This window comes from Pelodiscus sinensis, chromosome 2 (assembly GCF_052426305.1).
Source record: "Pelodiscus sinensis isolate ZL-2025 chromosome 2, ASM5242630v1, whole genome shotgun sequence".
NCBI classification, from domain to species: domain Eukaryota; kingdom Metazoa; phylum Chordata; order Testudines; family Trionychidae; genus Pelodiscus; species Pelodiscus sinensis.
The window spans coordinates 21,287,514-21,398,705 of record NC_143053.1 but is presented as its reverse complement, the minus strand read 5'-3'; the positions used below and the strand labels follow the sequence as shown (position 1 = coordinate 21,398,705).

The 111,192-nt window shown below is 42.7% G+C and overlaps 1 protein-coding gene across 1 annotated transcript; it reads left to right on the top strand.

The window, feature by feature from the left end:
- Positions 1 to 10,782: 10,782 nt before the first annotated feature.
- On the top strand, positions 10,783 to 71,872 carry FAM91A1 (family with sequence similarity 91 member A1). The gene is made up of 24 exons (XM_075920161.2): positions 10,783 to 10,989; positions 14,030 to 14,114; positions 17,799 to 17,950; positions 19,802 to 19,859; positions 24,270 to 24,337; positions 26,558 to 26,671; positions 27,508 to 27,598; positions 31,819 to 31,881; positions 32,666 to 32,772; positions 33,107 to 33,145; positions 33,287 to 33,399; positions 34,398 to 34,516; positions 34,997 to 35,109; positions 35,342 to 35,428; positions 36,313 to 36,442; positions 44,537 to 44,685; positions 46,020 to 46,154; positions 48,688 to 48,801; positions 50,358 to 50,430; positions 51,951 to 52,100; positions 53,047 to 53,154; positions 55,686 to 55,809; positions 58,435 to 58,504; positions 69,604 to 71,872. The coding sequence occupies exons 1-24, from the start codon at positions 10,918 to 10,920 to the stop codon at positions 69,793 to 69,795; spliced, it is 2,526 nt and encodes an 841-aa protein (XP_075776276.1). The 5' UTR covers positions 10,783 to 10,917; the 3' UTR covers positions 69,796 to 71,872.
- Positions 71,873 to 111,192: the final 39,320 nt, after the last annotated feature.

Genomic DNA, 111,192 nt, shown 5'->3' with positions numbered 1-111,192 from the left:
TGCCACCTGGGAGTGACACAAATCCAAACGCCCAAGCTCTTCCTATATTGTGTGTGTGTGTGTGTGTGTGCTATACACCCAAGACTTCAACTGCTGAGACCGGGGTCCCTTGCAGCGGGAAACCTGGAGGAGGTTGACGAGTGCCCCAATAAGTTTGCAGGGAGAGCTTATTACACTTCAGATTTTAGCTGCTAGAATCTGTGATTCCTTCGCAGCGGGCAGCCTGGGGGAGGCTGAGAAGTGCCCCGATGGATCTGCCACCTGGGAGTGACACAAATCCAAACGCCCAAGCTCTCCCTATACCTGTCCCTTAAGACCGGCTGAACTTCTTTTAAATTGTGCCTGGTTCTGTTACAGCAACTGAAGGAGTCAGGTTAAAGCTTAAACAGTTACAGGTTTATTGAGGAAGCTTATAAATCATATGGTTGCAATGGGTATTGTTCTATTTCTTAACTGCTAGCAAAATATAGATCTTAAAAATGGTTACAAAGAAGATAAAGACAGGAAAAACAGAAATAATAGTACCAAGTAACAGCTTAACCTTTAAAGAGCTCTAAGTCTGTGTACACTTAAGACAGAGGACCACATCCAGGTACAATTTTTACCCCCTTCTGTGCCGCTCGACTCCAGCGTGTCAGGCCAGGGCCGGTCCCTCAATTCCTAGGAAAGACGAAAATACGAGGTGGGAGTCCCCATAGAACCTCGGGAGGTCAAACACCTAACCCGACCAGCAGGTAGAGGGTAGAATGACACTCCAAAGTGAGTGCGCTGCTGTACCCACCTTTATACCCATTGGGTCACGTATTTCTCTTTCTTATCTGTGATGCCAAATGGTGCTGGTCTGTCTTTTGTGAGACCAGTTCTTACAAGGGAGTTGTGAACTTAATTTACACTTGTAAGAGAGATAACTAAATTGGAAGTACTGGGCATTCTTTTCTCAGTGGGAAATTCCTCTTCCAGGGACTGTGTGTTCGTATCAACATGGGTACCAGCCGGGTACTTCTCGCAGCCTCGAGGCCAGCTTATTGCCTTAATCGTTCTCTCCTCATATCTATGTTTTCAGCTTCTCAGGATCAGATGAGCCAGCATAGACTATGCTGATTTTATTGCTCCTTCTCTGTCCTGTATGCTTCAGGAACCTTAGAGAGGCAAAATAAGATGGATGAGATGGGGGGGCTGTCTGGCTACACAGGCTTTCTGAGGATTTCTGAGCAATGAAAATGCCTACTCTTATTTCTTTCTACTGTGTTCAGGGAAACAGATTTATGTGTACGTGTTTTGTCAATAAATGGGATTGTACTAAAGAATATATTTGACACATAATCAATTTCTCCTCCAAATGGGTCCTGAATACTGGCTAACTGTACAGGCCAAAGGATCAACATTAGTATGATAGTGACATAGAGTTTCAAGGGGAGAAATTGTGAGCTAGTATTCCTGTTCAACCAAGGAGGAAAAAATAATGGAGATGCTTGCAGAAATCAAAGATGCCCCAAATGATTTAAAATCAGAGCTGGAGACTTGCAAGAAGGAGGATAACAAAATCTGGAAACTTCCCATAAGGGACTGAGAGATAAAATCTTTGATGAGCAGCAGATACACATTCTTCTGATGGACTTGGAATTTCCACTATAAAATTCCCAGTCTGGGCTAGCAAGATGACTTGATGAGGTGTCCACCAACCTCATTATCATGCCCAAAAAGATTTTTCAGGAAATGGAGGAGATAAGAAAACTTTGGCCCATTTGGAATTTGTTAGCAGAAAAGAGCTGCAGAAAGAACTTATGGAGCTAAAAATTCAGTTTGAGAAGGTATGTAGAGGATAGCAGATCACAGTGAAAGTCAGCTGTCTCCATGGGGAATTTGGCCAGCTAGAGAACTTGGGTAAGCCAAGACATTTACAACACTTTCCTACCCTGTTTATAACCCATAGAGGCCCAGAAGGGAGAGGTTGGATTGTCCCAACTCAGGTAATATTAAAGGCCACTGTCTTTGAGGAGGAAACTTCATGGGAGGCTTATTTGGCTTAATATTACTTCATAGCCCAAATGAACTATGGTTGGTGAGATGAACAGACATGTGAGGTTTCTAGCAGCCAACTTGAGTAGCCTAGCTTTAGTGGTGCTGTATAACTTATCCCTAGAAAAGATACTAAGATATCTACATCTGGGACTAGCTCTTCATATATGGGTTGGAGATAGCCAGGAATCTGAGCAGGCGAATACATATCTAAGGCTTAAAAGGAGTAGGAAAGAGACCACCTGGACTGACAGAGGTCCTGTAGAGACTTGTAGTCCTGGCATATCTCTATACCAATGTGCACTTCCAATAAAAATTAGCAGTGGACCAGTAAATTTATCGTTACACAGCTGAACTCAGACTTGGTGGTCAAGAGAAGTGAAAAGAAGACAGTGACACTTCAAGATGCTGTGAAATTTGCCACAGAACTTGAATCCTGCTTTGCAGTTGCACAGCAGAGGAAAAATACAGTTGATAGTGAAAAAGATGGAAGCTGATCACCAGGAACCCTGTTAAGTACAGTTTTGTGTCTTATATCATGATGGAAAAGAGGATTCTAGTCTGGTTCATGCATTTATGAATGTCTGGAGATATTGTTAAATTTGGTTTGCAAAACAAATAAGGGAGATTTGCAATAATACAAACATTAGGGGAAGTTGTTCAGTTAAGTGCTGGTACTTTGGAAAAATGGCTAGAAATGGTTACAAATTTAAACCAGACAGCAAATCACAAGTGCCTAGTGCAGACAAGCAGTTTGGGAAATGAGGAGACCCTAAGCTGAAGGCTCAGAGCTTGGAGGTACAAGAATCAGCCCCACATTTCTCTTTGGATCTGAATAAACAGATCCAGATAAACTACAATTATGGGAATTTAGCTTTTGAATGGTAATCAGATCTGTGAATTTCACAAGAATACTGGCTCAGACATATGTTGTTAGAGCAGACATGCTAATAATTAGGGTTGTCATGATTAATTGTGAGATTAAAACACTGTTAATTGCTTGGCTTAACTGTGATTAATTGACAGCCCTACTAATAATGCCAGAGAATAAGGGATCCAAAACTGAAATGGCCAATTGGCCTCAAATGGAGAAAGTGACTGGGGGGAGGGGGGGGGGGAGTCACATACCCATCCAAAAATGTGGGAAAGTGGGTTTGAAAATTGGACTTCTGGAATTTGAGAAAAACTTTAGGTGGCTAAGAGCTAATAACTGGTTTGGCTTTTCATTATGGCTAATAACTGTATAATAAATACCAGGGAAGGTATTTTAATACACATTCAGTCTATTGAAATTCCTTCAAAAGATGGAAGAGTCCATAATAACATCTATATGCTATGCTAGCTTTCCAGCAAGGGAAAACTGGGGAGTGGCTGATACCTAGTTGAGACCGAAGGTCTTGTGGAAATGTTATTTGTCAACACTCTTGCAGAGCTGAAGCAGGAGCAGATTCCTGTTTATTTTTTCAATATTTGTGCAAACAACCAATACTAAAAAGGGAAATGCAGTTGCAAATGTGAATAAGTGGATTTAATAAGTGTCAATATATAAGGAAACTATAAGGAAGAAAGTGGTGAAGGTGAGCTCCGAAAGTTTTGGTTGGAACTGTTAAAAAAAGTGATAGTGCACTGTCGCACATTGGGCACACAATCAGTGAGGAGGGAATTTCCACCAACAAAAAGAATGTGTAGCACCGGCCAACTCCTCAGACACTCATAGATGTACAGAGTTATGTAGGGCTCTGTCCTAGTATAGAAAGTTTATTTGTGCATTTGTCAAATTGTGAATTCATTGCACAGGCTAGACAAGAAGAGGAAACTATTTCAGTGATCAACAAAAAGCGATTTAGCATTTTCAGAGTCCCAAACAGCCCCAGTGATAGCTCCTGTTTTAGTCTCAATGTTTCAGAACACCAATCATATTAGACATAGATGCTAGCGCTTACAGACTGGAGGCAGTATTGACAAATGGCCATCAAGACTGCCTGAGAAGGTACCAGAGGAACAGAATTCAGGTCAGCTGCTCCAAAACCAGAGACTGTAGATGTGGAAGCTGAGGCTGAAAGATCTGTGACAGTGATGAACTCAACAGAGCAGAATAGATGAGGACTCTCCTTTTTAGCAGATTCCACAGAATCAATAGACTCTCCCCCGGAGCTTCCTGAAAGCAGCCACTCCCAGTTGGAAAGGAAACTGGGCAGGGAATGGAAAGTTCCAAGATTCGGATGCAAGTAATATTGATTTAGGTTGGTGGTGATATGAAAGTGTCCTGACCGAAAATCATTATGTAAATAGCTAAGTGTGTGTAATTTTTAACTTTTTAAATGGCTTCTTTTCTTTCTGGCTGGGATATTACTCAGGGTATCAACATTTTAAATTCGATTAGGACAATGGGGCAGGTCTGAGAGGCAGGGTTTTATGCTGGAAGTTGTTAATGGCTTCCATCAAGTGAGTCTTTGATGCAAAGAAAGCCTGCACAACACTTTCAAAAGTTGAGCCTGGGATCGTAGTCCATAACTTTGCTAGATTCTTAATAAAAACAATGGATTTATGGCTTATGACAACAAGCTGTAACCCTTTTGTCCTATGACTACAGGGGTGTTAAAGGGCCATATCTAGGAATATGCACTAACTTCTTAAATAGGTTTAACCTCTCTAATCCAGCAACATTCACGGTCCGGTATTTTGATTTTAGTGAGCCAGATGTCTAATTATGGGTGTGGTCAAGTATCCCACAGCCTCATGAAATTTATTTACAGCCACCAGTCCTGGCTTTCAATGTTCTGTGCTGTTATTTAGCTCTAATTTACCACTAAATGTCTTCTAAGAGTCTGGTAAGCATAAGAATTTGGCTGCATATTAAAAGCTTAAACTTACCATGCTCGATTAACAGGTGTGTCCTATAGCTGTTATCAATAGTAAACAGACAGTACCAGCTTAAGACTTGTACCAGGTGATGATTTATTTATACGACAGCAGAGAAGACATAAAGATTACAGAATAATTAATTTTCATAGTTTATTTTTTATACTTTATAAGGGTGTGATAGGATAGGACACATAAAAAACTGATAGCCTTGATTACAAGTTTGTTTTGGAGGGATGAGTGTGAAAAAATTAATTTATCATAGGGACAAGCCAAGAAATCAAGCCAATAGGGTATTAAGTTTCTTTCCACTGTTATGGCTTTCATTTTCTTGCTAATATCATCATAGACCAAAAATTGTTATTCGTGCAAGTTAACAGTAATATATATTAAAAGGAGCAAGTAATTAAGTGTGCAATTCTTTCAGTGAGTATTACTTTATGTTCTGATTCTTCATGATATTTCAAACAACAATATATCTTTTAGATATATTTTAGCAGTATATAGTGCCAATAAATAAAAAATTAAATAGTCCTGTACTCCCATTTTCAAGAAGTTAAAAATAAGAGTACAGGGCTATTTAAACAATGAACAAGCTGCTTGAGAAAAATACTATTGAATAGAAAGTTGTGTCAATCTAGCATTATCTATAAGATTTTAAAGGACTGACAAAACCTTACATCTAAACCAGATGCAATGCAGCAGTTTTATTTCAATTAAACATCAATATTTACAATGATCCACTGGTTCACTCTCCGTAACTATGGGCTGGGGTATAAATTCAGAACTATATATTCTTGAACATTGAATGCTCATCATCAGAATAAGGTTTGCATAGAAATGAAAGGGAGAATGTTATGGCTTTTATTTAGTAACTACAGCACACATTTAGTTATTGGTCATTATTTGTTCAGTGCCTTATTGTCACAGTAAAATTGATGAATGGCCTTCTGCCCTTCTATCTATCTCTCCCACATCCGTCTTTGTGAGTCACTTGGGTTTTTTTCTTCATTCACTTCCCTTCAGCAATTACCAGTCTAGTATACTTCACTCTCACCCCCGCCTATTCCATCCACTAAAATGGTCAGTGATTAAATAGTTAACATGGACACTGAGATAGCAAGTGTTGGCTTTAAATAGGGGTGGACAACAGGGATGTAATAGTGTAGCCGATTAACCGATAATAAAAAGCTTATCTGTTAATGCCATAGACTATATACATTCCCTCCTCCCCCAGTATATTTTTTAGCAGGCTGGCCAGCAGTCCCAGTTTACACCGGGTCTGGGACCTACCGCCGCTGTGGCTCTGTATTTAAAGTGTATTAGGAGCCAGGTGGGCATACAGCCCAGTTCAGTTCCAGCTCATGGTAGGTCTGGGAGCTCAGATCTGCCCTGGACAGGAGCTGCTGCCACCCCACATTGCTGCCTCTGATACCGATAGGCAGCCAGTCCACAAGGGGAGCTGGTTTTAAAACTGGCTCCCTTCATGGACCAGCTCCCATCTGGCACCCTGCGCTGCTGCCTCTGATACAGCAGCAGCACAGAGTGGCAGCAGCACAGAGTGGCAGGGGGCTCCTCGGAACTGGGGCCAGAATACACTGGCTGCTGGTCCCACCCCCAGCCTAGAGACTAGAGAATAGTCAAGTAACCAATAAGAATTCACGAGGTTAATCGACTATTCAATTAACCGATATTTAACATCCCTAGTGGACAATAAAATGGTTGCGGTTCACTGGGGTTAGCCCCTGGTGGGCCACTGCCACTACATTTACCTGCATCTTTGCAGGTACGGGTGATCACACAGGTACAGCTGGCGTAGATGGCCTCTACAGTGTGCACAGGAGAAACTTCTCTGAGCAAAATTTGTTCTCCACTATCTTCCAGAGAAGTTTGTAGCTCCATCAAATGAACAAGCAACCATTTGTTGGGATTTTAATTTACAAGGATTTACCTCTTCAGAGATGTCACAGATGCAGCTGATATGTCTTCTTTCAATTGAACATCAAAAGGGCATCTACTGGCCTACCACAGACATCAAGATAGCATACACAATGACTTAATTATTGATGTCTGTTTGTACTGGTGCATTCATCAGCCATGTATGCAAATTTTTTGAATATGGCGAGAAAGTTCACTTTTTCAACTGCTGAGTTTTTCACTGTTGCACATGAGGGTCAGCTGAGTTTTTTCAGAAAGGTAGCAAACATTGGCCAGTCTTGTTCAAAACCAGTGTCCATCATCAGGATTAACAAGTGACAATGCACCAAAGGTAAAAAGTAAGCCAGTGGGCTCCAGTGAAGTGCACTGGTAAGAGACTGGCCGGCTGGGCTCTGCATGCTACCTGTATAATGGGTGGTATAGCTATAGTGCACACAGGCTAAAGTCCCAGTACTCAGTCAGTTGGGCAATTTGGACCGTGCCATTCCAGCTAGTCCTGGGGATTTGGCAGCGGGGCAGTACACACTCCCAGGCCCAAGCTCTCCCCAAATCCACTGTGTCCTCACATCCCAGCTCCTGCTCTGAGCCTCCCCACCCAGGTCTGTGCCCTGATTCCCGCACCTCATCCCATGCCTCCCAACCCCCTGCCCTGACTCCTGCACCTCCTACTCCTCTGCCCTGAGCCCTCCCACCCCATCTCTGCAGCTCCCTGCCCTGAGCTCTCCCATTTCCCCCAGTCCTTTACCCTGAATCTCTGCACTCCGTTTCATACTTAAATTTCTTACAGGTACTGTCCTATCGCCACCCTCACCTGCATGGGTGGCGAGTTATATGGGCTCGTGGTGCCCATGCTCCACCAATATTCAGAGCTGGGGGCCCTGCTCCAGCGATATTTGGAGCTGGGTCTCTCCCCCGGCTCTGCCTGGAGAGGGCCCCGGCCCCCACCTGCCAGCCCCCCCGTGCGTCTTCCCACCCTGGCCCCAGACAGTCACTGCCGTGTGCAGCTTTCAGTGTGTCTCCCCCTCACCGGCGCGCTCTGCCGGCTGCTGCTGCTGCCACGCGCAGTGTTCCCAGGTGAGCGGGAGACACCAGGCGTGACGTGACATCACGGCCCGGAACTTTAAAACTGCTCAGTACCGCGTTGCACCGTTCGGCCTAGCTCTGGGTTCGGAGTCCAGGGCCCGAGCGCAGACTCCAGCCCTGCAAAGTGGAACTCAGAAGGTAGGGGAGGGGGAAAACTAGGGGGAAGGGGTGGGAGAGGAAGGGGGTTGTGCGGAGGGGGAGGGGGAACAAAGGGGAAGGCACCAAGGGACATCGTGGAGGAGAGACAAATGCCAGGGGGCCAAGTGCAGACAATGAGGAAAAGGGCAGGAGGGGAGGTGTCAGTGGGAGAGGGGACAGGGTGATGCTGGGAGAGGAGAGGAGAGGAGAGGAGAGGAGAGGAGAAGGGCATTGGGAGCTAGAGGGAGGAAGGAGAGGTGCTGGGAGAAGGCTTGAAAGAAGGGGTAAGAATGAGAAAGGTGGGGATGGAGCAAGTCATGTGTGAGGGCACAGAAAGGCAGGATGGAAACGGGGGCAGAGAGTGGTGAGGGGATGGACATCAGGGAAAAGGAGGGCAAAGGGGGCAGGGGCAGTAAGGGAAGGAGGAGGCACCAGGAGGGTGCAGGGCTAAGGGAAGGTGCAGATGCCAGGAGATTCTGGGGGTGAAGCAGAAGCAGACACCTGCAGGGGAGGGACCAGCACCAGAGGAGAGAGGCAGGGCAGGTGTGTAAAGGGAGGTGTTAGAAGAGGGGATGAGGAGGTGTAGCTCACATGATTAGAGTGGGGCTATTGGAAGAGTGGGCACAGGGGGGAGAGAAGGGCTGGTGGAGGGGGGCAGGTTGCAGGAGGGCTGAGGGCAGTGAAAAGGGCAGGAGTCAGGACAGCAGAGGAGGGTGAGGAGTTGGGGGGCAGCAGGCACCAGGGGAGCAGATGGAGCAAGGGGAGGAGACATGTCAGCAGAGAGAAAAGGTAAAGGTTTATAAAATATTTATTAATAACAGGTGCCACAGTGGCACATCCAAACAAGCCACATGAACTCAGTACAGGTGCACAACACAAAATCCATTCTGCTCATGGGAGGAAACTCTTAGGCTACATCTACACTGGGTTCTTGTGCAAGAAGTCTTGCGCAAGAACACGTCCACACTGCCATGTGAGAGCTGTGCTTTTGCGCAAGAGCATCCATGGCAGTGTGGATGCTCTCTTGCACAAGAAAGCTCCAATGGCCATTTTAGCCATAGGGTTTCTTGCACAAGAAATCCCTGCCGAGCATCCACACTGCCCTCTTGTGCAAGAGAGCTTACACCTGTTAGAAAAGAGCGTAGCTCTTGCGCAAGACACTCTCTTTTACCACGCCATACAGTAAATTTTCTTGCGCAAGAGCAGGCGGGCAGTGTGACTGCTCTGTGGATTCTTGCGCAAGAACGGCTGTACTTGTGCAAAAAGCCGCAAGTGTAGACATAACCTTAGAGGGAACACTTCCCCCAGCCTCGCACACATTGGGTTAATGCAATTGCAGGATAGTTGCATGAGGCGGGTTTCATGGGGGCCAAACTAATCCCTGTTGGTAGGAGGATGGTGGGAAAAGTCCTTCGAGAGGGGTGACATGACACCTTTTACTTCTGGTCATGTGTCCATCTTGCCCCGAGCGTGTTACCTCCAGAGGCCTGGTTAACAGGGGTCAGGGGGTGTGGCTAATGGGGCACCACCAAAAATTATACAAACATGCCACACCTGCTCACCTGGTCAGTGAGGGTTGCATGGCGGCCGGCAGCTGCTCTTCCAGGCATGCTGTCGTGGCAGGGGCTGTGCTGATGGCCAACAGCTGCTCTCCAAGGCTGGGGCACTTGCTGCTCCGCTGTGCTCATTCATGAGTATAACTGTCTTTGCTATCTCGCCTCTCCTTTTCCGTTTGATGGGAAACAATCGCATTCCACACACATCCCATTGCCCTGGCACCACCAAACCCTGACCTTGCTTTAGCTTATGAGAACAGGATGCTGACCATCAAATGTGGTGGTCCTAGTTCTTACTGCTTAAGGGTTCTGAACAAATGGGCTCCCAGAGGGGCAGATGACCACACAGACACTCTCAAATACACAGCACAGAAATAACTAGGCAGGCCAAAGTAGTGGAAACCAAGGTGCCCACATTGTGATAAATAGTAACAGCTGTCTGAGGCAGCCAGTTCTTTGTCCACTTGGACTTGTCAAACCCAAGATGCCGCCGCAGGTCCCTTTGCTCACACAGGGTCACCTGCTTATAAAGTGTGTAAGAGCGTCAGTTTCAATTCCGATGTCCAGCCAAGGACTTAACTGGCATGGCTGCAGGTGTATATGTGTGTGGGGGGAGGAGGGGGGGGAAGGGGAAGGTGTCCAAGGAAATCCCTATGCACTGGGCGGGGGAGAGGGGGGTGGCAAAACTGGATTACCCAATAAGCAGACTAAGCACATGCTTAGGGCACCAGCAAAGCAGGGAGCACCAAAAAAAAAAAAAAAAAGAAAAAAAAAGAGAGAGATTTTATGGTACAGTAATGTTTTTATTTTGAATTACATATGGGGACGGGGGGGACGACACCATTATCTTTTCAGTGCTCTAAAAGTCTTAATCCGGCCCTGGGGGGGGGTGGTAGGAGATCACCGCTGGAGTCAGCCCTAAACGCTGCGTGTCTCTGCTGTGCACAGCTAGGCCGGGCTCAGACACTGCGGGGCGCGGGCAGCTTCTCAGCGCGCGGGGCCGCGCGCACAGAACTAAGGCAACAGGACAGCGACCGCTGACAGGGGCACACTGCGCATGGGCAGCCGAGCCGCCTCTTCCCCGCCCCTGTGCACGAGCCTCGTAGGCCCGCCTGGCGTCCGCGAGCGGAACTGCCGGAGCTGTCAATCCCAGATCCCGGAAATAACATCGAACCGGGAGGCGGGGCGTAACGCGGAAGTGGATTGCCTGGGGGGGGGAGCGAGGTGTCGGTAGAGCTGCGAGGCGGGCGAAGCCCCTCCCCCCCACCCCGTGCTGGGGCTGTGAGCAGGGGGCGGCCGTAGCCTGCCCCGGCCCCTCGCCATGAACATTGACGTGGAGTTCCACATCCGCCACAACTACCCCTGGGCCCGCCTGCCTGCCAGCATCCGACAGGTACCGGCGTGGCGAGGGGAGGGGCCCCTTCCCGCCAGCGTCCACCGGCACTGGGCCGGGGGAGGGGCGGGTGGGTGTCACATCCCCCCCCCCCCCCGCCAGCATCTGACAGGTAGCGGGGCGGGGTGGGGGCAGCCGGAATGGTACCAGCCCCCTCCGGCCAGCGACAGACAAGCGCTGGTCCTGGGTAGGGATGTAAATAACGTGTGAACTGGGGAAACGGTGTCATGTTAATCACTTCAGTGGGATCCGGATAGTGGGGGGCGGCTCCTCCTGCTGAGGGCAGCCAGGCTGCTCCCGCTGGCTGGGCTGATAGTTACCTGTTTCCCGGGTGAGCATCACCCAGTAAGGGTGTGAGTTAACTCTTTACATCCCTAGTACTGGACTGGTGTCGGCTGGGCAGATACCAACTCCCCTCCCACTGGGAATGGACAAGCTCTGACCCTGGCCTGGCACTGGGCTGAATGGGTACCAGCTCTCCTTTGGCCAGTGTCTGACTCATAGCGGGCTAGGGGGTGGGGTAACCGTACAGCCAGGGACTGGATACCAGCCTCTCTGTTCCCATAGTGTTGGACAAGTGCCAGGACAGCGCCAGCCCCTCCTCAGTTGGTGTTACATAGCTACTGGCATGGAAGGGAACTGTCAACAACTTGCTGCGCTGGGCATCCTGTGTTAGGTAGAGGTATAGGAGCCTAGTGAGAGGGAGAGAGGCATGTATCCCCCTACTTTCCTGAGCGAGGTGGTGCTTAAGGGGGCAATATCATTTCCTTTAGTTTTCTCTGGCCTCAGCTGCCCCTTCTCCTGGCTTCATCATTCACATTGTCAGGCCTTCTTTCTACCAAATGGGGGGCTGTTGCACCTCTGTCAAAGTGAAAGTAATTCTTGACAGTAATACTGACCTGAATTTAGTTAATTTCACTTGGCTGCTGGTTGGTGTGGAACCAATTCTTTGGTTGCTTCTTATGCTCATATTGGCAAAATTGTAAGTGGGGATGGAGATATGTTGGGAAGGCAACAATGCATCAGTTTAAATTTGGGTCACTTTTGGAAAGCTGTCTTCAGTCAAAAGGACTAGAAACGTGACTCCTGATTTTTTGCAATCAGGTGTTTGTACTTGTGTGTGTACTCCTGTTGCTCATGCAGTGTCCCATTAAAATATTGGGGACTCCTAATATATAGATTGAATTGCAAGATTGAGGCCTTCAGATTTGAGCTATTTCAACAAACAAGTGAGGCTTTAATTTTTTTTAGAAATTGTTGCTTTTGGCCTCCAGGTTTGAGCTTCTTGCTTGCTATTGGCACATTGATTTTATTTTTTTTCAGGCCCAGATTGGAATCTATATGAGATTTCCTTCTGATATCAGCAGGCACTCAAAGAGCTCTATAATGAATCTTGTAGCTGCTGTTCTTACGTGCTCAGAGTAGTATTGGTTAAACTTAAAATGTGATTTTAAATTTTTAAAACTTTCTTTAAATCCTAGTTTTCAGGGAGTTCTGAAGACATTTCAGTTTCACGTACATCTGTTTCTAATAGCAGACTTGGGTTAATCCAAAATAAACAACTGTGATCTATAAGTGGGATCCGGCCCTTTTGCCCACCCCGGCTTAGTGCTTTGTCAGATGTTTGACACTTGGAACAACTGGGTTCTAACAAATATATATTGGCACATACAGATTTGTTTTCAGGGTTTGATTATCTCTCTTGATCAGAATAGTGGTTCAAGAACACTTAAGATTGTCTACACTTAAAACTTATATTGACATATTGCTACAGGTTGAACCTATCTGGTCCACGCTCTCTGGTCTGGTAACATCCATTGTCTGGCAGGACCACTGATATTACTGGACCAGAGAGCCCTAAGAGCTGAGCGTCAGGGATTGGAGGCAGCCCCAGTAGCCCTGGTGATTCTGGGGCATCAGAATCCTGGAGCAGTGGAGCCCTGCTTCCCTAGCAGTTCCTGGTTGGCCACAGAACTGGGTGCCCAGTGGGGGTGGGGAGCAGAAGGGACCTGTAGCTATGAGGGGATCCCTGCCAGCTCTGCTGATGGGTTCTGGGAGAGCCTGGAATCCATCAGTAGAAGGGTGGAATTTACCTCCCCTGGTCCAGCAAACTCCCTCATTTGGAACAGGTCAGGTGGGAGGTCCAAATTGTGTTTCAGTCAGAGATGTGAAAAAAAAAACAGACTCCTGACCAGTTTATTTATGCCAGCAAAACACCCAGCTATACTCTGTAATAGGGATGTGAAAACATAAACATGTAAAAGGTTAACCTGAGCTCATTGAGAGTATGTCTACACTGCAGCGCTATATTGGAATACTTTCAGTATCCCAAAATAGCATTTTCTGCATCTTTACAGCGCATGAGGATTAATGGACATTTCGGAATAGCGCTCTATTTCAAAATACACTCAAAATAAGCTATGCAATTTGCATAGCTCAAATTGCATAGCTTATTTCGAGCTATGGGTGCAGTGTAGATGTACCCTGGTTAACCTTCATGGTTACATGCAGGGCCCCCATCATGCTGCTGCCTCTGTATCGGAGGCAGCTGTGCTTGGAGGGCGGGGAGGGGAGAGGAGACAGGAACTGGTGCTCACAGAGCCACCCCCTGCGCATCTAAACATGTAACTGCTGAAAATGTCAGCAGTTACATGTTTACCAAAATAAACGCATTTTAACATCCCTACTATATAGTAGGGATTTAAGTGGGTAACAGGTTGTGGTTACCCGGTAAGCATCCCCCTTTCCAACCGATGCTTACCAGTAACTGGTTAGCCAGGGCAGCCCATAGTGTGGTGTATGGTCAGAGCAGCTGCAGATGGCATTGCCTTAGAAAAGTATGGTTCAAAGGTACTCAGTATGAATTCTGCTAGATGGATAACTTTGACCTGGTAGATGTATTTGAAGATATTGCTGCGATGACCAATTAGGAGAATTCACTAGATGTAATTGAATATACTTGTCTGTAGTACAGGTTGCACTGGTTTTACTAAAGGAATATACAATACAAGTGAAATAACATTTATATTTTGTTTCATAGGGTCTTGGGAACTCTCAGAAGGAGTATGAAAAGCAGGTTGTACTCTATAGTATCCGCAATCAGCTCCGATACCGGAATAACTTAGGTGAGCATGAAAGATTGATAAGGTCCATTTGATAACTTACTCTACTTCTAAAGCCTTCATTTAAATGTACTGTGATCTTTAATAGCTTTCAAAAGTTTGTCTCTGAAATTATTAAAGATCTGTCAGAACCAACTCAGTTTCCGCCAAAAGAGACCCCAGTAAAACAACCTTTTAATGATAGAACCCCAGAAGTAAATTAACTTTGAAATCCATTTATGTGCAGGGGCTTCTTTGTGGAATGCACACTTCAGACTCTATGTTTCCAGGTGAAGCTTATTAATGGCCAGTTTAGTAAATCTCCTGTGCATTGTCTTTTTATGTTATTTTTCCACTAAAGATCAACCCAAGGTTACACAGCTATTGCTTTTATTAAATGCCATTGTTGAATTAATGGAAAAAGGATTGAGCCTGATCACACACATACATCCATATGCTCATATACGAACAAACAAACCCTGTCTTGCTTTTGCTTAAAGATACCAGTCTGTTGCTCACATTATCTCACTGGCCAGGTGACTTAAATGCGAAGGGAAAGAGCGGGGGCGTCTCTCAGGGTATGTCTACACTTGCAGCCTAATTCGAACTAGGGCTGCAAATATAGGCATTCGGAATTGCAAATCAAGCCCAGGATTTAAATATCCCATGCTTGATTTGCATCTTCCCGGCTGGGGGCCATTTTTGACATTTACAAGCCCGAAGTAATTGCCCACGTCTACACACGGCAGTGAAACGGGCGTTTGAAATAAAGCCCTAGTTCGAACTACCTGTTATTCCTCCTGCAATGAGGTTTAACAGGTAGTTCGAATTAGGGCTTTATTTCAAACGCCCGTTTCACTGCCGCATGTAGACGCGGGCAGTTACTCCGGGCTTGTAAATTTCAAAATGGCTCCTGGCCGCGAAGATGCAAATCAAGCATGGGATATTTAAATCCTGGGCTTGATTTGCAATTCCGAATGCCCACATTTGCAACCCTAGTTCGAAATAGGCTGGAAGTGTAGACATACCCTCAGTCTGGACCAACCCTCCAGTCCTGACAAGACAGGACACAGAAATTCATGCAAGGTATCTCATCTTATAGAATTTTTTTCCCATTCAGGTCATTACATTTTGCTGCATCAGTTTTTAATCAATCACCATCCATGCTGTTTATCTGGGAGTTATTCTTTACTCTGATATCAGTATGTTGGTGGTTCCTTCCCACTATTATTTCAAGGCTGTCCTGTTTGTAAGAGTGCTTGCTTTTAACACTTCACGGCTATCCATAATGTCCTGCTTTGTTTTGGGCCTCTATTCATGGTACCTTGATGCCCCTTCTCCAAGCACATTCCAAACTCATTCACTCCCTCACCCCAGGAACTACACAACCATTTCACATATGGGAAAAGGGATACAAATGTCCATACAAAAGGTATCAATCTCTTTCAATATAAAGAATCATTCATCATATTTTCTTTCTAACATAATATATTTTCTAATTACAAGCAGTCCCCGACTTATGCGGCTCCGACTTACGTCGGATCTGCAGTTACGAACGGGGCTCGCCCCGGAGAACACGGACTGCGGGACCTCGTGGTCCTGCCGCCCGTGTACTCTGGGGCTTTCTCCGCGTCTCCCTGGTCTGCAGACCAGGAAGACGTGGAGCAAAGCCGCGGAGGGGCTCGGGCAGCGGGGCAGCCCAGGCGTGCCTGGTCTGCCCCGCTGCCTGAGCCCCCCCCCCCGCGGCTTTGCAAAGCCTGGGGAAGCAGGCAGCGGAGCAGCCCAGGCACGCCTGGGCTGCCTCACTGCCCGAGTCCCCCCGCGGCTTTGCAAAGCCTTGGGGAAGCTGGCAGCGGGACAGCCCAGACGCCCCGCAGCTGTCCCGCTGCTGGCGTCCTCAGAGGCTTTGCTCCCTGTCTCCCTGGTCTGCTGGGGTGGGAGTGGGGGGCGCAGCTAGTATCCCCCCCCCCCCAGCAGACTAGGCTTTTCTCCAGACGCCTGTGGCAGAGCAGCTGGGGCGCTGCCGGTTGGTCCCGCAGCGCCGCTCTGGGCGCTACTGGACCAACCCGGCAGCACCCCAGCTGCTCTGCCCCAGGCGTCCTGATTCAGTCGCTGCTGGTCAGTTTCAGCAGCGGCTGAATCAGGACACCTGGGGCAGAGCAGCTGGGGTGCTGCTGGGTTGCTCCAGTAGCGCCGCTCCTCGGTGCTACTGGAGCAACCCAGCAGCACCCCAGCTGCTCTGCCCCAGGCGTTCCCAAGTCAGCTGCTGCTGAAACTGACCAGCGCTGACTACAGGAAGCCCGAGGCAGAGTTGCTCTGCCCTGGGCTTCCTGGAATCAGCTGCTGATTAGTTTCAGCAGCAGCTGACTTGGGGACGCTTGGGGTTCTTAAGCTGATTCTGTATGTAAGTCGGAACTGGCGGTCAGTTTCAGCAGCGGCTGAATCTGGACGCCAGTTCCGACTTTTACATACAGATTCAACTTAAGATCAAACCTACAGCCCCTATCTTGTACGTAACCCGGGGACTGCCTGTACTTCTAAGAGCAACAGTGTGATCATGATGAATCACAAGAATCCTTCTGATCTCTTTCTCGCATAATGGAATATTAATAAAATACAGGACTATGTAGCACTTTAAAGACTAACAAGATGGTTTATTAGATGATGAGCTTTCGTGGGCCAGACCCACTTCCTCAGATCAAATAATGGAAGAAAATAGTCACAACCATATATACCAAAGGATACAATTAATAAAAAAAGGGAACACTTTGTCCTTTTTATATGTGTTCACTTTTTTTTAATTGTATCCTTTGGTGTATATGGTTGTGACTATTTTCTTCCACTATTTGATATGAGGAAGTGGGTCTGGCCCACGAAAGCTCATCATCTAATAAACCATCTTGTTAGTCTTTAAAGTGCTACATAGTCCTGTATTTTGTTTCAGCTACACCAGACTAACACGGTTACATTTCTATCAATGGAATATTACAGAGCTCAAAAGATTACAATATCTACATTCACATTATATGAAACTTACATTTTACATTATACTGCATTGAGTGGAGGCTTTCCACAACATTTTTGACCATCTGAAACCTTCAAACAAAGTTAGGGCTTGTTAATGGAGGACTTAATTAAATTACAGCCATGTTGTCAAAGGAAGTGTCCTTTTAGAAGGAGCCCTGCATAAAAAGGTGGTTTGTTGGTAACTTTGTGAGTTCTAACCATAAACGTGAATTTATTTTATATTTCATCCTCCTTTTGGGTCTGTTTGTGCCAGTGTCGTATGTGTCATTTAGAAATGAGATGTGTATTCTGTTAGTGCTGAAAATGCAGGATTGTTCTGTACAATGTATTCTTCAGTTCAGTATTCTAGTTAGCATTAAATTACTTTCATTGGATTTTTCTCTACTTTGGAAGATTAGTTATTATTCAGTAGCTTAATCTTATCATCTAATCTCCCTGATTTCTAACCTGATCTTGAGAGGCTCTGAGTACCTTGCATGCCCAGTAGAAGGTAATAGGAGCTATTGGTGCTGAACATCTTTGCATCAGCTTTCTTCTTCCCTTCCTCCTTTATTTTTAAGTGAGTTTCATACCATTTTTCTTTTTGTGTGTGGTCTTGTTGTTTACAAGTAAAAGTATAATCACTGCACCATTTTGAGATAACAATGTAATAGAATATTAGCCTGACCTCTTTCCCCCCAGTTAAGCATGTCAAGAAAGAAGAACGAAAATACTACGAGGAGCTGTTAAAATACAGTAGAGATCATCTCATGCTCTACCCTTACCATTTGTCTGACATCATGGTAAAAGGTCTGAGGATAACACCATTTTCATATTACACAGGAATAATGGAGGTGAGTTTAGGAATTGAATTAAAACAAAACATGTCATGCTCCATAAGTATGTCTGCCAGCTATTTATATGACTCTTATTGTTTGCTCTTGGATAGGCTGCTGCTGCTAATTAGCAGCATTAAGGAAAGCTTCTTCAGAATTACAATGATAATCACAACTGAGCCAACCCTCCCAAATGCCTGTCTGAAGAGTTAGGGTTTGGTAGCTGCAGCTGGATGGGTTTACTAGTCCTGAATCGATTGATAACTCTGAAATTTTGAAAACTGAAAATCCAAAAAATTCAGATTGGATCACTCAATGTTTTATTTCAATTATGACCTTTTAAACAATTTTTTTCCTACTATTAACTTAATTTTCAAAATAAAAAATCACGTGGATATGAAAAAAATGGAACTTTTTCATTATGAAAATGTCAAAAATGACTTGTGGGAGCCTTCTGTCCTTTTTTTTGGATGCAGCATACATTATATTTTGTCATTGGTGTAAAAGATGCATGCAGTTTAATATAGTGATGCTAAGTAGCGATTAATTTCCTAGTTGAGTAGTTGATGGAATTTCCATTGACTACTCAACTAGTCAATAAGCACTTCCATGTTCCACTTTTGAAATGTACAAAAGCCCCAGCGAGGGCTCTTATGCATTTCAAAGTTGGAACGCCTTGGGGAGCCCAGGACCAGTGGGAAGTCCCCGCTGACTCTGGGCTCCATGCAGGCGCCTCTGTTTTGAAATGCAAAAGAGTACCTGCTGGAGACTCTTGTACATTTCAAAGCTGGCACACTCCGAGCAGCGCTGCCGCTTTGAAATGCTGGGTGGACTCCCCAGCTGACCCCAGGCTCCATGCTGTGCTTCCTCTTTGAAATGCACAAGAACCCCCACTGGGGTCTCTTGTACATTTCAAAGCTGGCACGCTGCTTGGAACCTGGGGTCAGCTGTGGAGTCTCCAGCTTACCCTGGGCTCCACCCGGCATTTCAAAGTGGCAGCGCTGAACAGAGCCCAGGGTCAACTGGGGATTCCCCAGCTGATTCTGGACTCCATGCAGTGCTGTTGCTCTGAAATGCTGCAGGGAGCCTGGGATCAGATCCGGGCTCTGTGGCATTTTAAAGCAGCAGCGTCGCATGGAGCCTGGGGTCAGCTGGGGAGTCCCCAGCTGATCATGGGCTCCACGTGGCACTGCCACTTGGAAATGCCGTGAGGGGCCTGACACCAGCCTCCCCTGTGGCATTCAAAGCGGCAGCTCCACACAGAGCAGCTGACCCCAGGCTCCATGCAGCGTTGCCGCTTTTAAGTACCCCTCTCTTCTCCACCCCCAGCCCCACTGCCTCTCTCTGATAGAGGCAGCAAGGCGGGTGACTAGTCGACTAGTCCTTTACATTCCTAGTTTAATGTTGAGTAAATTGATAATTGTTGCTGTGATTACTATTGGCTACTTTCTTTAATGCCTGTTTGTTCTGTTCAGATGAACAATGCTAGTGGAAGTTTTACCATAGACTTTTAATGGAAATAGATTTAGACCCTTAGTAATCAGCTTGTCAAGATTTCAGGGGTTTTTACAATATAACTGCAAGAGATTTGATTATTATTAATATTAAGCAAATAATTTTTGATAGAGTTCTTGTACTATGTTCATAGTAAACCAGATCTCTCAAAGTGCTTAATTATTTTAGCAGGCTATATTTTCTTTGTCAATTTCTTATTTTCTGTTTGAGAAATAGTTTTTTACATTTAAATTTAAATGTCATTTTGGTTTTAAATGCCCATTAATATCAAAGAAACTCCTTTTATTCAAATAGTGAACTAAAATGTCTCATTATATATTAAGCTTTTTTCTGTCTGTGTGTTGCTTTTTAAAGGATATAATGAACAGTGAAAAAAGCTACGATTCACTGCCTAACTTTACTGCTGCTGACTGTAAGTATTATCTGTTTGCATTCTTATGTTTAGTGAGGTAGGTAAACGAAGCTTCTCAAACAGTTTGAAGGCTTTCAGTTGCATCACAGCTCCTTTTTTAAAAGTGTAGAACCTGTAAGTAGTAGTTGGAAGTAGTGGTATGTCTTCATTGCAGTTATCTGGCGTTGTATCTTTATTGGCACTACACTCTTGTGTTAATAAGACTTTGTGATATGTAATCTTTGTTCTTTGTGCTGTAGTAATCTGAGCTGGACTGTGATTTTTTTTCCAGTGAATTATATGACAATGTGTCTGTCCTGGGCACATGGTGTGTGGTTGGGGGTGTAGGATTGTAGGGAGGTATTGGAAGACTGTTAGCACTCAAGTTAGCTTGTATTCTCACTGCAGTTGGCCCAAGTGAAACCAGAGCCCAGGTTCTAATCCATGTCCCTAGTCTTGCCTGTTAGCCCAGGTTGAAAGTACTAAACACAGTTGAGAGGTTTTGTGTGTGGACAGGAGAGTGGCTCAGTAAGTGTCAGACTTAACTCGGCAGTAAACACATACCCTAAAGAAGAGGAGTGGATAGAAAGATGATAGTCTGCCAGAGGGACTGACAGGGAAGGAAAACCTGGTGAACAAGACAAGTGATGTGTTTTGGGTGCTGAAAACTAACTTGAGAAATTTCTGTATTAGTTTCATTGCCTTTTTCCCTACTGTGTGTCTGTTGGTTTCCTCTGTGGGTGGGTGTTCATAGTCCGATAAAACAGTTGAAGCCAGCCATTATTACTATCTCATTAACTGCACATATGTCACACAGGAGGATAGTTGAGAGAAGCAGTTGCTCAACACCATAAAATTGTTTATTGGAGTCCAAAAGACAAGCCATTCATGATTTGGTCTCATCCCAGCAACTGTGTGTTACTTGAGAAACAATTGTAGTTTAGCTAGTAAATGGACTTTTAGAACTTCTTTGTTGGAGTTTTGGAACAAAAGCTAGCACTGGGACACTAAACTTTAGGCAGAAGGATTTAACAAAAGTGAGAGAGCATAGAGGTTACTTAAACATTCTATGTTTGAGGGGCAAAAGGTATGGCATGTATATACCTAAATAAAAAGGAAACAAGAAGGCAAGAAAATACAAAATAAATTGAAAGGTACAAGCAAATGTTTGGGTTCATCAGGCATCAATTAGAAAGAAAGACAGACACAGACAAACAGACGTAGTAAAGCCAGTAAATTAGAACACAGCTATGTCAAGTAAAAGATAAGATGGCAATTTTGTGGCCAGAGGGAATTTCAAAAGCTCAGCCTATACGTTTACTATAGATACTATGAAATAAGAGCAGAATATTGACTGGGTAACACCTTTTTGCATCCGAACTTAAAATATAAAAATGGCCATACTGGGTCAGACCAAAGGTCCATCTAGCCCAGTATCCTGTCTGCTGACAGTGGCCAATACCAGATGTCCCAGAGGAAGGGATCACAACAGGTAATCCTCATGTGATCCCTCTCCTGTCACCCACCTCCAGAGATACAGAGGCTAGGGATGCCATTGATGGATCTAACCTCCATGAATATATCTAGCTCTTTTTTGAAGCCTGTTAAAGTTCGAGCCTTCACCATATCCTGTGGCAAGGAGTTCCACAGGTTAACTATGCTCTGAGTGAAGAACAACTTCCTTTTGTTTGTTTTAAACCTGCTGCTATTAATTTCATTTGGGGACCCCTAGTTCTTTTTTTGTGGGAATAAATAAATAAGTTTTCCTTATTCACTTTTTTCATACTAGTCATGATTTTATAGACCTTTATCATATCCCCCTTTAGTCTCTTCTTTTCTAAACTGAAAAGTCCAAGTCTTTTTAATCTTTCTTCATATGGGACCAGTTCCAAACCCCTAATCATTTTTGTTGCCCTTCTCTGAACCTTTTCCAATGCCAATATATCTTTTTTAAGATGAGGCGACCACATCTGTACTCAGTATTCAAGATGTGGATGTATCATGGTTTTATATAGAGGCAATAAGATATTTTCTGTCTTATTCTGTGTCCCTTTTTTAATGACTCCTAACATTTTACTTGCTTTTTTGACTGCCGCTGCACACCGAGTTTTCAGAGAACTATCTACAATGACTCCAACATCTTTCTCTTGAGTAGTTGTAGCCAAATTAGTCCACATCATATTGTGTATATATAGTTGGGATTATTTTTTTTCAAATGTGCGTTGCTTTCCATTTATCAACATCAACATTTAATATATTTTAAGAAGAAGCATTTACAAGACATAACATATTTGAAAAAACAAGATTTTTCAAGAAGTAAATTCTAAGTTACTAATTACCGTCTTGGAATTATTTTTAATTTTTGTATGTTATGAACAAATCTAGTCAGAGGAGGACAAAAATGTAACTGGGACAGGGAATCCAGCACTTGGATTAGGGCACTTTTTATGGTTTTATTAGACTTCCAGGAAAATGTGGGTGGGGGAGAACAGATGAAGTTCTCTTGATTTCTGAGCAACAGATGACTGGAAGTTATTCTTACTTGAAGAGCTAAATATGTAGTGGACATTTGGCTATTGCTATAGTCCTTAAGTTTATTTTTATAAAGGTGAGGATCTGCAGGAGGTGACAGCTACAACAGTTTTCAGGGAGAGCAAGAGACACCAAAATTTTTTGTAAGTAAGAATTCTGAAGAGATTCAGTACTGCAACCCTTACTCATGGAAGTGATCACACTGAATTCACTGATGTTTTTTATATGTGTAAAGATTACTGGATCAATATTTTGTTCACTTGAAATGAACAGCTTTTCTTAGAGGCCACTGTGACCTTTGGCTGTGTTTCTTAGGGTACGTCTACACTGTAACATTATTTCAAAATAACTTAATCCACGTCTACACATCAGGCAGTTATTCTGAAATGTCGAAATACTGTCAAGCTGGAGATCTTCTTACTCCGACTCCTGTAACCCTCATTGCACGAGGAGTAAAGGAAGTTGAAGGAAGAATGCTCTATTTCGAAATAAGTGCTGTGTAGATGTTCCCAATTTTGACTAAGCTACGTAATTGATGTAGCTCAATTTGCATAGCTTATCTTGAGTTAAGCCCTGCTGCGTAGACACACCCTTAGTGTCCAGACTTATTAAATGTCTAGCCTTATTAAAAATCCAGGTAACTCAGTAGTATCTGATATTAGCATAGTTATTACTACCAGCTGAATGAAGGTAAGGTAAGGCTAAAGTGGTGATGATGATGTTGGACACATCATTGTGATTCTTTTTCCTCTGTGCTGTGACTTGTGTCATAAAGAAAAATTAGTTATGTGTTTTTTCTTCTGAATACATTATAGTAAGATGACGAGGAGTTGTCATTAAGTGGGTGTGTTACCAGAGGGGTCCTGAAAGGATCGGTTTTTGGTCCTATACTATTTAACATATGACCTGGAAGAAAACAAAATCATCACTAAAAACAACGAGGAGTCCTTTGGACCCTTAATGACTAACAAATGTATTTGGGCATAAGCTTTTGTGAGTAAAAAATGCTGTTAAAGTTTGCAGATGATGCACAAGCTAGGAGAGTAGTAAATCATAAAGAAGACAGGTCAACTGGTTCAGAGTGCTCTGGATAGATCTACTGGGTGCAAGCAAACAATATGGCTGTGTCTACACTGGCATCCCTTCCGGAAAAGGGAAGCTAATGTAGCACATCGCAATTGCAAATTCCGCGGAGGATTTAAATATCCCCCACGGGATTTGCATTTACATGGCTGCCGCTTTTTTCCGGCTTGGAGATAAGCCGGAGAAAAGCGCCAGTCTAGACGTTATTCTTTTCTTGAAAGTAGGAATAAAAGATCCTCCGGAATATGCTTTATTTTCCGGAGAATAACATCTAGACTGGCGCTTTTCTCTGGCTTATCCCCAAGCCAGAAAAAAGCGGCAGCCATGTTAATGCAAATGCTGAGGGGGATATTTAAATCCCCCGCAGATTTGCCTATTCCAAAGTGTCTAATCTGCATCCCTTTTCCGGAAAAGGGGTGCAGTGTAGACACAGCCCATGTGTTTTAATAAGACTAAATATAAATATGTACCATAAGAACAAAGAATGTAGGCTGTACTTGCAGGATGGGGGTCTCGATCCTCGGAAGCAGTGACTTTGTAGATTTGGGGGTCATGGTGAATAATCATGAACATGCGCTCTCCAGATGATATTGTAGCCAATTTTTTTCAAAATAATCTACTCTAGGAATTACCTTTGGGAAATTCTATGGACTGTGTTATGTCGCATGTGAGACTAGTTGATCTTTCTGTAAAAAAAGGAAGTATTGAAAACATTCATGAGATTCAGAACTGCTTTAAAAATGGGAATAACAAATTCTCACATCTTCAATTAAAAAATATTTTTTTCATAAAGAAAATCGAACATTTACTTCACAGGTCTACGGCTTCTTGGTATAGGAAGAAACCAGTACATTGATCTAATGAACCAGTGTAGGTCATCAAAAGTAAGTTTTTTTTTGCTTTTAACTTTCTTTCCATCTATTCTAAGGCTACATCTAGTCTACAGGCCTCTTTCAAAAGAGGCTTTTTCGAAAGAGACCATCTAGACTACAAGCAGATTTTTTGAAAAAGCGAGCCGCTTTTTTGAGAGTCTAGATGCTCTTTCGAAAAAGGACAGTTTGCATTCAATAGTGCCTTTTTTCGAAAGAGTACTTTCGAAAAAAGGTGTTATTCCTCGTAGAATGAGGTTTATTGTGATTGAAAAAACTGCCGCGTTCTTTCGATTTACTTTTGAAAGAATGTGGCTGCAGTCTAAAGGCTACTTTTTTCGAAAAAACCCTGTAGTCTAGACACACCCTAAATGTGGATCCTGCCTCTCTGTTCCTGGCAGCATCTTGACAAAACTGTTGTAGGTAGGGATAGGATACATAATATTTCATGTGCTAATACAGTAATATATGTATGTTTCTTCAAAGCCATTACAATATTTGTAATTGTGATAAAAAGCAAAAAAAAAAAAAATCGCCAGCTTTGTTTGCTGTTACTACTACTTCAGTACTATATTATGTCCAAGGTGCTCTCTTAGGCTGTGTCCAGACTCAGGGGTTTTTTCGGAAAAAGTAGCCTTTTTCCGAAAAAACTTAACCTGCGTCTAGACTGCAGCTGCGTTCTTTCGAAATTAAATCGAAAGAACGCGGCTTTTCTTTCGACGGCGGTAAACCTCATTTCACGAGGAAGAACGCCTTCTTTCGAAAGTGCTCTTTCGAAAGAAGGCGTTCTTGAATGTAAATAGGGCTTCTTCGAAAGAGAGCATCCAGACTCACTGGGTGCTTTCTTTCGAAAAAGCGGCTTGCTTTTTCGAAAGTTCCGCGTGCAGTCTAGACGCTCTCTTTCGAAAGAGGCTCTTTCGAAAGTATCTTTCGAAAGAGCCTCTTTCGAAAGAGGCTTGCAGTCTAGACATAGCCTTAGACAAAGACTGGGACTGAATTCTTCTTTTGACAAGTGCAAATCTGAAGTAATATCTATGGCATTGGTGGAGTTATTCCATATTTATGCTGGTATAATTGAGAGCATAGTTTTCCCTATATGCCTCAAGTTTATAATCAAAAGTAGCTAGTGTAAATTCTGTTTAGTTTGCATACTGCTCACATACTGTGTTAGAGGATGCAGTGTTGGATCTGATCATGCAGTCCTTTTTTTTTTTTTTTGTAAGCAGTTCCGCTAATTACATCAGATTATCTCCTGATTGATATCTGCATGATCTAGCCCTTTTTATGAGCTCAGTTTGCAACAGTATTTTCTTTTTAAAGAATGTAGTATTGGCTGAGTGAAACAAACAGATTAGGGCTATATTTAATGTGAGAAGAGTAATCTTATCTGCATCAATACAACAGCACCCTCTAGCAGTTCTTTCATGAACTGAAGTTTATAGTAGCTCACAGCATCAAGCTACTCTAGAATAGTATAATTGTCATTAGAAATAAACAATATGTGATTTTATGATGCTTTATTAGTTTTATAAAGTATTCTGCCTACAACAACACTCCACATTTGATATGTTGTATGCTATCCTGTATTTTCAGTCTCTGCTTTTTTGCTCTTAAAATGTTTGTGTGCCTGGACTTCATACTAGCAATTTCAGTACAGTTTTCATTTTTTAATTAAATATGTACACTCACATGCAAATTGACTTATGTGAAAGCTTAAAAACTGCGGGTAAATCTTCATTTTCCCACTTTTATTTGATTTGGAGGAGAGGATTTTTTTAACACATCTTTATCACTGCTCACACCAATCTTTTCCATCCACGTGTGTATTTTTTCTTTTCGTGTGCAGAAACATTTTTTCTTTTTGTGTACCGAAGCATGTGCAAATATACCCCACCAGTAGAAACAAAAAGCCTACTTGTGGCCCTCTGTTATTCAAATGCTGCCCAGTTGATTCTCTCCTGATTGGCCGCACAAGTGCACAGTTTACAGGGAACATTGATCTGTATCCCTGTATGCTATATACATGTGCATTCCTTTGGGGTTTAAGAATAAAGACTGCAGTCTTCCCACCTACTAAGGTATCCTGAAATGTTTGTTTAATGCTTGAATATTAAGTACTCTGAGAATGAGCATTTAGAAATAGTTGTTTTATGGTGTAAAGGACATTGCTGACATCTCTATATATAATCAATAACATTTAATTTGTACAATCTCATATGGATTGTACCACTACAGAAATTTTTCAGAAGGAAAACTGCTCGTGATCTGCTACCGGTAAAGCCTGTGGAGATTGCTATAGAGGCCTGGTGGGTGGTGCAGGCTGGCTACATCACAGAGGATGACATCAAGGTATTGTGTTCAACCAAATTAAGACACTAATTACTGAGAGAATGGGGGAAAATTACAAATCTGTACTGTTTATCTCTTAATGTAGTAGAATTTCTTACGGAAATAGTGGTAAGGGATTTTTAGATGGGTATACTTTCTCTTTTCCTGTAAATTCTGATTCCTGGGTTATGTGGTATCAAACTTATTTCAGTATCACCATGAAAGACATTTTTCTTTAAACGAATGTCCATGAACTGTAAGATGAACATGATTTAAGAAACAAAAAGAAACAATTGTGTTATGTTGCTTTTCTCATTTAAATTGTAAATTGTTCAAAGCAGGGATTGAGAAGTTTGGATGGAATTTAGTACATTTCAGATACAATGCTCATCTTTTTAGCTGTATATTTTCAATACAGCTTATTGAACTATAACAGTTCTAAAATAGGATAAGTTTAGGATCAAAATACAACACCTCTATTTAAATCATTTTGCAGTTATGGAATCCTAAAATAAAAATAAACTAGAATAGAATAGAAATAAACTATCATCAGTGAATTTGAAAACCTCTATTTTAATCTGAACTTCACTTATTAAATCTTCAGCAAGCTGTAAACTAAATAAACCTTCAAGAGGCATGTGTAACCTTGAAATGAGGTTACTTCTGCAGAGACAAGAGTAACAAACTAAACTACTATGGCAAGCTTAAACCTATTGATCATATACTAACTTCCTTGTGAAAAGATGCCTTTATTAGTTTTCACTGATTTAAAATTGACAACTTTTAATTTTGAATGACTGTGTATGAAAATGTATAGACAGATCTTACTAGAAATTAACATGTTTTCTTTTACATAGATTTGTACTGCATCGGAGAAATCTGTTATTGATAAAATAATTGATTCAGGTCCTCAGCTTGCTGGATCACTAGACTACAATGTAGTTCACAGTAAGTGTTTAACAAATGTGGCATTTCTATATACTGTAGAATTTATTGAGGAAGAATTTGAAGACCAGTTCAAAGTAGGAGTAAAAGGAACATAGAAGCTTTTAGCATTTAGTAAGATATGAGATGGAAAGAAAATATTATGGAATAAAACAAGAGTGGAGGAAAAGAGAAAGGGTATGTCTACACTTGCACCCAAATTCAAACTAGGGATGCAAATCCAGGCATTCGAAATAGTAAATGAAGCCGGGTTTTAAATATCCCGCACTTCATTAGCATAATCTTGGCCGCGCGCTGTTTCGGAACCCAGCTGATTTGAAAGTGAAAGTGTGCTCCGGGCCGCGTTAGTTAGAATCAAGCTCCTTGGTTGATTCGAACTAACGCGGCCCGGAGCACACTTTCACTTTCAAATCAGCTGGGTTCTGCGGCTGAGATTATGCTAATGAAGCGCGGGATATTTAAATCCTGTCTTCATTTACTATTTCGAATGCCTGGATTTGCATCCCTAGTTCGAACTAGGGTGCAAGTGTAGACATACCCAAACAGTTAAACCCCAAATCACCTAGAAGCAATGTTTCATAAATAGCATAACATTGATTCCTAGCAGTATATATTTTGACAGATGTCATTATTTCTATTTGAAATGACACAATGGCTTCCCCACAATGACACATTAGACGAAACCTCATACAGTAGACTTCCGATAATCCGGAACCTATGGGATTTAGGTGGTGCTGGATTATCAGATATGCCGGACTATCAGGAGATACTATAAGGAGGTTTTTTATTTATACTGTATACATTATGTACTGTATATAAAGTGTTCTTTTTATTGTACATACTGTATACAGTATACTGTAATGTTTTAGTTTTTTTAAGCCTTTTTTACCCTTTTTGCTCAGTTCAGCTGCTGCCGCTGTTACCTTGTGACTCTCTTTTTTTGCCAAAGCTCACTCACTAGGTTCTTGCCATTTTGATGCCGGACTATCAGGAGTGCCGGACTATCGGATGCCGTACTATTGGAGTTTTACTGTACTTATGCGTGTATAGAATTCAGGGTTCTATTGACCCAAATGAGAGAGACACATTGTTTCAATTTACTGTTACTCATCAAATGTATACTATTTGGCGAGAGGAGAGCATTTAAAATAGTAATTGATTCTGTTCTGAAGAGCAGTATCAAATAGCAAATGTGGGCCCCTTTTAAGAATATCATGATCTAGTTGGGACAATCTTATACTGATTTCCCAAAGATCTACCAATTTCAGGCTGAGAAACTGTGTGTCTGTCCATTTTTTTTTTCATAGAAAACATATTTTGAATCTAGTCATTATGTTCAGCAGAGGGAGCGTAATGTGACTAACTCTGTTAGTTGTTTTTCTCTGAGTTGTCTGTACATAATCCATTGGTGGCACTGATGTTGCTGATGGCAAATAAGATAGCAAATAAAACTGTTCTATACTGTGTATTCCGCCCCATAAGAAGAGCAGGAAAAAGTTCAATGTTTGTTAAATGGAACAGGACAAAACCTATTTGTAGAAAGAGTGGGAGATTAATTTAAGCTTTTGAATGGATGCAAGAACAGTAGAGGGTTTCAGAAACACAAAACTCCAAAAAACTGTGAAAATGCTTGACAGCGATCCTTCGAGATATTTAGGGTGAAGTACTGCCTGTGCTTGAGGAAAGAAAAGGATGCAGACTCAGTGTGCAAACAGCAGTGTGCCTAACATTGGATTCTGCCCTTTTTTGTGGGTGGAAAATGTGGACTTTTATGTGAGAGGTTTGGATAGCCTCAGATCTGTTGTGTGTAAGCTGCCATACACAGCAAGTGAGAACTTGCACCAGCAATGAACATAATGCCTGGAAAAAGCAATAAAATCACCCCACTTTGAGTTGTTCAGCTTACCATGCATCTTCCTGGCCTATGACAAAGGCTACCTTGTATTATACATGCTTATCAGCCTGTCTGGGTTGCTACCTACTCTGTGCAGACTTATCAGTGTGTAGCTCACCAGTGGGCAACTTGCAGCCCAGGGGCCACATGCAGGCCATTGGGAGTTCTGTGTGTGACCTGCGAGACATTTTGTTGACTGTTGCCCATGCATAGGGTTGCCAGATTCTGCTGGTTTCCATTCACGTTGTTTTTTTCTTTTCTTACCAGTATTATTAAAGAGACATGCATATAGAGCAAGGACATGTGAAGTGAGATGTGTGCTGATTGCATACAATGTTAACTGTGAGAGGCATGTGTTCTCTCTGCATCCAATCAAAGTGCTGCTGCAGTTCAATTGGCACCCTCCCCCCAAATTCAATTGGCACTCTCCCCCCAAATTCTAAGTGTCTTGGTTGCAACAATCTTGCAGCCCACTGAGGCTATGTCTAGACTGCAAGCCTCTTTCGAAAGGCGCTCTTTCGAAAGATACTTTCAAAAGAGCCTCTTTCGAAAGAGAGCGTCTAGACTGCACGTTGAACTTTCGAAAAAGTGGCTTGCTTTTTCGAAAGAAAGCATCCAGTGAGTCTGGATGCTCTCTTTCGAAGAAGCCCTATTTACATTCAAGAACGCCTTCTTTCGAAAGAGGAACTTTCGAAAGAAGGCGTTCTTCCTTGTAAATTGAGGTTTACCGCCACCGAAAGAAAAGCTGCGTTCTTTCGATTTAATTTCGAAAGAACGCGGCTACAGTCTAGACGCAGGTGAGGTTTTTTCGAAAAAAGGCTACTTTTTTCGAAAAAAACCCTGAGTCTGGACACAGCCTGAGATGGAGGGCCACTTATGCACCCACATACTAGCCTACTTTGCCCATCGCTGATGAAGTCCATAATGTATAGTGTGTATCTTTATTTTTTCAAAGGCAATGCAGTTCCTACCATAAAACAGGATTCCAGTCTGAATTCTGTTTAAGCTGTATTTCTAAAATATTATGTACAGCTGTAACTCAAATCCTTATAGTACTAAAACTGCCTTATCAAGCTTGCTTGCCTGGTTGCCTGTTGGCCTGGCAATTTACTTGTGAAAATTTCTACTGTTTCTTATTTTCCTTTTTGGAGGTGGTAACTTTTGAGGTAGCTATCCTCAAATGTCCTATCCTGGGCTAAATAAAATGCTTGGACACCAGAATAAGGAGTTACTTTTAAATATATATGTATTTTTATTTAAGTGCTCATTGTGTCCTTTCTGCTATACTGAATTGGGAATAGATGAGCTCTCTGATCAAGGATCAGAGATAAACAGACACCTAATTCACTTGCTGAGCAATGTTTGTGCTTTATTAGCTCATGATAAAATTCTTAAAGTAACAGCCAGGTCTCTTAGGTTGTTATGTTGAAATGTGCTCTCTGGGGCTTGCTCGTTGAACTCCCTCTCCATAGCTATGTTCATGCTGCACAATTATGTGGGTGATTGGCACCCACGTTGACTACTCAGTTCATCTTAGTCCTAGTGCAAGTATCCCTATTACAAAGCTTTACCCTTATTACCGTGTCCTCACTATTTCAGTGTTCCCATGTATATTCATAGAATCATAGAATACTAGGACTGGAAGGGACCTCGAGAGGTCATCAAGTCCAGTCCCCTGCCCTCATGGCAGGACCCAGTACTGTCTAGACCATCCCTAGATGCACATTGGTTCTCTGAGCTGATACACTCTAGGATTGTTTCCTAGTTATTTGTGAGAGAACTTGTCTGTCCTTCAGGTGAGGGTGGCTTGTGGGAAGGCTTGGGGGGGCTATCCACACTTGAGTGACTTAAGTCTGTATCTTAACTGTGGGTTCCTGTCCAATTAAAACTAGAGCTCAGACTCCAACACAAATGCCTAGCAAGGTAAACCTGAGTCAGAGGTCTTTCTATGTGGATGGTAGAGGGTAAAAACTAAAACTCAGAATCCAGATTAACCGTGGTTTAGATATATCCTGTATCTCTGCAATAAACATAGTTGCCTTTAATTTTTGATCACCCTTTTTCCCGTACCCTATTACTATCCTGATCCCTGTTTCTGAAGTGAATATATTGTTGCCAGTCAAATTGTACCTTATCTTTGTGCTGTGAATAATTTAGGATTTTGCTTTAATGTAATGTCTAGTTATTGTTCTGGGTCTGTGCATAGCTGTGTAATTATATATAATTCTGGGGCAAGGCATGGGAGAGGATAAAACTTCCTGAATGGATGTAAAAGTGTAGCTACTAATATCATTAATACTTGAGTAAATATATCTTTTTATTTTTAAAGGTTTATATAATAAAGGATTTATTTACCTTGATGTACCAATATCTGATGACAGTTGTATAGCAGGTGAGTGCATGTTTTAGAAGTACTAGCTATGTTTTCTTGGGAAGAGATTGATTCCTGAAAACTTGGTTTCATTTTTTTGAGTGCTGATTGTTAACATCCCTAGTGTAAAAAAGTCTTTCATAGAAATATGAAATGGGGTCTTCATTTGTAAATGTGTAACCACTGTTACAGAGGGAGCAGACCGGGGGGTAGGTAGCTCCATAGGAGCCAGTATGTGAGAGGAACTAGTTTGAAAGCTGGCTCCACCATGTGGCTGCCCAATGAATAATTTATACAACATGCAGAAAGCAATTACTATTTTTTGAGTGCTGCACTAGCTCCCCACATATTTTGGATGGAATTTCAAGGACAGGCTTTAATTGTGTTTAAGTGGCTTTGGAGTGGTTTAATATTTTTTTACAGGTGATGGGTTGTTGACTGCAAGTTGACTTAAGTGGGGTCTTACAATATGGCTGGACAGAATGGCTTTAGCTGTTGTGGGAGAATATATCAACAGGAAAACTTGTGATTTAGACAATTGTTGAGTGTAAATATTTCATAGAATGATTTAAGTTTTCTAGCTGAGTTAAATTTTGGAAGGTGTATAGAATTGGAAAGACACCAAAGAAGCTCAATGACTAAATTTGAACTTGGAGGGAAAATATTGTAAATTACCTCACAGTCTGACCTAGAATAAAGTTTGTTAGAAGACTTTTTTTAAACATAACCTAACTTTTAAGCAATCAAAATATTCTGAAAACTTTAAGTTCTTAAACAATAGTAATAAAATAATTCTTCTTTCCAGTGCCTCCACTTGAAGGTTTTGTAATGAACAGACTGCAAGGTGATTACTTTGAAACTCTTCTCTACAAGATATTTGTTTCAATAGATGAACATACTAATGTGGCAGAGGTTAGTAATGCTTAGCTTGTTTCTGCATCAGGGTGGCGGGGGAAACTGGAAGGACCAGGAAACAGGCTTGTGAATTACCAATAAATGTTTTTCCTGTTGTCAGTGTCTACCTGCACAACCATACTGCTGCGTGTGTAGCTTTCCAGAGATGAGTCTGTGCTTTACTGAATGTGCTAGTAGCTAAGTTTAAAAAAAAAATAGAAAAGCAGATAACATTTCCCCCTCTGTAAGTGGTACTACCTTTTCCTTGGCAAAAAGAGTAGTGCATAGCAATAACACAGGAATCACTTATTAACTATTTTTATTTTGTCTCATATCTTTTCCTATTTTTCAGCTTGCAAATGTTCTAGAAATAGATTTATCATTGGTGAAGGTATGTCTGAACACTATATCCACAGCATCTAATTGTCTAAAGTAAAAAACCTCCAATGTTTTACTACACGCCTTCTTAAATAGATGCTAAAACTACATTATGACACTTAGCAGTCTTTTATTGATATCTTTGTTTCTTCAGAATGCTGTGTCCATGTATTGTCGATTGGGTTTTGCCCACAAAAAAGGCCAAGTAATGAATCTGGAAAATCTTCATTCATCATGGAGGAACATCCCTTCTATAAATAGACTAAAGTAAGTATCTTGCCATGTTTCTTGAGATATTTGAAAAATATAGTTTTGACAACTGAGCTGCCAGGTAGGACATACTAAGTTTCACCCTTGATTCTGGCACTGATATTCCCTTTGTGGTCTTAGTAATAACTTAATTATTTTTCTTCATTTTCAATATATAAAATGAAGATAACGCACATGTAGCTCTTGGGTATATATTATTGGTGGTAACATTCATTGACAAGTGCTTCAAATATTACTATAAAATTGACATTTTGGCTTAGAGTACTTTCTGGTTTTAAATCAGACTGTGTACTTGGGTGCTCTGGCAATCCTGTTGGGTCTTGAAGACTGAAGATTGTAAATCAGTTGAAGATTGTAAATCTCTGACTACAGGCTAGTTTGAGGGCAGAAGCTGGATCAATAAATATACTTACTATGGGGGGGTATGTCTACACTACCCCGCTAGTTCGAACTAGCGGGGTAATGTATGCATACCGCACTTGCTAATGAAGCCCGGGATTTGAATTTCCCGGGCTTCATTAGCATAAGCGGGGAGCCGCCATTTTTAAATCCCCGCTGCTTCGAACCCCGTGTAGCGCGGCTACACGGGGCTCGAACTAGGTAGTTCGGACTAGGGTGCCTATTCCGAACTACCGTTACTCCTCGTTTCACCCTAGTCCGAACTACCTAGTTCGAGCCCCGTGTAGCCGCGCTACACGGGGTTCGAAGCAGCGGGGATTTAAAAATGGCAGCTCCCCGCTTATGCTAATGAAGCCCGGGAAATTCAAATCCCGGGCTTCATTAGCAAGTGCGGTATGCATACATTACCCCGCTAGTTCGAACTAGCGGGGTAGTGTAGACATACCCTTAGTGTGAAATGTTTGATCTGGCTTGGATAGTATTTACAGTGGTTTTCATAATCTGTCAGTGAGCAAGCATTAGATATCATGAGATTAGCATGCAGAACTACTGCCATGGGGCTATGGTGATAATAGACACAGACTTTATCTTAATAGGAGTACTTTGGATCCTCAAAAGATGTTGCTTGCGTGGGACAGTGGGGAAAACAGGAGTCCTGTACAGGAAGCTTGTTCATCAGCTACAGATACTGACACAAATAGTCAAGATGACCCAGGTTAGTACCCATATTGAATTGATATATTAGAATCAATTGGTTGTTTATAAAATGCCTTGACACATACATAATAATTACTTATAGTTATAACATCATATATGGAGGAGGCGGGAGGTGTATTGTATAAATACTTAACATCAAATATTTGAGTTTTTTCCCCTTTTTTATTTTTAAGTTATATCTCCCCACCTCAAAAAAGAGTTGTTTTAATCAATCTGCATTATGAATGTTAGTAGAATTCTTCCTAAATGGAAATAAAATTACCACAATATTAAATTTTTAATTGGATAAGTGTTACATAGTGTTGTGATAGTGGTAAAGGACATGTTTATAAGACTCAGTATGGTACAGTGGGTGTGTTATTTATTTGTTTAGTTCATACATAGATCTAGTTTTACGATTTTAAGTCTTGCTTAAAGAAAATGTTTTTATAGTAATCTTATTTATTTTATTTAACAAATTCTTTCTTTGTTTTATTAGCTGACACAGCCAGCGTGAGCAGCTTGAATCTGTCTAGTGGACACACAAAGCGTATTGCCTTTCTGTTTGATTCAACTCTCACTGCCTTTCTAATGATGGGGAATCTTTCACCAGTATGTCAGATTGTTCAATTTGTCAATGTGTAGAAACTATTTTGTCTTCTAGTACGTGGCATCTCTAATGATATTAGTACCTTTTGTGGCAATTGTTTAGCAGTTTTAATGGTAATTTGTTTAAGCAAATTCTGTTACTTTATAAAACATGTATGTTAAATCTCCCACTCTCAGTGATAAGAATCTGAGAAAAAAATCTTATATACACTATATTTGGATTATATCCTTGCAGAACTTGAAAAGTCATGCAGTAACTATGTTTGAAGTTGGAAAATTGTCAGATGAGTCTCTGGATAGTTTTCTTGTGGAACTTGAAAAGGTAACCCTCACAGTATAAAGCTTTTCAGAGCTTAACATGTTTTATATGGGTTATGTTTTACAGTATCAGTATTTAATGTGTGTGTTTGATCATGTACTTTACTTTTTGGAGCCTTATTACTTTTTTGTGCGTAATAATATTTGTCGGAACAGCTGAGTGGGGAATATGCTATCCTCAGTTTATGTCCCGTTAAAATGGTGACTGCCTTATATATCTGTTCTCATAGTGACTATACTTTTATACATGAACTTCCGATAATGTGGCCCTAAAAAAAGTCACCAAGTGAAGATACTCAAATACACTGAACCTAATAAGCCCTATTTTGCATGCATTTATAGATACACGAGTGCATACACATTAACTTGTGTGCTAGCATTGGCTTTTTATGTTCTGGATTTGGGTATCTAAACGTGCATAGACTTTTGAAAACTTTACCATTAAAAATTGGAATTTGCAGACCACAACTTGCCAGACCTTTTTTTTTTCTTTTTTTTTTAATTTAATTCTTTTAAACCTTTAAAATGTTTAGAACTTATATCTAACTAAACAAATCAATTCCTTAGGATGACTATAAGGTTGAACATTTGTAGATTTTTTTTTTTCCTGTAATTGCTATGATAGCTCTACCTTTATTATGGCATTCTTTCCCAGAAGGCCCTTAAGTGGTAATTTATGTTGAACAATGATGATACACTATAAGTGAAGCTGTTTGATTTAATTTTTTTGATTCCTCTTCTTCATCAGTATTATGTCTGTTACATGCATACATTACAGTATTTGACAAGCTTTTCCAGCTGACTATAGAATGTTTGTAATAACGTATTAATGTAACTATTTGTGAAACGAATTTACAGAAAATGTACATGTTCATATTTTTTGTTTAGGTTCAAAGCACAGGTGAAGGGGAGGCCCAGAGATATTTTGATCATGCACTAACTCTGAGAAACACAATACTGTTTTTGAGGCATAACAAGGACCTAGTGGCACAAGCTGCACAACCTGAGCAACCAAATGGTACAGTGAAAGTTACTGTTTTGGAAAAATTGTCCAGTCTGTTGGCATTGTTTGTTTATATATCAAGTATTTTCTTTAAATAAGAGTTTTCTCATTAGGTGCCCTTTTTTAATGGGGTGCTTTCCTGAAATAGGGCCTTTCAGTCCACTGCTTCCTGTTTTGTGCTTCCTTGCCACAAATCAGTTACTTACATGGCATTAGACTAGTGTTCAGAGCACTAGCTTGATTTCGCTGCAAGACCAAGGACAAACTGGGCTGGCATGGGAGGGAGCCGGTTCCAAACCTCACATATTTGAAGAGAATAAGAGTGTGCATTTAGTCATGCAGAAATATTCCTAAGTAGAGCTATTTCAAAGGCACAAAGAGGAGCTAGGCACAACTCCCATTGTCCCCACCCCTCGCTCACAAGCTAAATGCCCAGTTGCTCTTTATGCCTGTAAAAATCCCTCTCCCTTGGAAACAAATTTAAACATGCTTCCCTGAAAAAATCCATCAAGATGAAACCACAAAACTTTAAGTTCAGTTATCTCCATAGACCTGGAATGTATCCCCGAATTACAATTCTGTGATGTCTAAATCTATTAGTAAGGTTGATTTTTGTTTTAACAGGTAAGGGCATGGATCCTTCAAGGTGCTAAGCATTTCCCATACTAAACATATTTGGGAAATTTAGGTGCCCAGCACCTTTATAGGATTAGGCCATTAGAAGGGAAAATCATACTATTTATGATTCTCCCTTCTAATGGCCTAATCATATTTAGCTTAGGCTGGATTGATTTAAATCAAGGCAGTTTAAATCATTGATTTAAATCACAATTTAAGCAATCAAAAAAATAATTGATTTAAATCAAATTTCCGGAAAAGATAAAATTGTGCTAAGAGTGCACTTAATTTGGAGTAAGTGCCACTAACTTCATTAGCCATTCTGTTTTTTTGAGAAAACAAGTATAGAACTGAGTTTCCTTGGAAAAGCTGAATTATGCTGAAGTAAAATAGGGAATAGACGTATGGAATCACTATTATGGTCTGTGGCTATGAAGTTCCAGAATAAGGGGCATGTAATATAAAATAAGAAAATGACACTCAGTGACAACTGGCAATTCTGGATTTCTCTTACTGCATCTTTCTGTATTGTATTCTTGAATAACAGATTCTAAACCCAGTTAACTAATTAAACCATAAGAATTAGCTAAGATACACTTTTTTTCTAGCAACATCCAAAACAGCAAACAGCTTGGGAATTTACTTGTCAAATCACACTTATACTAAAAGGCATAGAAAGAGTCTTCAAGAATAATACATTGCAAAGTGAATGATTTAAGTTGATCCACTTAGTCATATCCCCATTTTCATTCACATAATTTTCTCCCAGTAAGCCGTTTTGCTTATGATGATTCATTCTTGCAGCTAAGCATTGCATCATCTTGTACTGCTTACATTTGACATGTTTTCCTTTTTACCCAGAGAATAAATTTCTTCAAAATATTCCCTGAAAAGGTGTGTCTTAAGAACAGAAGCTATGTCAGTTTTTATGTGACAAGTGTGGTAGAAATATAGTATGGTGTCTGTGCTGAATAATGTTCTTTTTGTTTTTCCTTTCCATTGTTCCTTTGTTCCTTTCTATGCTGCCTCTGTCCTTTCCTATATATTATGTCTTAACTAACGCCTTTGCCATGTTTGGTTGAAGGTCCACCATCACATAATCACAGAACAAACTTATCCAGTTTGTCTTTCTTTGAACATATTACTTTTTAGTCTGCTGAGAAACAGAAGTTGAAAGCCCAGAACTTTCAAGAAGCAAGAGCTGGTAATTAGGCTAGACAGACTAGAGCCATTAATTCATTTTTGTGAGACACTAAGTGTATGTGTAGCATGTTTGTGATGAGATTTAATTGTAACTGTTATTTATAAATGAGATATTTAGAATTTTATTGATTTAATTTTTTTTATTAATTATCAATTTTTACCCACTCTGATTCAGCTGTATTACTCTGTTCTATAGGGAAAATTGTTTGGAAGCAAGTGAATCAAGTACTGCTTTGTCTTATATCAATGGTATTTCAACAGATTTACACCAAAATACCTGGGAAAAGTGTTTGGCCTAGGTGTCTTTTATACTGCAGTATAACAGCAGATAATAGAAAAAGTGTAATATGTGTTGGTAGCAGATGTTTACTTCTTTGAGTGTTTTTAGATGTGTATTCCACTCATGTGTGTGTGTGCAGTAGGGATATAATAGTGTAGTCGATTAACCTATAAGCAAAAGTTTATAGGTTAATGCTATACACTGCATGCATTTCCCTCTCCACTTCTCCACTCCCTTCCCAGTCAGTTTTTTAGCCAGAAGCCCGGCTCAGTCCTGTTTTACGACAGGTCCGGGACCTACCCCTGCTGCGGCTCTGCATTTAAAATTTTATTAGAAGCTTGGTGGGCAGGCAGCCCAGACCCCCCTTAGACAGGGACTGCTGCCACCCCACGCTGCTGCCTCTTTAGCAGAGGAAGCAACACAGGGGGACAGGCATCCAGTCGGTAAGGGGAACTGTTTTTTTTTAAACTGGCTCCGCTCCTGGACCAGTTCCCACCTGACCCCCCTGCATTGCTGCCTCTGGTACAGGCTCCTCGGTAGTGAGGCCAGAGCACATAGGCTGCTGGTCCCACCCCTGGAGACTATAGCATAATAGTTTATAGACTATAGAGACATAATAAGAATTCATGAGGTTACTCAACTATTCAGTTAACCAATATTTAACATCCCTAGTGTGTAGCTCACATTCTGAAGCCAGAGAACCTAGCCTTATACCCAGAGAGACAGAGCTTGCATCCAGTGGTTTTTAGCCTATCCTCCGGCTATTTAAGGGACACAACAGCCTGACATTCCTTCTCACTACCCATAACTACAGTTGAAGTGCTTCATGTGCTCTTTCCATAACATTGTTTCTTAGCTCCATTGTTTGGGTTTTTGTTATAGTTAATGGTGCCCCTAATGTGAGTTAGATTAACTTGTCATAGTGATGGGATGTCTTCATTCGAATTCAAACACTGTCCATTGTGAGGGGTGGCTATTCCCAGTAGTGTGTATTGTGTGTAGGAGAGAGGTACATTAGGGAAAGGTGCTCCATCAGTGAGTCTCAAGAAAAGAACTCTGATGGCAAGGGATTTGAGTCTTAAGCAATACTTTTTAGAACAGACCACGAAGCCCACTTTGGCATAAGGGACTCCTACAGGTTATTCAGCTTCTCAGACAGCTTCGGAGCTGGAGCAAGCTGAAGTTCCTCAGCCAGACTCTACTGCCTCTTCTAGGAGGAAGACAGGTCATTGTTCTTCCTTAGGTCCTCTGAGAAAAAGGTCTCATAAAATGGACTGCAGCTACTTCAGAGCTGTCATTCTTCTCGTCCAGGAGGACTGCAGACTGGGCTCCTTCAGGTATGTGAGATGGAGCTGGGCTATCTGTTATCCAGGCAGCATCAGTTCAACTGTTTCTGTGCCATTAGAGTATAGGTAGCATCAGACTTGCGTTGCCTCTCTCTGTTCCTGCTTCTCTAATTGCTCAAGAGTATTCAGTAGCCCAGACACCACTGCCTGGTGTGATGACAAACATGTCCCAGTTGTCAGCATTGCCTGATGCTCACAGTGGACAATTGAGCACTGCCTTCTTATCAGTACTGAGTAGTACATTGGCACCATTGCCATCTTTGGCACTGAAGCTGACTCAGGTACAGCTTACTGACACTGACTTTTGTGCTGTCTTCAGGGTTGGTACCAAATGGGACTGTGATGTCCTGGCCAGTCCTCAGGGTGCTGACTACTTTTGTTTTTATCTTGGTGCCAATACAACCTGAATATTGGGTCTCAGACAAGGTGTGATGTTTGTTCATTCCATGCGGGTGGCTCCCTTCTGGTGACTTTGGGGGTTCATTAAGCTCACGCTCCAGGGATATCCTTCCCCAGAGATAGTAACAGCCTCTTTCCCACACTTGAAGATTTCCCCACTGGGATGGCATATTTTCTAGGACTCTTGCCACTTGGTGGCAAATCAGTGGCTGTGCTTAGCTCTTCTACAGTGGCTCTACATCTAGCTCTGGCATGATCTGTAGAGTTGGTATTTGATCCCATGATTCACTGGTGATGTTTCTTTCTTGTGCATGGAGCCCTGAATAGTTTTCAACTCAATGGGAAAATTGCTTATTCTTATCTCTAATGATTTTACTGCTGTGCTGTTGACAATAGGACTTACAGCTTTCTTCAGGCTGCCATCCATGACTTTGAGGTTTCCTGTATCTAATGCTCTCTGTAGCTCTTCACAGAACTTGATCCAGTTCAGATTTGCACAGCTTCTGATAGGCTTGCTATAACTTGGTTTTTACATGTTGAAATTTCACTTTGATGCTTTCTGTTGGCTTCTTGTGTTCCAGACAGGATGTGTTCTTAATGTTTCTAGAGGTAATAGTTCTGCTTCATTTATGCAAATTTACCAAGTGTGACAATCTCATGACAAGTGGTGCCATAGTCTCCATCGGGGTGTCCATGACAGAAACATCTCCTACAGCTTGTAGAAAAAAGAGCTTGCAAGCAGTCCCAAACAAAAGGCATACATCATATATATATAGTAGCCCAGTGTCTGTGAGTCTGTAATGCTGAAATTCTGGCTGTTCCCTCTGAGTGGTGCTGTTGCCTGAAATCCTGGCTGTTCCCTTTGGGCGGCCTGTGCTGTATCGGGAGCACGGGGCCCAAATGGCCACTTGCGCCGCTTGCTCCCCCACGGCGGCCCGGCTGAGCGGTGCAGAAGTCAGCCGAGCACCACGGCGGATGGGGAAGAGGGCGGGGCAGTGATGTACATGGCCAGGGGGTGGGGCCTGGCCATGTACGTCACCCGCCCCGCCCTCCTTCGCCTCCTGCTGTGGCGCTCGGCTGACTTCTGCACCGCTCAGCCGGGCCGCCGCGGGGGAGCCCTCACGGACGTTTGCTCCCCCGCGGTGGCCCAGCTGAGCGGCGCAGAAATCAGCTGAGCGCCACGGCGCGAGGGGAAGGGAGGTGGGGCGGTGACGTGCGGTGTGACAGCTGCTCCATGCCCCACCCCCTGGCTGTGAATGTCACTGCCCTGCCCCCCTTCGCCTCCCACCGTGGCACTCGGCTGATTTCTGCACCGCTCAGCTGGGCCGCCGTGGGGGAGCAAGGGGCGCAAGTCGCCGTTTGGGCCCCACACTCTCCAGTCAGCCGAGCGCCACGGCGGGAAGGGGGCGGGGCAGTGATGTACATGGCTGGGCTGCCATGGGGGAGCCCAACCGCCACTTGCTCCGCTTGCTCCCCCATGGCGGCCCGGCTGAGCGGCGCAGAAGTCAGCCAAGTGCCACGGTGGGAGGCGAAGGGGGGCATGGCGGTGATGTACGACATTACAGCGGCTCCAGGCCGTTTGGGCTCTGCGGTCCCTTGAGTGAGAGGCAGGAGGGGGAGGAGAGCTGAGAGAGACGAGGAGAAGGAAGGGGGGGAGACGGAGACCTGAAAATCCCGTCTTATGACGGTCTAATTAGCTAGTTCGCAATAACTGCCAAAGAAAATGCAAATCTTTGATTGGACTGTTGAGTCACATGAGAAGTTACAAATCATTCACATAATAGGCTGCAGTTCCTTCTGTGATTTGTAGATGGAAACATGCCAACAAGAGCCACAGCTTATGGGGTGTCTCAGTCTGCATCCCCACAGACTTTCCAGGCTCGATTGTTGAGAGCCCCAGTGACATCAGTCACATTTTTCAACAGTGTTTCAATATTGGACATTTTGTTGGACTGTGAAATGGGGCTCTATGTATACTTTTACCAGTCATCATTTAGTTACCGCAGCATCGCTGTCAGATGCAAAATTTGCAAAGGCAGTGCTACAATCATTATTCAAATAGATTCAAAGTCCCAAATCTAAATACTGATTGTGAGTTGCCTGAGTGGAATACACATACAACCACCGAAATAAAAAATGGCTACTTACCGGTTCTGTAACTGTTCTTTAAGATGTATTTCAGACTTGCATTTCACAACCCATCCTCCCTGTGTCAGAGTCTCTGCTCTTGAAATTCAATGGGATGGAACTGAGGGAGATTGGCATGGCACAGCCCTTAAATTGTAGGGCAGGAGCTACCCCTATAGGGACAGCTAGACCAGGGTCTCTGGTTTTGGTGTAGTGCACATGCACTCATACCTGAGTGGAATACATGTCTGTACTCACACCTTGAAGAACAGGTAACCATTTTTCTTTAATATTGAATTTTTTTAACTCACTGAGGCTAAGCCTCCAATTTACCAGAGGATTGATGCTCTGGCGCTCGATCTTCCAGGATTTGATTTATCAGGTCTAGTAAAGACACACTAAATTGAATGCTGAGGGTATCCCTGTTGGCATCTGTACTGTTGTGAGGATTAAGGGAAGTCAATGGGAGCATTTCTCCCATTGACCTCCCACTGTGGAGACAGTGCCAAGCTCAGCTTAAGGTATGCTGACTCCAGTTACATTATTTATGTAGCTGGAGTGGCATACTTTAAACCAACCTTCACTCCTGCAACGTAGACCTGGCCTGAATAGGGAGGTCGTCTTCGTATGGTCAAATACATAGTGAGGTGTAAGTTACGATCCTCTGTCAGAGACCAAGTTCAGGCATAAATTTTAAATACTGCTCTGTAGTAGTACATCAGTATGTAAGGGTTGTCTTGAATCCGGGAAGCATTCCAGGTGCTAGACACAATCCTTTGCTGGCCAAAACATTGGCATTGGCCACCTCCATGCCATTGAGTAAAAAGCAACTAGCAGCTAGCTTTTTATCTATTCCATTTTCTCTGGCCTATGATTTTGCTCCTGAGTAAGCAGAGTTAGGTGACAATTTAACTTTATATTTTAATGGTTATAAAACATGTCCTAGAATGTAGTCTTGAATCCCAGTTAAGTTAATGAATTAGCTTAAACAGTCAAAAGCCAAGCTATTTGATGTTAAAAGCTCAGCTCTGAAAAGCAGGATAGGGCATCTCTTTAGTGACTGACAAGGCTCTTCTACTTTCAGCATGAAGAACCAACACATCTCATGAAAAGACTTTTTTCTTTCTTTCTTTTTTTCTTTTTTGGTTTATATGTTGTTGGAATTGTTGCTGGTAGTGATGTACAACTTGGAGCACAGCATGGCTTTCAAGATGGCAGACCATCTTTTTACTTGTAAAGTGAGCAAATTTGATTTAGAAATAAGTGGTACAATAAATGTTGAACCCCAGAATAATTTCTGCAATCAAAAGACACTGTAAGTTTGAAATTTCATCTGTAGTTTATTGTGGTTAGGGATAAGCATATGGTTATGATTGTGCTACAGGTTGGACGTCCCTAGTCCGGCTCCCTTTGGACCTGACTGGTCCCAGATGAAGGATTTTCTGGACCACCAAAGGTTATTTCAGCCTCCCCCCACCACTACCTCTCTGGGCTTCCTGGCTCCCCCTCCAGCCCAGCTGAGTCACATGCCAGCTCCCAGCCCATCCCCAGCCCAAGTGAGCCCCTTGCTGTCTCCCTGCTCCCCTTTGCAGCCCAGCTGAGCCACACGCTGGCTCCTGGGCCCCCACCTCCCTGTAGTGTGCTAAGACTCTCTGATCATGGAACATCCGAGGTCTTGCCGGACCATGGATGTTGCCAGACCAGAGAATCCTGATGCAACCTGTACAACTAATACACCACTCCATAAAACCCCAGGCATACAAGAGCATTTGAAGGATGGAGTTTTGACTGAGTTTCCTGGTTTCCTCTGTTAAACCTTCCTTAGTTTTCAGTTACTAATAGTTTTATAAAAGGTACCACAAATTCAAGAATGAAGGGGTTATCTCGTCACTCACTGAATTTCATTCTCTTGGAGCTAGTTCTGTTGCTATTGATGGATTCACTAAAAATGGTATTGTAATGTTAAAGCTGCCAATTATTATTAGTACTGAAAAATACTGTTTAAATCTAATTATTGAGGTATGAGCATGAAGGAATAGAAAAATCTAAGATTGTCTGTTTCCTGTCTTGTGCTCTTTTGGTTGTATATGTTCCTTTTCTAGCTGTATTCAAAGTGACTCAATGTTATTAATGTAGGTTTTCCTTTGGATCTCTTACGATGTGAGAGTTTACTTGGCTTGGATCCTGCCACCTGCAGTAGAGTTCTAAACAAAAACTATACCCTACTTGTCTCCATGGCACCACTCACCAATGAAATTCGGCCCATCAGCAGCTGCACTCCACAGGTGAGCATACACTTTGAAAGGAGTCCTGAGTCTGTGATGATGTGCTTCATTGTTGAAGATTTTTTTTTAATGTAAAGGCATTTTTTTAGGATCTTTTTAATAAGAAGTAGCTTCATTAGAATGTTGACTATATAAATGCCAGGAAATAAAATAGATATATTGCATCTTCCAGAAGTAGTACTAATTTAGAAACCACTTTACCACTCCATGCTCATATTGAGTAAAACATCTAAGGTATCGTGCCATCACAATACGAGTAGTGTAATAAAGCCCTTAATTTATTCCTTAAAGTAGCACTACCTGTTCCATCTGTACCCTCCGTCCCCACTTCCCAAGTGTGCACAGCCCTTCTGCATGAGCCCCATCTACCTGTGGCTGATGGCAAGAACTCGCTTAATAATTAAAGCCCCATGGTTTTGTCCCCCATAATGCATTTCTTCACTTCCCTTGGGAGACCTACCCCAGGAGACTCACCCCCATAGTTTGAGAACTCTTGGCTTAGAGCTTCTCCATTAAAGTGCTACAGTATTTTAAATGTTGACTTGCCCTCACATGATACATTCTGTCAATGTTACCTAAAGCAGGAGCTTGTCTCCTTGTGGGTTCTTGAAGAACTAAGTGTGGGGAGGACATAGGAAGACTCTCATCTGTTTTCAAACTTTCATTAAAAATAAATATATGAAACAACCCTGATTTGTAAATTAATTAAGATGGATTTACAAGGCTGTGATAGAAGTGATGTCATAGGCTTAATTTCAGAAGGGTGATCAGCTTTCAAAAATATAAGAAAATGCATTACATGATTCTCTGTGAAGCTATTATGTCTTCCTTCCTCCATTTATTTACTTAGTGTACTACTTAGCTTCACAAATCAAACCTCTGCAGTGAAAGTTAGAATAGCAAAACATACTGTATACATGTAATATAAATTATAAGGGAAAGTAATGTAAACAATTTGGTAACCAAATTATACATAACAATCAGCTTGTTTACCACATTGTTTGAGCAAGTTTCCAGTAGCTGTGAATATATTGTACCTATAGTAAACTTTAACAAATCTAGCCTACAAACAGGAATGTCCTTCATATCTTCTGTTGTATCAAATGAACTAAGGGATAGCTGAGTTTGAAGTTTAAAACTTGATTCTCCATTTAACAGTGAGATGTTGCAGCTACTAGCCATTAAGTCAGGCCCATCTGCTTATAAAGGTTACTGTTTAAATATACCAAACTCTACTAAAATAGCAAAGTTCTTCATTTTTTCTGGACCTGTATTTGTACTTTTAATAGTAGCAATTCATATGATGCTTTTTAATTTTTTCAATCATTCTTCAGCATATTGGACCAGCTATACCAGAAGTTAGCTCAGTTTGGTTCAAATTGTATATTTACCATATTACTGGTCAAGGACCACCATCCCTATTGCTGTCTAAAGGAACAAGGCTTAGAAAACTTCCGGACATTTTCCAGGTATGTTTATATGCTGCTTTTTAAAAATGGAATCTGAATATTTCTCCTAAAGAGGGGACTGTTCATTGCCTCCGTTGCTGTTTGTATCCATTGCAGCAAACTTGATGTTACTTTCCCTTGCTTTCTAGCAGAAAAATTACGAGGAGCAAGGATGTCTTTGCTCAGAAATATGAGGCTTCTACTCCAGAGTGCAAGTACTTGTACATAAGGGAATCTGATCTTTTCTCTTTTTCCAAATCAAACACAATAAAAATCTCTGTGTGCCTCTCTCTCTCACTCTCACATCCACCCCCTCTCAAAGTTTGAGAATATGTTTAAGACCATCGCCTTTATTTTGGTAACTGTTCAGATCCTAGCAAAGAGATTTTCTGAAGCTCGTGGAGATCTCTTCTGCAATTATGATGACTGTGTTCATCCTGCTTTGAATTGACTCAAGGGAGGTATGGCAGTGTTCTCCTACCATTTTGTCCATGACAAAAGTGTTAAGTTTAAAAATGTCTGTTACATACGGCTTTCTTCTTCTCCTCACCTTCACACAATCCTCATAGTGGTAATTGCAATGGCCTGAGCAGGCTTGCTAGACTACCATTATAACATCTTCTGACTGATTTGATACTGAAATGCTGTTTGTCCTGCTCAAATATCAATTTAAAATGAGGAACAGGACTATATAGTCTTCATGTCTCCCTTCCCAAAGTGCATTAACCATTTAAAAAACCAAGCTTGTGAAGGAACAGAGCTAGGCCCCAGGAATGAAAATAATTGACATCTTGTTTTGCTCTGTCTTGCTCGTTTTCTGTTCCTATTTTTTATTTTAAAGTTGGCATGGGGGGGTAGTCATTTCTCAGAAACAAAGTAGTAAAAGAACAGGTAAGTGGTCATTTCTAGTCTACAAAAAGGTTCTATAATGCTAGCAACCTGGATTTTGATTGTAGGTGTGAGGCCTAACCCAGAGCTTCAATATTTAGTGAATGCTTGGTGTGGATTTTTTGTTTATCTTTTTAAAATATGTAGCTGTCTTGCAAATCATCTTGTAAATTTCCTTATGGAATCAGATTATTGGTTTCATGACACAGGACTTTCACTGTATCAAATAGTCCCAGATTCTATGGCAATACACTTTTTTCTTGAGGAATTTTAGCCCTCTGAACATAATTTTTCTATTGCCAGGCAAAAATCTCATTCCACTAAGGATGTTAAATGTATTGGTTAATTGAATAGTCAAGTAATCACATGAAATCTTCGTGGTTACTTGACTATTCAATAGTCCTGGAGTGGAGGGCGGAGGGGGCAGGAGTTATCAGTCAGTGCACTCCCAACTCCACTCCCAAGTGCCCCTTGTCACTCTGTGCAGTTACCTCTGTAGGTGCCAGGTGAGAGCCAGTCCACGAGCAGACCCAGTTTGAAAACCAGCTCCCTTCCTGATACAGAAGAAGCAGCGTGGGAGTGGCAGTAGTCCCTGTCTATGGGGGGGCGGTTCCAGCTCCCATGGAGCAGCCTCTATTTATATCAAGCCTGGGCCCACTGCAGACAGAGGCTGCTCCAGCAGCATCCCCATCTACGGGGGGTGGACAGGTGGTCCCAGCTCCCCATGGACAGAGGCTGCAGCAGTCTCTATCTGGGGGAGCTGGGACCTCCCATGGATAGGGACTGCTGCTGAGAAGCAGCCTCTGCCTGCAACAATGGACAGAGGCTGCTCCCTAGGATGGGGAGCAGCCTTTGTCTGTGGCGAGTCTCCCTTGCTCCACCCCGCCCCCACACTGCTGCCTCTATTGGAGGCAGCAGCATGCGGGGGGAGCAGGCAGCACCGCCAAGCCAGTGCTAGGGGAACCAGCTCCTGCTTCCCTCACACTTGCTGCCGCTGTACCAGAGGCAGCAAGGGGGGGAAATACGAGTAGTCGAGAAGATTAACCGATAAGCCTAGGTTTATCGGTTAATTGTATATTCGACTACTCGCTTACATACCTAGTTTCCACTACTTGTTGTTGCAGTATCATCTTGTTTGAAATATATGCTTTGTCTCAGGAGACATTCCGAGGATGACTTAATCTTCAGTTATGAAAAGCCTCATTTCTGAATCTTTAGAGAAGAGGAAACTGCTTCCATGTCATTATTTTTCTCTGAAGATGCACTCCTCCATGATTAGTCACCATTCTCATTCTGAATCCTGCTGAGAGGTTTAAAGTTTCTCTCATCACATACTTTTATCTTTCAAATTTATACGGGAACATTTTCATCTCCCTTTCTCAAAGAACATTGTGGCATCTGCACACGTTGTGGCAAGGACTTGTGACACACACATCCTATTTAAACTAGCACGTTCAGATATGCCCAACCTCAAATTTTTGCTTCCATCACAAGCAGGAGCATCAACATAAAAGTGACCTGACACAAAGTAAAATGGTACATTACTGAAAATCCTTGCAATAATATCCTAATTATAACACCTCACTGTTGATCTAATGATTTTGCTTTTCATTTTTATATATGTGGGTAATCAGTTACTACTTCCTTTTATTTTGTATTCTTTTAGGGTTATGATCGCTTACTAATAACATCTTGGGGTCACGACCCAGGCATAGTTCCAACTTCGAACGTATTGACAATGTTGAATGATGCTTTAACACATTCTGCTGTTCTAATACAGGTATTATATATGAATATGATATAATGATCTTAATTTCTAATAAATTATTTCTTGTATGTAATGTGTAGTGGAGGGGGTTGAGTGAAAAGGGGGGAAAATTGACTTTTCAAAACGTTCCATGTTTTCTAAAAATTTGAACTTAGAAAAACTTTTACTAGCTTGATTGTGTAGGTAGTTTATTTTACAGTGTCACTAAAATATTGAACCAAACCCACTGTTGTGATTCATATACAACTATCTAGATTAAAACATAGTCCATGTATTGTAGTATCAATTATGTGATGCATCACAATTATGCTTTGTAGCTGCATTGGTTTGCAGTGATTTCTTTCTGATCATATAATGATTGTATCTTAGTCTAATTTTGTTTTAACTTTTAGGATATTTTTGTACTCACGTACAACTGATTTTTCCTACAAACTGTATCTCAAACTCTTTGCAATATTTATTGACTCTAAAAATAATGAGCAGTCCTGTGGCACCTTAGAGACTAACAAATATATTGGATCATGATGAGGTTTCATGGATAAAAACTACATCCTCAGGTGAGTTGGAGTGGAAATTACAGAATCCAGGATATATATATATAACAGCGTGCCTCTAGTTTCCATCCAGGACACAACACGCAATCCACTGTCCTCAGCCTGCAAAAGACACCCACCCCTATACCCTCACCCACACACACAACTCCACCCTACCCCCTTTGGATTCCGTAATTTCCACTCCAGCTCATCTGATGAAGTGGATTTTATCAATGAAAACTCATGCTTTAATATATTATTCTCTAAGGGCATGTCTATACTGGGGAGGTATTTTGAAATAATTCCCCTTATTTCAAAATAACAAGGTAAGCTTCCACACTACCAAGCCTGAGTTTTTGTTTCCTGCTTGTGAAGAGAAATAAGCTTATTACAAAATCGTTATTTGGGGATTTATTTCAAAGTAACCTGGTAGCATAGACATAGCCTCGGATGCCACAGGATTGCTCATTGTTTTTAAAGTTTCAGACTAACATGGCTAATTCCTCTGAGACATTTATTGATTCTGGAAAGGAGGGTAAATTAAACAACTTTAACAAAGAAAAAGGGTTTTCAGGTAAGATGGGATTTGATAAGGTAGATACAAGTAGGCTGTTCAGATATCAGGAGAGGCATATAAGAGACACAAGCACAGGAACTAGATATGTAGCAGGTGTTGAAGCAGCCCCATGTTTTATTGTGAAAAGTTTGCTGATGCTGTCAAAATGAAGCTAGCATTATTTCACGATTTTGAAACTGATAATGCCTCAAGACTTTGTAGCTATGATTTAGTAAAACACAAAGCTAACTGTTCCTCTTTTCTACATTTTTAACTTTGAGTTGCTTACATGGATATTTATTTAAAATTACTAATTAGAATCTTCAGTATGTAAGTGTCTTATCTGGTCCGCTTGTTTGTTACATTAGTGTTACCCAGCCCTTCTTAAACAAAAGAGCACAAGTAGAACTAAATAATCAGTATAAGCTCTAGTAGTATATGTGGATTTCTTTCCTTGATCTTAATCTCTTTGTGTTCAGGGACATGGCATGCATGGAATGGGGGAAACTGTGCATATACCTTTCCCATTTGATGAAGCAGAGCAGCAAGGAGGTAACTGTTTTTAATGTGAATTCTTCACCAAAGATTTCAGTGCTATTGTAATATTATTTTGTATTATGGTGAGGCTGAACTTAATATATTAATATCCATTTTCAAATAGCAGAGGACTCCAATGTTACTAGCTATTGATTATAGTTAAAAGAGAAAAATGAAGGGATCCTTACATTGTGTCCAAAGAACGCTGTAAATACAGAGGAAAATAGAGTGATGCAAGAGGAAAACTATTACCCTAACTTCCAATTAATTTACTGGTCCTCTCTCTTTCCCTTCATAAACTAACTGGGAAAACACTGTCTTATGTTTCCCCATCACTGCTTCTATATGCACCTCCGTGCTACTCTTCATATTGCACGTAAAGTAAAAAACTTGTACATTTATTTGATTCTCCTTCAAGTCCTTGCACAAAGCTCATCACTGGTCTGATACGTACAGAATACTGCCAGCTGAAAACATTTGAGCAACAGATGAGCTCTCAGTGGTGCATTCAGCTAAGCTATCTTGATGATTTCCCTGGAGCACTTCTGTAAAAATGAAAATAAAAAATTAGACACCGTTTAAAAAAACCTTTCATGTTAATGATGTTGATTTTAAAATTTCCTGATCTTCACTTTCAAGGTCTGCGCAATTATAGCTGCTTTTAATGAGGTAGAAATTTGCTGATTGTGTAGGGTTTCTTAAGTTTGTCTTAGTCAATTTTGAAGATTAAAGATAGTGCAGAGGAAGTTGATGCAGAAGTCATGTACTTCCTAGCTGAGCGCTCTGTATACAAAGTCTTAGCCTTGCGATTTAACATTTGAAACTATAAACAGTTGCTAGACAAAATACAAATGAGCATATGCCATCAACCAGTTTCCTGAGCTAAGTCTAAATCCAGTTTGCTTGTTTAGGTTTACAACGAGCTGTTTCCTACATTGACTACTTCTTCTGTTGGTCTTTGGCAGAGTGGTCCACTTCCTTTCACCTCGATCCTTGGGTGAAAAGTCTTGAGCTCAAAACTAGACATTTCTTTCTCATTCCCACACCCTTCTTCTGGCATCAGCTAGATGTCAAAACCCAGTAGTTCCTCAACCTGGGAGCACTGCAGGACTATTTTATGCTTAGTAATGTACCTCAAACTGAACTTTGGGACAAAGTACTGTGGAATATTCAGATGGACATTAGTAAGATCCAGGGCAAAAATTGCTGCATTCTGCCATTTAGCTGAAGGTGTGGGACAATGGCTCCCACTAATTCTTGCATCCTCTTCCTCCCCCTCCCCCTTTGCTACTGTATCATAGGGTACTATATTGTTTTTGAAATGTGGGAGAAACCATACACTTAAGTTTTCATACCATATATATGAATTTAGGAGTTAGAGAGGGTAGGGAAATTGCCACATGCCTAAATGAACTTCCAAGCCATCAGAAGTCTATCCCAGACTTCCTGAATATTAACTATGGTAGTGCTGTGGTGACTCAACATCACTGCAAGAAGGTGGTAAAGGCAAACTTGTGCACTTTTTTCTCTGTTAGACTTCTCTCGTGTGAATATGGGTGTTCATAAAGCTTTGAGAATGTTAATCGACAAAGTGGATTTGCAGCACTTTTGTGGCTATGTTACCATGTTGAATCCTTTCTGTCAACACACGAACAGAAAGCTGAGCGATGCTTCTGATGAAAAAGGTTAGTCAGTGAAAACTATTTTTCTTTGGTGGCCAATGTGTTTGAATTCATATATTCTCTTTTAAACAAAAAAGCAAGGGGTATAAATGTATTGTGTAAATCTGTGGTGTCAACCACATGGCTAGCGGTTAGCATGTTAATTTGGCCTGTTGAGTGTAGCTAGTTCACTCTAGCAGTATCCACTATAATAGCTATTACAGAAGACTTCGGATAATCCGGAACTTATGGGACCTAGGTGGTGCCGGATTATCAGATATGCCGGACTATCAGGAGGTACTATAAGCTGGTTTTTTATATATATATATATATATATATATATATATATATATATATATATATATATATATATATAGTATACATTTTATATACTGTATATAAAGTGTTCTTAACTCTTTTTATTGTACGTACTGTATACAGTATACTGTAATGTTTTAGGTTTTTAAAGCCTTTTTTACCCTTTTTGCTCAGTTCCCCTGCTGCCGCTGTTACCTTGTGACTCATTTTTTGCCGAAGCTCACTCACTAGGCTCTTGCCATTTTGATGCCAGACTATTGGGTGAGCTGGACTATTGGATGCCGGACTATTGGAGTTTTACTGTATATTTGAACTGGTTGGGCACCACAGTTGTAGAATATTTTAAAAAGTACAAAATAAAACATTAAATAGCTGACAGTTTTAAGATTTTATTTTGAAAACAAAACTGTATTTAAATAAAAACAGTAGGATCCTTAGAAATTCCTTACACCCGATCAAAGTAGGAACCTTGCATTTCTCTTTACTACTTTATACCAGGCATCTGGATTACTGTCATTAAGCAAATAGTTTCAGAGGTACTTTGTTCAGTTATTAGTACATCACATATGAGTAAAACTTATATAGTCTGTACATCAGGAGGTAACTAAGCTAATACTATCCAGTTAAACATTAAGTAATTATCTTAATTTAGGTGAACTTGAATTGGCATCAGCGTCTGATGTAAATGGGAGCACAGAATCATTTGAAATTGTTATTGAAGAGACACCTCTGGATTCTGCATCTAAGCAAAGCCCTGAAGGTAAGGTCTCATAAATGACCTGTGGTTTTTTTTTATGCAAGATAAAATCTTCCTTAGATTTTTCTGTCTAATCACTAATCTAGTATTAAAGTACCTGTAGTAGTCAGGATTCACTGGTGTGGAGTCCTGACAGGTCTTCTCCGTCAATAATGATAACCATTTGACAGTGTGTGAGTGCTCAATTCTGTGTGTTGTGTTGACTTTTTTGCAAGCAATCCACACAGCAGACACCAAGAGAGCCCTCAAAGACCACAAAATCAGATAAGGATTGAAGGCACCTGGCCCAGTTAATTGTCAAACAAAGTTCAGTAATAGTTGTCAGTAGACTCTTATGAACCACTACACGCGTGTACTCCCTGACAATGGGCCAGCTTAGTCATTAGGAGGTCCCATTGCCCCCTAGACTGGACAAAGACAGCCCTCCAAAATACCACTTTTATACAAATACAAACAAATTACACATGACTCCTGATGTGTCAGGATGCCACCTTCTGACGTTACCCATCGCCTTGTATGTTGTGGTATGATTAGAACTTTTCTGTCCATTCTGCTGTCATTTTTGACGCTTTCCTGAACCTGAGTAGGTATATCGCTGTTATCTGTAGGGAGTGTGGGTTAGAGATGTTAGCAGTTATCCAGGTAACCAATTAACTGATAAGTGACTGTTAATCAGTTTCAGAGCAGTAGCCATGTTAGTCTGTAACTGAATTAAAAAACAAAACAAAACAATGAATAGTCCTGCAATACATTAGAGACTAATAAAAATTGTAGATGGTATCATGAGCTTTTGTGGACACAACCCACTTATTCAGATGAATGGAATTAACGGTCCCGCAACACAGCCCTCCTTCCCCCCGGTCCAAGTTTTAAATGAAGAGCACACAGGGGAACTGACTGCCACCCCGTGCTGCTTCCTCTGATACAGGGATCACTGCTGCCATGGGATGCCAAAGCAGCTTCTGTATGCTGGAAGCTTGGACTCTCCATGGTTGGGGTCTGCTGCCACCCCACGCTGCTGCCTCCGATACAGAAGCAGCAGTACAAGGTAGCAGGGGGCTCCCTGGGAGTTTGCTTTTGGCTCCCAGCCCTGTCCCCCCCAATGCAGGAACCGAGTAACCATGTATTATTAATTTAAATTATTAAATTAACTGACTTCTAACATCCCTAATGTGGATACCAAGGTCCTTTTTAACAAGGTGTTGCTACCATCTTTTGAGAATGTGCATTCAACTTATGACTAGTACCAATTACTGTTCTACACCCAGGCCTATTACCAATTAGTGTTTTACACACTCAGCCCTGTTCATGACGAGTTCTGTGAGCAGGGGCCTGCCTCTTGCTCACATCTTAGCTTTGCTTTATATTAGCAAAGTTTTGACCTTTGTTAGCCAGGCCTCAGGCCTGTGCTACATGGACTTTTTGTTTCAGGCCCATCTCTTATCACAGTACCTAATGTGACAGACATAATTCAGTAGCCTGCCACACTCTGGTGGAAGGTAGGTATACAGGGCACTGGATAAGTGGTTTTCTCTTTCCAGAGTAAACTACTAGAGGCTGCTGCAATAAAAATGAAGGCAGGAAAACACCTAGGGCTAATTAACTAGATTACTCTCTCAGGCAAATCACTCAATACCTGCAGCCAATTACAGCCAGTGGAGTTGCTTTAAAAGGCCTCTCCTAGGTAAGGAGAGGGGGAAGACAAAGATTGACGGACTGGAAGGAGAAAGGGAAGAGCAAGAAGTTGTGTGAGCTGAGAGCTGGTTATCCAGTACAAGAGGAAGACATTTTGGAGGGATTGTTTGGGGAAATGGGCCAGAGAAAAAGCTGCTAAGTCAGAAGTAAAAACAACCTTGACTGCTGCAGCTGCTGCTGCTACTTTAAGGTCTCTGGGCTGGATCCCAGAGTAGTGGGCAGGCCCAGGTTCCCCCCCCCAATCTCCCCCTCCAATGCCAACACAGAGCCTATCCCAAGTAGGGAGACCAGGACTATCAAGTGGTTTTCACCCCAAAACCATGGACTAACCTGTGATGAGTATGGTTCACTAAGGTATGGACCCTGCCTCCTGTAAAGAGAAAGCAGTTGTGTATAGGACCACAGCGAGTCTGAGGCTAATATCTGCCAGTAGCACGAGACTCCTGGGGCATGGCCAGAACTTTGCCACTCGAGGCAGCGCTTGTATTGAGTGTTTAATGTCTCCTCTAGAGCAGTCTTTTAAGGAAATAGTACACATTTTTAAAAATGCTATATTTGACACACTGATGCAGAGATCAAACACTGTTGACATGTTTTAATGTGGATCTCTACAAATTTTCTTTTTGCTTAAAATTGGTAGTTTCATTTGAAGTTGTTCTGTCTGCTAAATATTTGTGCACGTTTTAGAAAGAATGGGAGGTAGGAATCTTTTGGTACAGATTAACTGCTGACTCTATTTTTATTTTTCTAGAGCGAACTGATCTGGGGATCAAATTTTCAGGTTGAATTTTCTGTTCTTTTCAGTAAACTTTTCCATATCTTGTATTCACATCTTGTAGTACCCACAACAGAACTTGAATGGGTTCCCCTGGAATTATGTTTTGGAATTCCGCTCTTCAGTTCTGAATTAAACAGGAAAGTCTGCAGAAAAATTGCTGCCCATGGACTATGTAGGAAAGAAAGGTGAGCTTTCTTCTGCCACCACCATTATGTGTAGAATTTATCTATGCTTTGGCAATGCAGTAATTAAAGTCGAAACTATAGAATTGTGTTGGTACATTGTAAGCATAGGGTGCTGACTCTGTAGGTGCTCTGGGAATGGAGCACTCACAGGGGAAAAATTAGTGGTTGCTGAGCACTCAACAGCAATCAGACTTTCTCAATCTGCCCTGCACCTCTTACCTGCTAGTGGCCTGACTGACTGATTTCTTCCCTCCCCTCCCAGAACTTCTGGTGTACTGAGAACAGCTGAAGAAGCTCCAAGATGGTGGGGAAGGAGCAGGGACAGGGCACACTTGAGAGAGGAGGCAGCACAGGGGCTTGACAGGAAGTGTGGAATGGGAGCAAAGTAGGAAGAAGCAGGGGTGCAGGTTTGGGAGGAGTGGAGTGGGGGCAGAGTTGGAGCAGAGTGAAGGTCCAGCACCTCTTGCTAGAGGAGAAGTCATTGCCTCTGGTGGTGGAGGTCACTTTTAGGCTCCAACATACTAGCTATAATGTACATTCTCATAGCTCGCTGATCATAGCTTAAGTCCTAGCAATATTTGGCTGCTGTTGTCAGTGTGGGCTACTTAAAATCTTGCCTTGCAATCTAACTTTATACTAGATTAAACTTGGTTAATATAGTGGAATATTTTTTGAAAGACATATTTTCCAGAGTAAAATAAAAGCAATTGGATTTCTGATAGTAAATTGTTTCAATCTTTGTTCAGTGAGCTCTCTGATGGACAATTTAAATTGTGACTGTCACTAAAATGCAGCACAACTTAAATTGTGACTGTCACTAAATGTCAATTGTCAATTAGGTTATATTACTTAAATTAATGTGTATTTTCTGTGTGAATAAATACAGTCCTTTGTAGAAGAACAAAGCAGAGGAAAGTAGCCATAAGGACTCTTGACACAAGCTTTCCTTTCATCATCAAAGTACTAGCAAAAATCAAATTCTGTAAATGCTGCTAATGTAGCTTTATTGTGTTTGGTTTTGGGAATACAGTTCCTATGTACTATAATTAAATCTTATGGACTTAATCGAGTGATGGCCTGTAATCTGTACAGGCAGTCCCCGAGTTACATGGATCCGACTTACGTCGGATCCCTACATACGAACGGGGCTTTTTTCGCCGCGGAGGACGGGGGCGGCGGGACCGCCCAAACGTACCGCGATCCCGCCGCCCGCGTCCTCCGCAGCGAGAAAAGCTGCTCCACGTCTCCCTGGTCTGCTGGGGGGAGGGGAGCTAGTGTGCCCCCCTCCCCAGCAGACCAGGCTTTTCTCACCACGGAGGACGCGGGCGGTCCTGCCACCCGCATCCTCTGCGGCGAGAAAAGCTGCTCCGCGTCTCCCTGGTCTGCTGGGGGGGGGCCCCCAGCAGACCAGGGAGATACAGAGCAAAGCTGTGGAGGACGCGGGCGGCGGGACCGCGGCGTGTCTCTGCGGTCCCGCCGCCCCCGTCCTCCGCGTCTCCCTGGTCTGCTGGGGTGGCCCTGATCTGCTGGGGTGCCCCCCCCAGCGGACCAGGGAGACGCGGAGCGGCTTTTCTCACCGCAGAGGATGCGGGCGGCAGGACCGTGTCCTCCGCGGCGAGAAAAGCCTGGTCTGCTGGGGGGGGGGGGGGGAGAGGGCGCACTAGCTAGCTAGTGCGCTTCCCCCCTCCTCCCCCCAGCAGACCAGGCTTTTCTCACTGACGCCTGGGGTAGAGCAGCTGGGGTGCTGCCGGGTTGGTCCCGCAGCGCCGCTCCTGGGCGCTACTGGACCAACCTGGCAGCACCCCAGCTGCTCTGCCCCAGGCATCCCCAAGTCAGCCACTGCTGAAACTGACCAGTGGCTGACTACAGGAAGTAATCATGTGCAGGTTGGACATCTGCAGGTTGGACACTGTGTGTGCTGGGGACCGTGAGCATAACGGCGCAGGCCGTGAGCGTGCATGCGGCTCACAGCGGCCCAGCTGTGAGAGCGGCTGACCTGAGCAGTTATGGGTTCCAGTTGATGCCGGACTATCAAGAGTGCTGGACAACTTGATGCTGGACTGTTGGAGTGTTACTGTAGTTCACATTTGCTTTGGCAAAATCTTTCTGCTTTTGGAGCACCATTTTAGAGAGTGTTAAGGCCATTTGAAAATGTGGCCCAAATATACCTCTGCAGTGAGGATTTTCTAGATAAATAAGTTGCTTGTCACCTTTATTGGAGCTATTGCTGTGGTGCATTGTAAGTAGGAACTTAGAACAGCTGTGTATCATACCTTCCTAGAACTTTCTATTGTAAGATGCAAGAATGAGGGTTGTTAATTATTCATGCACCTTGGCGCTGCGGGGACCAACCCGGCAGCACCCCAGCTGCTCTACCCCAGGTGTTCCCAACATAAATAACTTGGTTGAACAGAACAAAACCCGAGCTGTTAAAAACGGGGGCCATGGGTTGGAGTTTCTCTTATACAATGATAGTTTTATGTTATTCTGTTTTATTTTAACAAGTGGTGTAAAAATGCACCAGGAGTTTTTCTTAAGAGCGCAAGCCTGGTATTCTAGCCCATTAACAATATGTACTGGCACACATGCATGTTTTATAGTTTGGTTTTTTTTCCATTTTGACAGCCTTCAAAAACTCTTACATTCCAGTAGAAAGCTGTCTCTACAGGTTCTTAATTTTGTTCATTCATTCCAGGTAAGGAAACAAAATTAAAATGTAAGAACTTCTACTGCATGGTCTGTCTTTTTTGGTTTTAGGGTTTTTTTGTTTGTTAATTGTTGAATTATATAGAAGTTTATGGCTTACTCATTGTTTAATGGTACAGATATTAAGGACATTGTCATATTAGAAATCTCACTGTTTTCTGATATAAAAGGGGGAAAATACTGTTGGGTTTTTTTACTTGATATGTTGTCATTGTTCTGTGTAACCTCAGTTTCCTCAGTTGTATGTTTTTTCAAGGTGAATAGAGAAAGAGAGATTTTTATATGTAGAAAACATGGTTGTAAAATCCTAAAAATTAATAAGAGGTCTGTGAGCAAATGTAGTCTCAGGCACTATTTACTAATCTTCTATTTACTAATCTTCTAAACACTAAGTTTCATGTTGACTGTATTGCTTTCAAGAAAAACTCTTTATTTAAAACTGTGGTTGTTTAGTAATGAAAACTCTAGTCCCAAATTTAGCCAAGTCTGAGTAGTAGCTGAAACTTGCGCTGTTAAATTCTAGTTTTATTAGTTGAAGTCTGGTGTATTACTTCATGTGAACAAAGTATCAAAGACTCATTTTTCTCTTTAAAATGATAAAAACTGTTGTTTTGTAGAAGGGCTTTTTCTTTAAGAATATAGCAGTAGCACATTTACCTTGGAACTTCTCCCACAATGCCTCAGCATTTCTACAGGTGCCATGTAAGGATTCAGCTATTGAAATTCTATGTAAAGTAGTTGGCAAGCTCTTTCCTACGTGCGTTGGTACCACCTGTTCCCTGTAGGCCCACCTGTCCTAATAAGATTAGGGCTTTTGGGGGATAACATTATCAGATGTGTTACTTGTGCCCAGTCTGTTAAAACTGATCTTGCCACTTCTAAAAATTGATATTCTCCCTTAATATTGAGGATACAGTATGTGTGCCTGTCTCAGATAGTGACACATTATGTGTTGGGACACCTATGTTCACAAATAATTTTTGTCCTGGTTTGCTCTGACACTGTGCCTTTGAAACGGTTTTTAATAATGGCTTTGCCCTTTCCTGTAGTTTTTGAGACTAGGGATGTTAGTCAACTATTAGACTAATTTCTACTTGATAAGTCTAGAGGCAGCAAGGGGAGAGGAGCAGGAGTTGGTGCTGAGGGAGCCAGCTGAAAAGGCAGTGCTGGGGGGAGTAGGTTCAGGCTCAAAATGAGCAGAGGGTGCTCCGCCTGCTGTGGACAGGCTGCTGATGCGAAGTAGTTACATTTGCAATAAAGATGTAAAGTAAAGGACTAGATGACTAGTTGATAAGCAAATGCTTATTGGCTAGTCAAGTCGACTAATTGCTTCTCCCTTCCCTCTTGCTGCCTCTATCAGATAGAGGCAGCAAACTGGTGGGGGGGAATAGGGGCTGCCGCATGGAGCTGACCCTGGGCTCTGTGCATGCTGCCCCTTTGAAATGCAGTGACGTTTCAAAGGGGCAGCACCCGCACGGAGTCCAGGATCAGCTGTACAGCACTGCCCCTTTGAAATACTGTGGTGGCATTTCAAAACTGGCCCTGGGCTCTACATGACATTTCCATGGAGTACCCATCTGATCCGGGTTTTGTGCGGTGCTGCTTCTTTGGAAATGTCATGCAAAGTCCAGGATCAGCTGGGGAGTCCCTAGCTGACTCCAGGCTTCGCGCAGAATTTCCACAGAACCAGGGTTCAGCTGGGGATCCTCTGCTGACTCCAGGTCCCATGGAAATTTTGCGCAGTCTCTAGGGTCAGCTAGGGACTCCCCAGCTGACCCCGGGTTCCAGGAAAATGCTGAATTTCGAAGTGGAGCTCTTGTACATTTCAAAGGAGTAATGCGGAAATGCCTATCGAGTAGTCAATAAAATTTCATCAACTACTCGATTAGTGAATTAATCGATATTTAACATCCTTAGTCCACAGGGGTCTCGGCTGGCCAAAAACACGGCTTCTCCTGCAGCAGTTCCTATCCACAAGGGATTCCAGCTCCCTGCTGGGATCCCCTGTTCACAGGGGCTGCTGGACCCAGCATGAGCAGGGAATGAGCAAGCCCGACTAAGTCCCAGCTCGTGCTGGATCCAGGAGTTACCCCCACTGCGGCTTTGCATTTTAAATGTAGTAAGAGCTGCCCAGCTATTACTACATTTAAAATGCAGAGCCACAGCAGGGGTAGCTCCAGGACCGGGTGTGAGCTGGGACTGAGAGCCTTTTTTTATCGACTAATTGTGTAGTTGATACAAACTGTATCGTCTACATGATTAGCCAATTACCCACCTCTTAATGTCCTTATCTAAGACTATTATCTATATTATGGCAGTATAAATGTGGTATAATGTCTCCCTGTTTTGGCACTAGCTATTGCTAAGAAGCATTTCAGTTTGTCATAGTCCAGATGCTATTTTGCCTCTCTTCCTGATAACTTGGGCAAGATGTGAACTCGTAAGGAAACCACTACTCTCACTTTTTGCAGTGGCGTTGCATATTTCTGTTTGAGTAACGTGTGTTGTAGTTGTGCACCCTAATGATAGAATCTTCTCCAAGCAGTTCCTGTTAAAGCACAAGTGTACTTGCTCCTGCTCCTCCCCTCAGCATCTTTGAAGATTCAGAAGGTGGGATTAAGTAAGGGGGCTGTGTGCATACAATTAACCGAGTTGCTTCGAATTGCTTCCACCAGATGGAAGTGAACTGCTCTGTCCTTTGGGTAGGGGCTTTTCCTCCTATTCTAGTGCCTTTGCTAATTGTTGGTAGCTTGTAGAGTTAGTGTTTGCAATTTGTACAAAGTGCTGTCTATGCAGCTATTTTTAGAGTGCTAATATAAGCCCTGTTAGTCCAAGTCTATCAGCCTGGCCTGGGACACTTGCTGCTGCAGGGTGCATAGACATACCCTAAGCATCTTTTAGAAAGCCATTTTTCTTCTAGGTCATCTGCTTGTCAGACTTTCTCACTGAGGGTACGTCTAGACTACAGGGTTTTGTCGACAGAAGTTTTGTCGACAGATACTGTCGACAAAGCTTCTGTCGACAAAGAGCGTCTTGACTACATTCAGTTCTGTCGACAAAGCAAGCTGCTTTGTCGACAAAATCCTGTAGTCTAGACACAACCCTACATGCAATAACACCTTCTGTCGACAGAACTCTGTCGACAGAAGGTGTTATGCCTCGTAAAATGAGGTTTACCAGCGTCAACAAAACTGCTGAGTTCTGTCGACGTTATGTCGACAGAACTCAGCGGTAGTGTAGACGCAGGTATAGTTTTGTTGACAAAAGTCCACTTTTGTCGACAAAACTCTGTAGTCTAGACACACCCTGAGAGTACATAAGGAGAGGCAGAATAAGTTGCAAGTGTTCCTGCTTAAGAATCACTTACTACTAAAGCATTGGGCTCTTGGAGACCATCTGACCTGAAGGCAAATTGGTCTGTTTCATCTCCAACTGCCTCATTTACTAAGGAGTATGGTGCCTAAAGGTTCTGAGTCTGTACGTTTGAGCTCCTGTTACCATATCATCATATTAACGCTTCTATGGTGTTGAAGTACCTCTCTGTTCAATTGATAGCTAATGCCATGAGGAGTAAGCTGTCTGCTGTCATGGTTCCAAATTAGAAAGGGAGAGAGAAGACAGTCATGCTTAATGGTATCAAATGTTGTAGATCAGATTTATTGGTTCCATCTAATTTGGATAGGTCTTCTGCGGTTCAGTCTCTGAGACCTAAGTCTGTTCCACATTTGGCTTCATGTTTCAGGAATATGTCGTTAAGTCCTTCTCCAGAACTGATGATCCCTAAGTCTATCAAATGACCATTGTTGCTTTTGTTTATCTTTGGTGCTGATGTCTGATTGGAAGAAGACTGTCATTGTGGTAGGAGCTATTCACCGTATGATGTTAGATCATTTGTTAGATCCAAGTGAGAAATTGCTCAGAGAGAGGAGGAATACATCATTGGTTCTGATGTCTATATCCCTTGCACCTGAAAAAAGGTGAAAAATGAAAAATATTGAGTGTCTTTCCACAGCACTATCTTTGTGTGTCATTCCTGAAACTCCTTCAGAATCTCCAAACAGATCCTTCTCCCCTTCTAGGCATCCTCCAGTGCCGTAGCTATCTCTGGTGAGATAACAATGGAATTGGGTTGGATTAGAAGAGGATAGAGGGCAAGTTAAAAGGTCTAAATTGTCCATATTTATACCACCTATGTCTAGATTTCCTTAATTTGGACAGTTTCTGCTGCCCCATCCTATGTGTATGTTCCCAGGTACCAGTTGTTGGCTAGACTGGCAATCCTGTGGTTCATGGTCTTATTGGGCTCTGCCGTGAAAGTTCTTGAGTCATCCACTGTATGAATCAAGTACTATAGTATTATTCTGTCTTCTGTGGAATCTTTGGATCTGATTCCATCAGCTCTGTCGGCAGCTCTGGTGCGCCTGATGCTTTGTCTGAGTAAGAAAATGAGGAGTTACTTCCTCTTTTTAAGCATAATCAGGTGGGTAAAGAATTTGAACCTGATTTTTCTTCTGATGAGCACATGGGTGTTGCTTCTGTGTCATCTCCTTCTAAGGATGCTTTACTACTCTGAATTAATATATCATATGGAAACTACTTTGAACTTGCCGTCAGTTGCTGTGGAAGTGGCATCACATCTGTATTTGACATTTTTGGTGGTCCTTTCAGGAAAAGGATGTTTGTACCTATATTCGATGGCTTCTTGCAACCTGCTAAAGCAATTTGTGCTATCCCTGCTTCTTGTCAGCTTCTCTCTTAAGAAAGCTAACAAATTATTTGAACTACTGCATGAGGCGTGTTCATATTTTTGATACTCACCTATGCCAAACTCCTTAGTGATTGCAGCAGCCAGTAATAGATTCGGGGAGGGATGTTAAATTTAGTTTTAATCAACTAATCGACTACGTGATAGATTTTCCATCGACTAATCAATTAATTGATAAGTAGGGGAACCGCATCCGTGTTAGCTCCTGGCTCAGGGAGCTAACCCCGCTGTAGCTCTGCCTTTTAAATGCGTTAAGAGCCTGTTGGCTCTTACATCCCTAGATTCAGGTCTGATTAAGCCTATTCAACTCCAGAAAATAGAGAGTGGGGAAAAGGTGATAGTTTTTTGTTTTAGCGGGTAGGGTGGCTAATTACTAGATGTTCAGAGGAGATCATCTCAGAGCAGGGGTTTAAAAAAAACCCACCTCCTGAGTGACCAGAGGAGTTAGTGAATAGGAGCAGCAAATGGGAATTTTGCGAGGGGGAGAGAGTATGCGGCAGCTACACATAAACATATTTTAAACGTAGACCAATTCTCCCTTCCAACAGTTCCTAGGGAAAAAACCTAACTAAATAAATAAACACTGCAAAAATAAATAAAATGCAGGCAAAATCCAGCAGCAGAGTGGAGGCTATTCAGTTTATTGCACTGACCAGCCTTGTGGGCAACTGACATTTTTGTGTATCTGGTACAAGTGTCTCATGGTCCTCAGAGAGACTGAACAGGTTCTTTATTCTAGAGTGTCTGAACTGGAAGATCTAAGGGAGACAAAAGTACACAGAGGAGACTTTCTGGGACACAATAGAATGGTCCTACCTTCAATCTGACAGCCTCTGTATTGTTGAGGAGGATGAAAATCTGAATGGAGGAGAACATTATGATGGAGCCAAGGAAAACAATAACTTAGGACCAGTGCTTTTTTTGTTTAAAAAAGGTGGCGGTACGCTGTACCAGCGTGTACCAGCACAAAAAAAACACTGATTAGGACCCTCCTTCAGATGAAGGTGGGGTCATAACTGGAAATACAGATGGTTGGGTTTGTGATGACGGGGAAAACCATATGATAAATTTCCTGCCAGGTGGAAAGGTTGTAGATCTCCTGAGACATCTAGACAGATTGATGTATGTTACTGAGGAACAGCTATTGGTCATGGCATATACACCATTGACAAAGAAAAAGATGGGGAGTGGCTTTAGAGCCCAAATTTAGCTGCTAGGTGAGAGATTTAAGTCCAGAATCTCCATGGTAATATTTTTTTAAAACTCCAATTCTATGCACAGGGCCAGATATACAATCAGAACTACAGCGCCTCAATGCATGGATAAAGACTATGGTGTGTTGACATTTTAAAGTTTATTAGAAATTAGGGTATTTGGAGGGAAAGGAGGAGCATATACAGAAAGCATGGGCACCAGCTAAACTCAAATAGAAGCACATTGCTGGCATGTAAAATTAAAAAGGTTCTAGAGGATTGTTTTTAAATTCAAGGGTGTGGGGACTGACAGGTACAGAGGAGCACATGGTACATAAGAAAAAAGGAGGATACATCCCTTAGGGTATATCTACACTACCACCCTTGTTCGAACTAGGGTGGTAATGTAGGCAACCGGAGTTGCAAATGAAGCCCGGGATTTGAATTTCCCGGGCTTCATTTGCATAAAGCCGGGCGCCACCATTTTTAAATGTCCGCTAGTGCGGACTCCATGCCGCGTGGCTACATGCGGACAGACTAGGTAGTTCGGACTAGGCTTCCTAGTCCGAACTACCGTTACTCCTCATGAAACCTAGTCCAAACTACCTAAAAAGCCTAGTCCGAACTACCTAGTCTGTCCGCATGTAGCCACGCGGCACGGAGTCCGCACTAGCGGACATTTAAAAATGGTGGCGCCCGGCTTTATGCAAATGAAGCCCGGGAAATTCAAATCCCGGGCTTCATTTGCAACTCTGGTTGCCTACATTACCATCCTAGTTCGAACTAGGGTGGTAGTGTAGACATACCCTTAGAGATGAATTTATTGAAGGGGAAACTATAGCATTGTAAGGATGATAGGAAAGAAGTTGGTAAAGTGGATGTAAGAATTAGCAAGGGACAATCAAATGTAAGAGTCCCATTGAAATAAAACATATGATGGCAAGCAACTGAATATTGAGAAAACGTGTAAGTGATTGTATATAAATCCTAGAAGTCTAAATACTGAGATGGATGAACCAGAGTGCCTGGCATTAAATGAGGATACGGATATAATAGGCAACATGGAAACTTGGTTGAGTGGGAATAATCAATGAGAAACCATTATATGAGGGTACAAAATACACAGGAGTGACTGAGTAAGTCATATTGGTGGGGGAGTGGCACAATATATGGAAAAAAGCATAATTATGGATTTATGTGGATTAAAAAACTTAAATTACTTAAATTGTGCCATAAATCTCTGTGGATAGAAAAGTTTGTGCTTGAACAATAAGAGCATAACAATAGGATATACTGCTGTCTAACTGACCAAGGTGGTGAATAGCAACTGTGAAATGCTGAGGAAGATAAAAAAAAAAAAAAGCTATAGAAACAAAAAGCTCAATAATGGGGAATTTCAGCTATCCTTATATAGCCAGCCAATATGTCAATTAAGGACAGGATGCAGAGACTATTTCTAGACATTATATATTACTACTTCTTTGAGTAGCTTATCCTAGAATCTGCAAGGAGAGAAGCAATTCTTGATTTAGTCCGAAGTAGAGCACATGGTCTGATCCAAAAGATTGACATGGCTGAAGCACTGAGTATTTGCAATCAGAATGTAATTAAATTTAACGTCCTGGTGGGGAAAAATACTAAAACTCCCAACACATGAACATTGAACTTTACAAAAGAGGAACTACAGGCAGTCCCCGAGTTACGCGGATCCGACTTATGTCGGATCTGTAGTTACGAACGGGGATTTCTCGCCCCGGAGAACTAGAGCAGCGGGACGCCTGGTCCCGCCGCCCGCCTTCTCCAGGGCGAGAAAAGCTGCTCCCCATCTCCCTGGTCTGCTGGCGGAGCCAGCAAACCAGGGAGACGGGAGCAAAGCGGTGGAGCACCGGGAGCCGGACCCGCGGCCGCTTCCAGATCAGCTGGAAGCGGCGCGGGTCCTGCCGGGTGCTCCGCCGCTCTGTTCAGCGTCTCCCTGGTCTGCAGACCAGGGAGACGCTGAACAAAGCGGCGGAGCACCCGGGGCCGGACCCGCACCGCTTCCAGCTGATCTGGAAGCCGCGGGTCCGCCCGGGTCCTCCGCGGCTTTGCTCAGCGTCTCCCTGGTCTGCAGACCAGGGAGACGCTGAGCAAAGCCGCGGAGGACCCGGGCCGGACCGCGGCGCTGATCTGGAAGCACCACGGTTCGGCCCAGGTCCTCCGCAGCTTTGCTCCATGTCTCCCTGGTCTGCTGGGGGGGGATGCAGCTAGTGCCCCCCCAGCAGACCAGGGAGACGTGGAGCAAAGCCGGGGGCCTGTGGTAGAGCAGGTGGGGCACTGCCGGTTGGTCCCGCAGCACCGCTCCTTGGCGCTACTGGACCAACCCGGCAGCACCCCAGCTGCTCTGCCCCAGGCGTCCTGATTCAGCTGCTGATCAGTTTCAGCAGTGGCTGAATCAGGATGCCTGGGGCAGAGCAGCTGGGGTGCTGCTGGGTTGGTCCAGTAGCTCCGAGGAGCAGCCTCGCTACTGGACCAAGCCAGCAGCACCCGAGCTGCTCTGCCCCAGGCGTCCCAAAGTCAGCCGCTGCTGAAACTGACCAGCGGCTGACTACAGGAAGCCCGAGGCAGAGTTGCTCTGCCCTGGGCTTCCTGGAATCAGCTGCTGATCAGTTTCAGCAGCAGCTGACTTGGGGACACCTGGTGTTCTTACCTTGAATCTGTATGTAAGTGGAACTGGTGTCCAGATTCAGCGGCTGTTGAAACTGATCAGTTTCAGCAGCAGCTGATGCCAGTTCCGATTTACATACAGATTCAACTTAAGAACAAACCTACAGTCCCTATCTTGTACATAACTCGGGGACTGCCTGTACACACAAATGAGAAGACTAGTTACACCGATTTGCCCTTTAATAGCCCGATCTTGTTGTCAGACAAGACAGTTGACGCTTTGCACTACTTCAAGGATCCAGAGATTATTTTAAACATGTTCCTACTGGGGAAATCTACAAGGCTGCTACTTGGAAGTCCATATGTTTACTAAACATTATGTTTTGGATTTGGCTTCAAGAGACGATGCTAGATTTGGTAGAGCTGTGTTTGTCATTTAATTCGGGCTCTGTTCCTGCCTCTTGAATTTGCAGCATAACTTGCCAAACTAGTCATCAGTAGGAATGTTCAGAGCCACTTACAGGAGAAGTTAAGGTTGCTTACTAATAACCAGAGTTCTTCAAGATGACTCTGCATATATTCACACCTAATTTCTCTGGGTCAGCAACAGAAGGAACTAAGGCAGTAAAGGGCCAGTGCCCCTTTTTAGGGCCTTGCTCTCCGAACATTCAAAGGTTAGGAGAGGGTGCGTGTGTGCTCTCTTGGAGAATTTTTTTTGTTAAGCTGCATTGGTTGGAGCATTATCCGTTAATGGAGATATGCAGAATCATCTCCCAGACCCCTAGACTTCAAGCTTAGAAGGGATCATCGTAATAGTTTAGTCTGACCTGCACATTGCAGGCCATAAAATCCCACATACCTATTGTTGTAATAGACCTCTAACCTCTGGATGTGTGATTGAATTCCTCAAATCATGGTTTAAAGATTTAAAGGTACAGAGGATCTACCATTTACTCAGGTTCACTGATAGGCAACCTGCAGCCCACTGGGGCTCACCCTGTAGACCCCTCTGTCTGGCCCCTTCTTCTCCCTCCCCCCCAAGCCTCTCACACTGGAACTGCACACTTTCTTCTACTCCACCTTTCTCCCACCACTCTTGGAGTGCACAAATTACCTGATTTGTGCTCCATCCCTGCTTCTTTCCCCCTCTCTGAGAACTTGCACAGTCACAAACAGCTGATTTGCTACATTCCAGCTCTGGGAGGGATGGGAGGAGTAGGAAGTGTGGGGCTCCAGTGCCCAAGTGTGGGAGAGGCTTGTGGGAAGGTGGGGCACAGGGGGTTGTGGGCTGCAAGTGGAACTCCAGTAAGCTCCGGGCTGCTGTGGCCCACGGAGATGAAGGAGGGCTACTCATGCAGCCCACTCTCTGTTTTGGTTGCCCATCGCTGCTCTGGTTCTAACCAGGGATGTAAGTGAGTAGTTGACTACCTGATAATTCCTTTTGTGGTTAGATACCTGTCTTTTGTTTATACTGAGGAGGTATTGAGTTTCCTTCATAGGTCCTGCTTTAAACTCATTAGAAAAAGAAGCGAGGGAGTTTTTTGCTTAATTCAAATGTCCTGTGATGTAATTCCAACATATACAGCATTATAGAAGATACAATTTGAGGAAAAACATAAAGGATCTTAACATTCTAAATTCTATATCCAAATGTAAGGAGCACTGAAAACAAGCAAGAACTAAAATGATAGAGATTATTATCTGGAGGTGTAATCAGAAATCGGTAGAGGCAGCCACAAAACTGGCATGAAAAGTACAGGCGGTTTTGTATTTATAAAATACGTTGCATGTGAAATCATATAAAATTATAATACATTATGAGAGAGGGGTATGTGTGGAGGGGTATGCTAGAGAGTTTGATGAAGAAATACTTTTGGTAAGGACTCCCGAAAAGAAAAAGTGGAAGAAACTACCAAAAAAATTCTTATTCACCTTCTCTCATACTTGAAACCACAGAATATGATACTTCTGGGGAATTCTGGTTAGCCAGAATGAGAGAGAAATGCATCTTAAACATGCATTGATAATTAAGTGCTGACTTTTTGTCTTGTACAAGATGCAACTAGCAACTGGCTCATAAGGGCCTGAGGGTAAGCTTCATGCAGGATGAGAAGGAAGCAAAACTTTGTAAATATTATTAGACTCTGACACTAAGGCAAACACCAGCTTCATGTGTGTTTTTTCAGTGGCTAGCTGCTTACAAGTGTTCTGACTCAGATAATTTAATTCCACTTTGGATTTTTCCAGAAGCATTCTTGGACCTGAAAGAGTTTGTACACAGATGTAGCAGAAGAGTCAAGTAAAGCTTGACACACATTCAGTGGTGTATGTAATTACCTATATAAAAATTCAAAATTTCAGTGGCTTAAAGTAACATTCGTAGAACATCCAGAATGCAGACATATGGCTTAAATGAGCTAATAGAACTCCAGTTAGTTGGTACTTTGTTCCTATTTAAAAACATTGTATTTTTCCCTTTTTCTTTAGGAAAGTATTTCAACACTGGATCTGCTTTCTGACACCAGTTCAAGTTTATTTTCACAACCTACTTCTGCTGATGTGGGAGTTCCACTTCCTGCCAAGAATCTTATGTTCAAAGAAGGCATGTTATCTGAATGGAATGGACGATCACCTTCCCCAGTTCTTATTGCAAACATACCTAAAGAACAAATCAAATAGTTTGGGGTCACCAAGCCTTGCTCACTTAATGCCTTTTTTCTTTGTCTATTACAATTAATTTATAGTACCGACCATGAAGAAGTGTTTTAGTGCTGCAGGATAACCCATATGGAAGTAGTGTTTTAAATTGTGTTGTGTTGCACTTTGGGAAAATACACTGTGTACAGCTAGTTTATTCATTGGTACATTTCCTGCTGCAACAGAAAACTCTTCAGCTATCAGCGCTATATTTCTATCTTGAGACAATCTCTCTCTTTTATAATTCTAAATACACCCTTTTTAGTTTTTCTGATGATTGTTAAATTTCTATGCTGTCACCACAAAATTGCGATAGTAATTTTATATGTTCATTGCTGTGTCATAAACCCTGTTTAGTTTTGTGTTTTATTACTGAATTCTGCTTATAGGTAAGAGGTTTGACTCTGGAAAAGTTCAGTAGTGCTCAAATAATAAAAATCCAGTATCATGTTGATATTATGGAGCATTACGAATTGTTGCTGATGTCTGCATATTATGTAGATGAGCCTGATGATAATGAAGGTTTGGTAAATCAACATAACAGTAATTAATTGATACTGTTTGTGAGGTCTTAAGTTTTGAAGATATAAAATTCTACTGATGCCTCTAAGAAATCTTGGAAAAAGATTGAGTCATTTTCATACTTGGTTTAACTTCATGGAGAGCAATGGAATTACACCAGTAATTAATTTGGTTCCCTCTGTTCATAGAAAGCTGTTCACTTATATAATACTGTATTTCTTTTCTCTCTCGTTTTATTGAAGCGCTTACATGAAAGTAGGATCTTTGCACCTTAAGCATGTTTTCTTCTGTCATATGCCATGTTGGACCCAGGATATTAGAGAAAAAGTAGGTGAGATAATACGTTTTATTGGAGCAATTTCTGTTGCTAAGAAAGAAATGCTTTTGAACTTACACTGAACAGACCTGAAGAAGAGCACTGTGGAGGCTTGAAAGCTTGTGTGTTTCATGAACCAGAGTTGCTCCAATAAAAGATATTACTCACTCACCTTGTCTTTGCTTCTGTAACTTTATACTCACCTACAGCTGTTCATTTATGTTTGTAACATCACTGTAGAAAAGTGATGTCACAAACCAAAGATTTTAATGGGAAAATAAACAATTGGAGAAGACTTAATATTAAAAGAACAAAGCTTTTGGTTTTTATGTGGGTGTTCACAATAAAGAAAAAATGCAGGAAAAAGTGCAGAAAATCTATAGGCAGGTATATCTCTTAAAATAATTCTTTGTTTTCCTTAAGCCATCAATTATGACAAATATTGACTTAATCATTTCTAGGGTTAGAAGGCTTCTTTCCAAGAGGTAGTAAGAATTTGTGCAGTGTTGCTTCATTTTAATCTAAATCTTACAAGGTGGTTTCCTGTCAGTTCAAATGCCTTGTATCCAGTTAAGATCACTGGGAAAATAACAAGTATATAGAATATTTTGCAGGTTAGTGTCTAAAAACTTCTTATGACTTTTTGTTTACTGGAATTCAGTCATATAATCTTTAAAATTGAACTATGCTGTCAGCACCTGCCTGCAATTTTAGCAGTTATTGGACCAAGACCATGTGCAACATGCAGTGCTGGAAACTGTACATGGTAAATGTTGTAATGTTCAGTTTTTGTATTTGTTATATAAAAGGGTAAGAAGAAAATATTTGATATATGTTTTAAAAGGAAAAAATGCACACTAATGTGATAGAACAGAGATTTTAATTGGAATGGAATCTTCAGTTATTTCCTTATTTGATTAACATTCCTCTTAGGTGTAAATGTGGAGCTTTCTTTCCAGCTGAAAAAAATGGAAGTTGTAAGTACTTTAGCATGATCAATGCAGCACTCATCTCATATTTGTCTCTTTCCCGTTTACATTTTACCAATAACAGTTGAACTTGCTTATTCTGCACATATTACTTCATGTGTTGATTAGTGTGTACACTACAATAAAAAAGGTTGATTTTTTTTTATTGGCCATGTACAAATTGTCCATATTTTTCAGTTGATGGAGATTATCTTACTACTTTCAAAGGAAATTAAAAAGAAAAAAATAAGAATGCTATATGTTCTTTATAGATATTAATGTAAGGATTGGGGGGGAAATAACATAGAAAGAAGACTGATCTGTCTGAAAATTAATATCCTACATGAATAGCATTCAATCTACAGGCTACCAGAAGTGGAGGAACTATACTGAAGGTGATGCTTTACATTTTCAGTATTGTAGTTATTTAAAATAGTGCAGTGAGCTTTTGTAGGTTAGTTAGCAACCTACAACTGTCACCTGTATATTATATATATACAGATATGTACAATTATGTTAGTTCATGTAAAAGTCTGTCTGCAATCTCAAAATTAATGGAAGAATTTTTTTAAATTTTGTTTTTATTCTCCACTATTATTGTTTTTAATACTTATGCTTGGTTGCATGAAGCTAGGCTTCTAAATAAAAGTAATTTGATTTTCAAAATTGCTGAATACTTATAAATGTGACTGTTAATAATAATGAGCTGCAGGTATTTGTCAGCTTTTCAGAATTGAGCCACTCTTATTTAGGTGTTTTAAGATGGATTTAGAAGTGTAACTGTAGCCACAAAGGCATGGAAATTTTACTGAATAGGTGAATACCAAAGAAAGACCTTAAAATAGCATAAATTCAACTGCTTAGTACTAGCTATGGTCCAGAGACTTTATTCAAATAATATTTTTGTTTTAAATGTGGAGTAAAATAAACACAGGCAAGACATCCATTCAAACCACAATAATCTTTTTATATTGTTGTTACGAACAAAGACAGTATAATAATTTTTTTCTTCAAGTGGGTTAATAATTGTGGAAAATAGAGTTCATAATATTTTAAATTTATTGTAGGCATCCAAGAAATCTATTAAGATAAAGAAAAAAGTGGTTTGTTTTGTGGTTTGGGAATAGTTTGGTCAACCTAAACTGTATTTTAGCTGGATTTATCTTGAGATATAGGAGCCAACTAAAAAGATTGCATTGTGGATTCTATAACTAGCAGTTCAAAAATTCTCTCACCTTTTTTTGTTCCTTGTTCAGTGTTTCTAACCTAGTTTGTATTCTGAAGGTTTTAAAGTACAACTGTAGCTCAATACAGTTTTTTTTCTGGTAAACTTTGTTAATAGTATACATTGAAATGTACAAAATCTTGTGTTCAATTCAATTATTGGCACATGTAACAAATGTTTACAAATAAAATGTGTTGTAGGTCAAAACATGGTAAACTGCTTTTCCCTTCAGGTGTGTTTCTTCTGTATATGACAGTAAAATGTGTCACCTACAGACTGAAGCACCAGAAACCAATTATAGTAATCTTTGCAATATATTATCATGGTATCTTCAACCCTTGTAGTGGCACAATCTTCAGACATTTAGTTTTATCAGAAAATAAGTTCAGTCATTAAAGTATCTTTCCTTCTAAACCTTCTTCTCTGTTGGTTTTCAGGGTAATGATCATAGAGCACAATAATTGCATCTGTCCAGCCATGATTCTTCCACTTAAGAGCAATATACTTCTTGACACCCAGCTTTGGTTCCATATCCTCAATTAATTTATCCTCAGAGAAGACACTAACCAAGTACCATTGAGTTTTCAAATTGGGAGTTTGATCAGCAAAGGTCTTAAACTACATAAAAAAAAAGAGTCCTGTGGCATCTAAAAGACTAACACATTTAATTAGGACATAAGATGTGGACTGCAGCTCATTTCATCAGATGCCACAGGACTTGTTTTTGCTGAAACATGCTAACACTGCTACTTCTCTGAAGGTAGTTTTGTTTCCAGCAGACTCGGGACCTAAGCAAAGCACTTTAAAACATGCTTCACTCCCACTGACTTCAGTTCAGACTTAAAAGTTAACAGGGTAATACCAAGTACACTTAGAGCCAGCTTTGAAGAGTATAGAAAATGACAAAATTATTACACAACTTTAGTATTCAGATGTGAACTTTTTTCTCTTTGCGTGTCGATTCAAGCCAATCAGGTAACTATCACGTTATAGAATCTCAGGACTCTGGTACTTGAATCCAGAACCCATGAAGCTCAGGCTAGTGGCTGACTTAAAGAAAGTTAATTTGTGTTTTTGAGTATAAGAAAGCTTTTGAACTTTTGTTTATAGACGAAGAGAAATGAGATTCCTCCTGCATTAAGCATCCTCTTTGATCATTTCTGAACTCTGGCTTATAGCATAATGGCAATTATAAAGAAACAAGTGGGGGGGGGGGGGAAGGAATGAAGAGAACCATTAGTGCTAGATATGCTCAAATTAAATCTCTTCACTTTACCACAAATAAAACACTAAATCAGTTTGCATATATACTATGTAGTGCATATGTCAAGCATCTACCTATTTGATCTTGGACATCCAGCAGGCTTGCTCATTTAATCCCATAGAACCAGAGGGTTTCAAACTTCAGTGCATTGTGACTTTCTTCTGATGATAAATATTACACAACCCTGGGAGTGCGTAGGGGACGGGCCATGTGCTTCAGCCTCAAGCGGTAAAGGAGCCTAACCCCATTGTCTGGGGCCAGAGCTTGAGCCCCCCACTTTCTAGGGCTGAAGCCTGTGGGCTTTGGCTTTAATATTCTCATTCAACAACAAACAATTAGAGATTTCTTTTCTGCAAAGATCCTGCATGTATCATATTCTTATTTTTTAAAATCCTTGGTTTGGAATCCTACTCATTTGAGTAATTTGTATAAATTACTTTAATAAACAGCATGCCTTGATTACTGAATAATTTATCAAATCTATTTGAGGAGTAAAGCATTGTGGAATATAATTTAATGGGTTATACAATTGGATGAATAACACATTTTTGTCATTTTATTTCAATTGACATTCATCAAATACAGCTGATCTAATACTATGTAGCTGAACAATGTATTAGTTAATATTACCTGTACAGCTAGACAAATAACTGATGTTTTTTATTTCTTGGCAGTGAAAAAATGCAATTTGTGTTTTGTTTTGTTTAATTTTTGATGAATTGAAAGTCATTTGTTGTTTATCCAGATCATGATTTCAAAACCTAGGTCTCATATATTTCAGGTGAAGGTCCTAATCAATAGGATAAAGATTATAAAGGGTGGGTATAGGGACAGCAGAGTAGCACTGCTGCCTCCTATGGCCATTTTGTGAATGGCCAAAAGTATTTCTTTCAAACTCACAACTTTTTAGGCTTAGCAAAACTACATATTTGGGGTAAATAAACTAGTTGAAATACTTTGCCCAGTTCTAATGATCATTCAGTGCACTCTGATGTCTGTTGGCGTAGATGGCAGGGATGAAAGCAACAAAGGATGTGACAGAGCTAATGACAGCAGTGATAAGGGAGCACATGAAACCAGAGAATGACAAGAACAAGGAGGGAGTCCAGGATTGAAGTGACCTGGGTGTTACCCTGGGACGCAGTAACGATTAATTTTGAAACCTAATTTGGACGCGCTCTAACTTGAGATGATGTTAAATGTCCCAAGTCCCAGAAGAGAGCTCGCCTGAGGCTGATTACTCGAGGCCGTATCTATCACCGACACGGCTTTTCCCGGAAATAAGACACACGAGACTTAATTTGGGGCCCAACCATATATTGTAAAATTTGAAATACAGAACAGCAGGTAATAACTTCCTAAACAGTTCCCTCCCTATCCCTGAAAATTAAGAAGATAGAAAAGATCCCTAGATACACAAGGGTATATACTTTACAATCACGTGGCGTAGACAGATGAGGAGCTCACGACCTCAATACCGCAGCTAATTGCAAGCCTTGGCAGAGGAACTGTGAGGAGTCCCACGATGATGACACTGGACCAAGCCCTCTGGATTATGGTAGGCAGGCTGTAGATTATCTGTCGAAGGCCTTGCGCTCTCCGAATGTAATCTGTGGGAAACCAATTGGTCTTCAGACCCAGGAATACTCCACAGGTCACCAAAGCCCCCAAAATACCCTCCACTCTCACACTAACACATGACTGTCTACACTCACACTCTTTCACTCTCTCATACACACTGACAAGGAAAACTTCTACGGAACCAAAAGAAAAATGGATCTGGATCAAAAATCAAGGTAGTCGCTCTCAGATGGAGTGAAGAATCCAGAACCAGAACTCCTGTTTAGCCAGGGTATATAAACTCTCTGAGGCGGGAAAACCTCAAGGGTGCCGGGTGCACAATCTTGCGGGTGGTGTGCATAGATTTTGAGCTGTGTGCAAAGCCATTTGGTTCTGAGTGCACAGCTGTTTGGGGCTGAGTGCAAAGCATTAGTGCCGTGTGCAGTGGGCAAAAAGGCGGGAAGCTTCTATCTAGTCCCTTTCCTTAGTCCGGACTAATGTAGATAGTCCGAATTAACTACTAGTTCGAATACCTTTAGTTAGAACCAATATCTCAGTTCAATATAGTCAGCACTCATAACAACTCACAAGTTTCTTTCACCCAACCTTATAACTCTCAACTGCAAACTGAGGTAACAAGGGAGTTGAGGATAATGGTAGAAACCAGGGGAGTGGTGGTAACATGGCAATGGAGCCCAGGTTGGAGGCAACAGAACTGATGACATTGGTGGAGGCAGGGAAATGATGGGGACTGGGATGCAGCCAGAAATGCAATTACCAAGAAACTGATGGTGAAGATTAGGACGGCAACAGAGAGGGTATAATGGGGAGCAGAATGGTGATAACGAGTGCATGATGGTGATGGAGCCCAAGTTCATGACGAGGACTTTAGGGAGGCTGAGGACGGAAGGGACAGAACCTAGGATGGCGGTAGCAGTGGAAACCAAGATGGAATTGATGAGAGAGGTGAAGAGCCAATATGGGGGATAACAAGGAAGCTGATGACTATGGTGGAACCAAGAATGGCAACTCGTGATGAGAGAGCCAAGGATGGTGGGTAGAGCCTTGAATGCAAGCGAAAATTATGGAATCAAAGTTGGTGACAGTCCAGGACAGAAGTGACAAGGGAGGTGAATGAGCTGATGATGGTAGTGGTGAAGAGAGCTGTTGATGGGGCTTGCCAATAAAGTCAATATGGCAGTGCAGCAATGGGGCCCAGTATGATGGTAACCAGGAGGCAAATGAAGGATGTGACCAAAGAACTGATGACTGTGGCATAGCCCATATCAGGGATTCAATGGCAGGAGCAGGGCTCAGGATGGAGATGAGGAGGGAACAGAGAGGTGTAACCCAGGACAGCAATGAAGATGGCAGAGCTCTGGCTAGTGTCAAAGAGTGATGGAGGTGTTAAGGGAACGGACAGCAATGGAGCTGACAACAGCGAAGAGGTGAACGATGGAGATGAGGATGGTGATGGAACTGAGTGTGTTAATTATGGAGCTGATGACAGTGGGGGTGTGAGGATGATGAAAATGGTGTCAATGCAGCTTAGGACAATTCTGGAGTCAGGGAATGTTCTGGCAAGCTGGAGGAGAAAGGCAAAAACATCTGTGAAGTGGATTGTAACGGCAAAGACAATAATGGAGCCAGGACACACAGGAAAGTTGTAAAGTGTGAGGCATGAAAGTAGAGACAATGAGGTGCATGTGGCAGCTGGAGGAGAAACTAATGAGAGAGGTGATACGGGGGGGGGGGGAGAAATATGAGACAAAACTGGAGTCAGGCAATAAGAAGGTGGAAACCTGCATTTGTCATAGTAGGGAGTTGTGGATGCGCTTTTCCCCTGTGAGACAAGGGGTGCACTTGCATTGTGAGGGGAAGCTGGAAGTTGAAAGTGACCAGTTTAATTTGGTGAGTGATGAGAAAGGGACTGAGGTAGTTTAGTTTGTGAGAGGGATGTGAAGTGTTGTGTAAACAGCCATACCTTGTCCCCAATGGCAATGAGATTAGCCTGCTGGCAGCAGTCCCCAAATCATTTAGCCTTAGATGCATCCAGATGGCTAGCTTTCTGGAGAAGGGATGCTATCTCCAAGGCTGCAGCACTCAGGTGCTTCCTCAAATCCCTGGCATGTACTATGGGAATCGGAGACAAGCTCTGCTTTGTAAGCAGTCCTGGTGACAGGAGTGGTGGTACCCAGGGTCAAAGCCAGATGCAGAATCAGGACTGTCCTTAGGGCAAGGCTGAAACCAGAGTCTACGAACAGGCTGTGAATCAGAATTGGAATCAAAGTCCACAGACAAGCCAGATCAGGATGGTAGTCAGAGTCCAGATGCAGGCCAAAAGTCATAAATCACAGAACTGGAAGGGACCTCGGAGATTATGAAGTCCAGTTCCCTGCTCTCACAGCAGGACCAATCACTATCTAGATCCATTCCTGATAGATGTCTGTCTAAACTGCTCTTAAATATTTCCAGTGATGGGGAATCTACAACCTTCCTAGGCAATTTATTCCAGTGCTTACCCACCCTGAGAGTTAGGAAGATTTTCCTAATGTCCAACCTAAACCTCCTTTGCTGCAATTTAAGCCCTATGCTGCTTCTATCATCAGAGGCCAAGGAGAACAATTTTTTTCCCTCTTCCTTGTTAACACCCTTTTAGAAACCTGAAAACCGCTATCATGTCCCCTCTGTCTTTTCTTTTTTAAACTAAACAAGCCCAAGTCAATACTGCGCTGGAGGCAGGTGCAGTCTGGAGCAGGTCAGGAACAGGGCTGAAGTTGCACTGACTGAGGCTCTATGGGTCCCCCTCCAATATAAAGACCTCCTTATCCCAGTCCAAGAGAAGTTATTGGACCCAGGTCTCAAGAAATGTCAGGGGACAACAAAAGAAAAAAAGGATAGGAGTGAGGGTCACAGGGTCAAATGCTGGAATCCAGAAGAGAGAACCTTGGACCATGTCTCCTGCTCCTTGAAGGTGTCCTGGATGCTAGCTGATATGACCCAGAGGAATTCTGCCTGGAGATGTGACTTCAGGGAAGAGTTGAAATAGGCCTCATAGTCGCAAAGCACATCCCAATTCAGCTTCCTCCTCCTGGTATGGAGGATGGTTACCCTGGCCAATCTCAGGAGGTTGGTGAGGTCTTGCAACTGTATGGACTCATGAATGATGTGTGCATATGTCAAGAGGTTCATAGAAAAGTCTAGCCAGAATCTGAGGTGGTGGTTTTGGAGGGGCTAGAAAAGGGGCTGGGACCTTGTGTGGTTGGGGTAGATGTACACCAGGGTTTCCCTTTGCCACAAAGGGGGCAGGCATTGGGGGGAAGGGTGACCCATATGAGTTGTGTGCCCACAGTCCATGAAGGAGTTGCCAATTAATAGCCCCAGCAAGTTGTGAAACTAGGGTGGAAACAGACTAGCCCACCAAGTCTCCTCACCTTCCATGGATCATGGAGGTCCCCCCACTTGGTGTTGGGATGGGAGACAAAGGTGAGGAATTGAAGGGAGTGGCACATGAGCATATGCAGCTATTTCCTAGGAACAGTCTAGAGGTGGGCTGGCAGCAAGCAAGTCCTGTAGCCTGCTCATGTGGTGTGGAGTGAGTGGCTGAGGAGGCTTGCAGGGCATGGGTCCAATGAAGTCCAAAAAGTCTGGGGTGAGGGGTATGCAGGGAAAGGCACTGGAGTAGTCCCATTCCCTTCTGCAGCCTTCCAGCCACTCTTCCCCCAGGTTATGCCAGTTCTCAGATGGGAAGGGATAGGTGGTTGCCTGCTGGCTCTATCTGGGTGTCTCTTTCTGTCACCTATCCCTAAGAGCTCAGTTGTTAAACCAATCAGGAGGGATGTAGAAGAGATGCTGGTTTAAGTTCCTGTTCTGCCTTACTGGGTATCTGAACCATGACACAGTCTCGGTCAGATCCAAAGCAGAGCAGCTTCAGCAGGAGAAAGTGAGAGAGCCCTGCCTCAGAATATCAATATCTTCTTGGTGGTTAGGGCCTCACTTTGGGTGTAGAAGATACAGCTTCAAGTCCCTGACTTGATGCAGGCAGAGCTGGGTTTCTCTTATCACTGTTGAGTTTCTTAACCATTAAGAACATGGACAGTCTGGGGCCTTAGTTTCATTCTCTCTCTCTGACCAGAAATTCTATTCTGCATCCGAGAAACCTTCCTAAAGAAGGCATAGTCAAAATAGACCCTTTTCTATTTAAAGTTTCAGTTCTGATGAATCAGCTTTTGCTGAATGGAAAGAAATATATAGTTGAAAAATTCCCAACCAGCTGTTTTTATCACCAAGCCAAATAAAAAACAGAGCCAAACCTCATTCGAGGCTCTCTTCACAAGCCTGGCTGTTTCTAAAAAAAACCTATTGGCTAGTAGAGTTAAAGACAACAAGGAAGAGTTATAGAAACAAAAAGAATCCTGACAAAGGTTAGTTCGTTACAAGATGGAAATGGTAGAATTAACAATAATGCAGAAAAGCCAGAAGTGGTCAATAGATATTTATATGGGGGGGGGGTGAATTAAATAATCTCACCACATGGTGGTGATATCACATTCCATTTTAATAGCTCTGGAGGATGTTAAATAACAGCCACTTAAAGTAACACATTTTTACATCAGCAGGCTCAGATAACGCATATCCTAGAATTTTAAAATTGCTAGCTGAGGAACGTGCTGGGCAATTAATGTTTATTTTTAATAAATCTTGGTGCTCTGGGGCTGCTCCAAAAGACTGGAAGACAGATAATGTGTTTCTCTCACACACCCCCACAGGGCCTTGCAGCTGCTTCTCCTCCCAGCTCTATACGTCTGCCCACTTGCTGCACTGAACTGCGTGGAGCCAGCAGGTGTGCTAGGGCAGTGGCTCCCAAAGTTTTTTATACCGTGGACGAGCAAACTCATTCAAAAACTTTTGGTGGACCGGTATAGAAACATTTGCATATTAATTAAAGTAATTTATTTGCATATTCATTACGGTAATTTGTTTTAAATGGTCACTTTTTTGCATTGCATCTATATACACACAAACTCACCACTTCTCCAAGTCTGCCTGCTTTAATGAGGGCCATTGTTCTTCTTTGCCTCCCTCCTACCTCATTCCCTTTGCTTCAGGAACCCCATCCCGCAGCACCTGGCCACTGGCCCCCAAGCTGCCTCCACCTCTACCTCCAGCCCCTTAGCCCTGCTCAGGCCAAGCCCAACCCATGCCTTGTTCTTCCCAGGCCATTGGCACCAAGCCCTCCTGCCTGCTGGCGCTGTCCACACAGCGGCAGACCTGCCTGGTGTGCGACCAGGCCCAGAGGATGAAGCCCCGGCCCAGCCTCGTGTGCCCAGCTGCCCGGCATGTGGCCCTATGCTGTCACTTACTGGGCTGGGCTGGGTGGCCGGGTGCTCCAGGCCCCTCTGGAAGGGGAAATGGAAGAGCAGCTTGTTGCTGCAGCTGCTTAAGCTCACCCAGATCACGCTGATGTGGCTGGTGCTCTCGCCCTCTGCGGGGCATGTGGAGGCAACACTGCCGCCACCACCACTCTCCCGTGCCTCACAGCTTCCCATGCAAGCGGCAGCCACGAGTCCTAGAAACACCCCAGCTTAGTGGCCTAAGGGGACCCCTAAAGAAGCAAAGACTGGCGGACTTCCGGTTCCATGCATATGCTCTGCGGCTGACTAGTGCTGCTCCTCCAGCCTATGCTGTGGTTGGGTGGCACCTTCCCTGGGGCACCCACCCACTGTGCCACTCACCATGCTGCTGCGTGGGGAAGTGGGTGGGTGGAAAAAATTTTGTGTGCAGGTGCACGCTTCTCCAGCAGGTTGGGCTCAAGTAACAGCTGGGGGCATGACCTGGCAGTGTGCCAAGCCCTGGCAAGCAGCGGTTCGCGGCCTGCCACCAGTCTGCAGACCAGTGGTTGGGAACCACTGTGCTAGAGAGCTTGACAAATAGATGGTTAAGGGATGTCTAGGTTGCAGTCTATAAATACCGTGACAGGGAACAAATATTTAATAATGGGCTCTTCAATCTAGCAAAGATAGGCATAGCATGATCCAATGGCTGGAAGTTCAAGCTAGACAAATTCAGCTGGGAAATATGGTGAAAATTTTTAACGGGGAGTGTAATTAAACATTGGAACAATTTCTAAAGGTTGCGGTAGGTTGTCCCTCCGAATTCAGATAGAATGCTTTTCTAAAATGCTCTAGGAATTATTTGGGAGGTGCTGTGGCCTGTGCTGTATAGTGCTACGTCTAGACTACGGGGTTTTTGCGGGATTCCAGAGGTATTCCGCAAAACCCCCGCTGCATCCAAGGAACATGATTGCTCTTCTGCTTTTTTTTTTGCGGAAGAGCAAATGCGGTCTTTTGGGGAGCCCTGTATGCCTCGTTTCACAAGGCACAAGGGCTCTGACGAAAGAGGAGGCTTTTCTGCCATTTGGCCCTGACTAGACAGAACCAGAAAAGCCTCTTCTGGGGGGGAAGAAAAAGTGGAAAAAGCTACGCAAAATGCAGAGCACATTTCGTGTAGCTTTTTCCACAAAAATGCCGCAGTCTAGACCTAGACTAGGAGGTCAGACTAGATGGTCAGAACAATACCCAGGGCCATCCCTAGGAAGTGTGGGGTCCAGGATGAACCTCCCCCTCCCCAAACACCCTTTCTCCAAGCCCTGCCTCTTCCCACCCCTGTGGAAGGTGGTTCCATCTCTTCCCCCAAGCTCCCTCCCCTGAGTGATATGACTGGGAGCCAGCAGAGAGAAGTGGGCTGGGGCCAGGTTGCTCTGCTTTGAGCTGCTGCCGGTGAGTGTGGGGGAAGGCTCAACCCCTGCTGCTGATGTCAGGCCTCCCAGTAGTCACCCAGACTGCCGTGGACCCTGCAGCCCCCTCCTCCCTGCCTACCATAGGACCCAGGGGGTTGCCCTGAACCGTCCTATGGGTGGTATGGCTCTGACAATACCTTCTGGCTTTGGAACTGATGAATCTCTAAGATCAGGGCCATGAAGAAAGGCTGCCACCAGGATCTGCAGAACAGACATTGTAGCTAGAAGGGGCACACAAAGGAGGTGGAAACAGCTCCAGCTCTGCAGGGGAAGGAAGCAGGAGTTTTCCCAGGTGGCACATTGCTTGTAACAGTATTAGTTTTATCCATGGATTCTATATGACTTGGGACAATAGACGAAGAAGTAAGTCACTGGTGAAGCGATCAGACTAGCTGTGTCTGAATTATATTTTTCAGGGTTCAGGGCTTGATAGGATTGTCTGAATGATACATTCTTTAGAGCTCGGCTTCTGTTGTGGGTTGCCTGTCGCATTCTTTGGCACTGATCATTGTGGCTAGAGGTCTACTTGGATTATCTCTGAATACTTAATCATTTTGATTTGCCGCAGATCCATCCCATCTGGGCAGGCCTCCGTTGCCCTATCACTTGGTATTCATTTATAAAGTGACACAGAAAATTATCATTAGCTTGACTTCTTTATAAGCAGCTTCTTGATGGCTCCTTTTTTTAGAAATTCTAATAATTCTTTGCTCTTGCTGTTTGCTGGAGAAATGCTTCTTTTGCATTCTTCCCAGATAGCTGCTTGTAGGATTTCTTTGAATGTATCATTCAAGGGGATGGAATGGAGGGTTTTGTTTGTGAATCTAAAGATGGTTTCCCCCCATGGTTGTATGTAAAAGGTGATGTTTCAGTGGGGGGGGGGGGCATTTTGTTTCCATCTTGAGTCTTCAGAGGAAATGTATCCCAGATCCATTATTAAGCAGATGGCATGATCTAAAATTAAAGCGCTGTCTGTTTGCCTTCAGGCTAGCATGTACCAGCAAAACACAGCACCAAATTGGTTTTGCACTATAACATGTGAAGTGCTGCAAAATATAATTATATTCCCTCTGGATAGGATAGTCTGCAAATGTCTTTGGGGTTGAGTTTTATGCATTAAAATTGAGGAGAATTCCATCTAAATTTTGAGCTTGGTCATGAATGGTCATGCTTACCTTAAATTGATTGGTCATTTCAGTGACTTTTTAGATTAGACTCCTCAAAGATGTTTTGGCTTTTCTTTGAATCCAAAGCAACATGTACTCAGGAATTACTAGACAACGAAGGCATATCTACAAGTAAGGAAAGATGCAAAAATTAGCCTCCACGTGGTCAATATTTGTGTTACTTTAGTTTCTTCATTTCTTAAACTTAATAAACTTATTTTATAAAATATCAATCTTCCATGTTAGTTGGAACCAGTTAAGGACATATCCAAAAAGATTGTATCTCTTCTCTCAAACTCTTTCCATTTCACATCTGTAAAATAATTACCTCTCCGTTGTTGGGATTTCTCTAAAGACCTTCACTTATTGGTTCACAAGAACTTGGCTGGATTCTAGACTTGTCACTCAGGTTCTTTACTGGCATACTCTAAGGCTATGTTTACACAGTGTACTTAACAATTACACAGCTGTGCCACAGCAAGGTCTCCTATGTAGGTGCCCTTTTCCAGCAGGAGAGAGTGCTCCTGCCAGCAAAATAAAACTACCCCCAATGAACAGCAGTAGCTTTGTTTTCAGGAGAGGGTCTCCCACCAACAGCACCTGTGTGCACGGCACTTTTTTCATCCATAAAACTTTTGGTTATGGGGTATGTTTTTTTTCCACACTCTGACCAACAGATGTTTTACAGTCAAGAATGCAGTGTAGACATAGCCTAAGACTACAAGGAACTGATTAGACTCATGTATAGGGGGTAGGTATAGGGCATACTAAAATCCAAAGGAGACGAGTATTAGGCTATGTGTACACTAGCACTTAATACAGTATAACTTACGTTGCTCAGGGGTGTGAAAAAGCCACCCCCAGGCGATATAAGTTACACCAACTTAAAAACTGCACAGCGCTATGTCTGCAGGAGAGCTTCTACTGCCGATTTAGCTACTGTGCTTGTGGCGTAGTTATGTTGATGTTGTCTTAGAGCAGCTACATTAGTGTGCTTGCAGTGGTGAGCTGCACTGCTGCAAGAGTTGTCTACTGGCTTGCAAATCCGACGACATAGCCAGTAACATTTAGCAACTCAGTCTAGTTTATGAAAAGGCAGTTTGATAACTGTGTACCTTGGTCACGGGTTATGCTTTTAAAAGGACTCCTGCTTTTCTGTATGCTGTATCCATGGAAACACATTGTTGGGTTGGGTTTAGTGTTGGAAAGTAGAGGAGGAAATACACACATTAAAATATGTATCTTGTTAGACGTCATGAAAAAAAATATGGACTTAGTAAGTGGGATTTTAAAAATTATTTCTAATATATTCCCATTTGCTTGCACTAAAATACCCATACCAGGTTTTCTATAAATATTTAGAATGTCAGTTTAGCAAGAGATAAATAAAATAATTCTTGGTGTATATCTAAAAAAATTGCTAAGATAAAAATACCTAATTTTGACATTGCTGATCACTATGCTGTATGCTTAATACTGGGGAAATGTTTGATGTACACAGTGTGTTGCTTTACATAACATATTTTGGCTCCCTGAAGATGGAAATGTATAAGCTGAAGGCAGTCTCTTAGAATGGAGAAATTACATACTGAAACTTGCTCCTTGGAACTATTTTGTGGTGATATAGCAATTCCATAAAAGGTTTTTTTAATAAAAATGAAATAGCTACCTGATAAAACAAAAGTTGCATTTACCTTTCATTTTGCTGTATTTTTCACGTACATGAAATACTTAGAATCATAGACTGCTAGGGCTGGAAGGGACCGTGAGAGGTCATCAAGTCCAGTCCTCTGCCCTCATGGCAGGACCAAGAACCACCATCTAGATCATCCCTGATAGATGTTTATCTAACTTGCTCTTAAATATCTCCAATGATGGGGATTCCACAACCTTCCTTGTGCAACCTGCAATTTATTTAAGGACTTAACCATCCTGACAATTAGGAAGTTTTTCCTAATGTCCAATCTAAACCTCCCTGGCTGAAATTTAAGCCCATTGCTTCTTGTCCTAGCATCAGACATTAAGACATTTTCTCCCTCTTTCTTGTCACACCCTGTTAGGTACTTGAAAGCTGCTATCATGTCCCCTCTGTCTTCTCTTTTCTGAACTAAACAAACCCAATTCTTTTAATCTTCCTTCATAGGTCATGTTCTCTAGACCTTTAATCATTTTTGTTGCTCTTCTCTGGACCCTCTCCAATTTCTCCACATCTTTCCTGAAATGTGGCACCCAGAACTAGACACAATACTCCAGCTGAGGCCTAATCAGAGTAGAGTAGAGCAGAAGAATTACTTTCCGTGTCTTACAATGCTCCTCCTAATGCATCCCAGAATATTTGCATTTTTATATTTTGCAACAGTCTCACACATCTTATGTCTCTTATGTCTAGAATAGTGTGTCCACAGGACAGAGTTATAGCCACTTAGATATAGTGAAATCAATTTTCCACTCAGTAGCTATGCCAGTCAATTTCTGCATGTAAACAGGTCCTTATTGCTTCTTACAGTATCTCATCTGTTTAAAATTTGCTTTGAGCTAAAATGTAGCCTACAGAATCTAAATAAAGTTAAATAACACACAGTTCTTTCTAAGCGAGTAAATTTATTATATGGTAAAAGCATTACAGAGCAAACATATCAATACCATAAGAGAACCTGCACGCAGGCTAATAAGCTTACCAATGATCACTCCAACTCCAGCAATGACTCTAGCGTTTCGAAAAAGCCTCTTTCGAAAAAAAGCATCTAGACTACAACCAGTACTTTCAAAAAAGTAAGCTGCACAGTTTGCATTATATAGCGCTTTTTTTCGAAAGAGCACTTTCGAAAAAAGGGGTTCTTCCTCGTAAAACGAGGTTTTCCGCGATCGAAAAAACGGCAGCGTTCTTTCGATTTACTTTAGAAAGAATGGGGCAGCAGTTTAGATGCAGGGGAAGTGTGGTGGGGGTTTTTTTTTTTGTTTTTTTTTAAAAAGCCACTTTTTTGAAAAAACTCTGTAGTCTAGACATACCTTTCGGTACTACAAGACTAAGAACTCTTTCTGCTGTGAAATAATGAATGGAGGTTTTTCATGTTGTCACCAGCTTAAAGCATTTTGTTTTAATATACAAATGCATTGTATAGATATCATCAAGGAAGAAAATACCAAGATCTGATAATCTGAACTTTAATTCTCAAACCTAATCTGTGCTTCTACCTCTTTATTTGGATAGCAGCGTTACCTGAGAGTAGCAAGATTGAGTTCAGAAAGATAATTTCTTTTGTGCTTTTAATGAAGTTTATTCAGCTGTTACCTTCAATCCTTCCATGTGTGCTAAAATCAACAAAATGTCAGAAGTCAGGAATATTTTAAAAGATGAGAAAATAAATCCCCCCTGAGTCTATTGCTCCAATTATAGCTGTGGCAAAAGTTGAGCTTTATCAGCTAACAATTTCTCATTTGAATCACTGAAGTAGAGGTTGGCACCACAGAGAATATATTTCCTATGCATATTTGTGTTTCGTCCTAGTAACAATCTTAAGTTTTATCATGCCAGATTCATTGTAATAGCACTGATCTCTCTTCATTCCAATGACGTTGCCATGGGCGTCACTTTGTGCTGATGTGGGACTTCAGTGTGTAACAGCTTCTAGAATGCATGACTCTGCATAAAGCTATAGCACTGGGGAGAATGAATTCAGATAGAGAAGGATGCAATTTCTGAGTAATGGAAATAATGTTTTAATCAAGTACAGTTAAATTAGAGATATTTTTGATCCTTGGAACATCAGACATTAAAAATTAAGCTTCAATCTTTGAAAGTCACAGGCTTGCACTGGGCATCATGCAGTCTCATTGCATCCTGGTCATCCCCATGGAGATATCAGGGCAGTAGCCTGCATCCTTTTGTTCTCCTGAACAAGAAAATTAGGGTCCCTAACACTATTGCTTGGTGGCACTGAGCTTATTTTACCAACCTCGCCTCTGCAAGTTTAGGAAGAACCAAAAGAAACTAACTCTCTTGAGAGCACATCTTTGACATGACTTTCTTAAATGAGCAATTTTCGTCAGTCCTCTGTTGAGCTTAACATACATTGTAACTAAGGGTATGTCTACACTTGCAGACTATTTCGGAATAGGGCTGCAAATGTAGGCATTCGGAATTGCAAATGAAGCCCTGGATTTAAATATCCCGCACTTGATTTGCATCTTTCCAGCCAGGCGCCATTTTTTAAATTTACAAGCCCGGAATAACTGCCCATGGCTACACGCAACAGTGAAACAGGCATTTGAAATAAAGCCCTATTTTGAACTACCTGTTAAACCTCATTACAGGAGGAATAACAGGTAGTTCAAAATAGGCCTTTATTTCGAACGCCAGTTTCACTGCTGCGTGTAGATGCGGGCAGTTATTCCGGCTTGTAAATTCCAAAAAATTGCGCCTGGCCGGAAAGATACAAATCAAGTGTGGGATATTTAAATCCCGGGCTTGATTTGCAATTCCAAATGCCTGCATTTGTAGCCTTATTCTGAAATAGGCTGCAAGTGTAGACATACCCTAAGAGCAGTCGGGCCAAGGGAAAAGGAGAAAGCAGAGGAGTATGTCTAGTCAGCTAGATGCCAGTGGAGAGGAGGGAGGGGGCTTATGTCCAACTGGCTACATCCTCAAGTCTGCGTTAGCATTTTTATTCCATTGATGAGACTGAGGGTCAGAATTTTAAATAGCCTCACAGTTGGTGGGGAAAGTGAATGTGTGTGTGTTTCTATACACAGCTATACTTACCTAGATATAGATATATTTATCAACTCAGGTTGACTTCCGCATGATTAGTAGATTAATATCTTAATAAGCTCAACATCATCTGATAAAATATATGGGCTCCCTCCTATTCATTGAGTATTACCAATACTGTTTACGGATTCCGTGTGTTTATCTTTTAAATTAACAATAGGCACACATTTCCATCTGTTACCCCAAATGTAGAGCGCTTATTCCAGACCCCAGATCATGCTGGCCTGAGGTGCAGGGTAGGCAATATTCTTATTACAACCCCTCAAGGCTAGAACCTGGAGATTCAGCCCATTGGAAAGCGGATATCACTTACTTTCCTTTGGGATACACGTCAGACATTTTATGTCTGTGAGAGAGAGAGGTTTTGTGTACGGAAGGGTCCAAAGTTAGGCCTTCAGAGTGGAATCCGTAAACAGTATTGGTAATACTCAATGAACAGGAGGAAGCCCATATATTTTATCAGATGTTGTTGAGCTTATTAAGATATTAATCTACTAATCATGTGGAAGTCAACCTGAGTTTTCACTGCAGGTACCATAACATTTCAAGGTTGATGACATCAAATCCATCTGAAAGGTCTTAAGTTAGCATGGGCTGTCGTTGGTCCAGTGACTCCTATATCAGTACTGCTAAACCTCAGCATTCAAAAACCATGAGTCAGGCCCCTAATATCATGAGATGTTATAAAAACAATACATGTGGAGTCTTTTTCTTTGGTTTTTGAACTTTTGGGTCATGCTTGGGCAGTATGTGACCAGGTGAACCTTCACTGGCAAAGCTGAGGGTATGGGGGCAATTTGATTAGGTACAAAATAATCAGCAAGGGACACAGTTACAAAGGGCCTTAAAAATGAGAGTGTGAAGGGGAGATGGGTGGAAGGAGGGAGGAAAAGGTGTTTGTATGTGTGACAGGGCAGCGCTGCCCCACACTGAAGCCCCAGGAGCTCCCCTGGCCCCACTGGCTGAACAGGCCCCACCCCCACAGCCCTGCTGGGCATGCTTGAGAATGAGGCTGGGGATAAAAGCCCGGGCAGGCAGGCCGTCAGGGGGAATAGCCGGAGGGGCAGGAGCTCAGGGAGGAGCTCCTGAACTGCATCTGCTGCTGCCCCAGGAGCAAGGCCAGCCGTTGCAGCCACCCCTGGAGCTGCCCCAGCTACAGCCTCAGCGACCGCACTGGGTGGGGAGATGGTTGGACTGGAACTGAGCTGGGGAGCTGCATGCAGAGGACGGCGCCCAGCGTTGGAGGGGGTAGGAAGGAGCCCAGGGCAGAGGATTGACCTCCAGGAGCTTGGCGTGTTCCGGCAGACAGCCCCACCGAGCAGACAGTGAAAGCTTTTGCTGCCACCAGGGCCCTGGGCTGGGACCCAGTGGAGTGGGAGGGCCTAGGTCCCCCTATCTCCCCACCCCACCACAGCTGTGCTCCCTAGCTTGTGTGGGAGAAGCTCACTGAAGGGCTAGGTCAGAAGGCCCTCTACAACCCTACAGGGGGATTTATACTTTGGGATTGGGCCTAGAGGGCCATATATACCTCTATAGAGGGACTTGTACTCTGGGGTAACGGGGCTTAGAAGGCCATATATGGCCTAGAAGAGGGGCATCTAGGTGAAACTAAGGGCAGCTCTGTCTGAAGGGGGCCGTAATCCAGCTGTAGGGGACGTCTGGGTTACCAAAGGGCAGGCCACCCCTCGACAGTATGACATGGTTAAAATGATTCAATGGAAAACTATATTGGCAGTTGTGTTCTGAATGGACTTGAGAGTATCGAGGAGGAGGAGAATAGTGGTTAATGTCCCAATATTAGTAACTAGGAGTATGTCTAGACTACATGCCTCTGGCAACAGAGGCATATAGATTAGGCTACCCGGCATAGGAGAATGAAGCAGCGATTTAAATAATCGCTGCTTCATTTAAATTTAAATGGCTGCCACGCTGAGCCAATCAGCTGTTTGTCGGCTCAGCGCAGTAGTTTGGACGTTCCGCAGTCGACATCAAAGGCATTCGTCGACCTCTCAGGTAAACCTCATCCCAGGGAGAGTGATGTGAACCTGGCCCACCGAGAACTGCCACCTGCCCCGGGCCGGTGGCTAGGGTTGCCAGATGGCTGAAAGAAAAATATTGTGCCCCTCCCCCTCCCGCAAAAAAAAAACACTGGGAAAAATTTTTGTTGAAGGGGGGGGAACCAAAGTTGTTGAGTGAAAAAAAACAACAAACAAACCCTGAACACGCTTCATTGGGCAGGAGGGAACGGTGCTGGCCGGGAAGGGGGGGGGGGGCTGGAAACAGCTAACGGGGAAGGGGGAGCAGCAATGGGGCTGGCTAGGGGAGATGGGAGGGGCCAACAGGAAGCAGGGCTGGTTGTGGGGGAAATAACTCAACATTATGCTCACACACCTGTGCCAATTAAATAGCTTCTATCTTCCTAAAATCTGTTTGAGAGAGGAAGGGTTTTTTTTAACATGTCATCTGAGATGTTAATTTGGACGGTATAACTTTTCACCGTTCTATTGACTGTATTATAATACAGGTATTGGGTATGAGTCCATGACCTGTTGTGGAACACACAGCATCAAGAAATTTACCAGTTGAGCCATGTGGATGTTTCCAAGTAAGGATTCAAATTCAAACTTGAAGATGTTCATCTGTTTTATGAGAGTGATTGTCACTTGGTCATTTCCCCTAATATATGCCCTAGGGTGTACAGAAGAGGGGAAGGGTTAATCCTAGAGTCTTCTCAGATTTGTGCAAGATTGAGAATTCTCTGCTTATCCTTCTTTACAATGACCAGTGTATCCTAAAAGGTGGCAGTCTGTTACCGTCACACTAATACTCTGGGACAAATGCAGTCATGCTGTCAGCTGGAAAAATCTGCTGGATGAAAAAACAACCATAATTAAAGTAATGGCAGCTCAATCAACCGGAGCTTATTGTGTTAGACTTTCAGATTCCAGAAACAAATTTTATAATTAGTTGGACCTGAGCCATGGAGTTCAGATTTGGAATTGAAATTCCCTAAAATGTTGGGATTCAGGGTTCTGGTTCAGATAGATCTATAGGTGTATAATTTCAGTGCATACTGGAACTTAGACCCACGTTGTGATTTTAAATTTTATGTGGCATCTTCAGATGAGAAACAAGGTGTACATTTTTAGCTATGGATCAATTTACTAAGGGCCCTGGTGCATTCTCTAGCAGCAGACTTACATGGGTGAGGGATAGCCCAGTGGTTTGAGCATTGGCCTGCTAAACCCAGGGTTGTGAGTTCAATCCTTGAGGGGGCCATTAAGGGATCTGGGGTAAATCTGTCAGGGATGGTACTTGGTCCTGTTATGAGGGCAAGGGACTGGACTCAATGACTGTACAAGGTCCCTTCCAGTTCTATGAAATAGGTATATTTCTATATATTATAAGTTCTATGGGTCTCTTATTCAGGAAATCAAAGTCAATGATCCAGTTTAGCCTTGGAATCTATCAAGCTATGAAATTTTATTTCCTACTTTTTAGCTTTCCATGATGTAAAGATTATTTCACGGGAAGGGTTTTATCTCGAAATAACCCTGTTTTTTCTCTCAAAATAGTGCTATTCCCGCAATAGTGCCATAACGCGATTATGCAAATGAAATGTGGGTGATTCAAATCCACGCTACATTTACAATTTTGGGTGTCTGCATTTGCATTCCTCTCTCGGAAAAGGAATGAAGTGTAGACATACCTTTAGAGACTAACAAAAATATATATTATTATTATTATTTATTTATTATATACTATATAAAATATATACAATATAGCTTTTGTGGGCAAAATCCACTTCCTTAGCTGCAAAAATTATGCCTGCATACAAACAGGATAATTGTATTCAAAAAATCACAACGTTTCCAATGACATTTTGCATGACCAATCTCATATAAAATGCATTATAACTATCCCATAATCATATCTCATATAATAATATTACTATGAATATGGAGTGCGGTGTCATGGTTTCCCTGATTAGAGAAATCTTCTCTGTTAATTAGCTATAGCCATTATAGGGCAGAATAATTTATCATAACACATTTTCCTTCATTAATTTCTGCATCACACATCGATTTTCATTAGCTAGATGTATCCAGCAGTCTATTGCTTGTTGAAGTGAAAGGCTGAGAGATACAGCTGTGTAGAGATGTAGAAGCTTGTATTTTCAAAGTATATTGAACACAAGATTGTGGTAAATGTCCTCAGTCCTATGTGGTAAGTATGGTAGCAAAACCACCAAGAAGAATCCACTACTGTGCAACCTATAGAGAACTGAAAGATTTTAATGTACATGTATCTGCCTAAGTTTTAATTGCTTTATTTTCCCATAGGTCTGACAACAAGAAATGGAAGGAAGCTCTGAATCCCCCTTAGAAACTCACCAAAATATGCAGAGAAAACAAGGTCTCAGCACCAGAACACACTATTTTTTCCCAGATTGCACAAAATAAAAGATGCAACTCTCTGGTTTCAAGCTACTCTACCACAGGCTAATTATCAGGAGATGCTGACAAATGGATTGGACAGGTATGTTCAAACATAACTCTGACTTGGGCACTAAGAAATGTATTTTAGAAATGATTTCTTTGTTTTCAGATGTGGGAAAGAATTCCCCATCTTCTTCTTAGTGCCAGATGGCTCCAGGAGAGAGAGACTGGTGTTTAAGAATACAGTTTAATTCACTGCTTGGAAAGATGTAGATATTACTCCTGTATATACCTGATTTAGGGTAAAAAATTCACTATTTTATTAATCCAGATGTTGCAGTCATTCCATTGTGATGACAACAATGGCAATTAACCAGAATGATCCTTATCATACTGTGTTTACAGGATGTTATGTCCTGTGTTTTTACATAAGTATAATCTCAAACTCTGGATTTTCTTTTGTATTTTACCAGAGGGTTTCTGTAGCCAGTCAATTAGATGCATAGGTGACTCTTTGTCCTTGATGAGGTATTGATGAGTTAGGAAGATGATGCCTGGATTTGATATTGAGTTAAGTTTAGACTAGGGGGTTTGGAGGTGAGCCAGGGAAGCATTCCGATTCAGACTAACTTGGTGCCCAAATTTTCCTAGTTGTTATGCTCTTCTGTGATTTCTATCATTTTGGGCTTATGTCTTTGGAATGTGTGTATGTGTGTGTGTGTGAGAGAGAGAGAGTGTGTGTTTACACAACCATTCTGCGAGATGTTATTTGCAGTGAAAAGACTCAGGTTTAAATAGCTGGGGGTTCCTCCTAAAATTAGCAAACACACTGACTTGAATCCCCACCCAGAAACATGGAAAAATTAAATGCCTTGAGCACCTTTACTGGGTGATATTTCCCCCTTTGCAAACCCTGAGCCTGCAAACAGGAAACATTTTATGAAGGGAAATAATGAACCTGCATTAATTTGAGAAAACATAACAAATCCACCATCTGATAATATAAATAGGTAAATATCCACCCTACAGTATCTTGGCAGTAGTCCTTTGCCTCAGTTTCCTCAGTATTTGTCACGTCATTTTCCCCCTCTTCCTTTACCGTGTACCTCACTCATGATTTGGTGTCAGTGATTAATGAAGTCCGTGTAGGTTCATGTCCAGTTCTTGGGGGAAGTGCTGCCTGGCTTTTGTGAAGCAAGGTCTTGCCACCTATCTAGCTGTGCTATCCCCTTTTAGCTGCTAGACCAAGCCCAGATCCTCAGGCGCCAGCCCAGCCGTAGTGATGACAACTGTACTGATACGCTGTGAGGGCACCTTGCCTCCACTTTTCCAAAGCCAGATCCATCTTTTTATCAGAGCTCACTCAATTCTGTCATTATACATATAGGGCATATAGGACCTCTAAGTAGAGGGACACACTCTTCATCACAAGGTAGGAGGCCCTTTCCCTTCCTCTACCTTGTGTCCAGATGCACTGCCCAGCCATACTAGACTGAGATGTTGGCTATGTCAACTCCTCACTCAGGGCATATTGCGTATAGTTCTTTTGCTCTTCTCTCATACCATAACATCGCATTGCCCCTTCTGACAGCTCTTAGAACCAGTCATTAATTAGCTCTCCCCCACAGAAGGCCTGATGGAAGCGTGGAATACTTTAATTGATCAGGTCAGTGGGTGGCTAATGAGCTAACTATCCAGTTAGTTGAGAGGGCTGATAAGAAGCACTGGAAAGAGATGGAAGTGGGAAAAGCTAGCAGAGCCCACAGGTGAGATTAGGGTAGTGAGATCTCACTGCAGAAAGGGTTGAGCACTAGGGAAAACCATAAACAGATTTGCTGTTTGGGGTCATAATGGTGGTATGGTGAAAGTAACATGAATTAAACTTATGGCGGCACAAAGAAACGGAAGGCATCCTTGGTGGCTTATATGGGTTCTCAGGATAGGAGGGCCAGGTACCCAGTTGCATCCCTACACCTCAAACTGATTATTATTAATTATGTGTATTGTTGTAGCTCCTAGAAGTTCCAGTAGGGGACCAGGAACCTCATTGTGGCTGGCACTGTGCAAAGAGAACACAAAAACATTCCCAGTGCAAAAAGTGATTATAAACTAATAGCTAACCCAGTGACCAAAATGGTAAATGAGGTTGTTTATTTAATCTTTTTCTCCAGTTTACCAGTAGATGGCAGCAGAGAACTCATTTCCTATCCCTCCAGGGCTTGCATATGCTTTATTGTGTGGTGATAGCCTTAATAGCTAATCAAAATCATTACAATTCCTAACAAGAACAGGATATGAGTTCGCAATGAGATGTAGTTACTAAAACAGACCTATGCAGTTCTGAGCTGCATTTGCAGAGACATCGTGACAGATCAAGGAGCTAATTTATCTCTGTGTAGCTCTGATGAGACCATATCTTAAGTATGGCACTCATTTTGGGGCACGTTTATATTGAAAAATATTGACAAAGTTGAGGGATTCAAATATGAGCAAGGGGCTCGAGGAACTGATTTGTGAGGGACAGTTAAGAGACCTAAATAGGTAGAAATTGGCTAAGAAATTACCGAGGGAGGGCCAAAGAGCTGGTAAATATTTAAAGAATGCATAGCAAACCTCAAGGGCGGGGAGAGGAATTATTTAGCATAATAAAAAAGCGGGTATAACCAGAAGCTATGGGAAGAAATTGAGTGTGGGATATTATAGGCTGAATACTAGGAAAACTTCCTGACAGTGAATTCTATTAATTTGTGGAATAATCTCCCTAGGGGAGCAGGACGTAAATTAGACTGGACAAAACACTGTATTGCTTATCTATCAAACCAGAAACACTCTGTACATGCAGGAAATTGAATGGAGGATAAGAGGAAAGGTCCTTTCTTGGATTGCGAACTGGTTAAAAGACAAGAAACAAAGGGTAGGAATAAATGGTAAATTTTCAGATTGGAGAGGGGTAACTAGTGGTGTACCCCAAGGGTCAGTCCTGGGACCAATCCTTTTCAACTTATTCATAAATGATCTGGAGAAAGGGGTAAGCAGTGAGGTAGTAAAGTTTGCAGATGATACCAAACTGTTTAGGATAGTCAAGACAGAAGCAGACTGTGAGGGACTCCAAGAAGATCTCACCAAACTCAGTGATTGGGCAGCAAAATGGCAAATGAAATTTAATGTGGATAAGTGTAAAGTAATGCACATTGGGAAAAATAACCCCAACTATATGTACAGTATGATGGGGGCTAATTTGGCTACGACAAATCAGGAAACGGATCTTGGAGTTATCGTGGACAGTTCTCTGAAAACTTCCACGCAGTGTGCAGCGGCGGTCAAAAAGGCAAATAGGTGGCTAGGAATTATTAGGAAAGGGATAGAAAATAAGACACAGAATATCTTACTGCCCCTGTATAAAACTATGGTACGCCCACATCTTGAATACTGTGTACAGATGTGGTCTCCTCACCTCAAAAAAGATATTTTGGCCTTGGAAAGGGTTCAGAAAAGGGCAACTAAAATGATTAGGGGTTTGGAGTGGGTCCCATATGAGGAGAGGTTAAAGTGACTGGGACTTTTCAGTTTAGAAAAGAGGAAACTGAGGGGGGATATGATAGAGGTATATAAAATCATGAGCGGTGTGGAGAGGGCCGATAAAGAAAAGTTATTTATTAGTTCCCTAAATAGAAGAACTAGAGGACACCAAATGAAATTAATGGGTATCAGGTTTAAAATGAATAAAAGAAAGTTCTTCTTCACACAGCGTGTAGTCAACCTGTGGAACTCCTTGCCAGAGGAGGCTGTGAAGGCTAGGAATATAATAGAGTTTAAAGAGAAGCTAGATAATTTCATGGAGGTTAGGTCCATAAAAGGCTATTAGCCAGGGGATAAAATGGTGTCCTTGGCCTCTGTTTTTCAGAGGCTGGAGAGAGATGGCAGAAGACAAATCGCTTGATCATTGTCTTCGGTCTACCCTCTCTGGGGTACCTGGTGCTGGCCACTGTCGGTAGACAGGATACTGGGCTAGATGGACCTTTGGTCTGACCCAGTACGGCCGTTCTTATGTTCTTATGTTTAATGTTACCTCTTTCACCACTAGCTTCTACCCTTTCATAATATGTGCATGTCCTTGTTGGAGGAAATTGTCATGTTTCCTGGTGACTTCTAGTATTGGCCCTACAGTTACTGCTTTCTTTAATCAAACTGTGCCTCTATAAATACAGTGGTTGGCTATTTTTTCTGGTCTGTTTAAATATTCTTACCGCCAGAGTCGTAACTAGCTAATTTGGCACCTGAGGCAAGACCGTCCTCGGCTCAGGCATAGTAGCTGTCTTTTCTGCACCCTCTCAGCTACGCGCTCGAGGCAAGTGCCTCACTCGCCTTGCCCTTGTTACAGCCCTGCTTGCTGCAGTGTTCACTACTGCGTGTAATTTTCCTGATGGTTTTCATGGAGATCCTCTCCAAGGTTGCGTCTACACAGCACCCTTACCTCGAAATAAGCTATGCAAATTGCTAAATTCGATGTTATTCTGCAATGTCCTCCAAAACTTGAGCAAGGAGCTCTACAGGGGCATCGGAATAGCAAGCCCATTGTATTTTAATATAATGGGCTTGCTCTTAGACACGGAATAGCTATTTTGGGATACTGGAGGAATCCCGAAATAGCTCCGCTGTGTAGATATAGCCTAAGTTAATAACATTATGGAAAAACTCTTTCTAGCCTTGAGGGATTACTCCTGAACTGGGCAAGTTTAAGAAAAGTGTTTTTAAAACCTCTTCAGACTCTGTCCTATTGGCTTAATCGTCTTGGGACATTAATTATTTGGTGTTGATCTCTGATCAACATGAATAACTTTGAACCTTTTAATCATTATTTTCCCCCTTGAATGCTCTGTCATTATACATATAGGTATATAGGGCTCCTGAATAGAAGAATTCACTCTTCATCACAAGGTAGGAGATCCTTTCCCTTCTTCTCTCCTTAGCTGTCTCCCGAATCCCTATGAAACCCATATAGAATCATAGAATCATAGAATAATAGGACTGGAAGGGACCTCGAGAGGTCATCGAGTCCAGCCCCCCGCCCTCAAGGCAGGATCATGCTCCGTCTACACCATCCCTGACAGATGTCTATCTAACCTGTTCTTAAATATCTCCAGAGAGGGAGATTCCACCACCTCCCTTGGCAATTTATTCCAATATTTGACCACCCTGACAGTTAGGAATTTTTTCCTAATGTCCAATCTAAACCTCCCCTGCTGCACTTTAAGCCCATTACTCCTTGTCCTGTCCTCAGAAACCAAGAGGAACAAATTTTCGCCTTCCTCCTTGTGACACCCTTTTAGATATTTGAAAACCGCTATCATGTCCCCCCTTAATCTTCTTTTTTCCAAACTAAACAAGCCCAGTTCATGAAGCCTGGCTTCATAGGTCATGTTCTCTAGACCTTTAATCATTCTTGTCGCTCTTCTCTGTACCCTTTCCAATTTCTCCACATCTTTCTTGAAATGTGGCGCCCAGAACTGGACACAGTACTCCAGCTGAGGCCTAACTAGTGCAGAGTAGAGCGGCAGAATGACTTCACGAGTTTTGCTTACAACACACCTGTTGATACAACCTAGAATCATATTTGCTTTTTTTGCAACAGCATCACACTGTTGACTCATATTCAACTTGTGGTCCACTATGACCCCTAGATCCCTTTCCGCCATGCTCCTTCCTAGACAGTCGCTTCCCATCTTGTATGTATGGAACTGATTGTTCCTTCCTAAGTGGAGCACTTTGCATTTCTCTTTATTAAACCTCATCCTGTTTACCTCTGACCATTTCTCTAACTTGCTAAGGTCATTTTGAATTATGTCCCTATCCTCCAAAGAAGTCGCAACCCCACCCAGTTTGGTATCATCTGCAAACTTAATAAGAGTACTCTCTATCCCAATATCTACATCATTGATGAAGATATTGAATAGTACGGGTCCCAAAACAGACCCTTGAGGAACTCCACTTGTTATCCCTTTCCAGCAGGATTTAGAACCGTTAACAACAACTCTCTGACTACGGTTATCCAGCCAATTATGCACCCACCTTATCGTGGCCCTATCTAAGTTATATTTGCCTAGTTTATCAATAAGAATATCATGCGAGACCGTATCAAATGCCTTACTAAAGTCTAGGTATATGACATCCACCGCTTCTCCCTTATCCACAAGGCTCGTTATCTTATCAAAGAAAGCTATCAGATTAGTTTGGCATGACTTGTTCTTCACAAACCCATGCTGGCTATTCCCTATCACTTTATTACTTTCCAAGTGTTTGCATACGATTTCCTTAATTACCTGCTCCATTATCTTCCCTGGGACAGACGTTAAACTGACCGGTCTATAATTTCCTGGGTTGTTCTTATTCCCCTTTTTATAGATGGGCACAATATTTGCCCTTTTCCAGTCTTCTGGAATCTCCCCTGTCTGCCATGATTTTTCAAAGATCATAGCTAAAGGCTATGTGTTGACCCCAGAAGAATGGAGTTTCTGGTCCAGGGGGCAGGTGGTCAAATCATTTGCAGACCGTGATAAAGGAGACCCACAAAGTTTGGATACAGTTTCAAACTCCCCAAAGTTTGATGTAGCTGGACGCCTTTCTCCCTACATTCCATATGCATATATTTTAAGTAAGTAACTAAGTGTGTGTGTGTGTGTGTGTGTGTGTGAAACAAATAAGTCTGGACATACTAATTCCTAAAATGCCACATATATTTTACATACTGGCTACGTCTACACTGGCCCCTTTTCCGGAAGGGGCATGTAAATTTCATGAGTCGTCGTAGGGAAATCCGCGGGGGATTTAAATATCCCCCGCGGCATTTAAATAAAAATGTCCGCCGCTTTTTTCCGGCTTTTAAAAAAGCCGGAAAAGAGCGTCTAGACTGGCCCCGATCCTCCGGAAAAAGTGCCCTTTTCCGGAGGGTCTTATTCTTACTTTGAAGTAAATAGCTAAAGCTATTTGTCATCTTCCAAAGGTGAACACTGGCTAGAATTCTGAATATTTCGTCTAACACGGGGGTTCCCAAACTTTTTGACACGAGGACCAGTAAATCCATTCACGAGCTTTTGGAGGACTGGTAACATTCATTTGCATATTTGAATATTCATTAAGCAAATGATGAATATGCAAATAAATTGTTTCTGGTCCTCCCCAAACCCCCAGTGCCAGCTTTGGCAAAGCTTTTGATACGGTCACCCTTGCCAGCAAGTTAAGGGAGTATGGATTGGATAAGTGGACTGTAAGATGGATAGAAATCTGGCTAGACCAGGGTTTCCCAAACTTTTACTTTAGTTGGAACCCGGTTTTTTTCAGTACTGTTTTTTTGCAGCCCCAAAATATAAACGCATATTAAAAAAAAGAATTAAAAATGAATAAATTTTCAGTGTTTCACCTGGCTGCATCCTCTGCCCAGCCTGTCCCAGGGCTTGGGGGACCCAGCGCCGCATGGGCACTCCTGGAGCCCGGAACATTTGGCTGCATCCTCCACCCAGACAGGGCCAGGGCTTGGGACCCGGCACCACATGGGCACTCGGAGAGGTGGGAGCAGGAACAAATTGGGGCTAGGGTATCTGTCAAGAAGGGAGGGTGCAAGGAGGGGACTTTGGTAGAAGTTGGACCTCCCTGGTCTGGCACCCTCTGGACCTGACTGGTCCCAGACAGGGTCTGGGGCACGTGAATGGCTCAGGCTGGCCCTGGTCCAGGATGAGAGAATTTTTTGGACCAAGGGAGGTCATTTCAGGGCTTCTGGTTCCCCCACTCCCCAGTAGGCTTCTTTACACCTTCCTCCCCTGCAGCCCAACTAAGCTGCCCATCCCCGCTGGTTCCCTGCACCTCCCCCAAAACCGTCCAGATGAGATCACATTTTGAGCTTTTCTTTCGTGACAGATCATGAAGTGGTCTCCCAGGTAATCTGACTCAGATCATTAGGGCCTTCAGCAACTAAGATGAGGTCTTTGATTCAAACCTCTGGCCCTCTATTAGATGAGGAAATTGGTGAGGGTTTTTTTCTCCCCACTCAATGTGTCGCCAGCTCGCATTAATCAGAACACATTCTGGTGCATGTTGGACAAGCTGGTGTTTCTGGTTGGCCTCTATTGATAGTCTAAGGCAAGGGGAGAGTGGAAGTGGAGTCTAAAATGATGAAATATAAAACACAGCTGATAGGTCTTAGTCCAAGGGACGGGGTGAAGTGAAAATAATACTTTCTATATAACTATGTATCTTATCTCCTATTTTAATGTGAGCTGCAAGGGTTTGGTTGAATATTTAACAGTTCCTCATAAGATAACAAAAGAAGGAAAAATTAAGTGCCTGTCTATAAAGACTGCATGGTGATCACTGCTGGTCAGCCACACCTTTTAAGAGGCCACACATTTTTTCTCAGCTACTCAGTCCCAACTTCATTAGTTTATTATTATTATTATTATTATTATTATTTATTCTGGACTGGTTCCTGCTACTCAGGCCATCATTAAAAGCCTCCCTTATCTAAGATACCCTACTACTCTAAGGGTACGTCTAGACTACATGCCTCTGGTGACAGAGGCATGTAGATTAGACTACCAGGCATAGGAAAATGAAGCTTTAAATTTACATGGCTGCCACACTGAGCCAATCAGCTGTTTGTTGGCTCAGCGCGGTAGTCTGGACGTTCCGCGGTCGACATCAAAGGCATTTGTCGACCGCAGAACGTCCAGACTACTGCGCTGAGCCGACAAACAGCTGATCGGCTCAGCGCGGCAGCCATGTAAATTTAAACGAAGCGGCAATTATTTAAATCGCCGCTTCATTTTCCTATGCCTGGTAGTCTAATCTACATGCCTCTGTCGCCAGAGGCATGTAGTCTAGACGTACCCTAACTGAGGCCACTTGGAGTTTTTCCTGTTTCCCAGCAGCAATGTAAACTTCACCATTCCATTCAACTAATAGCATTAACCTTGATCCAGACAGACCACCACGAGGGAAGAGAAGTAAATCAGTCTTTATATGCCCATCCAGTTCCTGTCTAAGGGTAAATAGACAAGATTTAAGAGCTCAGCTAAGCACAGGCCATTTTAATTGGAAAATAAAAGTCGAATCCCCGTCAGCATTGACAGGTTTGCAGCTCCAGAAAACTGCAAGGTTATTAGTTTCCAAAGACAAAACTCCTATTGACGTCAACAGGGCCAGGAATTCTAGAGACCAAAATAGACTGTCAACAGCCAAGAAGCATGAAAGGAAAAGACTTTTGAGTATGTGCAATTAGTGACAGTGAATTAAACTCTAAGAAATATTAAATTAATAATAGATTATAAACATTTACCTAAAATAAAAATCTAATTTGCTGTTACTAGAGATAAGCAATTGACAAAGCTTCTCAGAATGATGAAGTGGTGCTTTTTTTTGACTGGCAGCATTCTAGTTTGAATGATTGTTTGGTTGTATGCTCTTGGGGTTTTGTAGTAGTAGTAGTGATGTATTAGAGACTGGTGCATAGAGCTGCAGACAGGTGTCTTTTTAAAATTAATCTTTAAATAAAAATGCATCTCCAGGGCATGTCTAATACAGTATAGATCAAATTTGCCAACCCAGGAAAAAGACATTGGAAGAACAGTTCAATTTACTTTTAACTAAAAATGGACATAAGAACCATTGGTTTTTATTTTTGCACCCTTTCCATTCCCTGATATCCATTTTAGATAGCTTTCAAAGACTCTAATGCAGCAGCTTTTTGCTGCATAACAGAAGGTCCTCCCTCCTGCCAATCAGAAATTCATGAACTTGGCTTCATTGTTCCACTAAGCCACAATAATATTGTGAGGCAGTGAACTGGTTTTGCATTGATTTTGGGAGAGCATTGATTTGTTTACGTAATTAAACTCACAGCTCTTGTCTTGTGCTCATATAAAACACTGTGCAGGAATTGTATATCTTCCATTGTATGCTGTATAACTGATGGGAACAGATATGTTTTTTGTGTGTGCTCCTCTCTCTTTAATAAGAGTTGTAATTGAGCATGTGTTTAGTGTGGGAAGACAACTTTCCCCAGGCACATTTTCCTCCCCTTTACAAATCAAACCTTCCTGCAAAACAATGAGTCAGATTAGAAGCATCCCTTGGAAAATCCCTCTCCTCCCTATGCGGTTTTTTTTTCTTAGATTGGAAGCGCTCTGGGGCAGGTTCTTTGTGACCACTGGATTTTTAGGGTATAGCTTGAACACGCCTCTCTTGACTAAAGTACATGGGGACAAATGGATCCCCTTTGCACTTTTGAATTACAACAGGAAAAAGGATAGTTTCATGAAAAACACTGACTTGTTTTTGCCCAGCTCTATTCAGACCCTCGCAGTATCACATCCTAAAATGAATGGTAAATTAACCATGTGACATTTCTATACAGAACTGAATTGTGGGTCCCTTCCAACTCAATTTGAAAATCAGAGCATTGCTGTTTGCATAAACAATTATCAACAGTACAAGGAGAAGTCTCAGGACTGTGATTCTGAGATGACGACAACCTCCAGCAAAGCAAACCAAACCAGTTTTTTAAAAACTTGGTTAAACTGATCAAAATGCATGAAACAGGTCCATCAACATGCCACCCCACATAGAACAAACCACTGCACTGTTTGGCACCATTTTATGTTTGCATAAGACTTACCATTAATGCTTGGAACTAAAACCAAACAAATAGCAACAATTAGTCTATGTACTTTCCACTCTAGGCCTCTCTTTTAGCAATATCAGAATTGCTGCTAGGGAAACCTGAGGTACCTTGTGAGAGCTGCATGAAGAAATTTGTACAACACATACCATCAACTATGGCTGGGTCAAATAACTGATTTTCATAAGAAATAAATTAAAAACTTTGAGTTACATTCTTTGATCTGATAAAAATTAAGTTGCACAGGGCAAACCACCTTAAACCAGCATAGCCAGTCATTCATAGACATTTCCTGCCTATGGGTTCCTTCCAGTTATTTTCTTGTTTATCAACCATTAGGGCTCAGTTGTTTCACGTTTGCAAACTTTTTTTCTGCACCCAGGAGGGCTAGAAACCTTTTTTTTTTTTTAAAGCTGAAATTCTCCTGAAATCTCATGATTCCAGAAGGTAAAAACAGACACACACATTGCAAAACTTGCCATAAAACCATGAGAGTTGGCAACACTGTCATAACCTGGCCATGATGATATCAGTGAAAAACCTCTAGCGAATCCTGTCACAGCACAAAATATCTCTGCTACTGGGAAAGAACAAATACCTATCGATTCTTGTTGGTTTGATTTTGGTAAACTAATAGTTCTTCAACTTTTTATTTGGGCAGATTGAATAGAAGGGAAAAATGCTTTGCAAATATTTCCATGAATTGGATCACTATGAACTGTAGGGTTATATTATAACCTATGTGTGAATATTTTTATGACCATAACATGTGGCTCTCCCAGTCAGTGTTGTATGCTATCAGCACATGTCTCACTTCAAGTGCCCTTGCTTTACGTGCATAAAACCTACGGAAACAGAAACCAGCTGAATCTGGCAACCCTATGCATGGGCAATGGTAAAAAAATAATGTCTTGTGGGCCACACATAGTACCCTGATGGGGCGCACCTGGTCCACAGGTTGCCCACGATGGATCTAGGAATTCTAATGAAGTTAGACCTTTTAGAGTGTGGGTGTTTCAACAAGGCTACATTTCTATGTATAGACCCATCTGATGATATGAACAATCCAGGTGAATGGCAATCAATTATTTTGTGAAGATGTTCTGGGGAAAAAATTATATTGGTTAATGTACAGTCAAAGAGAATAAAATAATTTAGTGATACACAATGGTGAAATATGTCAAGCAAAGGGAGAACATTACTTAGAGAAAGGTAAGATGAAGACTTAAAGCACAAAACAGTCCTGGGAACATATAAAAAAGTAACTGAAGTGTGGAAGTTTGCCTGGAGGCAATAATAGCAAATGGTATTACCAATGCCTTTGGGAAAATATTATATAAGCTCATTACTCTGAAGCAGAAAAGCGAAGTAGACATCCACAACTGGGATGTAAATATAAAACTGCCACCCCAAACTTTCAGATCAATTTAAAGGGAATAAATACACTATTGTAACCAGAGTGGGTCAGTGGGAATGGCTATGGAGTAACTGGGGTAATAGTTTTTAACACATTTTCTCTACCTTTCTTTTCTTAAAAACAACGAGGAGTCCTCTGGCACCTTAAAGACTAAAAGATTTATTTGGGCATAAGATCTCTCTCTCTCTGCCCCTCCCCCTCGCCCACCCAGGGTGGATCTGACTCTCTCAGTAGTTGATGGGCACATGTGAATACCAAGAGGAAAACTTGCCTTTCTAGTGAGATAACCAGTCTAAGTCCTTATTCAATGCCAATTTGAATGCATTAAATTTGCAAATAAATTGCAACTCTGCTGTTTCTCTTTGTAGCCTGATTTTGAAGGTTTTTTTTAATAAAAAGATGGCTACTTTTATATCTATTACTGAGAGTTACAGGGAGGCTAAAGCGTTCTTCTACTAGTTTTTGTAGGTTACCTCTCTTGATGTGTCAATTTATCCTTTGGCACAGAGACCAGTGTACATGGCTGTGGGGCATTGCTGGCACATAATGGCATATATCACATCAATAGACGTGCAGGTGGGTGAGTCCCTGGTAGTATGGCTGCAGTGCTTGGGTTGTTTTAATAGATATGTGGACAGAGTTGGCAATGGGGTTTGTAGCAGGGATAGGTTCCTGGGTTAGTCTTTCTGTGGGGTAGTGTATGGCTGCTGGGGAGTATTTGCTTCAAGTGTGGGGGCAGTCTGTAGCTGAGGATTGGCCTGCCTCTTTCCTAGGGAAGTGAAGAAACAGATTGACAGAGCCAGACGAGTAGCCAGAAGTCCCCTACTACAGGACAAGCAAAACAAGGAAAATAACAGAACACCACTATCATCTACAGTCCCAGCTAACTGCTCCCCCCCCACACACCCGTCCCAGCACATCATTGACAATCTACAACCTATCTTGGAAAAGGATCCCTCACTCTTACAGACTTTGTGAGGCAGGCCATCCCTGAGTGATGTAGCTACATCGTCAGGGCCGGCTCTAGGATTTCTGCTGCCCCAAGCAAAAACATTTTGGCCACCGCTCCCCTCCCCCAAAAAAACAACAACACTGGAAAAAATTATGTTGAAGGGGGAAAAAAACGGGGGGGGGGGGGGGAGGATACCGAAGTTGTTGAGCAAAAAAAAAAAAAGGACTCCAAGACTTACGCCAAAAAAAAAATTAAAATAAAACAGCATGTCCCCCTTTAAGCCTTTAAGAGTGAGTGCATGGATAGGAACAGGGGAGCAATCCCTAGGTCTTTTGGCTGGCAGCCATTTTGTGGAACCAGGTAAGCATGGGGGCTGAGGGTCTTGGGGGCTGGAGGAGTTCGGGCTTGGGGGGAGACTGAGTGCTGAATGTTTGTAGGGTTGCCAGGTGCCCAGCATTTTTGCCTCCTGGCCGGGGGAAAAAATCAGAAAATACTGGACATCTCAGGTGTCCGTTATTTTCTGAATTTTTTTACCGGACAGGAGGCAAAAATACTGGACTGTCTGGTTGGATACCGGACACCTGGCAACCCTAGGCAGGAAGGGGGCGTCCTACCTGGGATTTCCACATGATGTAGGCGGAGGGGTGGCTGATAGCCGGGTCCCGGCTGCGGGTCTGGTGGAGCGGAGCCTTCGCTTGGAGTGGAGAGATTCTTGGAGGAGGTAGTGGCCACGGAGGAGGAGCAGGACTCAGGAGACAGGGCTGGCCAGCAGGCTCCGGGGCCAGGCACACATGGTACCAGTGCTGGCTGCGCTTTTGCCAGGTGTCCCGTTTTCTACCGGACAGTCCAGTATTTGCACCTTCTGTCACATAGAAAAATTCAGAAAATACCAGACACGTGCAATGTCCAGTATTTTCAGAATTTCCAGCTGGGCGCCGGACGGAAGCCTGGCAGGGGCGGGGGAGCGACTGGGAGGCAGGGCCGTGATTGGTGCTGGAAGCCCTGTAGTCATGTGCAAAAGCCGGGCGGGGTGAGGTGGAGTCAGTGGTTGGGACTCCCAGCCACTCCTCCCGCCCGGTTTCTGCACACAACCAGAGGCTCCCCGCGCCAATCGCGGCCACGCCTCCCACCTGGGAACCTCTGGTTGTGTGCAGACGCCAGGCGGGGGGAGTGGCTCCCAGCCACTGCCCCCACCCCTGCCCAGCTTCTACTAGCAACTAGAGGGAGTGCCTGCTGGGGGCGCGGCCTGTTGGACTCTGGCTGCGGCCAGTGGCTGCACACCCCCCCCTCTCTGGCAGCCCTTCTCCCATCCAGCCCCCCTGGCCCTCGATCCCCCCCAGCTCTGCTTCCCACCGCCCTTCCTCCTGGCCCCCCTTCCTCCTGGCCAGCCCCTCGGCCCCGGACCCCTTCCCGCCAGCCCTGCTTCCCGCCGCTCTTCCTCCTGGCCAGCCCCGCCCCCTCCCGGCCGTTTCCCCCCCGCCCATGATCAAGTGTGTCTGGTATTTTGGAGGGGGCGGTCAACCTGGTAATCCTAGCTGCACAGCCGCGGCATCTCCTGCAGCCCTTTAAAATCAGCGGGGTGGGGCAGGGCTGGGCATTGCTGTGGGCAGCGCTGGCTGCTTAGCGACTGCCGGGAAGGAGCAGGAGAGGAGACAGGGCAACCAGCAGGCTCTGGGCGCGCATTGGTGCCAGCTGGCTGCACAGCCATGGTGTTTCCCGGGCTACAGCCCTTTAAAATCGGTGGGGCGGGGCTAGGCATTGCCGGGGGCGGTGCCAGCTGCTTACCTGAAATGCCACCCCTGGCAAAGTGCTGCCCCAAGCACCTGCCTGATTTGCTGGTGCCAAGAGCTGGCCCTGTACATTGGCATAAGTTTGTAGTCTAGACCAAGCCTTAGTTTCAGTGGTGTTTGCATGGGCGGAACTAAGGAGCAGAAATTTGTTTCAATGAAGTCCAGTTGCATAAGGTAAAGGAAACAAAAATACATTTTAATGTGTTAACTTCATAATAGTCAAGAGCCTAGACATGAGTAATGGAGGCCACAGAGAGACCTGCATTATTTCATTTAGATAAAATAAGATGAACAAATGGAATCATCTTGAAAAAAAGCAATGAGAGCCCTGCTCCTACAGCAAAGCAAATTATAAAGTAAAGTAGACTGGACAGAATTCTTCTCATACTGTACGACACAGTCCTGCCTGTGAGAGCTCAAATCTTAAATGATTTTTTTATTATAAATTATTATTGTTCAAACTTATTATATTTTTTTCTTGACATTCTGTTTAATTGATGTTAGAGGCCTAATGTGAAGGTCTAATGTGTCTTCTGCTAATATGCTACAGGAAGGCTGCATTAATAGCAAATATACATTAGCTGGGGTTCATAATAACAATTGAATTAGACTCTGTTTTTCTGTAGATCCTTTGCTGTACTGGTTGCTGTTTGCCATGTATTTAGTGCCAAAAAAGTATCACAGCTCAAGGATCTCACTATCTATGTTCGGCTGGTGATTAGTTCACAAATGCTGATAGATGAGGCTGAAATATTGGAGAGGCAGTGGAAATGGGAAAACAGCAGAAGAATGAAGTTGCTCTGATGCAAGTTCTGATTCTTTTTCTTTACGTGTTCAATGCATTGTACCAATCTGTTTCTTCATTTTGTAGGAAAAGTATATATTTGTGGGCAAGAAAGGAAGTGGATTTTGCTGAAGTGGAGACAAATGATGGAAAACAAACCGAAACAAAAATCTGTTTGTCCCTGGTAAAACAATGGAGACCTGTAGCTGGGAATTATAATAAATCCGTTAGCAGCTTTGCAAGTTCTTGTGTTGCAAAAGCAATCATTTAGTGGGTTGGTACTAGGTGGGAGCAAATACCAGCATTGTTAGGAATTACAATAGACACAACAGAGAGAATAGATTTTTGCCACGTATGATTTTCTTTGGGCTGCAGGTGCTTTAAATACAGAAACTCAAACCCATGTAACAAACCAAAACACTTGGGGATGTAAAGCCAGCAGGTTACAATTATATTGGTGGCAGCAGTGTTATTCCTGGCTACTGCACTAGTGCAGCTGGTGGCTGGGGGGGTGAGCACAACTGTAGTCTCAACTAGTCTCCTTTGCCCCTAGCCAGCATAAAGAGGGATGGAAGGAAATGAGGTCATGGCTCTGCCGCTCTTCTCACCATCTTGAGGGAGAAGTGGCTGAGTGTGGGATTCACTCTGGGAATTTGGCACCTTTGTGTAAAAAGATGTGCCCCCTTGCAGCTTAGCAGCAGGTGTGCTCCCCTGGAACCTCCAAGAGACGTTGTGCTCATGACTTGAGGCAGAATGTTTCCCATGGCAGGGGGCTCTGCACTGCCACTACATCAGGGCTGTGGAAGGGCAAATAAAGTTCAGAATTTTTTTTTATTAGTAGCTTTCTTAGTTCTGTATAAGCTTCAGTTAGGGTATCCTATTCAGGCAGTCCCCGAGTTACGCGGATCCGACTTACGTCGGATCCGCAGTTACGAACGGGGCCGTTCCTCTCCCTGGTCTCCAGCAGACCAGGGAGAGGAAGCAAAGCGGCGGAACACGTGGGCAGCGGACAGGGCTGTCCGCTGCCCACGCGCTCCGAGGCTTGGCTCTGCTTTGCCCCCCCCCCGTCCCCCTGGTCTGCAGACCAGGGAGACGGGGGTGGGGGGAGCAAAGCAGAGCCAAGCCGCAGAGCGCGTGGTCAGCTGACAGCTGTCAGCTAGCCGCATCCTCCGCGGCTTGGCTCTGCTTTGCCCCCCCCCAACCCCCTGGTCTGCAGACCAGGGGGACGGGGGGGCAAAGCAGAGCAAAGCCGCGGAGCATGCGGGCAGCAGACAGCCCAGACGCGTCTGGGCTGTCCGCTGCCCGCGTGTTCCGCCGCTTTGCTCCCCGTCCCCCTGGTCTGCAGACCAGGGGGACGGGGAGCAAAGCAGAGCAAAGCCGCGGAGCACGCGGGCAGCGGACAGCCACGGCGCGTCTGGGCTGTCCCGCTGCCCCCGTGCTCCATGGCTTTGCTCCGGACACCTGTGGTACAGCAGCTGGGGCGCTGCCAGTTGGTCTCGTAGCGCCGCTCTGGGCGCTACTGGACCAACCGGGCAGCACCCCAGCTGTTCTGCCCCAGGCGTCCTGATTCAGCCACTGCTGGTCAGTTTCAGCAGCGGCTGAATCAGGACGCCTGGGGCAGAGCAGCTTGGGTGCTGCTGGGTTGGTCCAGTAGTGCTGAGGAGCGGCGGCGCTACTGGACCAACCCAGCAGCACCCCAGCTGCTCTGCCCCAGGCGTCCTCAAGTCAGCCGCTGCTGAAACTGACCAGTGGCTGACTACAGGAAGCCCCTGCCCCGGGCTTCCTGGAATCAGCCGCTGATCAGTTTCAGCAGCAGCTGACTTGGGGATGCCTGGGGTTCTTAAGTTGAATCTGTATGTAAGTCAGAACTGGCGTCCAGATTCAGCCGCTGTTGAAACTGATCAGTTTCAGCAGCGGCTGAATCTGGACGCCAGTTCCGACTTACATACAGATTCAACTTAAGAGGGACTGTAGGTTTGTTATCTTGTACGTAACCCGGGGACTGCCTGTATATAGCTGGAGGGTTTCCTGCTCGGGAAGTGGAGAGAGTAATGCCACAAACTTTCATGGCAAATGCTAGGGAATTTGCATAAGAAATGTCTATCGGTGTCAATGCACAGACACTTTCTACTGCAGTTTCACATGAAATTCTTTCCTACCCTCTTGCATGAACAATTTTCTTCTGCAGGCTGAATTTATGCAGACAAAGCTCACTGATCTTGGCCTGAGAAGCCTAAGCTGCTACAGATGTCAAAGGATTTTAGTAAATACTTTCATGAATGAGTGCACTCTTGAGTATCAAGTCACTTATTTGGGTGCCTATGTATGGCATTAGGAACCTCACTTTGGATTCCCGTTTGCGAAAATCTTGGCATCTGTGCTTTAAAAGTTAGAGTTTCACCTTAGATCAGTAGATGCAATATCTCTTTAGTATTTTTGTAAGTATAAATAAGAAGACTGTGTCTACATTAGAGATCTTATAATGGCACAGCTGCAGAGTACAGATCTCTCCTACTAGAATTTTTTTTAACCACCCCCAATGAGTGACAGAAGCTATTTCAGCAGGAGAGCATCTCCCATTGAGACAGTGTGGGCCACACTAATGCTTCTGCCATTCTAACTTATGTCAGTTATCAGGGTGTTTTTTCAAAATTCCTAACCGACAGAAATTTTGCCAACAAAAGAGCTAGCATAGACAAAGATTTAGACAAGCTGCTGGTTCCTTAGCCAGTGTAGA

What these genes read in the sequence shown, in the direction of transcription:
- FAM91A1 (XM_075920161.2), top strand. Translation starts at nt 10,918, where the DNA reads ATGAACATTGACGTGGAGTTCCACATCCGCCACAACTACCCCTGGGCC. An exon ending in ACCAGTGTAGGTCATCAAAA is followed by an intron (nt 24,338 to 26,557) that starts GTAAGTTTTTTT and finishes GTACCACTACAG; the next exon opens with AAATTTTTCAGAAGGAAAAC. An exon ending in GGACTATGTAGGAAAGAAAG is followed by an intron (nt 55,810 to 58,434) that starts GTGAGCTTTCTT and finishes CCATTTTGACAG; the next exon opens with CCTTCAAAAACTCTTACATT.